The sequence below is a fragment of the Notolepis coatsorum genome (genome assembly GCF_963971535.1).
Source record: "Notolepis coatsorum genome assembly, chromosome: 17".
NCBI lineage: Eukaryota > Metazoa > Chordata > Actinopteri > Aulopiformes > Paralepididae > Notolepis > Notolepis coatsorum.
In genome coordinates, this window is record NC_140181.1 from 84,280,181 (window position 1) to 84,424,359 (window position 144,179).

The 144,179-nt window shown below is 45.5% G+C and overlaps 3 protein-coding genes across 3 annotated transcripts in view; 2 read left to right on the forward strand and 1 right to left on the reverse strand.

The window, feature by feature from the left end:
- Window positions 1-15,554: 15,554 nt before the first annotated feature.
- Window positions 15,555-22,706, reverse strand: LOC311243862 (keratin, type II cytoskeletal 8). The gene is made up of 9 exons (XM_084333235.1): window positions 22,359-22,706; window positions 21,477-21,685; window positions 20,896-20,956; window positions 20,497-20,592; window positions 18,106-18,270; window positions 17,442-17,567; window positions 16,542-16,762; window positions 16,163-16,209; window positions 15,555-16,017 (listed from the first exon to the last, which is right to left on the reverse strand). Exons 1-9 carry the CDS (start codon window positions 22,617-22,619, stop codon window positions 15,929-15,931), a joined length of 1,275 nt encoding a protein of 424 aa, XP_084189361.1. The 5' UTR covers window positions 22,620-22,706; the 3' UTR covers window positions 15,555-15,928.
- A 3,148-nt stretch (window positions 22,707-25,854) lies between these two features.
- On the forward strand, window positions 25,855-84,246 carry LOC311243665 (deoxyribonuclease-1-like). The gene is made up of 10 exons (XM_084332984.1): window positions 25,855-26,027; window positions 26,187-26,272; window positions 27,524-27,612; window positions 27,723-27,809; window positions 75,105-75,217; window positions 77,187-77,299; window positions 78,127-78,284; window positions 80,759-80,855; window positions 80,979-81,114; window positions 83,350-84,246. Exons 2-10 carry the CDS (start codon window positions 26,192-26,194, stop codon window positions 83,466-83,468), a joined length of 993 nt encoding a protein of 330 aa, XP_084189110.1. The 5' UTR covers window positions 25,855-26,027; window positions 26,187-26,191; the 3' UTR covers window positions 83,469-84,246.
- A 30,218-nt stretch (window positions 84,247-114,464) lies between these two features.
- abtb1 (ankyrin repeat and BTB (POZ) domain containing 1) overlaps window positions 114,465-144,179 on the forward strand; it is a 50,756-nt gene continuing 21,041 nt past the window's right edge. Inside the window, exons 1-5 of the mRNA XM_084333214.1 lie at window positions 114,465-114,681; window positions 118,452-118,514; window positions 130,438-130,493; window positions 131,162-131,306; window positions 137,890-138,049. Of these exons, the coding sequence (XP_084189340.1) occupies window positions 114,626-114,681; window positions 118,452-118,514; window positions 130,438-130,493; window positions 131,162-131,306; window positions 137,890-138,049 (480 nt within the window). The 5' untranslated portion in view covers window positions 114,465-114,625. The remainder of the gene's footprint in view (window positions 114,682-118,451; window positions 118,515-130,437; window positions 130,494-131,161; window positions 131,307-137,889; window positions 138,050-144,179) is intronic.

Genomic DNA, 144,179 nt, shown 5'->3' on the forward strand with positions numbered 1-144,179 from the left:
AAAGACTTCTTCTTCACAAATGTGGGTTTGTTGCCCTTGCTCAGGAGCACAGCAGTATTGGACACTGCCTATAGGGATCAAACAGGAAACCCTTCTATTACCAGGAAGACTGGTGGCTATACGTCACCTCCTGTGTGGTTGTTCTGCGACTTGGACAAATGTTTAAACTGATGCATTATAGTCAGGGTGTTGTTCTCCAGTCATCCTCAAGAATGAATGAAATCCTGGGTAAAGAACTGTTGGCTAGCTCTCCGGAATGTGACAGAGCCCACCGTGCTAATATGGCTAAACCGTCTTCCATCCATCATAGTTGATGGATGACAGACACTATATTGAAGCTGAATGAATGAATGAATGAAAACTTTATTTAACAGATTGTAGAATGGGTACAATACAGTACAGCTCAATACACACAATTGTTAAGGGGATGCAGACCAGAGAAAGTCATTTGTCTTGTTTACATCAGGGTCCCCCATTTTCATTTCACATTGACATTTAAGACATACTCAACATACATGACATTTATGGCATAGGGACATATAGGTATTTAGTACTGATACATTTGTGACATATACGGTATTCAAATATACAGTACTGTTACTCATAGATGCTGACAGAGTATATACATATGATGGGGAGGGGACTGTACATTAGGAGGGGGTGGGTGGGTGGGAGAGAAATATACATATACGGCGGGGAGAGAATATATACATGCGGTGGGGAGGAGACTGTCTATTAGGAGGGGGTGGGGGGTTTGGACATTTACGGTGGCCAGTTTCGAATTGCAGCCTCCCGTAGGTGCTCTTTTAGAGCGGTTTTGAATGTGGGTAGGGATTCACATTCCTTTACAGCTTTGGGTAGGGCGTTCCACATTGATGTGGCATAATTGCGAAACGTGTTTAGTCCCTTGTTTGAGCTGAATCTGGGTTTAACATGATTTGTTGAGCTTCCTCTGGTGTTGTGGTCGTGGTATTCACTGACCTTTGGGAAGTATTTTGACATGTACATGGGTACCTTAGTCGTATAGTGTATCTTGTAGACCAGGCCCATTGCAAGTTGCTGTACTCTGTCGTCTACTTTAAGCCATCCTAGGTTGTCAAAGTGTGCAGGGGTGAGGTGGGTTCTAGGGGTAAGGTCAAGTAGTAGTCTGACTAGTTTGTTTTGTGATGTTTGTAATCTTGTTTTTAGCGCCTGTGGTAACCTTGACTGATAATTTCATAATCAAAATGTTAGATTAACCCTGAAAACTGAAAATATCTGTAGTGATGGTAATTTAGGCATTACATAGATTCTCAGAGCACATTCCGGAGAAAGCCTGCAGGCCAAGCCTCTATAATGATAGGGTTGTTTACACAGTTGGAGAGAGGGCCATTCCAGTCCCCCAAGAAACCAAACACCTTCTACATGTGACAGTTGAGCACAGCAAGAGAGACCAAAAGCGGAAATGCCTCTGTGAGACCAGAGTAATGTGGTTGAATCTTTACAATAATAGATTCAGAAAATACAAAGTGTCAGTTTGGTAGATGGGGTTTTGGGATGGCTCTTGTGAATTGAATAGTATTAACCTAAGGAGCACTGACTATACTGGGTTAATGTTATATCAACACAAGCACTATTAAGGCTGAAGTCATCAGACCTCATCATGTTGAAAACCACTAGGCGACACCTCTCTAATGACGACATTGTTTACTCAGTCACACACCACAGAAAAACGGTGACTCAGTATAACAGTAAGGACAGTTGCCCAACCAAGATAAGGTCACAGGTCAAAGGGGGCCACAGTCCAACCCCCCCTCTGTCCAAAAAGGAGGGGGCCACCCCTGGCTGCTACAGGCACCCACACGACCAGAAGACACCAAATGAGGACTGCCTGTTTTTAAGATACTTGTGATTGGTGGAACTAGGTTAAGAGTAGGGAAGTCAGATAAACTATAAGTATTGGAGGAGTGCAGTTAGTAGAGAGGCCAGCCCACCGTCCCGTCTCCAGGGGGGTCCGGCTGCGCCTCCTCCAATCCACCAGAGAGTGTGCCGTTATACATGTGAGTAGAATCATGGACTCTTATTGTTGGTTAGAGTAAAATGTACAGATTCCTACCTTAGGACCAGGTTGTGCTCATGTGTATGGCTTAGTACATTCTCAGTTCATTAACATAACATGACTAATATTTATGTACAATACTGTCTTTGATGTAGAGAGCCAACGTGTGAGGGCTATTGTGATTTACCTCATCAAATCCTTTTGTACAATCATGTATTATGCTTGAAGTTTGCTGTATGTAACTAATGCATTATTCCACTCTCGCTTTTTGATGGTTGTGTTGTTATTAGAAACAGGAGGCCGCTGTCGACCTGCTTGCTTGGGGTTTTATTGCAGGAAATACGACCAGCGTATTTGTGCGGTGCCAGGGTAAACAGGAGGATGAAACTTGCGATTTTTTTTGATTATATAAGAGCGGCAGCCGACGAAGAGTTATTAGTCATATTGTAGGGACAAGTTAGGGCTGATGTTAGGAGGCGCTGAGGAAAATGGTTGACAAGATGTCGAGTTAGGAGGCTACGTGCAAGAGCAGGCCTAAGTGAGGGAAAGTATACGGATCTGTATGTCTGTCTGGTGAAAGCAAAAGCTTGGGTGATCCAAAGCACATAGTTTAGTTTAGGTAAAATATTTGAAGGGACCGGCGTGGAGATTAAGTCACAGAGATGCAGGAAGTGGGACTGAGAAGTGACGAGAGAATTGATGGATAAGGCGGGGTAGTCAGACATATCTTAAAGAAAAGAATGTAGTGTAGGGTTAGAGAAAAGGGGTGATGAGTGTGTGATTGTGGGAATTCTATACCCTGTTAGTGGGTCGAAAATTGAATTATTAAGTATATGACTGGGCTCGCCGCTCGGAGGAACTGTGTATGACGCGGGAGATTAGGAAAATATGGGGTATTTAGGAAAAGGACACTAGAGGATGTTCGGTGATCAGTTTTTAGATGAAAAGTCGGCTTACACAAGAATCCAAGGTTAATAGCGTTGCGCCATGTAATCGATGTCTCGTACGGGGGGTCGGTTTGTTTGTATTTATGTATTTGTGTATTTGTGTGAAATGTATGTGATTAGTAGCAAGCTTGACGAAGGTTGTTATGTTGTGACGTGGATCAGATCAATACTAGTCTGTGGATCATATTGGAGTTGGGGCTAACTAGATTAGCTCTGTGGAGGAGATGCGGTATTCTAGAGATGTTAGAGCGACGATGTGAAAAAATTTACGAAACGCTGTGAGAGCAATTGTTGTTGAGAAGCGAGTCGAGGCGTTCGTTGAGGTGATTGGGGCTGTTTTAGTGGTTATATATGATGCGGTAACAATTGTGTACGAGGGTATCGTGAATGAAAGAAGTCGCTGCTTGATGACGTCATGGTGTTGAATGGGGAGTGTGTAACGTTCACGGCGCGTGGAGCCAGGCGGAGAGAAGGGTAGGAGAAATGATTAATGTTGATCTGTGTAACGGCGTTGAAATATGAGAATGTTTTTAGATTCTTTTACGATGGTTTGTTCTTTTGAAGTGGGTATTTAGACATGTGTGAGTTGTTTGTTGTTAGATTGGTACTGGGCGGATTGAATGAATGTGCGGATCTCGAACGTGGCATAGCTTGGGGCTTCCGGGAATGCATGGAACCTCGCATTGAGGCTGGCTAGGCTATTAGCTTGCATGCGGCTGGTTTGTGAGATTCCGGGCGACATATGGGATGATTGGAATATGGGAAATAATGTTTAGGGGGTAGTAGAGGATGCGGTAGAATGTCGTGGCATGTTTAGGATGTCGTGGCATGTTTAGGATGTCGTGGCATGTTTAGGATGTCGTGGCAGATTTTGGTTGTCGTTGCAACGTTATGGTGGTAGTCGCATCGGTTGCTACTGCGCATGTGCGGATCGCTGTTTTCGTTCATTTTCGCTCACGGGACGGTGGTAAGTGTTAATATTTTTGCTTTGTGAAAGTGATCTGGAAGTGGTTCTGTTTATGGTTGTTATTACTACGAGTATGTGTACGCGGGGGTAGAGATGTAACATTGTTAGTGGTTGGTTTAAGGGACGAAGTTGAGAATAGGTTGCGAACGTTGCAGTGTGCCTGTCAGTGTAGATGATTTAATATACATGCCCATAATTAAGCTGGGATTCATAAAACCGGCTAAACTGGGTAGGTTGTATTATTGTCTTTAATACACAGGGATATTTTTAACCAGGGGGGATTGAGTAGTTGATTGATTAAAAATAGTACAGCTAAAAACATATAATTGTTAAGGGGATGCAGACCAGAGACGGAGTCACCCGTTTTAAATACATCATAACTTTTATTGCATACATGATATACAGATATACGGTAGTTTGGGAGTAATAATAGGCTGAAATGGGTAAAATGTTCTACAAAGTAGAATGCAGTAGGATTGGTTTGTCACGTGTGTATGGTATGAGGAAGTATTGAGAACTAACCACTATAATGTTTTTCTGAAATGAGTGATGCTTACATGTATGATGAGTTGATGGACGTTGCCGGTAATAGGTTAAGATTTCACAAAACTAACCTTATCAGTGACTATTGTTTAAGAAGGGAAATACTGTGTGCACTGAAAAAAACATGTGGGTACAGGGTGTCCTTCAGGTGCAGACCTGGGGTGAAACCGTTTGAGACCACTTCTGGGAATGTTGTTTTATTGGAAATAAGTGATGCTTAGGTTGTAATTTTATTACTTAAATGATGTTGTGTTAAAAGAGTAATTGTTTTAATCTGTGTGACATGTACAATTGTAAGCTTAGAATAATGATGTTGTGTTTGACTGGAGTTTAAAATGTAGCTTGATAAAAAAAATGCTTGTATAGGATACATTGATGTTAAGATGTCAGATTTAAGTTACACTGTTGGATTAATGTTGCTGCAAGTCTTTAGGTGTAGGCTTGTTGGTATATGTATTTTTGTTGCATTGCTATGTTGAAATGCTGTTAGATTGTTATATCTTTAATGCCATTGGTACATAGGCTGATGTTTTTTATTAAGATTGATGCTGCTTTGATGTAAGATTGTGTTTTAGCAGTTATTATAAATGATTTTGTGTGTAATGACTAACTTCTGTTGAGTTACAGGGGAGTCATGGGGTAAAGTAATTTAGGAACGGCCCAAGGGGGGTCAGGAAGGGACAGCTGTTACAGGGGCACGACAGGACAGGAAGACGGAGTGGAGCTAATCAGTTAGGTGCAGGGGAAGTAGAAGTCGGAGGTGAAGATTGCGGAAGACAGTTGTAAAGTGAGATAACAGTTGGCAGTTATTTTTACGACGGGGGAGATGTTGAGACAGAAAGCGGCTAATTTAAGAAAAGAGGGTAGGAGAGGTTGAGTAGGAGCCAAATCAGATGAGGTTATTTACATTTGATTAGGGCGGCCTGTTTGATTGAAGGAATGACCGGGAGTTGTCACAGTTCTAGCGGGCTGGGGTGACTTCAGGTTGAAAAAGGGGTTCCGCTAGACCCTTTGAGTGCAGAGGTTGAGTGTTAGATGGTGTTAGCCTGAAAAGAGTGTAGACTGAGGTAGAAGTAGGAGAGGGAGAAGCAAACTAACCTTTGTTTGTCAAAGATGTGGAGTGATTAACGAGTGTGTTGAAAGTATATGTTTATAAAATGAAGGATGTGTGATAGAAAGGACAAGGTTGAGATGATTTGAGTGGCTGAGAATGATGGAGAGTGTTGGTTATTTTGTGTGGTTGAGAGATTATGTTGTATGAAAGGGGTTTTGATGCAGGAGTGAAGAGGAAGCGTGGGTGTCATTTTTTGATTTCAGTTCATATCATTTGAATGAAAGAGTTTGTTTTGTTTAAAGTAACAGCCACTGTGGGGTGCTCAGGAGGTGTGGATGATGTTGAATTGTGATGTTTGATTGGTTTTTGTTTTTATTTCTTTTCTAAGGGCTCTAATGTTCAGGATTGAATGGGTTGTGACACTGAGAAATTGGATGAGAGCGTTTACTTTAGGTCATGTTATTTGGTTGAATGTCAAGGTTTATAGTGTTATTTTAGAAACAGTGGTGGTGTTGGTACAGATACTACTTTTATTTAAGTTTAATTTTGTATGAGTGAGCGTGAATGTACATTTTTGGGTTTATTTTCTAAGTGTTTTGATCTATAGTTGTGTGGACTGAAAGGTGTTTGAATGGAACCGGTAGGGGTGATTGTGCTGACTTGAGAGGTGTCGAGTCTCAGGGACAGGATGCTGTTCCGTTTGAGGGTGTGTGTGAGAATTGATGATAGAGGGTAGATGGATGGTTTTGGAAAACCTGGTTTTTATTTTCTTTCTGATAAACTTTTGATGTGACGTTTGGAGCGTGTTGATTTCATTGATTTACTGTTTTAGGTATGAATGGTAATTTCTCACATGTAGGAGTTGCATGACATGTAGTAGGGGGATGTGTTATATTTAAATATTTGGTTAATTGTTTGGTTTTTGTTTTTAACTGTGTTACATGATTTGGCGGGAGGGGACTGTTGGAGGCTGGGATGCATTGGAACAGATCGAGGCTGGGATGCATTGGATCAGATCGATGACAGTTAAGTAGTGCCACCACGATTTGCATATGGAATTAATGGCTTCCCTTATTAAGTATGTTGACATATTGTGTAAAAAGATTTGCTCTGTGCTTGTTTCTTCAACAGCTCAGTAAAAGGAGGGGAAAGGCAGATCAACGGTGGGAGAGACATGAATACATTACATTAGAGCGGTAACGTAGGATTTCTTTTTTCCCTGTTACTCTGCAGTCCAATGGTGGTCAATTACAAATTGTGGTGAGAGAATTCTTGTACACGGAGACCCCCGCCTATACAAACCCCATGCGGGTGGGGCCAGGTTGTAAAAACTGAACAGATGTGGTTTGGAGGAACTTCCACGCTATAGGAGTCGTCTGACGACGGGTTGTCATGAGATAGTAGATGACTGGACCTGGGGCATGACCTGGCCTGGGGGGGCTGAGCCAGTCTGAAGGCTGAGCTGAGAATGTGTGAACAAGGTTCTCTGGGGAGTTATGGAGTTGTGATTGGACTGTAGGGGACAGGGACAAGACTGAATAGGTACTGATGGGCTTTGTCTTGTGCACATTGATTTGGTAGGACGCGCAAGCAGAGGGCGGATAAATTACACAACGCAGGGTCAGATAAAGATGCATTCACATAGTGGGGTTATGGCCAGAGTGAGGAGAAAAGGTGAAAGAAAATGTTCGTTGAAATTCTGCTTTCCTCTGCCAAACTGAGCTATGGACACAGGAGGTGATAAGGTTATGACCATTATATGTGTCATAAAAGGGGGGAGGATAGGTGGGAAGCAATTGATTGATTATGCAAATGTGATTGTACTATCTTAAGGAAAAAATTAGCAGAAAGAAGAGATTATTTCAGAGAATGGATGTAAAATGAAAATATTGTGATACTAATGGATCTTGTCTCCCCCAGATCATGTAAACGGATACTGTAATTTAAGGAGATGGGTTTAAAAAAAAAAAAATTGTGATTGATTATACTTTAAATTTGTGATGTTTAGATTAAAATTATTTTTAATTGTTGTTAGCATATTCAAAGTTTTTGTTTAAAAGGAAAAAGTAGGCCTCTGGCTGTGAGCCCAGAGGAACAAAGCCCAATGATAGTAGGTGGTAAACACTGGATCATGAGGGCAGAGTAGGTTAATTGGGGATCTGGATGAATGGGTCATTTGGATTCCCCGGGAGGGGGCCATAGTCAGGGGAAATGTGGGAAAGAAAAGAAGAAGACAAGAAGGCCAAAATTGATGAGATGTACGAAAGAAGAATGGAAAAAATTGAGAAGAAAAATTGTGAAAAATTCAAAATTTATGATTTTTGTAATTATGTTAAATTGTATGGCTAGTATGTATAGAAATTAAGTCAAGGTACTTGTAATATGACATTAGTAAAATGTCAAAGGGAGGAATTGTGGTAACCTTGACTGAGAATTTCATAATCAAAATGTTAGATTAACCCTGAAAACTGAAAATATCTGTAGTGATGGTAATTTAGGCATTACATAGATTCTCAGAGCACATTCCGGAGAAAGCCTGCAGGCCAAGCCTCTATAATGATAGGGTTGTTTACACAGTTGGAGAGAGGGCCATTCCAGTCCCCCAAGAAACCAAACACCTTCTACATGTGACAGTTGAGCACAGCAAGAGAGACCAAAAGCAGAAATGCCTCTGTGAGACCAGAGTAATGTGGTTGAATCTTTACAATAATAGATTCAGAAAATACAAAGTGTCAGTTTGGTAGATGGGGTTTTGGGATGGCTCTTGTGAATTGAATAGTATTAACCTAAGGAGCACTGACTATACTGGGTTAATGTTATATCAACACAAGCACTATTAAGGCTGAAGTCATCAGACCTCATCATGTTGAAAACCACCAGGCGACACCTCTCTAATGACGACATTGTTTACTCAGTCACACACCACAGAAAAACGGTGACTCAGTATAACAGTAAGGACAGTTGCCCAACCAAGATAAGGTCACAGGTCAAAGGGGGCCACAGTCCAACCCCCCCTCTGTCCAAAAAGGAGGGGGCCACCCCTGGCTGCTACAGGCACCCACACGACCAGAAGACACCAAATGAGGACTGCCTGTTTTTAAGATACTTGTGATTGGTGGAACTAGGTTAAGAGTAGGGAAGTCAGATAAACTATAAGTATTGGAGGAGTGCAGTTAGTAGAGAGGCCAGCCCACCGTCCCGTCTCCAGGGGGGTCCGGCTGCGCCTCCTCCAATCCACCAGAGAGTGTGCCGTTATACATGTGAGTAGAATCATGGACTCTTATTGTTGGTTAGAGTAAAATGTACAGATTCCTACCTTAGGACCAGGTTGTGCTCATGTGTATGGCTTAGTACATTCTCAGTTCATTAACATAACATGACTAATATTTATGTACAATACTGTCTTTGATGTAGAGAGCCAACGTGTGAGGGCTATTGTGATTTACCTCATCAAATCCTTTTGTACAATCATGTATTATGCTTGAAGTTTGCTGTATGTAACTAATGCATTATTCCACTCTCGGCCCACGCTGAATAAATGAATATTGGACCATAGCTTCTGGTTGTTTTGCTGTACAAACTTATTCTCTACTGGCTATTTTTGGGAGCCCAGATGAGGACCATGTTTTCTATCACACTGTGATCTTTCCCTTCCTCTAGTTAGCAACCTCACTGTGCTGTAATTAATAGATATTCATTTAGGAATATACGACACGCCTTTGAGGTGCTTTGGTACCATGAGGTGCAAGCATAGTCGTAGTACCCTTGAATGAGTGCTCCTGCCAGAGTCTTCAGGGTATTCTTGTTTACCAGAGAGGAGATCTGGTACAAGAATCAAGTTCGTTGGTTGACTTTTTTTTATTACATTGGATGCCATTTTGTCACAGGAAAGATTTGCCTCTAGGATGGAACCCAGGTAGGTAATTTCATCTTTCCTTGTGACAATATTGTCACCCACTGTAACTGAGAAGCCGTCGGTCTTGCTGAGTTTGTTATTTGAACCGAAGAGAATGGACTCTGTTTTGCCCATGTGTAATGATAGTTTGTTATCAGCGAGCCATATGCAGATTTTGCCTAGTTCCGAGCTGAGGGTTTTTTCAACCTGCAACTTGTTCTTGTCAGAGACCAGCAGGGCTGAGTCATCCGCAAACAGTAACAAGTTGCAGTCACAAGCTGACGACATGTCATTTGCATAAATTAGGAACAGTAGCAGTCCTAGTATGCTTCCTTGTGGAACACCACAGCTCACTGAGAGGGGGGGGGATAGAGTACCGTTTACCTCCACCATCTGTTCTCTCCCCTCCAGGTAGGATTGCATCCAGCTCACTGATAAACTATCAAAACCAATTGCTTTTAGCTTGTCAATCAGAATGGAGTGATTGACAGTGTCGAAGGCCTTTTGTAGGTCCAGCATGACCATGCCGCAGTATTTGCCCGCGTCCACCTCTTGTTTGATGTGGTCGTTCAAATAGAGAAGGCATGTGTCAGTGGAGTGGGATTTTCTGAAGCCAGATTGGAATTCGTAGATTAGATTTTTTCCCGCCAGGTACTTTTCGATCTGTTCATAGACTATTTTCTCCATGACTTTCGAGGTGGAGGTAAGAATAGAAACAGGGCGGTAGTTGCCTGGGTCTAATTTGCTGCCCTTTTTGTGCAGAGGTGTGATGCGGCTGCTGCGTCTCTGAGGAATTTTGAGGGGATGTTGTCATGGCCAGTGGCCTTGTTAGGTTGGAGGGCGCTCAGTTTTTTGAGTACCTCATCGGTTGTTACCATTTCTAGTTTGAAGTCGTCTTTGCGGACCCCTAGGTTTTTGTAGTATTCTACTATGTGTTCTACCCCATAATGTGGGAGGGTAGTTTGTTTACAAGTGATGTGGCTGTAGCGGTCAGGTGGCGTAACGGAGATTGCGTTCATCACCAAACCCCGGAGCGGCTAGATTCGCCTGTTCGAATCCAGCTCACAGCTCCGGGGTTGTCACCAACTTGGCTGGCCCTTCACACTAATACAATTGGCAGTATTAGAGGGTGGGAGAAGCTGGCGGGGTGGGTCCGGGTCGTTGTAAACAGCGACTCCCACAGTTCGGTCGGGGCGCCTGCTAAGCGCGGATAGGACTTGAGTGGGATAGTGTGATCCTTCCACACGCTACGCCCTCTTAATGAGAATCCGCGCTGCCAGGTGAAAAGAAGCGGTTGATTGGCTGGACGTGTGTCGGAGGAAGCACGTGGTAGCCTCCACTCTCCCAGACCGACTGTGGGGGGTAAGTGCGCAGCGACCAGGAAGGGGATTGGGAATTGGCATAACGACTAACATTGGGATGGGAGAAAATCGGAGGAAAATGGAGGGGGAAAAAGATCAATAAAAAAAACAAAACAAGTGTTGTGGCTATGTTTGTGAAAAAGATGTTTAAGTAATTGGCTACATCCAGCTTGTCTGTGATGAGCGTGTTGTCCGTCTTTATGTTTATGTTTGAGAATCTGGTTTTAAGTTTTTTACTGCATAGTTGATTATTGAGTAATTTCCAAAGTTCACATGGTTTGTTTTTGTTTTCCTCAGTTTTGTCATTGATGAAATTTTTTTTGTGGTTTTGATCATGGTGTTTACATAATTTCTTAGTCTGTTTTTTGAATTTTTAGTTCAACCACGTGGGCTTGGAGTTCACTGTTTGAGCTTTTGGAAAGCTTTGTCTGACTTTTATGAAGTTCCGAGCATTTTTTTAGCTAAGCTAAATCAACTCCTGATGAATTGAAAATGGGGGACCCTGATGTAAACAAGACCAAAGTCTTTCTCTGGTCTGCATCCCCTTAACAATTGTGTGTATTGAGCTGTACTGTATTGTACCCATTCTGCAATCTGTTAATAAAGTTTTCAATCAATCAATCAATCAATCAATCAATCAACTGAGTTCCTCCATGTTATGACCATCAAACTGTTCAATTAAGCTAGGTGAACCACGTGGGTGTGGCTAAAACTGTATTGCATTAAGATAGCTGGGCTATGTTTGTCCCAAGTTCGTATTTTAAGCTGGCGGGTTATGATGGGCTGAGCTGTTGAGCTCGCCCGTTAGCCATTGTAGCTTGCATATCAAAAACACTAGGCTAACATGTTTTAGGTTGGTTAATATTAGACAGCCCTTGGGTGGATAACAATTATTGCTTTGCCACGCAACACGTAACGAATTACCTTAATAAATTAGTGATTTGATTATGTCTTATGGTGTATATATGTGGAGCACTCCTGTGCTCTATAGCCTATATATAATATTTGTGGCTGCTTTGGTATGTTGACATACACACTTACAAATATGACTGGCTAATTTGAACACACTAATCTGGAACACGGGTGGTTTAAATACACCACATAAACGCACCAGTGTGCTGGGTCTGCTGAAAAGAAAAACAATAGATTTGACTCACTCTACTAAATGAAACCCACCTCATGAAGACTGATGTGGCAAGATTAGCAAACCGATTTTATCATGTAATATCCTCCTCCTCCGTGAACAACAAGACACGCGGTGTCGCCATTGTGACGAGACGTAATTTAGATATTAAGGTGTTGAATGTTTGGGCTGATACAGAGGGAAGGATAACGATGGCAAAAGTTGAATACTCTAACAGGAAAATCGCATACATTTTGATGTATGCTCCGAACACATTTGATGCAGATTTTTACAAGACAATCACTAGGATAATGTTAGAACTCCATGACTATGCCTTTATTGTGGGGGGTAATTTTAATACGTGTTGGGACTCAACGATTGACAGATCCGGAACCTCAGAGACACACGATCAAAAGCAATCCCTTCAGGCCTGGGCCCGCGATACTGGCCTAACTGACCTATGGCACCTAGTTAACCCTACCTTAAAGGACTTTTCCTGTTTTTCTGCCAGACATAAGACCTTCTCCAGGATTGACTACTTGTTCTCTTCTCCCAATCTCTTCGACAGATTTAAAGTCTCTTTATGACCCATGGCTCTCTCCGATCATAAAGGTATCTCTTTCACAGCTTCGTTCGGTAAACTTGATTGATTGATTGAAAACTTTATTAACAGATTGCAGAATGGGTACAATACAGTACGGCTCAATACAAAACAAACTGCTATACTTTTGTCTTGTTTACATCGGGGTACCCCATTTTCAATTCATCATGACATTAATGACATACACGACAAACAGATCACATTCCTTCACGGTTTTGGATAGGGTGTTCCACATTATTGTTACATAATTGCGAATGTTTAGTCCCTTGTTTGAGCCGAATCTGGGTTGAACATGATTTATGGAACTCCCTCTGATGTTGTGGGCGTGGAATTCACTGACCTTTGGGAAGTATTTCAACATGTACATGGGTATTCCAGTGGTGTAGTCTTGTAGACCAGGCCCATTGCAAGTTGCTGTACTCTGTCATCTACTCTAAGCCATCCTAGGTTGTCAAAGTGGGCAGGGGTCAAGTCAAGTCAAGTCAAGAGTTTTATTTGTCACGGCATACGAGTATACAATGAAATGCGGGTGGTCTTGCCCGCAACGATGTGCAATACAGTGGGTACAACATATAATAGAATCCAATACAAAAACATTGTGCAATAACAGGTAACAGGTAACAGGTAACATGGTGTGACATCTCGGTATCTGTACATAGTTATTTACAGAGCATATAGGACATGCTAGGTAGCTTTGGTAGTGCAATACACTGTTACTGTTGCTAATACTAATTTAAAGTGGCCTTTCCTTTTGGCAATAAGTGTGGGTGTGTGCGGCATGAGTGTGTGCCCGCTCATGTTAAAGTGTTAAAGTGGCTGCTAGTGTGTGAGCGTGCACAGCGTGCGTGTCGTGTGTGTGTTCATGTGTGCTTATGTGTGGCTAGTTCAGTGTTCTGTGGTACTCAATGTTCATTGTTCAGGACTCTGATGGCCTGGGGGAAGAAGCCTAAGCCTCTCTGTCCTAGTAGCTGGGGTTCGCAGGCGTCTGCCTGACCTCAGCAGCTGAAACAGGCTGTTATTGGGGTGGTGGGGGTCTTTCATTATTCTGCAGGCTCTGGATTTGCACCTCTTGTTGTATAGAACCTGCAGGGGAGGTAGTGCAATACCCGTGGTACGCTCGGCTGAGCGCACCACTCTCTGTAGGGCCTTCTTGTCCTGTGCCGTGCTGTTTCCATACCAGGCAGTGATGTTTCCGGTCAAGATGCTCTCTACAGCCCCTGAGTAGAAGGACTGGAGTATCTTCCCCAATACTCTGAACTTCCTTAACTGTCTCAGGTGGTAGAAGCGCTGTTTCGTCTTCTTTACTACTGTGTCTATGTGTGTTGACCATGTCAGATCCTCTGAGATGTGGACCCCCAGGTACTTAAAGCTGCTCACCCTGTCCACGGTAGCCCCGTTAATCATCAGTGGTGTGTGCGTCTCCTGCTGTCCTCTCCTATAATCCACGATCAGCTCCTTGGTTTTACCAATGTTCAGGAGCAGGCTGTTGTCCTGGCACCAGCGTTCCAGTACCTCAACCTCCTCCCGGTAGGCCTTCTCGTCGTTGTCCGAGATCAGCCCCACCATCACCGTGAGTGAGGTGGGTTCTTGGAGTAAGGTCACCAACAATCTCAACATTTGTATTAGCGTTAGCTCAAAAGCACAGAACCGGACGACACACGTTGTTCCACTGGCGATAACAACAATAACACTTCCGGTCGGGGGGTTTCAAAATAAAAGAGTGAAGTCTAAAACAGGAAAGACGTTTATTTTGTACATTTGTGGCGGTGTTACAGCATTTTCAGTGGTTTCGTTTGGACACAATTTCGTGTTTACGGGAAACTTTTTTGAAACGTTTTTGAAATGAAAACTAAAAAGATCGGTTCTGTCTCCGTCTGTACAAGGAGTCAGAACAGCACAGTAAACTCCCCAGTCTCTCCAGTGGGCATCTAGGTTTACTGAGGGCCTCACACACTGCTGCGGGACCAATTAATTCACTGACAGAACCAGTTAGACAGCAGTTGGCCTCAGCTGAAGCGAGACAGTCAAGTGAGGGCAGGAAATAATATTATCATGTGTCAACATTCTCGGCAGCACAACAGAGCCCCACCACAGAGCCCCACCACAGAGCCCCAACACAGAGCCCCAACACAGAGCCCACCACAGAGCCCCAACACAGAGCCCCAACACAGAGCCCCACCACAGAGCCCCACCACAGAGCCCCACCACAGAGCCCCAACACAGAGCCCCACCACAGAGCCCCACCACAGAGCCCCAACACAGAGCCCCAACACAGAGCCCCACCACAGAGCCCCACCACAGAGCCCCAACACAGAGCCCCAACACAGAGCCCCAACACAGAGCCCCAACACAGAGCCTCACCACAGAGCCCCACCACAGAGCCCCACCACAGAGCCCCAACACAGAACCCCACCACAGGGTCTGTCAGCTGGGTATATTAAAGCCTGCTGGGACTGGACCAGCATAAATATTAAATATAATTTAGTCATAGCATAGTAGTAGACTATACTAATATATATATACAGTATACTACTGTACATCTCTGTACAATAGAATCACATACTTATATTATATCTATGTAGACTCTATAGAGAGATTCATACATTGTTTCCCACACCATTCCAGGTCTAAGGTGGTAAGTATGAATGAGCTCATGTAATTGTATAGTAGTATACTAGATTACACTGCTATGGTTTCATTGTAGCTCCTTGTCCCTGGAATCTGACTAAACACACCTGCCGTAGTGTCAGGCATATCATCTAGCTGGTGACAGCCACAGAGCAACGATGCAACATCCTGTCACCAGACAGACACAGCTGTTGTCTCCTTTGTCTGGTGTTCGTGTCGGTTGCTGATGTACTATGACAGACTAGTATTGTCTAGACACTTTGATGTGCTCGAGAGGGGATGGAGGTTGGAATGAAGAGAATGAATGAAATGTACAACTGTCATATCATGTGATCAATGTCTTTTGTCCGAGCTGATATTCACAGTCATTTTGAAACACAAGATTCTGGGAGTTCAGTTAAATTAAATTCACACAACTTTATTGTCCACTAGGGTGAATATATTCCTCTATGAACATGAAACACAAAGCACATAACAACATAAAGAAAACACACACCCAGGAAACATTTAAAGGCATTAAAACGTAAAAATAAGTTAAATGTAATTTAATTTAGACTGATTGCACAAGTGTTTCATAGATGTTCTTTGTAGGCCTTTGGCACATTGTATCGCCTCCCAGATCAAGAGCTACAGATTAGAATTATGGCACCATTTCACACAAACAATGAATATACAGACATAATATATTATATAGCCTCATTGGTACAGTTGATTTCTAGTAGACTAGATAAAGTCACAGTAAAGGGTTTTCTTTGGTATAATGCTGCTGCTTCACATGTACACTCTGGAGTTGTTCTGGGTCTCCACAGTCTTGATGAGGACTGGAGTTTGTCTTGTTTGGGTGCTGGTCACATAGCACACTGGGGTCAAGAGGAGAGAAAGGTGGAGAATGAGGGTGGGGGGGTAATAGTACAGTACACCTCCACTGCCTGAACCATTATAGGTGTCTAAAGTAGGACTAAAAGGTCTAACAGGGCATTTCGCCTGGGGTTGTAAAATACTCACTTGGGGTCTGCACAGTGTGGATGTTCATGATACTCTGCTGTCCAATCCTATGGATGAGAGATGAGCAGAATATACATGGTGAGATGTTTACATGAAACTGGGGACCTTGAGGATGGTTGTAACACATTTAGCCTTTTTTGTGTAACTACTAACTACACAAAAACCCTTTATGGTACACATTCAGCTTTTCTATATATGGTTCTTATGTCTAGCATTCTAGCTTAAAAATCATTGTGCATAGTTTATATTTCCTGTAATTCTTTTGTAAAAACAAGGAGCCCATTTGGTACAATTGTCCACCTGCCAGTAAGGTAACCAACTACATTTAAAAATGTAAAAGTAACCCATTTAAATTAACCAATCAAAAGCTCTTGTTCACCTGTCCTCCTCCCCCTCCAGCAGCTTCCTGTATGTGGAGATCTCGATGTCCAGGGCCAGCTTGACGTTCATCAGCTCCTGGTACTCTCTGACCTGGCGTGCCATATCCTGTTTGGCTCTCTGTATAGCCAGCTCCAGGTCCCTGATGCGCTCGTTTGCGTCCTTCACAGTCCTATCCCCGAACTCCTCTGCTTCGATTATCTTCCCCTTCAGGTTTTCAAGCTGAGAACATTGAAAGGATGGTTGGAGGGGTTTGCCAGGTGGATCATGAGACAGATAGAGCAGACGACTCATGACCACACCGTCTCCTTTAGGAGTAATTTATATCATATATCTGTTCAACATGCCACATTGCCAACATTAGCCTCCCACCTAGCATTCTGTTTGTTTTAGCCTGGTTCTTCGCTGTTTACTGTTCACTCTTTTTGCACATTACTGCTCAATTGCACAGCCCTGTTAAATATTCCATCCCACTGTATTGTTATTTTTATTATATACTCTACCACATCGTGCACAACTGTACAGCCCTGGCCTATTTTATTTTATTTCATTTTATAATTCTATTCTATTCTATTGTACTTCTATTTTAATTTAGTTTATATTCCATTTGATCTTATTCTACCTTTTATTTTATTCTACCATAGGGGAGAACAATTATTGTCTGTCCGTTAATGTCACACCAAAGGACCAAATCAAATTCCTTGTATGTGTAAACTACTTGGCAATAAAGACCTTTCTGATTCTGGTTGTGAAAGTGCCATCTAAGTAGACTCTTTGGATTGTGACAAGGAACAGCACACAGACTAAATCTTCAACTCTAAACGTGAGTTGAATGTGGGGTCTGTCACTAGGGATTATGAACCCATTGGTTGCTCTCCTGTAGTTGTCAGTCTCTCCTCACCTGTGACGTCACAGTCAGGATCTCATTCTGCAGACGGTTGATCTGACGTTTGAGTTCAGTGATGTCCCCCTTGGTGTTGTGCAGCTCGCTGTTGTACTGGTCAGCTTGGCAGGACATCTCGTCAAACTGGTTTGGGCAGATGATAAAAACAAAAGATTTAGTCCTGAAGATGACCTCATGCTACAAGCAGGTTGACAGTTGATTTTTTTTAGCTTCTGTGCCCCAGAAACATGGAATGTGTTGCAATGCACTTTAAAACTCAATTCATTAGTATCTATTGCTCAGTTTAAATCGTTAATAGCAAACCACTTCACCACAGTCTGTAGTTGTTTTTAAATATTTAAAATGTTTAATTGATTGACTTTCTGTTTTTCTATAGTTTTTTGTTGTTGTTGTATTTATTATGTTTTGTTTTTCTCTATGTCATTGTAAATGAGAGCTTGCTCTCAATGATCCTTCCAGATTAAATAAAGATTGAATACATCTTTTGGTTTTAATTAAACTATTTGACTCCCTGTGCTATTCCCTATACACTAAAAGTAAAAAAAAAAAATTATATATATATATATATATATATAAAGATTATAATAATAACAAGAAGAAATAAAATAATGTAATGTAATGTAATTGGTTCTGTTCTTGGTCTTCTATACCGGCTCCTCACCTTGCTCTTGTACCAGCGTTCAGATTCTTCGCGGCTGCGTTGAGCAATGTCCTCATACTGTAGCTTCACCTCGGACACAATGTGATCCATGTTCAGCCCACGGGAGTTGTCCATCTGCACCACCACAGAGACCTCCTTCAGACTGTCCTGCAGCTCACGCAGCTCCTGCATGTGTGGGAAGGAAGAAGACAACTCTATGAAAACAAACTACACAGAGTACAGTATTTCCTTATCCATAGACACATAATTCATAGTTCATAGACATTACACATTTAGAATACAATCAAATAATTGTAAAATGTAGGGCGGCTGAGTGGCGCAGTGGGCAAGGCGTTCGCCACTAACGCAGGGGATGCTGGTATCGAGCCCAGCTCTCGGCGTTGCTACCGGCTTGGCCGGTCGTCATACTAACACAATTGGCAGTGTTAGAGGGTGGGAAAGCCGGTGGGTGGGGATTGGACGTTGTGGACAGCGACTCCTACAGGTCGGTTGGTGCGCCTGTACAGCAGAATCAGGAAGTATCGGGGGCAGCGTGAGCCTCCCACGCGTTACTCCTCGCCACTGAGAGATCGCGCTGTTCAGGTGGAAAGATGCAACAGCTGCCTCCTCGTGTACCGTTACACAATTACTAATGATTATACAGTGGTATACAGTATAGTATATCAGTATACAGTTAATGAGAGGATTGTTGTCTAAGTATGGTTTATTTAGGTAGGCGATGGGTGTTGCAGCATATATAAAAAGTAAAACACATAGTCTTAGGCGGCTGGGTGGCGCAGCGGACATTGCACTCGTCACCAACGCAAGAGACACCGGTCTCGAATCCGGCTGTCAGCGTTGCCTCCGGCTTGAGCCGGCCGTCATACTGACTCAATTGGCAGAGTTAGCGGGAGGGGAGTCGAAGGGTGGTAGTCTGGTCATTGTAAACAGCGACTCCTACAGGTCGGTCAGGGCGCCTGCACAGCAAAGACAGGAAAATGGCGGGGGCAGTGTGAGCCTCCTACACGTTACTCCTCGCCAATGAGAGTCCGCGCTGGCAGGTGAAAAAAAGTTACTGGCTGCCTCCACATGTATCGGAGGGGACATGTGATGGGCTTCTATCCTCCCTACGACCGGCCAGTGGGGGGCACATGCGAGCAACAAACAGGACAGGGGAGGGAGAATTGGCACGAGAGGAAATTGGGATGGGAGAAAAAGGTAGATAAAAAAAAAACACATAGTCTTGAGTAAAATATTTCATGGCCATAACTAAACTGAAACTAAACCTTTCATGCACAGTATGTCAATATATAACAAATTATAGCAGAATTTCAACCAATGTCCAGGTACTTATAATAAGTGGTTATACCAAGGCAACTGTCTGACCCTTTGTGACACTGCTCTGCAGAAGTGGGTTTTAAAATCTACACACTATCTTTTGCTTTTGAGACATGAGCTGTAAAAAGAAAAAGAAAAATATATATAAATGTGTGTGTATTTCCTTTTTAAAGCATCATGCCAATGAACAAAATCATCAACTACTGGGCCATAGCTCTTGCTACCTCTTATCCAGGACATCAAGCGAGGTGATGGTACAGTAGCATCCCTGCACCTCGTTTGACCCTATAAGCAAACTGAAAAGGTGTCTAAAAGACACTCTGTTTGAGCTCCTCTTTCAAATGACCTTTGATAGGACGTTAAAGGCAAGAGACTTGAGGTCATTATTCTTGGTGGTGGGCCGCTTTCATAGAGATGACCCCCCTCTACAGATGACCCCCCGCATTTCACTGTATGTTTGTATGCCGTGACAAATAAAACTCTTGACTTGACTCTGCTGAGTATGAGTGACAGCTGGAAAATATAGTTAAATGGAACCTAGTGTTTTTTATCTCTAAAATTGTTAACATCAAATCTCATTACAAGCTCCGCCCACTTTTCTTGATCCTTCAATCACAACTGTTGCTTCCCTCACAGCAGTTGTGATTGGAGGATCAAGAAAAAAGGGCAGGTTTGAGATAGATCAATTTTACCTACTTTTAGCAGCCCCGATTTCATACACATTAAAAAAAAAAGTGTTTAGAGGCGAGGCACCTCACTCACTAACTCTCTCTCTCTTTCGCTCACTCACTCACTCAATCACTAACTCACTCACTCACTCACTCACTCAATCACTCACTCACTCAATCACTCAATCACTCAATCACTCAATCACTCAATCACTCACTCACATTTAGCCACTCTGCCCCTAGTGGCGGCTCTCTATGACACTGTGTCCTACCTTGTAAGTATTTAGTTGATAATTGTACAACTTAATATACAATTATGTGAGTATTATTCTCTAGTACCGTATAATTCGAAACGAATTATACGGTATTCTGTATCAGTTACAGGAATTGTCTATTGATGGTTCACCTCGTCATAGAGGTGCTTGAGGAAGTTGATTTCGTCTGCCATGCCAGAAACTCTGTCCTCCAGATCCACCCTAGAAAGATAACAAGAATCCACGTCCTGCAAACGGTGAGAAACAAGACTTCAGATGAAAACAGAACAAGATTTCCCAGATACCTTTTATCGCACTGTGAGACAAGGTCACGTTAATATGAATTGATTGTTGATTGATTGTTATGAATTGAAAATGGGGGACCCTGATGTAAACAAGACGAAAGACAAGTCTTTCTCTGGTCTGCATCCCCTTAACAATTGTGTACTGTGTATTGAGTCGTACTGTATTGTACCCATTCTGCAATCTATTAATACAATTTTCAATCAATCAATCAATTATACATGCAGTATTTGGTCTTGACTATGTACCTTTTTCAGCAGGACGAATTCATTCTCTGCGCCGTTCCTCTTGTTGATCTCCACCTCATACCTGGAACCAGACAGAGCAGAATTAGGAGATAGGTAGGTTTCAAAACGTAAAATACCCTCAGTATCTATGAATCCAGATGTATTACCTGGGGTGACCACCTATCTCTAAACAGACTAGTAGTTACTCCAACAGAACCAGTCCACCATATATCAGATATTTAATGTCAGCTTGTGTTCTTTCACAGGCATTTCACTACATTCTGCTACTACTATTACTTACTCATAGTATATATTCAGATTCTAAGTGTTGTTGTTGTTTTTAACTTTTCTATTGTATTGCCTATATTTATGTCTTCTACTATTACCATGCCCATACCTCCCCCCTCCATGCTGGTATGATGCCTGCATTTCCCCAAGAGGATCAGTAAAGGAATATCTTATCTTATCTTACTACAGGCATTTCACTACATGCTGCTACTACTACTACTACTACTACTACTACTACTACTACTACTACTACTACTACTACTACTACTACTACTACTACTACTACAACAGGTATTTCGCCACATGGGTCTTACTTTGACTTGTAATCTTCCACACTCTTGTGCATAGAGTTATTCTCAATGTCCAGTCTGTCCTTGTCATTAGTGACCGCGGCCAGCTGTCTTTGCAGGTCGGCGATGTACGCTTTCAGCATTGGCTCAACGTTAGATGTGGCTGCAGTCTGTCCGTCCAGCAGTTTCCACTTGGTCTCCAGCATTTTGTTTTGTTGCTCCAGGAATCGCACCTGGGACACACATACACACCAATGTGTCAGTATCAAATACACCGCTAATCAGTTCTGACATTCAAGATTTATGACTGCGTGATTATGATTTATGATGCTTTCTCTAATTGTTAGGATGTACAGTATATTGCTTTTCCTGAATCATTAAACAAAGGATGAGGGAGGCTACAAAAAATACTATATTTCTGACATTAAAACGTCTTTCTCCCACATTTTCTGATCAATTCTGAATCACTGTAATACATTATGTCTATCTGAATAATTTAAGACAGTGGTTCTCAAAGTGGGGTCTGGGAACACAATAATTTATTCACAATAAGTAACACAATGAGAGGATAAGAACATAAGAATTACTATTCTGATCACAGGTTTCATTCTCTCTGCTGTTATCTCCCCTCCTACAGTATAGACAGTTATGACAAATCATATCCAACAACAAACATCTTCTCTCATCGAATAGGGGTCTATCTTATCAAATAGGGGTCCCTGGCCTGTTACGTCTCAATGTGGGGGGGCTGGATATGAAAAGAACCACTGCTGTAAGACATACATTATATGAAGCAATTTCCTTTTTCAATCTACATAAGACAACAATACATTGAACTCTCTCAACATAGACAACAAGACATTGAATTCTCTCAACAGTGACCATATCAAATGGCTGGTTCCTCACCTTATCAATGTAGGATGCAAAGCGGTTGTTGAGGCCCTTGATCTGGTCCTTCTCCCGGGTGCGGACGTCTTGGATGGCGGGGTCTATGTCCACGTTGAGTGGGGTCAACAGGCTCTTGTTGATGGTCACTGGGGTGATGGTGGAGCCCAGTGGCATGGACACGCTGAACCTGGTGCTGGAGGAGCCCATGGACCGGCTGCTGAAGCCCCCAGAAGAGTTGTACATCCCTGGGTGGCCGCTGTGCTTGCTCCTCAGACTCATGGTGGATAGCGTTGTGTGGTCGTCCCTGCTGTGATGAGCTTGAAGGCTTGGAGAGGCTCGGTTAGGTACCACTCCTCAGGTGGATGACTATTTTATAGCCTTGGACAATAGGTGTGGCATGATAGTAAGTACAGGTATGTCCCCAATGCTCCCCAATGTGGAGGAACCAGTCAGACACATTCCTCTCTCCCACCTCCTCCTGCTCCAAACTGGTTGTATTGTCTCCTGTGGTGTCCTGGAATCCAGGGTTGTTGAGCAGCTTCATGTGTACACCTGTGTTTGGACATTAATGCTGTTTTATTGGTGCAGCTCTAGGGATGCAGACAACATGCAAGAATATCTGCTGCTTTTGTAACCTGCCGCTATGGGATTTTAAATAAATGACGTTAGAGAACATTACAAACATATATTTGAAATATATACCCTTTAATGAATACCAGCTTTATTCAATGGTCAGAATAACATGGACAACACCTATTTTGCTCTGTAACATCGAGAGCTTCTCTTTCCAGTCTCCATACCAGCAATAATTATTTTACTACGCAGAACTGAACGGCGCTGACTCACTTTCACTACTGGTCAAGTGTCAAGAGTCAAGTCAAGTGTTCCTTCAGAATTTCAGTTGTCATAGCAGCACTTAAAATAATAATAGAGTAGAATGAATTGTTATTGTTCATTACACAGTTAGTTCCGAACAAGTTATTTGATTGGACATTCCATGAGCGCTGATATAGAGCAGGGGTTCCCAAACTTTTCAGGCCGGGACCCAGAAAATAAGGCGTCAGAGAGCCGCGGCCCAATGCACATCGTCAGGCTTTTCTTCTTCTTTTTTTTTGCCAGGCGACCGATTTTTTAAGCCAAATATCACTTCAATCCTATTAAGTTAGTTCAAGTTAGTTATTCATTTATATGTGCTATTTATGAGAGGGCTAACTTGTTGCAAAATAATAATGATAATAATAATAGCCTCATTAAAATACTATTGTTGCTTCGGTTGTTTTCAGCGTTTTATGTGCATAATCTGTTATTTAGTTTGAAATGTTCGTTGAAATAAGTAGATTTTTTGTTTTTGTTTATTAAGTTAATATAAAACCATATAGTCACATTTTAGAATACAATAGAATCGAATTTTAGAATACAACTAGAAACACTGTCCTGGCCTGCTTCTAAGTTCAGTGGCCTGACAAATTATTATTATTATTATAATTTTTTTAATTATCTCGCGGCACTCCCGTGGCTGCTCACGGCCCACCTTTGGGTCGCAACCCCGACTTTGGGAACCACTGATTTATAGAGTACAACAGCACTGGGACTTCTATTCATGTATCACTCCGCTTTACAGGTGTTCTAAATTATAGTTAATTATATCTGATCAAGCTGTTAACTCTGAATCACAGAATGTACACAGTTCCTTTACTTAAGTAAAAGTAGAAATACCCAAATAAAATAGGGTAAAAGTCCTCCATTCAGAATTCTACTCAAAGTAAAAGTAGAGAAGTATTTGATATTGAATGTACTTAGGTATCTAAAGTAAAAGTATGCATTCTACACGATGAATTAGCTATTCCTCCCAACATACTGCTCTGTATCCATGGTAGGGACTATTAGACAGGCTAGAAAGCTCTGCCCCATGAGGACGAGAACTGTCTACAAGTCTACCATTCCATATCTGACCAGATTACATAATGCACACCATTGATATTTGTCATCTCTAGGGCTAATGAGGTAACCCTAATCGTTTTTGATATTCTTTTGTATTCATGTACGCAGTCTATTGATATGTTTTTTTTTTAATAAAATACGTTTTTGATGCAATTTGAGCATAAACTTTTTACTTTGTGTATTCCAGTGTGTGGGAGGGAGTGTTCTACGTTTTCTATACAAAATATTTTTCTTCAAAGTAACTAGTATCTGATGGGTTCAGATAAATATGGTGGAGTAAAAAGTACAATATTTCCTTTGAAATGTAGTGGAGTAAAAATACAAGTAAAGTTCCCTAGAATGAAAACACTTAAGTAAAGTGCAAGTAGATCAGAATTGTACATAAATGGATATTTCAATTTAGTAGAATTTTCAAGTTAATAATAAGTATAAATAAACGACTGCAATAAAACAGCAAAACAGACAGTTCTGAATCAAAGATGTTTGTTTTGAGTTAAAACATATTTTTTTTTATATTTATACATAGGTATGACTGATGTGTATTGCCCTGCATGGAATGTTTGGGAGTGGTTCCAGAGGACAGATTCCAAACATTCTATTAGAATTCCTCAAACTACACCTCGGCTGTCCCCGAAGCCTGTTTTTGGGATTCGAACTTCGTCAGGGTTTTACGTTCGAACGTTCGTTTTTAATAATAATTTTTTTTTTTAAATATCCTCAAACTAAATCCTCAATTTGAATAAAGTGATTAATCTGATTAAATGAGTTCCCCATTTTTTATTAAATCAACTTTCTTTAATGAATATAAAGTTTTTTTTAATACTATAATATTAGTGTAGCCTAATATTTATCTGCAACTGTGAAGAAAAACCACATTGGTTCAAACAGAATGAATAGACACATAAAAGAAACATAAAAAAAAAAAAAAAATATTTTATAAAAAATTAAAAATTCGAATTTTCGAACATTCGGGCTCAGCCTTACGTCAAGTGTAGTACAATGCTCAAAATTGGCTAAATCTTTGACACAGACAAATATATTACACAGAATGATCATTTATATTGTATAGTTTGTTTATACTTCAGAAGTATGATATTGTACTTTTTACTCTACTATATTCATCTGAATAATGTGAAGCCTGTCAACTCCAAGATGACATGATCAGAGCAGCATAACTGGACCGAACACCTTTAAGTGCAGTGCTTGAGTAAGAATCCGTTTCTATGTACTGTATATCCAGAGGTGCTCCCCAGGGCAGTTTAGTCAGCAGCTCTGACGCCCAAATCAGGTTTACAGTCTTTATAGTATTATAAACATTATAAACAAATTTAAACCTGATTTCCTTTTTACTTTATTTAAAACTTATTATTTTTATAAATATTTCTAAATATACACATATAAACATTATATATAATAGTGTCTTTCTTCACAAATCGAGTCTGATAGTTTAATGGCTAAACGGGCTGGAATGTGTCTGTACTGTGACATAATTATACCTTGCAGCAAGTTTCCATTCAGTAGGATACTATTACAGTACCTGCTGTTGACATAAAACCAGTCTGCCAGGGGTGAAAGGACCATTCAATATCAGACAGGCATATCTTTATGTCTCTCTGTCACCGTCTCTCTCCTATTGAATGAATATCTAACAGAAATACGTCTCTCATATAGGTTTGTGGTTGTTTCATGTGTGTGTTCTACCTCCTCTTCTCCATATTCTTCACACAATCGCATATGCTGTAGTAGGTGAGTAGAAAAAGAGCGTCATGAAAACTAACACCAGGAAGAGAAGTGTGTGTGTGTGTGTGAGTGTATCTGTTGAAGAATTGTTCTGGTAATGTATTTTTGACCATACTAATTGTGTACGAACATCTACAGGTCTTAACAGTCTTTTCCCCATTTCAGACATTATGAAGATTGCATCTTTTAACGTGCAGAGATTTGGACTGACTAAAGTTGGTGATCCAGATGTCCTTTCCACATTAGCCAAGGTAAAATCTATCTTTTGTGTGTGTGTGTGTGTGTGTGTGTGTGTGTGTGTGTGTGTGTGTGTGTGTGTGTGTGTGTGTGTGTGTGTGTGCGTGCGTGCGTGCGTGCGTGCGTGCGTGCGTGCGTGTGTGTGTGTGTGTGTGTGTGTGTGTGTGTGTGTGTGTGTGTGTGTGTGTGTGTGTGTGTGTGTGCGTGCGTGCGTGTGTGTGTGCGTGTGCGTGTGTGTGTGTAGAGGATTAAGTGGTGGGGCTTGTCATTGTAGCCTACAGATAAGCCTACAGAGAAGCCCTATGCATTGAAAAGACAAAAAGAATTATTCTGAATGTTGAATGAATGAATAAATGTTTTATGTATTGGGAAGAGTAGGTTGCTTACATGTAATTAATCTAGCAGTTTAAATACATTTTGTAGTAGCTTTCTGGTAGTTCAATTAACATGTACATAGTGATTGTAGTTAATAATAACCTTTTAGCTATTTTGAGGTGTAGTTAACTACTAAACTACAAATAAAGGAGAACTTTGAGAGGCTGCTCATTGTTTAGGCCATTTGTGGGCAGATCCGGAGGGCGTGGCCCTATTAGGTAACATCAGTTACTAACTGATTGACTTCTCATGAAATGCACATGCGTTACTCTCGATTCCGCCTTGTTGAAACACACACTCATAAATCTTGCACTGGTATGTATCCAGGTCCAGCATAACTATGATAAACTTGGTAAATGGTGTAAAAATGTTCTTTTTGAAAGTTGGTAAGATTGTGCAAAACACATACAATACAACACAAAGTTAACATTCCCTGCACTTCTTTTCTATGAAGAACCTTAGGGTAATTTGCCATTTATATTAATATATTATATATATAGATATATATATAGAGATATTGGTTTTCATTCATGAACGCACCTACGAGAAAAGTTACGAGCAAATTTCATTGTAACTCCACTTACGAGCCTTTCAGGCCGATGTTGGCACTTTCGAATGGTTCTAATGGGATTCGCTCCTAGCTAAGAGCAGGATTTACGAGTGCGGAAAGGCAGCTGTAAGCTGGATAAAAGCACTATATCAATGCACCATTTACCATTCATGATAAGAACTGGGGATGATAATAACTTGATTTATCGCAGAGGGAAAGGACAGCCTGGACAATATTCATCGCTTTGAAGGCTACAATTGTAATGTACTTTATCTTATAATTTCAAAAATGAAACCAGGTTGTTGTCCCATACAGTAATTCTTTGTTTTGTGTTTTGTAGATAGTGTCTCGATATGACATCATAGTGATTCTAGAGGTGGTGGACGTGAGCGGTTCTTCAGTCGTCTGCTTATTGAAAGAACTGAATAGGTAATTGTATGGCTTGCTACTTCATCCAGATTCCGTTGTATTTTGTCTAATGAAATATGGTAGCTGGTTCTTGCTTATTCCTTAAGTTTGACTATTTCTGTACCTCGCAGAGTTACCACAACACACCACTACACGCCGAAACTCAGTATCCGCTTGGGAAGGACCCGTTACAAGGAGCAGTTCCTGTTTCTCTACAGGTGAAGTCAAAGTATTAGCCCACATTATTATACTTTTCTTACATGGCCATTCAAAAATAATTAGGCTATTTCTATTCCACAGCTGTCACATGTGCTATACCGTTATATTTGTGTTATACCGTTATATATGTATTATACCGCTGTATATGCGCTATACCGCTATATATGTGCTATAGCGTTATATATGTGCTATACCGTTATATATGCATTATACTGCTATATATGCATTATAATAATAATAATAATAAATTGGATTTGAAGAAAGAAGCGCCTTTCTCAGACTCAAGGACACTGTTGAAGAGAGAAGCTATATAAAAGAAAGGGTAAATAAAAATGAGAAAAAATGAATATATGTGTATAGTAACAACAAGAAATTTACAAAAACTAAAAACAAAAACAAACAACAAAAACAATGGGATCTGTGGCTTAAAAGAAAAGAGTCAGGAGGTCAGCTACTTGGGAGCAGGGCCGTGTTGTGTGAAGGCAAGTGGGAACAGGTGGGTTTTGAAGAGGTTGATGGTGTCAGAGCCTCGGATGGAGGGGGAGAGGGAGTTCCACAGCCTGGGGGCAGCTACAGAGAAAGCTCGGTCTCCCAGTGTAGAACGTCTGGTGCGGGGGATGGTGAGGAGTTGGAGGAGCGGAGGCCTCGTCCTGGAGTGTAGGGGTGGAGTAGGTTGGTCAGGTAGGAAGGGGCCAACCCGTGCAGGGATTTGTAGGTGAGGAGGAGGATCTTGTGGGGGATTCGGTAGTTGATGGGGAGCCAGTGGAGTTTTTGCAGGGTGGGGGTGATGTGCTGCCAGGGTTTGGTGCACGTGAGGACCCTCGCAGCAGAGTTTTGGACGTACTGTAAGCGATCCAGAACCTTCTTGGGAGCACCAAGAAGGTTTCCGTTACAGTAGTCGAGGCGGGAAGTGATGAAGGCATGAATGAGTGTTTCCGCTGAGGTGTCGGAGAGTGGGGGGCGGAGGCGGGAAATGGTTCTGAGGTGGAAAAAGGCAGACCTGGTGACAGACTTGACGTGAGGGTGAAATGAGAGGGTTGAGTCCAGTATTACGCCCAGGTTCCTTACCTCCGTGGAGGGGCAGATGGAGTAGCCATCCACGGAGAGAACAAGGCAGTCGATCTTTTGGAGGAGGGCTGGGGAAGCTACAACTATTAATTCGGTCTTCTTGCTGTTGAAGAACTCGGTGCAAGAACTCGATTCTTGTACCGGATCTCCTCACTGGTAAACAAGAATACCCTGAAGACTCTGGCAGGAAGGGTATATTATTTATAGGGCTATAAAACAAAAAACAAAAAAAAAAATGTCTTATTCTTCTCTCTTTTAACCAGGGTTAACCAGGGGGGGCGGCGCCCGAGCGCCCCTAGTGGCCAGCCGCCACTGGTGTAGCATGAGAGAGAGAGAGAGACCACGGCGGGTGGGTGTAGCATGAGAGAGACAGAGAGACACACACACACCACGGCGGGTGGGTGTAGCATGAGAGAGACAGAGAGACACACACACACCACGGCGGGTGGGTGTAGCATGAGAGAGACAGAGAGACACACACACACACACCACGGCGGGTGAGTGTAGCATGAGAGAGACAGAGAGACACACACACCACGGCGGGTGGGTGCAGCACCAGAGAGACAGAAAGACAGAGACCACAGCGGGAACAGAATAGATTGCTTGAAAAACTCACCCTAACGCAGATTCAATGGCAAAGTTGGAAGGAGACGACGTCGACGCATTTTCGTACCGTGGAGATGAAAAGTACCAGTCCCATCCATGATATTGTCCCCCCGGAACAGCACTCGATAACGTAGCTAGCTAACGCTAGTTACCTGTCCCTGCCTTTAGCTAATTGCTACTAGCCGACATAGCTATAGCCTGACTGAAGGTTCTAACACGCAACAACTTTCATCTTCAGTCCATCTGCCGAACGTCCTCTTCGTCTTGGCATAACCTAATCATACTTGGTATTGATAACAAGCTTATGGCACACAGTGTTATTTCTTCTGCTCCATGCTGCTTTTCAAAAGACATCCACTCGCACCTCTGGATAGCGCTGAATAGATCCTGTACCTGGCTGTAGCCCCTTCCCTCGTGGATCCGGTCTTCTTCACATATCTCTACCGACTACCAGACCGATGCCAACCAGCTCGGCTCCCCCTAGTGTTAGTCCTCCAACGATGCTTTGCACAAAAGAAAAACCCAGAGCCACAGAGCCCGGAACACTATTCTACAAACGTGTCTATCTGCAGTGTCGTATTCGATTTAAAGAGAATAATCATTCAGGACGAGGAGATTACATTAAGTTGTTTATTGCAACATTAAGCATGAGTGTGACGCCATCCACGGCTAGCAGCCAACTGACTGTCAGGACCCCTTGTGCAGGTATACATAACAGGAAGGTGCGCCTGGCGCGCCTGTCGTAAATGACATATTCAAGGCATGAATATTACATCCTCCTTCTTTTAAAGAAAGCTTTATAAGCTATGAACATAGATTGAAATAAAGAAAAATTGTGCAATACTCTGTAAGGATTTCTTTGTAAACATTAACCTGGTTAAAATACCTAACATGGCGCGACCCGAGTCAGTCGCTGTGGGTTTTGCTCAGCAACGAATGTGCACATTTTTAGTTATTATGTTTGTTTTTACTACTTTTTTTATCGAAGCATCACTGGCGGGGACGTCATACGACCGCCAGTCACTTATTGACCTAAACTCCGGACTCAAAGAGGAGTTTAGAGACACTTTATCATGCCAAGAATGGCCAACGGAGATCAGACGAGACAAAGACAACGCGGGAGACAAAGACGGCCGCAAGACAAAGAAACACAGGGGGAAGAGGAGCGGGATCAGATTAAGATTAAGAAGATCTGCTTACCGTCCGGCTATTCCATCTATCTTCCTGGCGAATGCTCGTTCGCTAGAGAGTAAGATGGATGATTTACGAGCGCGGGTCCGATTCCAGCGAGAGATGAAGGAATGCAATATCCTGTGTTTCACGGAGACCTGGCTGAAAACAGTGACTCCCGATCACAGCATCTCTCCCTCCAACTCCTTCACCATCTTCAGAGCGGACCGTACAGAAGCCTCCGGGAAGAGCATCGGCGGGGGTCTATGCCTTATGACCAACAACGGCTGGACTAGCCCCGGGGAGGTGAAGATACTCTCCCGTTCATGCTCTCCCGACATGGAACACCTCACGATCCAATGTCGCCCGTTCCATCTTCCACGCGAATTCACTGCAGTGATCATGACTGCAGTGTACATCCCCCCCCAGGCGAACGTCGGCAGGGCGCTAGGGGAACTACACGAACATCTGAACACACACCAGATCAAGCATCCAGACGCAGCCATGATCGTAGCCGGGGATTTCAACCAGGCGAATCTGAAGAAAGTCATGCCGTCTTTCTTCCAGCATATCGTCTGCTCCACAAGGGGAGGAAATACACTCGACCACTGTTACACCCCGTTCAGAGCCGGATACAAGGCTGTACCGGCTCCATCATTAGCGGGAGCAACGAACACGTCGGATCATGCCGCCATCTTGCTGGTCCCCACATATAAACAGAGATCACGTGACGCCGTTGTGTCACGTGAGGTAAAAAAATGGGACGACCAATCAGAGGCCACGCTTCAGGACGCACTAGACGTCGCTGACTGGGGAATGTTCAAGAGGAGTAACAGTGACGTCAGCGATTTCACAGACGCTGTGGTGTCATTCATAACAACACTGGCTGATAGTATCGTCCCCACAAAGAAGGCGAGGGTGTTCCCAAACCAGAAACCATGAGTGGACAGTACTATCAGAGCAGCCCTGAACTCTCGCACCACTGCTTATAACCGGGGCAGAGAGTCAGGAAACATGGAAGAGTACAAGACAACAGTCTACACTCTGCGCAAGGCTGTCAAACTTGCTAAGAGGACGTATGCCGACAAGATGGAGGCACAAATGGCACAGAATGACACAAGAGGCTTATGGCAGGGACTGAGGGCTATAACTGACTACAAAGTCAGCGCCCCCTCAATGGGGAGCGACGACGCCTCCCTTGCGGACCAGCTCAACACCTTCTACGCACGGTTTGGTGCAAACAGTGGCACTGCTAGCCCAACGGCTAGTGACGTCACTGGTGCACCGGCTGTTGTGGAGGGGGGGGGGGCATCCGCGGGGGGGCGGGGGGGCTCTCTCATTGACGGTACACAGTGTGAGAAGAGCATTTATGCAGGTGAACACCAGGAAGGCTGCTGGCCCAGATGGTATAACAGGACGCATACTTAAGTCCTGTGCCAACCAGCTTGCCCCGGTGTTCACCGCCATATTTAATCAATCCCTGGCGGAGTCAGTGGTCCCTGCCTGCTTCAAGATGTCTACCATCATCCCTGTACCGAAGAAACCCTCCCCAACATGTCCAAATGACTACAGACCGGTGGCACTCACCTCTGTGGTCATGAAATGTTTTGAGAGGCTGGTCAAGGACCACATTTGTGCCTCCCTCCCCAGTGATATGGACCCTATGCAATTTGCATACAGGACAAACAGGTCCACTGACGACGCGGTCTCCCAGGTACTGCACAGCACCCTCTCCCACCTTGACCGTCAGAAGGGGGGCTATGTGAGACTGTTGTTCATTGACTACAGCTCAGCGTTCAACACCATAGTCCCCATCAGACTGGTGGACAAGCTGATCGAGCTGGGTCTGAGCTCCGCCCTGAGCGCCTGGGTACTGGACTTTCTGAGTGAAAGACCCCAGGCGGTCAGGGTGGGGGGTCAGACCTCCAACACCATCACCCTGAGCATCGGGTCCCCCCAGGGCTGTGTTCTAAGCCCCCTGCTGTACTCACTCTACACACACGATTGTGTGGCCAAGTTCAGCTCCAACTCCATAGTGAAGTTCGCAGACGACACGGTGGTGGTGGGGCTGATCTCGGACAACGACGAGAAGGCCTACCGGGAGGAGGTTGAGATACTGGAACGCTGGTGCCAGGACAACAGCCTGCTCCTGAACATTGGTAAAACCAAGGAGCTGATCGTGGATTATAGGAGAGGACAGCAGGAGACACACACACCACTGATGATTAACGGGGCTACCGTGGACAGGGTGAGCAGCTTTAAGTACCTGGGGGTCCACATCTCAGAGGATCTGACATGGTCAACACACATAGACACAGTAGTAAAGAAGGCGAAACAGCGCCTCTACCACCTGAGACAGTTAAGGAAGTTCAGAGTATCGGGGAAGCTGTAGAGAGCATCTTGACCGGAAACATCACTGCCTGGTATGGAAACAGCACGGCACAGGACAAGAAGGCCCTACAGAGAGTGGTGCGCTCAGCCGAGCGTACCACGGGTATTGCACTACCTCCCCTGCAGGTTCTATACAACAAGAGGTGCTGCAAATCCAGAGCCTGCAGGATAATGAAAGACCCTCACCGCCCCAATAACAGCCTGTTCCAGCTGCTGAGGTCAGGCAGACGCCTGCGAACCCCAGCTACTAGGACAGAGCGGCTTAGGCTCAGCTTCTTCCCCCAGGCCATCAGAGCCCTGAACAATGAACATTGAGTGCCACAGAACACTGAACTATCCACACACAAGCACACATGAACACACACACGACACGCACGCTGTGCACACTCACACACTAGCAGCCACTTTAACATGAGCGGGCACACACTCATGCCGCACACACGCACACTTATGGCCAAAAGGAAAGGCCACTTGAAATTAGAATAACAGGAACAGTGTATTGCACTACCAAAGCTACCTAGCATGTCCTATATGCTCTGTAAATAACTATGTACAGATACCGAGATGTCACACCATGTTACCTGTTACCTGTTTATTGCACAATGTTGTTTTTTTATTGGATTCTATTATATGTTGTACCACTGTATTGCACATCGTTGCGGGCAAGACCACGCCGCATTTCATTGTATACTTGTATGCCGTGACAATTAAAACTCTTGACTTGACTTGACTTGACCATGTGCGTTACACTGTCAGGACCAGGCAATGTAAACAGGTAAGCATTAATTAACAATTGATTCTTGTATCAAGGTATTACAGTTCGTATTGTGTGCACTCTTATTCTGGAAAGTCTGCTTGAATATTTGAACACTTCAGCTGTGAATAAGGTATGTATTCAAAGCTTATATTATCGTGTGTCTCACAACTCTTACCATATGCAGCTCTTATTCATAGAATTAACCTGCTAACAAAATGGGAGCATATTGACAAGTAAACAGGGTAAGTAAGTCATAAATTTCAGCACACATAGTAAGTCATCCATTTCAGTATACATTAATATTCTGTTACATTTCACAACCCCGTTTCTTTTTTTCTTTTTTTTTCCTCAATGGGGTATATAATGGTGTTATAATAGGGCAGCGATCCGCCTACACCCTGTACATTCACAGGTCTAGTACGTCCCGAGGCTTCACTGCTCGGCCGGACCTGGTGTAGTATGAAGCTGAGTTCGCTTCTGAGTCCTCTGACAGTTCAGGGGCGTTGGTGTCCGGTGGTTGATCGACGCTTTCTGGACCTGGCAGACCGTCGCTGTCCTGGAAGTGTTCCTCTTTTGTGTCCCTCAGGTGCCTGCGGTTGCGGCGGTATTCGCGTCCATCTTGAGTGCGAACGTGGTATGACCGCGCAGTGTCGGCTGGTTGTATGACTACTGCTGGCCTCCAGCGTCCATACTCTTGGAGCCTGACAGATTCACCACAGTGTAGTGGGGGCAGTGGTCTAGCTGACCTGTCATAGTATTTCTTCTGGTGCTGTTGTCTCTGCACTCGCTTGTCATGTCCATCTTTGGGGCTGACTACCCCTGGCCGCAGTTGTTGGTTGGTGCTCGGGAGGGTTGAGCGCAGCCTGCGGCTCATCAACAGCTGTGCCGGCGATTTGAAGTTGTCGACTGGGGTGTTACGATACTCAAGGAGGCTTAGGTAAGGGTCTCTTCCGTCTGCTTTAGCCTTGTCCATGAGTGATTTTGCTGTCTTTACGGTTCTCTCCGCTAGTCCGTTGCTCTGCGGATAATGTGGGCTTGACGTGACGTGTGTAAACTCCCACGACTTGGCGAATGCCTCGAACTCTTTAGACTTGTATTGTGGTCCATTGTCTGAGACAATAGTCTCTGGGACGCCATGTCTGGCACAGGCTGCCTTTAGCTTGTGGACTACAGCTGCCGATGTGGTGCTGTGAAATCTGTCTAGTTCGAAGAACCTGCTGTAATAGTCGACGGTCACAACGTAGTCCTGGTTGTTCAGTTGAAGAGATCTGTCCCTACCACCTGCCAGGGACGGTGTGGGATACGATGAGGCATCATGGGCTCCTTGGTGTTTGATGGGCGGCGCTCTTGACATATTGAGCACTTTTCCACGACTTGCTCTATATGTTTACCCATACCAGGCCAGAACATGATGTCTCGTGCTCTCAGTTTGCATTTTTCCATGCCCATGTGGCCTGCATGGATCTTGATCAGCATCTCTCCTCTGAGGCTGGTAGGGATGACTATTTTCTCCCCTTTGAAAATGATTCCATTCGTTTTGGATAGTTCATCTCGGTGGTTCCAGTACTCAGTGATGTTCTGGGGGCATTGTTTTCTTTCCTCAGGCCATCCCTCCATGATAGCCTGGCTGAGCAGCTTGAGCTGTGTGTCATTGTTTGTTGTTTCTCTGATCTCCTGTAGCCTGTCGTCGTGTACAGGTAGGCTGTTGTACACCATGTGTACCTGAAGGTCTATTCCTTCACTGAGTCCGTCGTCGCGAGAGGTGAGTGATTTCCTGGACAGCGTGTCGGCAACTGGGATGTCTTTCCCAGGGCGGTGCACGATCGTGAAGTTGTACTTGTGTAGCTGTAGTATCATCCTCTGTAACCTCGGTGGAGCTGCGGCGATCGGCTTTTTCATGATCGACTCCAGGGGCTTATGGTCAGATTGCACCACAACATGGCGACCGTAGGCATATTGGTGGAAGCGTTTGAATCCATAAAGGACTGCGTACATCTCCTTTTCGATTTGTGCGTAGTTGACCTCGCTGTCTGTGAGTGATCTGGATGCGTAGCTGATGGGCCTTCCTTCCTGCATCAGCACAGCACCCAGACCGTACTTTGATGCGTCCACTTGCAAGCTGAGCTCCTTTTCCGGGTCAAAGTAAATGAGGACTGGCCCCGGTTCACTGGTGAGTATGTCTTTCATCTTCTGGAATGCAGCATCGTGCTGCGCTCCCATAGGAACTCATTCGATTGCTTTAGTAACTGTCTCATGGGTGCATTGATCTCGGAGAGGCTCGGGGCGAATTTCGCCAGGTAGTTGACCATACCTAGCACGGTCTCCAGTTCTGCACGGCTCTTTGGCGCCTCCATCTCCTTGATGGCAGCTATCTTGCCTGGGTCAGGCTTCATGCCGTCAGCTGAAAGGATGTGCCCGAAGTAGCTCACTTCGGTGGCTCCGATGGTGCACTTGTCTGCGTTGAGCCGAACGCCTCTCTCCCGTGATCTCTCTAACATTGCATGTAGATTCTTGTCGTGCTCCTCTCTGGTCGCGCCATAGACAAGGATGTCGTCTACTATAGCTGCTACTCCGTTCAGTCCCTCGTATGTCTCGTCGATTTTTCGTTGGAATTCGTCCTGAGCAGTGGCGAGTCCAAACGGTAATCGTAGGAATCTGTATCGTCCAAACGGTGTGTTGAACGTCGTCATCTTTGATGATTCCATAGAGAGCTTGATGGACCAGTATCCCGACCTTGCATCCAGTACGCTGAAATAGCGTGCGCCTGTTAGTCTGGGTGTGATGTCCTCTAGTGTCGGCAGAGGGTAGTGAGGGCGCTTGATAGCCTTGTTTAGCTCCTTAGGGTCCAAACATACTCTGAGCTTGCCTGTGCGTGGTTTCTCAACAATGACCAGTGCACTGACCCACTCCGTTGGTTCAATGACTTTAGTGATGATCTGTGTGTCTTCCATATTCTGTAGCTCCTTTTTCAGTCGGCTATGCAGGGCGATCGGTGTCCTTCTCAGTGGGCAGACTACTGGCGTGGCGTCTGGGTCTATATGGATGTGACACTCTCCTGGGAATAGTCCGATCCCTTTAAACACATCGTGGTATTCTTCCATGATGGTCTGTTTATCTGTGTACGCAGTGACTGACAACACTAGTTTAATGAGGTCCATATTCAGGCATGCCTGTAAACCTAGAACTGGGGGTGCCTGAGTGTCTAGTATGTAAAAGTCTAACAGCATGTCACGCTCTTTGTATTTACACTTTAACGTGCATGTGCCCTTTACTATTAGTTTCTCTCCACCATATCCTGTCAGTCTGCGTGAAGTAGGCTGTATTTTGTGTTTATCTTGCAAACTGTGATACTCTCTCAAAGGAATTACATTTACTTGTGCACCTGTGTCTAGCTTAAATTTAAGCTCTGTGCCCTGTTTTCCTATTTGTATGTCTGCGAAAGCTTGTTCTGTTTCATCAAACCGTCTGTCTGTCACAGTGTCTACATACAGTTCGTCTGACTCTTCGCCTGACTCAGAGCGCATGCTAATCTTGTGTACTGACTTTTTCTGGAAACTACCGGCCCTGCAAACTTTAGCAAAGTGGTTCCATTTTCCGCATTTCGTGCATTGTTTCCCTCTAGCTGCACAGTTATCTCCTTCCTTGTGTGCTCTGCTCCCACAGTATCCACAGTTCCTTCGTGTGTCTGTGTCGCTCGCTCTGTTTGCTCTCTCTGTCCACTCTGTTCTGGGGCGGTACCTCTGTGCTGCATTCTTCTGTTCATGTCTGTGCACCTCGTGCACGAGCTGCTCATGCGCGCTGCTCGTGGCGCCAGTAAAGCTCTTTGTCTGTGATTGTGCTAGCTCGTGGGCTCTAGCTATATCTATCGCTTTGTCTAATGACAAGTCTGATCCAACGTTTAATAGTTTCTCTCTTACTTTTGCTGAGTGTATGCCAAACACTATACGGTCTCTAACCATCTCATCATTGTTCGCATATGCACAGTCCTTCACAAGTAGTTTCAATGCAGTGACAAATTGTTCAAACGACTCGCTAGGTTGCTGGGTTTTTTCATGGAATTTGTACCTACTGTAGCGAAAATCGTATTCCTCCTTGGAAGTACGTATGCTTCGAAATTGTCATAGTAGCTCTTCAATACCTTTGCTTCATCTGCACTGAGAGTCCATGTGTTGTAAATGTCTCTTCCTTTTTCTCCGCTCCACAGTAGCAGGTAGCTACATTTCTCGTCCTCTCCTTTCTTTTTAAGTGGGCCCGAAAACATTAGCTCCGCGTGCTGTCTGAACTTCTTCCATTCTCCCGGTAAGTCCAGAGAATCCCAATTCATCCGTGGCGATGGGACTCCGTTGATATCCATGTTCACCCCACTTCTGACACCATGTCGTATTCGATTTAAAGAGAATAATCATTCAGGACGAGGAGATTACGTTAAGTTGTTTATTGCAACATTAAGCATGAGTGTGACTCCATCCACGGCTAGCAGCCAACTGACTGTCAGGACCCCTTGTGCAGGTATACATAGCAGGAAGGTGCGCCTGGCGCGCCTGTCGTAAATGACATATTCAAGGCATGAATATTACATGCAGAGCAGCAGAGCCGCAGAGCCCGGAACACTATTATACAAACGTCTAATGTGAAATATATAAGCATGTAAGCAAAACTAGATTTTAGGTCTGTGATGAAAAAGGGCCTCGCGGGAAGGGGGGCCTCACAAAAAATAAAAATAAAAAGAAATAAAAAGAAATAATAAAAAAATAATAAAACATTTTTTTTTTGTTTTTTTCGAGGCCCCCCTTCCCGCGAGGCCCTGTGCGACCGCACTGCTCGCACACCCCCTGAGGCGGCCCTGCATGTACATGTCAAAATACTTCCCAAAGGTCAGTGAATACCACGATCACAACACCAGAGGGAGCTCCACAAATCATGTTAAACCCAGATTCGGCTCAAACAAGGGACTAAACACGTTTCGCAATTATGCCACATCAATGTGGAACGCCCTACCCAAAGCTGTAAAGGAATGTGAATCACTACCCACTTTCAAAAACACTCTCAAAAAACACCTACGGGAGACTGCAATTCGAAACTGGCCCCTGTAAATGTCCTAACACAACCCCCTCCAATGTACAGTAAAAATTACCAAGTATGGTCTTGTCAATATTCCAATGTACAGTTTTGCTTGTACAGTTGTACAGTGTCCCCCACCCACCCCTCCTACCCAACCCCCCCCCCCCCCACTCCTACCCAACCCCCCCCCCCCCCCCACCCACCAAACCACCTCCAATGTACAGTACCCCCCCCCCCCCCCCCCACCTACCCAACCTCCTCCAATGTACAGTTTCTACGTCAAATGTATATACTTTTTTTCTGGACTCTTTTCGTATCACAAACAGTACTGTATTTGCAAATCTGGTATGTCATAAATGTATAGATGTAGCAGTACTGTCTATCTGTATGTCATATATGTCATATATGTTACGATGAATTGAAAATGGGGGACCCTGATGTAAACAAGATGAAAGTCTTTCTCTGGTCTGCATCCCCTTAACAATTGTATGTATTGAGCTGTACTGTACTGTACCCATTCTGCAATCTGTTAATAAAGTTTTCAATAAATTCAATCAATCAATGAAGTTGAAGGAAGTTGGTGGTCATCCATGTTTTTATGTCCAGGAGGCAGGCAGTGAGGGAGGGGGGAGGGAGGGGAGCAGAGGGTTTGGTGTGGAGTTAAAGCTGCGTGTCGTCTGCGTAAGAGTGGAAGTGGAGGCCATGTTTCCTTATGATATCACTGAGTGGGAGGAGGTAGATCATAAAAAGGAGCGGACCTAGCACCGAACCCTGGGGAACACCCTGTTTAACAGGTGCTGGAACTGATAGTGGTATAGTTATACCACTATATATGCATTATACCATTATATATACGGTATACCGTTATATATGAGTTATACCGTTATATACAGTATGCATTACACCGTTATTTATGTGTTATACCATTATGTGTTATATCGTATACCAGCAAGGGTGCGTTGCTCATGGGACGGGGTTGCACACCGTGCAACCGGCTCTGTGTGCACGCGTGTGCACACAGGAATGCGCTGCACTCGACTGATGCGCCAACTCGCTAAGTACCCACCTGGCTACGTTGCATAACAATAGCGCAGGTTGTCAGGTGTGTTCATACGTTCTCAGATACATTCACACAAAACTTGTGAATGACATGTGTTACATTCCATTCGTAGAGGCAATTAGGCATTGTCTTTAGTCTGTGCGTATGCGAGGAAACATTTATGTGCATGCGCGGGAGAGAGCGCGTGCACGTGGCATCATTAAAACACAGTGCAACCAGCTTCGAAATCAGCAACGCATCCCTGTATACCAGTAACTTTTGATCATAATTTTTTTCACCAAGTGAGCTATATAGATAACAGCTACCGTAGGCTATATTCATTCATTCAATCTTTATTTATACTCGATAAATACACTGAGTTGTTAAACTAATTTACAGTGCCGTCGAGATGTTACATTCACAAGTGTCACAGTGCGTTCATAAATATAAAGACATCAGACAATCAGAATAATTAAGAGCACATTTTAAAATACATACAGATGTATTTAAGATGTATTCCAAAAAATGAAAACAGTGGTAATAATTTTTTTTTGATCAAATTTTTTTATTATTACTTACATGAAACAAGACAACACATTCATCACAATCACAATACACAGAACTTCACAGGAAAATAACAAAAACAATAATAATACAGAAATAACAATTTATAAATTATAAAGACAAAAAGAAAAGAAAACAGAGTTCAACCTTTTTAAATTTTAAATTCAAAATTCAAGGGGTACTATCTAATAAATGACCAAATAGTGAAGAAATAGCTAAATAGCTGCCCCCCAATAAAATCCCCAGTTAAATTCAAGACAACACAAAAGACAAGACAGACAAGACATTTCCTCCTCCCCCTCCCACGAGACCGCCGGACTCCCCCGAACAAGCACCCCAACCCCGCTCAGCCGCACACGGCGGTCCTGACCTTCTCAGCTGCTGCGAACCACAGGTCAATCCCAGCCTGCCCCACCCCAATCACCCGCGCCGTGGATATCTCAAGATAAATCACATCCAACAGTGTTAGGGACCAGTTAATCACTGTGAGCTTCTCAGGCTCCTTCCATCTCAATGCTATTAGCTTCTTCGCTGCTGTGACGCCCGCTAGGACAACCCTTTTTAGTTGTACGGACGCGGGTAGTGTTGTTATATCGTTCAGGAGTAGCGTAGCAGCTGTGAATGGGATAGTTAAGCCACACAGATCTGAAAGTTTGTCCGTTATTGACCTCCAGAAGCGGGCCACTGGTGGGCAATCCCAATACATATGCATATAAGTGCCAGTGGCCTTTTGAGAGCACAAAGTGCACCGAGAGTCGGTTATCAGTCCCATAGCAAATAGCTTCCTAGGTGTAAGATAGGTCCTATGAATATAATTAATATTAATTTGCTGGTGATTGGGGTTGCGGGAAGACAATGCCACATTTGCCCAAACATCATCCCAGTCAAACTCGGGGTCCAACTCCGGGATATCCACACGCCAGATTGTATCCAATGATACATTTTTATACGTGGATTGAATTAAGAGCGTATAAAAGTCTGAGACAAACCCTCTGGAGGTCGTCCTGTCCACTATGAGCCTGAGGAAGGGGTGTGGTTGCAAAGCTTGAGCCCACGGCACGCCATGCGCCCAGATCTTCAACCCTGTCTAGAAGATCTGGAGACTGGGAAAAGTGTGGAACAGTTTTTGCCTGTCAGTATCATTGCCGACGGCGAGGCATACAGGACTTTAATCATATGAATAAAATTCTTTCCAAGACCCATAACCTCAAGTACCTTCCACAGGTATGACCATTCTAGTCTGTCAAACGCCTTCATGGCATCCAAAGACAGAACTGTGGACGGAGCTGTATTGTCTTTACTGTTATCGACTACATGCAACAGCCTCCTAAGATTATCTGCAGCCAGGCGCCCCGGGATAAAACCAGTTTGATCGCAGTGTACCAATACCGTCATAAATCTCTGCAGGCGGCGGGCCAGCACCTTGGCAAACACTTTTAAATCGGCCCCGAGAAGACTCAAGGGCCTATAGCTACCACAATAATTGGGATCTTTGTCCTTCTTGAGAAGTAAAGAAATCAACGCCATGTTGACATCTCTTGAGAACTCCCCTTGTTCGATAGCGTAATTGATCATATCGAGCATCAATGGACCCAGTTGGTCCCAGAAAGCTAAATATACCTCGGGCGGAATACCATCCCAGCCTGGTGCCTTACCCCTCTGCATTTCAGCAATCGTCTCCCTTAGTTCCATAAGAGTGATCGGTTTCCCCAGTTCCTTAGCCTCTTCCTCAGAAATGTGGGGTATCTCAAGCCCGCCAATGAACGATTCAAATTTAGAGTTGTCGAGATTAACCTCTGAGCTATATAACTGTGAGTAAAACTCTTTAAAAGTGTCGTTGATCTTTTTCGAATCAGTAGTGACTGTACCCTGTCGCGTCTTGATCGAGGGGATATCCGAGAAATGATCATTCGAGCGTATTTTCATTGCCAATAGATGGCTAGGCCTGGAGCCGTGAAAGTAGTAATCTTGCCTTGTCCTATGTATCAAGAACTCAGACTGTTGTTTAAGTATGGAGTTTCTTTCTTTCTTGACTATCTTACGTTGTGTGTTTAGTCGTTCACTATAGTTAGTTTGCAAAGATGCGTATAGGTCCGCATATAATGTTTCCAGTCCTTCTAGTTTTTTTGACCGGGATTTACGCAAATTGGAGGCGTAAAGTGTGACATGACCCCTGATAAATCCTTTCAATGCGTTCCACAGGACCCTGGGGTCATCGACCGTGCCAACATTGATCTGCAAGAATTCAGCTAGTTTACTCCTGAACTCAGAACAGAAATCATCGTTCTTTAATAAGGTGGAGTTAAAACGCCACCTGGGAGCTCTCGTGGAGAGCCTGCCAAAGGTTGCCATAAGGAAGATCCCCTTGTGGTCCGAGAGAGCCAGGGGAACCAATGAGACGTCGAAACTATCAAACATATTAGGGGACGCGAATGCATAGTCTATTCGAGAGAAGGTTTTGTGTCTGGCTGACAGGTGAGAGTAATCCTTGAGGGTGGGATTGGATATGCGCCATAGGTCTGCGAGCCCCGTGTCCTGGGCCCACATCCTGAGGGCCTTAGAGGACCGTTTTTGGTCGCTTGTTTCAGAGGACCCGGACCTATCCATCTCCGCATCCCAGCATGCATTAAAATCGCCACCCACAATGAGAGCGTATCCAGTAAGTTCCAACATATTCTTCGTGATTGTATTATAGAACGCTGAATCAAATGTATTAGGGGCATACAATGCTATTATTGCCATCTTCCTATGAGAGAACTCAACTTTTGCTATAGTAATCCTTCCCTCCGTGTCCGACCACACATCCAGGACTTTGATATCAAGGTTACGTCTTGTAACTATGACGACTCCTTTCGTCTTATCATCGGCTGAGGATGAGGAGATAACGTGATATTGTCGATTTGCTAGCCTTGACACATCACCCACCAATAAATGCGTCTCACTAAGGAGAGCAATGTCAATATTTCTTCTCTTCAATAACCAAAGGACACTGGCACGCTTGTGTGGGGCGTTAAGACCCCCTGCGTTCCAAATTAAAATATTCAATTTAGCCATGGTCGAATTTGTCTAAATGCGTAGAGAACATACCAGTGCAGCCAGGCTGAGGATAGAGGCGCTGATCCAGGCGGGCCCAGACGGTCAATCCCAGGAGTTCAGAGGAGGAACAATTACACACATATAAGACAACAGTACATAAAACACAGAAAAATACCACCCCAGTTACAACCCCTCCTTCTACTCTAAACCCTAACCCACCCGTCCTATTATTAACCCTCCTATACCTACTCTCCAATCCCCTCCCTATGCCCCATCCACTAAGGATGGTCATCTTCCTATCATTTCCCACTGGAATCATGGATCCAATAAGACGCTCTCCACTCCGACCCCCTCTCTAGATAAACCCCTGATTAAACCCCCACTAGTCCAATAAACACAAATTAAAATTAAATTCAATAAAGATATCGGTCGAAAACCATCGTGAGCCTTGGCCCTAACATGAGACAACTATAAGGGAAAAAATAGCCATTATTATATAATAACTCAACATCATCCCTGTAACCATCTACCTCCGAATCTGCGTATTAATGTCGCAATGTTATAGCATAAATGGATAAAGGAAAATTTAAAACAAAATTAAATTAAAGCATACCAGCAGATAGTCTAAGGAAGGATCGGATCACAGTTAAATGACGTCATTTAAACAGCGCCAATAAGAAGAAAAGGAAAAAAGGGGGTTATGGTCAAGGTGCACGCATGTAACAGCCCCTCTGGTCAGGCACAAAGGCTGGAATGACAAAACCTATATAAGAATAGAATTAAACACCTTCATTAACCCGGGGACAGTAATAAGCTATACCTGACACAACCTGTTATCATATATTGTATATATATATTCAGCCGACCTTCTACTACTGGAGCCCAAAGCTCAAAACAGCCTGGATATAAAAATAAAAGCATACAAGAAGTTAGTTAAGGAACCGATCACCGTTGAATTGTGCAAACCGATGTCACTTAAACAGCAACAACAACCAAAATACGTAAACATTAACGGGTCTTGAATGTCTCGGCGCGGGCGATAGACACAGCCTGCTAGCTAGCCCGAGGCTAGCGCGTAAGCTAGTGGTGAATCCGGCTAGCACGCTAGAATCTGTTATGTACATTGTCCAGCTAGCTCGCTAGCTTTCATAGAGGCGACACACACGTACGACCATGAGGTCAGCATTAGCAAGTAACAGAAGTCATTGGGATGCCCCGCTAGCTTGGATGGGCAGTGGACAGTTAGCCTGCCTGCGCATGACAACAAGCATTTGTGAGTAGTCCGCCCTATCAATGCATTCAGGCCCACATCGCCAAGTCACTCACCCGACATAGTTATCAAGCTACAGTCTCGGCTATCCCCCCGAGATATTCCTCCGCTTTAGCCAACGACCAAAATGAACGACGATCATCGCCCTTACCCAGCACAGATAATTTCGCGGGAGCGAATAGCGTAGGCCTCAGGCCTAGTTTCCATAGCCTGGTCATGACCACTTTGTATTCGCCTCTCTGTGCTTGAACCTCCGCCGTAAAGTCTTCGAAAATGGCCACTTTGTGATCGCCGAGACTTAGTTTACCCCTTCTGGCACGGGCCGACCGTATGATGAGCTCTCTCTGTTGGAGCCTGTTTAGCTTGACAATGATGGGCCTCGGCTCTTTGTTCACTCCAGGACTGGTCTTGCCCGCTCTGTAGGCCGACTCACATACGGGAGGGCTGGGGAGGACATCTTTCCCCAGTATTTTCTGCAACAATTCCGGCATGTTCTCCGAGAGACGGCCTCCCTCACTGCCCTCCGGTACACCAACAATCCTGATGTTGTAGCGTCTCTCCCGGGACTGCATTTCCACAATTACCGACTGTAGTTTGGCAACTTCAGCCTGCCTAGCCAGCAGGGAGGTCTCCAGACCCGCCAGCCTCTCGCCTTGTAGTGAGGCCTCTGTCGTTAGCGTGGCTAGTTCGTTAGCATTAGCTGAGGAGACAGCATGCAGCGACTCCATCTTTTCTCTCAACGGGTCGACCGCCAACCTAATTTCTTCTGACATCTCTCGATGAAGGGTATCAAAAAATTCCGCCTGCACTTTTCTTTGTGTTTCAGCGAAGCGTATCTCAAAGTCTGCATGGAGTTTGGTCATGACCGAGAGAACAGCTTCACTTATCTCACTGATACCGGGCGACGGTGAGGGTAGATCCGGTGGCATTTTGCCTGCTGGAGTGCTCATGGATCTGGTCTCCACCGACATCGCAGAAAGTTGAAAAATGTCGACGAAAGTAGTTGAAACTCGACGACTCAACAAGCAGACAAATAACAAATAAAAATAAAATAAGGACTAATGGGGAGAAAAGTATATTTTGCACGATAGAAGGGAGCTCACGTGAAACCCGTCTCACTCCATGAACGCCTAGCCGATGCAGTCAACAGTGGTAATAATTTAAAAACAATTACATATTGTGGTGACCTGATTGGTCATTAAGGTTCTAAACCAACCCATAGACACTATAGTGCCGAATTTCTATCAGCATGTGACCTGTCCCACCAGAGGCGAGAACATATTAGACCATGTATACTCGCAATTTAAGAATGGGTACAAGGCACAGGCTCTTAGTCCATTCGGCAAGTCGGACCACGCCGCCATCTTTCTTTTGCCAAAGTATAAACAAAGTCTCAAGCGCTCGCCGGTAGTATCGCGAGAGGTTAAGCGTTGGACTGTGGAGTCAGAGGAGACACTCCAGGCTGCACTTGAATGCACAGACTGGTTCCGTGATAACACAGCCAATATTAACGACTACACTGAAACGGTGCTTGACTTTGTCTGTACTCTGGTAGAAGAAACAATCCCCTCTACCACAATTAGAGTTTACCCAAATCAAAAGCCCTGGGTAGATAAATCTGTCCGTGAGGCTCTGAAAGTGCGCACCTCAGCCTACAATGCCGGGCTTGTGACAGGCAACATGAATGACCACAAGGCGGCGAGATACAACGTAAGGAGGACAGTAATAGAGGCAAAACGGCGTTACAGGGATAAAGTTGAACTTCAGTTTGAACAGGCTGACTCTAGAGGTATGTGGCAGGGCCTCAGAACGATGACAGATTACAAAGGCACCTCCCTCAAACTGAACAGTGACATCTCCTTAGCAAATTATCTCAATACCTTCTATGCGAGGTTTGAGGCTGTGAATAACAGCACCAGCCTACAAGCCACTGCAATGGAGGGGGGGGGGGCTGCTGATGGAGATTCAGTGTTCAGGATAACAGAACATGAGGTGAGGAGGACCTTTAAGAAAGTGAATATCAGGAAGGCAGCAGAACCGGACGGCATCCCGGCCGCGTCCTAAAAGTCTGTGCCGACCAGCTGGCTCCGGTATTCACTGACATATTTAACCTGTACTTAGAACAGGCTGTCATCCCCACCTGTCTGAAGAAGTCCACCATTATCCCTGTACCCAAAAAATCTACGCCCGCTTGCCTCAACGACTACCGCCCTGTAGCTCTCACCTCCATAGCCATGAAGTGCTTTGAGAAGCTAGTGAAGGGCTACATCTGTTCCTCCCTCCCCATCAATCAGGAGAACTGCCTCTCCCTGAACGTCAGCAAAACAAAAGAGATGATTGTGGACTTCAGGAGGTCGGGGTCAGGGACTACAGCCCCCTCAGCATCGACGGGGCACCGGTTGAGAGAGTGAACAGTTTCAAGTACCTCGGAGTCCACATATCCAAGGACTTGACATGGACCACACACATTGACAGTGTTGTGAAGAAGGCACGGTAACGCCTCTACTTCCTCATGCGCCTAAGGAAGTTCCAAGTCAGTCAGAAGATCCTTAAGAACTTCTACTCATGCACAATAGAGAGTATCCTGACTGGCAATATCACCTCCTGGTTTGGGAATAGCACCGCACAAGACCGTAGCAGACTACAGAGAGTGGCCCGTTCAGCCGAACGCACAATTGGAGGGAGGCTTCCCACTCTCCAGGACATTTACAACAAGCGGTGCATGGGTAAGGCTAAGAGAATTATCAAAGACTCCAGCCACCCGAACAACTGCCTCTTTGAACTGCTGCGGTCAGGCAAGCGATACCGGAGTCTCATGGCAAGCACAGAGAGACTCAGAAGAAGCTTCTATCATCAGGCCATCAGAATGCTAAATGACAATAACACTATGTGAATGAATGAATGAATGAATGAATGAATGAATGAATGAATGAATGAATGAATGAATGAATAAATTAAAACTTTATTTAACAGATTGCAGAATGGTACAATACAGTACGGCTCAATACACACAATTGTTATGGGGATGCAGACAGAAAGACGTTTGTCTTGTTTACATCAGGGTCCCCCATTTTCAATTCATATTGACATTTATGACATACTCAACATACATGACATTTATGGCATAGGGACATACAGGTATTTAATACTGATACATTTGTGACATATACGGTATTCAAATATACAGTACTGTTACCCATAGATCCTGACAGAGTATATACATATGATCAGGGCCGCCTCAGGGGGTGTGCGAGCAGTGGGCCTCGCAGTCGCACAGGGCCTCGCGGGAAGGGGGGCCTCGCAAAAAAAAAAAAAAAAAGAAAAATAGATTATTATTATAATTTTTTTTTTTATTATTTTTTATAATTTTTTTTCTTTTTTTCTTTTTTTTTGCGATGCCCCCCTTCCTGCGAGGCCCCTTTTCATCACAGACCTAAAATCTAGTTTTGCTTACATGCTTATATATTTCACATTAGACTTTGTAGAATAGTGTTCCGGTTTCTGCGGCTCTGCTGCTCTGCAGATAGACACGTTTGTAGAATAGTGTTCCGGGCTCTTCCCGGATCCACGAGGGAAGGGGCTACAGTCAGCCAGGTACAGGATCTATTCAGCGCTATCCAGAGGAGCGAGTGGATGTCTTTTGAAAAGCAGCATGGAGCAGAAGAAATAACACCGTGTGCCATAAGCTTGTTATAAATACCAAGTATGATGGTTATGCCAACTTTGCCAAGACGAAGAGGATGTTCGGCAGATGGACTGAAGATGAAAGTTGTTGCATGTTAGAACCTTCAGTCAGGCTATAGCTATGTCGGCTAGTAGCAATTAGCTAAAGGCAGGGACGCGTAACTAGCGTTAGCTAATGCTAGCTAGCTATCGTTAGCTAACGCTAGTAACCGTCCCTGCCTTTAGCTAATTGCTAAGTTATCGAGTGCTAACGTGTGGCAGATAAACTAGGACTCCCAAGGGACTGGTACTTTTCATCTCCATGGAAAATGCGTCGATGTCGTCTCCTTCCAACTTTGCCATTGATTCTGCGTTAGGGTGAGTTTTTCATGCAACCTATTCTATTCCCGCCGTTGAGCGCTCTCTCTCTCTCTCTCTCTCTCTCTCTCTCTCTCTCTCTCTCTCTCTCTCTCTCTCTCTCTCTCTTTCTCTCTCTCTCTCTCTCTCTCTAAAACACAGTGCTTCCCAATCCTCTCTTCGAAGCACCCCAGCCGTTCCATGTATTTGTTAAATTCCACCACCAGCAACTTGTTCCTGTTTGCGGACGACTCAGCCCTGCTGGTCTCTGACAAGAACAAGTTACAGGTTGAAAAAACCCTCAGCTCAGAACTAGGCAAAATCTGCATATGGCTCGCTGATAACAAACTATCATTACACATGGGCAAAACAGAGTCCATTCTCTTCGGTTCAAATAACAAACTCAGCAAGACCGACGGCTTCTCAGTTACAGTGGGTGACAATATTGTCACAAGGAAAGAAGATATTACCTACCTGGGTTCCATCCTAGAGGCAAATCTTTCCTGTGACAAAATGGCATCCAATGTTGTAACTGAGGGGTACAATTCCCTGACTGTATTGATAAGTATGGTATCATTAAACCACTACCGCTTGATGTACTTTAACTTCTGGCCATACAGTACACGATATCTAAGTATGATGAACACTTTCCCACATATGAAATCAGGTCCACACAAATATAACAGTCGAAGGTTTAATATAGCAAAAGGTATATACAACATTCACTTAATTACATTTATGATTTGAATGCACTTGTAAGGCAAATGAGTATTCGTAGGCAAATCAACACCGAATGTCCAATCTCTGGTTACGCAGGAAGCAAGTATACAACCTGGTTCTTTAGGGAACTATAGCGATGGTACTTAAGGATTATAGCGGGATACTAAAGGGGTCCTGCTGGTTGTAAGTCAGTAGGGGGGGGGGGTTTGGAGAGCCGTCAGCTGCATCCCATCTGGCCAACGATTCCTGGGGAGAATTCAGGTACAGAACACAGTGCCCGCAGGATCTTGATCCACAGATGAATACACTTGGGCCCTCTTGTAGACAGTAGCTGTAGGCTGTAGGTCCACAACGAAGGAGAAGCGAGGCGGCCTCTGTCTGGGTTGAGCGCCGTCTCACCTGGGCTCCTCTCGGGGGTAATTCCAACACTCACCGGCGTTGGCTGTTATCCGCTCCACAAATCAAAGCACCCAAAGCAAATAGATATTCCATGCCGTATAGGCTCAGCAGTCGTCCGGGTAGGTAATCCAATGTGCAGGTCCCCCTCGGTCCTCGTCTAGAACTCCTCGGATGAAAGCACCACACGTGGTCTGCCCAGCCTGGTTAAGACTCTAGATAACACGAGGAGGCGATGGGGGTGCTACTCACTTTAGAACTCGATACCGCACGATGCACCATACATAATAGACTATTATTAACTTAATAGAAATACGTCCCACTCGACGGTACAGTGCCAAACTATGACAATTCAGCTATGAATTTACACGAGGTCTCAATGCCTATTCTGGGGCCAAATAGGCCATACTGCACCACACATGGGTCGTGGGTGAGGCTTCACGTCTGTTACTAGGTTGGAGGGTAAAGACTAATGGACTAAAAGAAAGTTCTACTTTACTTGCGCCATATTTATATGCACGGCGAACAAATAGTACCATTCGTATTTCGGTAGCCGTATTCCTACGCGGAACCGGGGCTAGTTGGGACATGTTCGTCGGCACTATTGAACTTGACTCAAGGGGCTTGTCTGCTGGCGCCAGGTTCTTGTCCAATGAGAGAATGAACTATTATGGGCTGTAGTAGACTAAAGGGATATTCAGTGTATATGTACAAAGAATATACAAGGGATATCAAACGATATACAAATACTATTAAATATATATCCATAAATAAATATATATATTCGGTTTAATCTGATCCTTCACAACAGCCGCCCCCTAATTAGTCCCACCTAATTAGCTAAGCAGAGACAGATTAACCGCACTGTCTACCACTCAAGGTCCGCTGTAAGGGTCAGTCAACTCACAAAGTCGTGGGGTCATGGTCGTCATCGATAGTGTCTGGGAGTCTTGGCAGTTCTATTAGCCTCGCCACGGGTCGTGTGTAAGTCCGCCCTTGGACGAGCACTTCAGCTGCTCGGACCTTGCCATCGGCACCGGTGATCACTTTGCTTACGCGGCCAGCCGGCCACATAGCTCTGGGTAGTGACTGGTCGATAATCATGACGACTGTTCCTTCTGTCAAATTGTCTCTCTCTTTTACCCACTTCTGGCGGGTCTGTAGAGACGGTAGATAGTGGAGTAGGAAGCTATTCCAAAACTTGTCAGCCAGTACTTGACTGTACCTCCACATTCTTCGGCCGTTCGCTTCTTCAGGCCTGTACATTGTCTGGGGTAGCGCGGGGTCCAGCCGCCCCATCAAGAGTGTGTTGGGGGTGACTGGGTCGACATCTGCTACATCACTTGAGACGTAACCGAGGGGCTTGGAGTTCAATACTCCCTCGATCTCCGTGAGGACTGTCATTAGGACTTCTTCCACCACAGTCTGGGCCCCAAGCACGGCGTACAGGGCTGTCTTTATAGAACGTACTTCTCGTTCCCAGGTTCCACCGAAGTGGGGTGCGTTCGGGGGATTAAACTGGAAGTCAATCTGGGATGGAGCGAGGTGGGTCTTAAGTTCTGGGCCCATAGCTTGGAAGCTCTCTCTCAGCTCTCTTTCTCCGCCTTTGAAGTTTGTCCCGTGATCAGACAACAATGTAGACGGTTTTCCTTTCCGCGATGTGAATCTTCGGAAGGCCATAAGGAATGAGTCTGTGCTCATGGTTGGAAGGAGTTCGATATGTATCGCTCTGGTGGTCATGCATTTGAATACAATACCCCACCGCTTCTCGGTTCCTCTTCCTTTCTTTATATACAACGGGCCAAAACAGTCCATGCCTGTGGAGTGAAAGGGCTTGTCGCCGAGTCGGAGGCGACAGGGAGGTAGGTCAGCCATCCGGGGTATGCTGGGCTGCGCGCGCCACTTTCGGCAGTCTAGACAGGTTCGCTGGAAGCGTCGCACTGCATCTCTCCCTTGAAGTATCCAATAGCCACGTCTGATCTCCGCGAAGACTCTCTCTGCTCCTGCGTGGTGCACATCCTCGTCGTATTTCTTTATGATCAGCTCTGTGACCTTGTGTCGGCTGTTCAAGACTATCGGGTACTTAACGTCATCCGGTAGGTCGGGGGCTCTCCGCAGACGACCACCCACTCTGATGAGATTATGGGCGTCACTCTCGGGTGCCAGGTGGAGCAGTCTGCTGTCTGATGGGACGGGCTTTCCTCCCTGTAGACAGTCTAGCTCATCGGGGAACGAGTCTCTCTGGGCTCGTTGTAGTAGAAGAAGTTCTGCTTCTTCGTAGTCAGCTGCTGAAATGTCAGTGGTGGGCTGAATCTCTGGGTGGTGCCACAGAAATGTCTTTAGCTGCGCACTCTGTAGGGTGAGGCAATCATCTATGTTGGGGTCTGTGGAGGCAACTGTGCTCAATCCACAGAACATAGGTTTCTTGTTTTCAGCCTCCTCTTTACTCGCCTCCCGTGGGGTGGGCGTAGGCCACTCTTCTTCCGGGAGCTTGAGGAACTCTGGTCCGTCACTGTAGATGTTGTGACGGGTGAGGTCCTCTAGGGACATTCCCCGGGTGATGACGTCAGCTGGGTTGTGTTTGGTGTCCACATACCGCCAGCTTGCTGCTTCTGTTAACTCTTGAATCTCTGTGACTCTGACTCCCACGAAGACCTTGTATCTGCATGAATCAGACTTGATCCATGTGAGTACTGTCGTAGAGTCTGACCACAAGATTGTTCTTTGCACCGGGATGGTGAGTTCACGTTGGATTAACGTGGCTAGATGCGCTCCTGCTAGGGCTGCGCAGAGCTCTAGACGCGGGATAGATTGTTGCTTTCGTGGGGCTATTCTTGAGCGAGCCAGGATGAAAGCGGTGTGTATCTCTCCTCCCTTCTCTTGGGCACGCAAGTAGGCCACAGATCCATAGGCTACTTCGGAGGCGTCGCTGAAGACGTGTAGATCCATCTTGCATGTCTCTGGCCTCACTGTGGGTGGGAAGTAGCTGCGGCGTATGTTGACGCCTGGGAGTGAGCGGAGTTCCGTCTCCCACTCTCTCCATGTGGAGGCAAGGTGTGCGGGTATTGGGTCGTCCCAGCCCTGGTCCTTGTCCCATAGTGCTCGTACAATCATCTTTGCCCTGGTGGTGTAAGGTAGAATACATCCCAACGGGTCATATTGTCTGGCGAGTGTTCTGTACACACTCCGTCTGGTGGTCAGTATCGCCGTCGACCTTCCCTGCTCCGTGGTCAGGGGTTTGTGTCTATAGTGGAGCGAGTCTGTTTTGAAGCGCCAGACTAGTCCTAGTGTCATTTCTTGGGCTTCTCCTGGGATGGTCGCCATCCAGGTCTCGCTACTGGCTGCCTTGTCCGCGGGGGAGAGGCTGCGCAATACTTGCGGGTCGCTGCTGGCCCACTGCCTGAGATCAAAGCCGCCTTTGATCAGGGAGGCGCGTAGCTTGAGTAGGAGAGCCTCGGCTTCTTCTTGGGTCGAAACGCTTTGTAAACAGTTGTCCACGTAGAAACTGTTCTTCACACTGTGTCGGACCTCTTCATCTGCTGCTGGGTCCTCTGCGACGTGTTTCTGCAGTGCAAATGTAGCACAGCACGGGCTGCATGTGGTTCCGAAGGGGAGGACTTCCCATTGGTAGATGGCTGGGTGCTCATCTCCGATCCTCTCTCTCCATAGGAGCCGCAGTAGGGGCTTATCCTCCTCCACTAGTCTCACCTGCAGGAACATCCCTTTGATATCCCCGCTGATAGCCACCTTGTCCTGGCGTAAGCGTAGTAGCACGCCTAGTAGAGAGGGGCCGAGTGTGGGGCCGGGCAAGAGCTCTTTATTCAGATTCTGGGATCCGATCTGGTAGCTGCAGTTAAACACAATGCGATCCTTGCCGTTGTGGTGGACCTTGTGGTGCGGCACGTACCATGATTCGGTCGTCTGATCGGCCTCTTTAATGTCAATCTTCATTACGTGTCTCGCTGTGATTAGCTTCTCAATCTCAGCGCGGTACACACTCTCTTGAGCGGGGTCTTTGGCTAGGCGCCGCTCTGTGTTCAATAGATACCGCTCCGTAGCTTCTTTCGTGGCGTGAAAGGTGGGCATTCCCTCTCGCCTCAGGAGTGGAGTTGCGTATCTCATCACTCCGCCGACTGTGACTCTCTTTGTCCCTTGCTCGAGGAGGTTTATGGCGTAAATGTCTTCTTTAGAACGAATGTCTTTCTTTTCGTTCTTAAAGGGCATTGTCTCTAGTGTCCATAGCCTCTCGACATGCTGCAGGAGAGTGGTGTCTTCTTCTGTCACTCTGGAGTGGAGGCAGCTAGTGGCTGCTGTTCGGTTGAGAGATTTAGCGAGGGGGCCTTGTAATGTCCATCCTAGGCGGGTCTCGACTGCTGCAGGACAGCCTCTGGGTCCTGTATGGACCCGGTCTATCGGGACTATGAGGTCTGCATCGGAGCCTATCAGCAGGGTCGGGGTGGCGCCGTCTATGAGCGGGATAGGTAGTTGACGCAGGTGCACATATTTATCCATCAGTTTGGCGATGGGGTAGGTGTACTGTGATAGTCCTATTTCTTGGCTGGTGAAAGCATTTGTAATCCTATACCGTCTCTCTGGCTGCCCGCTTGCTGCGATAGTGAAGGAGACATTCTTGCCTTTTATCGTCTTTAAATCTCTTCTTATTGTCCGAATCGTCATCTGGTTCTCGCTCCCCCGCAGTCCCAGCTGGGCCGCAGCGGATGCGAGGAGAAGGGTCTTCTCTGACCCGTCATCAAGGACGGCGTAAGTGTCCATGACTTTATCTTGGTGGCTCAATGTTACACGGACTACCTTTAAGAGCACCTGGGCGCCGCCGCTGCTGGCGGGGTCAATGTACATGACACTTGCCCTTGTGCTGCTCGATGGTGCAGGTGCAGGCTTTCTTCTGTTACTGCCGTGTAGGACATCTAGGTGGGCTCCGTCACACCGACTGCACCTCTTCTTTAGGCGGCACTCGGCTGCCATGTGACTGCGCGCACATCGGTAACAGCGCCTGTTGGACTTTATCCATTGACTCACTTCGTCTGCATTCATCTTCTTGAACAGGTCACATTGTGACAGCCAGTGTTCCTTCTCGCAGTACGGGCACACCATCTTCCACTTCTCTTTTCTCGAGGGGGTACTGTGGTTCTTACTGCTCGGTACTGATTCTGATTGGTGCATGACAGTCACTGATCTTCTTCCATCGTTTACTCTCCTAGGTCCCTCTCTGGAGCTTGGTGTGCTCCGCACGAATGTATCCAAGCGTAGGCTGCTGACTTCTCTCGTCAGGAAGTCGGCTAAATCGAGGAGGGATGGTTCGGGACCGTTAGGATCACGGTGGTCTCTTTGCCGCCTAAAGCGGTCTTGTCTGGCGGGCGGCAGCTTCTCTAAAATCCTCTCGACGTTAGAGTTGGCGTATAGCTCGTGCATACCCTTTTCTCGTTGCGCTCCCAGCATCCCTACCAGGGACTGCACTTTTATAGACAGGTCGTCTAGTGAGCGATTGTCTGTTGCTGGGGGTAGGCGGTCAATATGCCTTATCTCTTGGATTACGTAATCCCATATACGTCCATATCTCTGGTCCAGCGCTGCTAGAGCCGCGGTGTATGGGGTCGTAGAGGTGGCATAGGCTAGCGCTATATTGTGCGCTCGGGGTACTTTCAGGTGCTTCAGTAATATTGCATACTTGTGGCGTTCATCAACGACATCCACCATCATTGTCTCTAAGCACATCCGGAGCTCCGTGTACTGTGCTCGATTCTCATGGGTGAAGTCTGGAAACGTCGGTGTGCCAATGTATGACGCCGTGGATGGCTGGCACATCGGTGAGCGTTGGGAGAGAGGCCTCCTAGGCGAGTCTCCTCTTGCGCCTCTCTGTGGGCTGGTACCGGCAGGGTACCATGGCCCGCTGGTCCAGGTGCTGTTCCTCGGGGCTGGTCGTGCGTCATGCTCACCCGTGAATAGAGTCGGGGGTCTGTAGCGCAGCGCCGCGGGGGTATAGCCTGGGCTGTACTGGACCTCCTGGTCCGGTGGAGTACTGTGCTGTCGTCGGGCTTGGTTCTCCTCCTCTCCCTCTTCTTCTTCTGTCAGGTCCTCTAGATCCTGTAGTCGTTTATTTAGCCTCTCCGCAGTGTATGCTGCTCCTTCCTTGTAGCTGGGTCTCGCTTGGGCCGGTCGGGGAAGGGGGTCTGCGGGGGGTATAGGCTCTCTCTGGTGGTCAAGTTCAGGGTCGCTTGGTCGGTTAGGGGATGCTGCCCTTGACTGTTGTCTCGACGAGGCCCTTGAACCCCTGGCGGAGGGAGAGGGTGTTGCCTTGGTGATCAGCTGCTCCATTAGCTGCGCTTGTAGTCTGTCGCGCTCGCCCTGTAGTCTGTCGCGCTCGGCTTCGCGCTGGATGAGAGCGATGTCGCGCTCTGCTTCTCTTTGGGCACCGTCAGCGGCGCGCTGGGTGTCGGACCAGTCTCTTGCCATATTCTCTTCCGTCTGAAGGCGTCTCATCTCCAGGCGTATGTGCTCTTCTTCGCTCCGTTGCTGTGTTTGGAGTCGATCGCGTTCACCCTGAAGTCGATCGCGTTCACCCTGGAGTCGATCGCGTTCACCCTGGAGTCGATCGCGTTCGGTAGAGGCTGTCAGGCTGACGAGGAACGCCTGTGACAGCATCCTCTCCGCCTCGCTGGGGGAAGACGCTTGTCGAGGTGAGCCGCTCCTGGCTGTACTCGTTGGGGAGTCCTGGAGCTCTATCTCCTCGGCGCTCTCCTCATCTTGTTCCGTGCAGGGTTCCACCTCTGGAGGGTTGTCTTCCTCCCGGAGCTGGTCGGGGACTACTTCTTCGGTATTGGCGGGGGGTAAAGGCATGTCTGTTCCCTCCTGGTCCCCACCGTGAGCTTGGTCAGTTACATTAGAACCCACTAGGGCCTCTGTGGTCGGGGTAACCTGGTCGTTAAGGTCAGACATAATTTTACTTTCTACTTTTACCGCGTTTACCGTCTGTAGAAGGCTAGGTAGTTGACTGACAGCGTAATCCTCTAAGTACTGAGGTGTCTGTCGTCTGCGCCGCGGGCGTTCTACGTTAGGAGGACCGTTTCGTGGAGTGTTCATCATAGGCCATTTCAATATTAATAACACTATATTAATATTACACTAGTTACCCTCCGGCTCGAAGGACCAATTGTAACTGAGGGGTACAATTCCCTGACTGTATTGATAAGTATGGTATTGTGGCGATAAGAAAGTAGCGAGCCAGAGACGTGGTTCGAGTTGAGGTACTTTACTTCTCACTCACATAGCATTTACAAATGACAACAAAGTTAACCCGGAACCGGAAGTGGTATTTAACCTGTCCCCTAAACAGTACAACCCCACACTCTTAAAGGCACAAGCCCACCTTGGTGAATGTCTCTTAATATAGGTCACCACACAGGCCCCCCCAGAATTCACCAATACAAAACTGCAACTAATTAATAGCCAGTGAACAGTCCATCAGTGAACAGATCACAGCATGAAATAGTCAACGTGGAGGGGGACGGATCAAGCGGCCGAACCGACTGCGCTTAACCAGAGGGGGATTAAGGGAGATAAGTGGAACCAGCGGCCGGGCCACGGAAGGGGCCAAGGCCGGAACAGAGGATAGGGCAGGGGTCTGAGCCGAAACCGGGGGGCGCCCCCGCCGCGGGGGTAGGGCCAACTTAACTGGTTCGTCCTTGTCCAAGTGAGCAGGCTTAAGACGGTCTATAGTGACCCGCTCCGGCCTGCCTCCCATGTCCACAACAAAGTTTTTAGTGCCTGCCTCCAGGACACGGAAAGGCCCGTCATAAGGGGGCTGCAGCGGGGTCCGATGGCTGTCGTGGCGGATGAAAACATATTTGGCCAACGGCAGGTCCCTGGGGACGTAGGACTGGGGAAGGCAGTGGCGGGATGTTGGAATGGGAATAAGGGCATCGGCAACACCCCGGGACGCTGTTCGATGGGAGGCGACGGACCAGGACGCTGTGGCCCCCGGAAGAAACTCCCCAGGGACCCGCAGCGGCTGGCCGTACACCAGCTCGGCGGACGAGGCCTGGAGGTCCTCTTTGGGGGCAGAACGAAGACCAAGCAAGACCCACGGGAGGCGGTCAACCCAGGCGCCATCCGTAAGGGCAGCCCGAAGAGCGGCCTTCATGTCCCTATGGAACCGCTCGCAAAGTCCGTTGCCCTGCGGGTTGTACGCCGTAGTGCGGTGGATCTTCACCCCCAGGTGCTCCGCAACTGCAGTCCAGAGCTCCGAAGTGAACTGGGGGCCCCTGTCGCTCGTGATGTCCCCCGGTGTGCCAAAACGGGCCACCCAGCAGCCGATGAACGCCCGGGCCACCTCCGCTGCCGTAGTGGAGGACAGTGGAACAGCCTCCGGCCACCTGGTGGTCCTGTCCACCATGGTGAGGAGGTGAGTATATCCATGGGAGGGGGGCAGGGGGCCCACCAGGTCCACATTCACATGGTCGAACCGCCTCTCCGGCACTATAAACGGTGCCAAAGGGGCTTTGGTATGGCGGTGCACCTTGGCACGCTGGCACGCCACACATGAGCTAGCCCAGGTCCTAACATCCTTCCGGAGGCCAGGCCACACAAACTTGACCCCCACCAGCTTAGTCGAGGCCTTCACACCTGGGTGGGAAAGGCTGTGGATCATGTTAAAAACCCGGCGCCGCCAGGCCGTAGGCACCATAGGGCGCGGTTGGCCAGTGGAGACGTCGCAGAGGAGAGTGGCGTTAGCTGTGTCGAACACCACATCCTCCAGCTGCAGTGCGGTAGGACCCGTCCGATAGGCCTGAATGTCCGAGTCCGTGGCTTGGTCTGCCGCCATGGCGGCATAATCTAGTCCCAAGTGGACGGACCCGATGACCGCCCGAGAGAGGCAGTCGGCGACAAAGTTGTCCTTGCCCGCCACGTGCTGAATGTCTGTGGTTAACTCGGAGATCGCCGATAGCTGCCGCTGCTGACGTCCCGACCACGGCTCCGAGGTCTTGGCCATGGAGAACGTTAGCGGCTTGTGGTCCACAAAGGCAGTGAACTGGCGGCCTTCCAACAGGAATCTAAAGTGCCTGGTGGCGAGGAACAGACCCAGCAGTTCCCTGTCGAAAGTACTGTACTTACGCTCGTTGTCGCGGAGCTGTTTGCTAAAAAAGGCCAGTGGCTGCCAGGCACCGCCCACCCACTGCTCGCACACCGCCCCCACTGCATAGTCAGAGGCGTCTGTCATGAGGGCGACCGGGGCAGTGGGAGAGGGGTGCGCCAGCAGAGCAGCGTTGGCTAGCGCGTTCTTGGCAGCCCCAAAAGCGCTGTCCATCTCCGAGGACCAATCTAACTCGTCCTTGGGCACTTTGCCCCGCAGGGCCTCATACAAGGGCCGCATGAGGTGGGCAGCATGGGGAAGGAACCGGTTGTAAAAGTTCACCATGCCCAGGAACTCCTGTAGAGCCCGTACGGTGCGGGGACGAGGAAAACTGGCCACGGCCTCCACCCTGGCGGGGAGTGGGGTGGCTCCCTGTGGAGCGACATGGTGTCCGAGGAAAGTGATGGAGGACTGCCCGAACTGGCACTTGGTTGGGTTCACGATGAGGCCGTGCTTACTGAGCCGCTCAAACAGCTGCTGGAGGTGTGTCATGTGCTCCTCTATGGACGTACTGGCTATAAGAATGTCATCCAAGTACACAAACAAAAATGGCATGTCCTGGAGCACAGAGTCCATCAGGCGCTGAAACGTCTGCGCCGCCCCCATGAGCCCGAAAGGCATTCTTAGGAATTCGAAAAGCCCAAAGGGTGTAATGACAGCTGTCTTTGGCACATCCCGTGGATGGACCGGCACCTGGTGGTAACCGCGCACCAGGTCCACCTTGGAGAAGATGACAGCCCCTGCCAGGTGGGTAGAGAAGTCCTGTATGTGCGGAACAGGGTACCGGTCGGGGGTTGTGGCGTTATTAAGGCGACGGAAATCGCCGCATGGACGCCAACCTCCGCCAGCCTTTGTAACCATGTGTAATGGAGAAGCCCACGGGCTGTTCGAGCGGCGCACAATGCCAAGTCGCTCCATGGTGGAAAACTCCCCCCTGGCGATTGCCAGCTTGGCTGAGTCGAGGCGCCGGGCCCGGGCATAGACTGGGGGGCCCTCTGTGGTAATATGGTGTTCCACACCGTGTTTGGCCACTGCCGATGAGAACGTGGGTGTGGTGAGGTCAGGGAAACCGGCGAGCAGGCGTTCATACGGGTCCCCGGTGGCAAGTGTGTTCAACAGGCAGAGAGCTCCGCCCCCCCCAACCGCCCCAAGTGTGCAGGGGTAAGAGGAAAAAGAGAGGGCATCGATCAAGCGACAGTTTTTAACATCTACCAGTAAGCTGAAAGCACAGAGGAAGTCTGCTCCCAGGAGCGGCGTGGACACCGCAGCCATCACAAAACCCCAGCCGAAACGGCGCCCCCCAAAACACACCTCCACATACCTGGTGCCGTAGGTACGTATGGGCGTACCGTTCGCTGCGTCCATCTGGGGCCCGTGTCTGCCGTCCATGGTGTCCACGCCCTGTGCCGGCAGGATGCTGCGTTGCACGCCCGAGTCCACCAGCAGCCGCCGGCCAGACAAGGAGTCGGTGATAAACAATAGCTTGCAGTCATGGCCGGCACCCACAGCCACTAATGAGCGCCGGCCCTGGCGTTTCCCTGCCCCTTGAAACTGCATGGCTTGCGACACTGCTTGGCCCTGTCCCCAAACCTGGCATGGTAATAGCAGAGCCCATCATCGGGTTGGCGTCGGGCTGTCACCGCAGCAGCGGTGTCTGTATAGGCCTCCAGTGGTGGGGCAGAGGTGCCCTGGTGGGGCAGCAGCGCATGGACAAACTGCTGCTGCCTGTTGGCCAGGAAAACCCTGTCCGCTTCTGCAGCCAGGCCGCGATAGTCCTTGGTGGAGGAGAGGAGGGAACTCGCCAGTGCTGTGCGCACAGGCACTGGAAGCTGTCGCAAGAAAATGTGTGTAAATAGAAAAGAGGGATCAGCTGATCCCAGTACAGCCAGCATTTTTTCCATCAACTCCGACGGTTTGCCATCGCCGAGGCCGTTGAGGGACAGCAGGCGGTCCGCTTTCTCCAGTTCTGACAGTTCATATAGCTTCAGAAGGAATGTCTTTAGCGCATTGTACTTGTCAGCTGCCGGCGGATCCTCCAACAGCATCATCGCCCGTGCCGTCGTTGAAGCATCCAACGCCGCCACAACATGGAAGTACTTAGTTATATCCTGTGTTATTCCTCTCAGCTGGAATTGGGCTTCGATGTGTTGAAACCACGGCCGGGGATTATGCTGCCAAAAGTCGGGCAACTTGACGGTCGCAGCGTAAATGTTCGCTTGTAGCATGTTAGCGTCGTTAGCATTCGGCGCGGGAGCTTGCGGTTGCGCGACGCCGTTGTCTTGAGACATAATGCTAAATGCTGTTAACGTTACAAATGTTCTTCACAGGGTCACCAATGTGGCGATAAGAAAGTAGCGAGCCAGAGACGTGGTTCGAGTTGAGGTACTTTACTTCTCACTCACATAGCATTTACAAATGACAACAAAGTTAACCCGGAACCGGAAGTGGTATTTAACCTGTCCCCTAAACAGTACAACCCCACACTCTTAAAGGCACAAGCCCACCTTGGTGAATGTCTCTTAATATAGGTCACCACAGTATCATTAAACCACTACCGCTTGATGTACTTTAACTTCTGGCCATACAGTACACGATATCTAAGTATGATGAACACTTTCCCACATATGAAATCAGGTCCACACAAATATAACAGTCGAAGGTTTAATATAGCAAAAGGTATATACAACATTCACTTAATTACATTTATGATTTGAATGCACTTGTAAGGCAAATGAGTATTCGTAGGCAAATCAACACCGAATGTCCAATCTCTGGTTACGCAGGAAGCAAGTATACAACCTGGTTCTTTAGGGAACTATAGCGATGGTACTTAAGGATTATAGCGGGATACTAAAGGGGTCCTGCTGGTTGTAAGTCAGTAGGGGGGGGGGGTTTGGAGAGCCGTCAGCTGCATCCCATCTGGCCAACGATTCCTGGGGAGAATTCAGGTACAGAACACAGTGCCCGCAGGATCTTGATCCACAGATGAATACACTTGGGCCCTCTTGTAGACAGTAGCTGTAGGCTGTAGGTCCACAACGAAGGAGAAGCGAGGCGGCCTCGGTCTGGGTTGAGCGCCGTCTCACCTGGGCTCCTCTCGGGGGTAATTCCAACACTCACCGGCGTTGGCTGTTATCCGCTCCACAAATCAAAGCACCCAAAGCAAATAGATATTCCATGCCGTATAGGCTCAGCAGTCGTCCGGGTAGGTAATCCAATGTGCAGGTCCCCCTCGGTCCTCGTCTAGAACTCCTCGGATGAAAGCACCACACGTGGTCTGCCCAGCCTGGTTAAGACTCTAGATAACACGAGGAGGCGATGGGGGTGCTACTCACTTTAGAACTCGATACCGCACGATGCACCATACATAATAGACTATTATTAACTTAATAGAAATACGTCCCACTCGACGGTACAGTGCCAAACTATGACAATTCAGCTATGAATTTACACAAGGTCTCAATGCCTATTCTGGGGCCAAATAGGCCATACTGCACCACACGTGGGTCGTGGGTGAGGCTTCACGTCTGTTACTAGGTTGGAGGGTAAAGACTAATGGACTAAAAGAAAGTTCTACTTTACTTGCGCCATATTTATATGCACGGCGAACAAATAGTACCATTCGTATTTCGGTAGCCGTATTCCTACGCGGAACCGGGGCTAGTTGGGACATGTTCGTCGGCACTATTGAACTTGACTCAAGGGGCTTGTCTGCTGGCGCCAGGTTCTTGTCCAATGAGAGAATGAACTATTATGGGCTGTAGTAGACTAAAGGGATATTCAGTGTATATGTACAAAGAATATACAAGGGATATCAAACGATATACAAATACTATTAAATATATATCCATAAATAAATATATATATTCGGTTTAATCTGATCCTTCACAACAAATGTAATAAAAAAAGTCAACCAACGAACTCGATTCTTGTACCGGATCTCCTCACTGGTAAACAAGAATACCCTGAAGACTCTAGCAGGAGCACTCATTCAAGGGTACTACGACTATGCTTGCACCTCATGGTACCAAAGCACCTCAAAGGCGCTAAAAACAAAATTACAAACATCTCAAAACAAACTGGTCAGACTACTGCTTGACCTTACTCCTAGAACCCACCTCACCCCTGCCCACTTTGACAACCTAGGATGGCTTAGAGTAGACGACAGAGTACAGCAACTTGCAATGGGCCTGGTCTACAAGATACACTACACGACCAAGGTACCCATGTACATGTCAAAATACTTCCCAAAGGTCAGTGAATACCACGATCACAACACCAGAGGGAGCTCCACAAATCATGTTAAACCCAGATTCGGCTCAAACAAGGGACTAAACACGTTTCGCAATTATGCCACATCAATGTGGAACGCCCTACCCAAAGCTGTAAAGGAATGTGAATCACTACCCACTTTCAAAAACACTCTCAAAAAACACCTAAGGGAGACTGCAACTCGAAACTGGCCCCTGTAAATGTCCGAACACAACCCCCTCCAATGTACAGTAAATTACCAAGTATGGTCTTGTCAATAATCCAATGTACAGTTTTGTTTGTACAGTTATACAGTGTCCCCCACCCACCCCTCCTACCCAACCTCCCCCCCCCCCCACTCCTACCCAACCCCCCCCCCCCACCCACCCAACCACCTCCAATGTACAGTCCCCCCCCACCCCCACCTACCCAATCCAATGTACAGTTTCTATGTCAAATGTATATACTCTTTTTTCTGGACTCTTTTGTATCACAAACAGTACTGTAATTGCAAATCTGGTATGTCATAAATGTATAGATGTAGCAGTACTGTCTATCTGTATGTCATGTATGTCATATATGTTACGATGAATTGAAAATGGGGGACCCTGATGTAAACAAGACGAAAGTCTTTCTCTGGTCTGCATCCCCTTAACAATTGTATGTATTGAGCTGTACTGTACTGTACCCATTCTGCAATCTGTTAATAAAGTTTTCAATCAATTCAATCAATCAATCAAGCACACTTGATTCAACTTAACAAGCCCTTTATTAGTTGAATCAGGTGTGCTGGTGGTGGAATTTAACAAATACATGGAACGGCTGGGGTGTCTCGAGGAGAGGTTTGGGAACCACTGCTCTAACACACACACATACATGCTCTCTCTCACACACACACACACACACACACACACACACACACACACACACACACACACACACACACACACACACACACACACACACACACACACACACACACACACACACACACACACACACACACACACACACACACACAGACATGCTCTCTCTCTCTAACACACAAACACACATGCTCTCTCTCTCTTTCTAACACACACAGACATGCTCTATATCTCTCTCTAACACACAAAATGACATGCTCTCTCTTTCTATCTTTCCCTCTTTTTCTAACACACACACACACATATACAAGCTCTCTCTCTAACACACACACAAACAGACATGCTCTCTCTCTATCTCTCTCTTTCTAACACACACAGACATGCTCTATCTATCTCTCTCTTCAATTCAAATGGGCTTTATTTCACATTCTTGTATTTCTCCCAGTAGGTATGGGAGTTTTGAGTTATTGTCCATGTTTTCAAAGTCTCTTTGGGTGTTTGCAATTTGTGGGAAGTATATGTCTTGGTATAGTGGGCAGGTTGTTAAGAAATGGAGCTCGGTTTCCACCTCATCTTGTGTGCAGTGGGTCTGTCTTCGCTTGGGAGCCAGGTCTGCCTATGGCGGCCTTTCTCGATGGCTAGGCTGTGCTCGCTGAGTCTGTACCTAGTCAAGGATCTTCTTAGTATTGGGTCAGTCACAGTGCTCAGGTATTCTGCCACTGTGTACTCTCTGTTTAGGGCCAAATAGCATTTCAATTTGCTCTGGTTTTGGGTTGTTTCTTTCCAATGTGTCTCTCTCTCTCTCTCTCTCTCTCTCTCTCTCTCTCTCTCTCTCTCTCTCTCTCTCTCTCTCTCTCTCTCTCTGGCCTTGCTCTGGTGGAGGGTCAGGGGCATTGCCGGGTCTGTGCAGTGATAACACTGTATATTGACTGTAGAATTATTTAAGAATATGTTGACTGTATACATTTTTTTTTTATTTTTACCTTTTAGGGGGGGGGGGGGGGGGTTCGCGTTTAAATCTCGCACAGGGCCTCGCATTTCTCCCAGGCGGCCATGCATATGATGGGGAGGGGACTGTACATTAGGAGGGGGTGGGTGGGTGGGAGAGAAATATACATACGGTGGTGAGGAGACTGTACATTTGGAGGGGGTGGGTGGGTGGGAGAGAAATATACATACGGCGGGGAGAGAATATATACATGCTGTGGGGAGGAGACTGTCTATTAGGAGGGGGTGGGGGGTTTGGACATTTACGGTGGCCAGTTTCGAATTGCAGCCTCCCGTAGGTGCTCTTTAAGAGCGGTTTTGAATGTGGGTATGGATTCACATTCCTTTACAGCTTTGGGTAGGGCGTTCCACATTGATGTGGCATAATTGCGAAACGTGTTTAGTCCCTTCTTTGAGCCGAATCTGGGTTTAACATGATTTGTTGAGCTTCCTTTGGTGTTGTGGTCATGGTATTCACTGACCTTTGGGAAGTATTTTGACATGTACATGGGTACCTTAGTCGTATAGTGTATCTTGTAGACCAGGCCCATTGCAAGTTGCTGTACTCTGTCGTCTACTCTAAGCCATCCTAGGTTGTCAAAGTGGGCAGGGGTGAGGTGGGTTCTAGGGGTAAGGTCAAGTAGTAGTCTGACCAGTTTGTTTTGTGATGTTTGTAATCTTGTTTTTAGCGCCTTTGAGGTGCTTTGGTACCATGAGGTGCAAGCATAGTCGTAGTACCCTTGAATGAGTGCTCCTGCCAGAGTCTTCAGGGTATTCTTGTTTACCAGAGAGGAGATCCGGTATAAGAATAGTTTCAAGTTTCAAGTTTCTTTAATAGTTGTCATACAGAAGTACAGAATACTTTCATACAAAATGCTTCTTACTGTTACGCTCCAGAGACTGTGCTAGACAAGATAGTATCAAATGACATAGTATAGCATGTAATTTAGAAGTAGAAAATGAGGTCACAGTGTTCAGTATAGACATATGTACAATGTTCGATGCAGAATAGACGTAACTGAGTTACCATATAATATACAATACTATGCAGTGTACTAATGTACAATACTATATAGTGCAAAGCAGAAATGGGATGAGGTACAATTTAGGTACAATTTACAGTAAGGTGTACGAGTTGCAGTGCAATCCTTCATCAATAAATATAAAGTGTGGGGAGTGGGTGCTACAGTGTGTTTGTTTAAAGTGAGTGTGTGCTATAAAGTGTGTGGAGTGGGTGCTACAGTGTGTTTGTTTAAAGTGAGTGTGTGCGTGTGGATGTGTGTGCTATGTGCGTTTGATGGTTGTTGTTGTGTAGTGTTCATTGTTCGTTTAGCAGCCTGATGGCCTGGGGATAGAAGCTTCTTCTGAGTCTTTCTGTGCTCGCCTTGAGACTCCGGTATCGCTTGCCTGACCGCAGCAGTTCAAAGAGGCAGTTGTTCGGGTGACTGGAGTCTTTAATGATTCTCTTAGCCTTGCCCCTGCACCGCTTGTTGTAAATGTTCTGGAGGGTGGGGAGCCCCCCTCCAATTGTGCGTTCGGCTGAACGTGTCACTCTTTGTAGTCTGCTTCGGTCTTGTGCAGTGCTATTCCCAAACCAGGAGGTGATGTTGCCAGTCAGGATGCTCTCTATTGTACATGAGTAGAAGTTCTTAAGGATCTTCTGACTGACTTGGAACTTCCTTAGGCGCCTGAGGAAGTAGAGGCGTTGTCGTGCCTTCTTCACAACACTGTCAATGTGTGTGGTCCATGTCAAGTCCTCGGATATGTAGGCTCCGAGGTACTTAAAGCTGTTGACTCTCTCAACCGGTGCCCCGTCGATGCTGAGGGGGCTGTAGTCCTTGACCCAGTGGCGGCTCTACCACTAGGGGCGCTAGGGCGCCGACCCACCTGCTGGCCAGCTGCTGTTAAATCAGAGAAGAAGAGAATAAAACTTTTTCGTTTTTGTGTTTTATAGCCCTATAAATAATATAAACATGTTTAAAATTAATAATATTTACTCATTTTAAGTATGTTTGTATTTCCAATGCACAATATAACGTTATTATCTAAATTAAAAAAACACCGTTTTCCAGAGCAGGAAGTGACATCAAGTTTTTTTTATTTTTTTTATTTTTTCGTATTTCTCGGGGGCAATACGCGATAGCGCTCTGCGTGCGCGTCACAGTTTGATCGCTGTCTCCGTCACAGCCAATCAGTGCATACGGCGTTGTGCGTTGAAATATGACTATTATGTTGGAATCCGAGCGCGATTTGAAGCGGTCTAGCCAGCAGCGTGAACTTCCGTGAAGGATTTTCCATAGCCGCATTTCGCGGAGACGCTCTCTGATTGGCCGACGCCAGTATTTCTTTCCATGGCAGAATTTCACAGAGACGATATCTGATTGGCCGAATCCAATTTCTAGCTTCTAGCTTGGTTGAGATAGTTGTGTTGTTGTGAGATGCATGCAGCTGTTTGCCGTGCCGTGACTACAAGTTCTTAAGCTTAGGCACTCTTTCAAAGTTGGTTAAGGTTAGAGTTTGTCTTAGAGCATGGCGATAGAACGCCAGGTAGTTTTGCAGTCTGTTCGAGCGAAAATGGACAAAGGTGTACTTGTTGAGTGTTGTGGCAACGAGCTCAGCTGAGCTAACACTTGGCTAACTGCTAACTTGGCCCTGGACGTTCAACTAAACAGTGAGTCTCTCTCTCTCTCTCTCTCTCTCTCTCTCTCTGTATCTGTATCAATCTTGGATGCAATAATAACGTTACTTACCACACTGACTATCTCGATGGCTCATTGATTTAACTACTGCAGCTCTCTCGGATTGAAAATACGTGGATTATGGCTTGTTCAATATCGTCTATGTTTGAATGAATGAATGAATGAATGAGAACTTTATTAACAGATTGCAGAATGGGTACAATACAGTACGGCTCAATACACACAATTGTTAAGGGGATGCAGACCAGAGAAAGACGTTTGTCTTGTTTACATCAGGGTCCCAGATTTTCGATTCATATCGATAGTTTAATAGCTAGCCTTGGCTCGTTTAACAATATGCAAAATATGTGTACAGCCCTGTACTCATACTGAAGTTATTCTTGGTATATAATAGGTCTGATTGTGTAACGAATCGATTCCACGTCGCGCTGTGTGTGAGAGAGAGAAGGAGAGAGGGAGAGATCTGCCTGTGTTTGTAGACGGGCGAGTTTTGTTTCTAACTTTTCTATTTATATATTGTGTTTCAAGTTGTGAATTAGAGTCTAGACTATACTTTATTTGACTGGTTGTGTGTTGTTGTAGTAACAGCTGAGCGACTCGTTCATAAGAGCCGATTCATTGCCGTGAGCGTGAGTCGAATCGCTCACGTCTGGCAATGAGTGTTGCGTGGTACTGTACTGTACATGTTTGGTATATGTTTGGTATAGCGCCCCCTAGTGGCGAAACCCACCGGCCGCCACTGCCTTGACCCCCGACCTCCTGAAGTCCACAATCATCTCCTTTGTTTTGCTGACGTTCAGGGAGAGGCTGTTTTCCTGGCACCATCCCGCCAGGACCTTGACCTCTTCCAGGTAGGCCCTCTCGTCGTTGGCAGAGATCAGGCCCACCACCACTGTGTCGTCAGCAAATTTGATGATTGTATTGCTACTCCGCTGAGCCACACAGTCGTGTGTGTACAGGGAGTAGAGGAGGGGACTCAGAACACAGCCCTGGGGGGCCCCTATGTTGAGGGTGATGGATGAGGAGGTGCAGTTGCCTGCTCTCACCACCTGGGGTCTGCCCGTCAGGAAGTCCAAGACCCACTGGCAGAGGTCATAGTTCACATCGTTCACATCGCAGCGACAACCAGAACCTGCCGATTCCTCCTGAGCAACGTCAGAAGGATACGCCCCTTCCTGACAAAAGAAGCCACCCAACTCCTCGTCCAATCAACAGTCATCTCCCGCCTCGACTACTGCAACGCACTGCTCGCTGGCCTCCCGGCCACTGCCACTAAGCCTCTTCAACTCATTCAGAACGCAGCGGCCCGCCTGATCTCAAACCTACCGAAGTCGGCCCATGTCACCCCACTTCTTAGGGACCTGCACTGGCTCCCCATTGCTGCACGAATCCGCTTCAAGGCCCTCGACCTAGCATACCGTGCGGCAAAGGGAACTGCTCCCGCCTACCTCCGGTCAATGGTCTCTAACTACACACCCTCAAGACCCCTACGCTCTGCATCTTCTGGCCGCCTCAGACCTACTCCTATCCAAGCTCCGGGAGGGTCATCAAAGAGAAGTCGCCTATTCTCAGTCCTTGCCCCACAATGGTGGAATGAACTACCCACCCCAGTTAGGACAGCCGAAACACGTCCAATCTTTCGCCGTCGACTAAAGACGCACTTCTTCAACCATTATCTGAATTAAAAAAATAAAAAAAAAAAAAAATCTAACCCTAACTAACCATACTGTCATGCACTTGTCCTAATAAACTAACCTACACTGTAGCACTCAACACTTTGATGAACATTGTTACTCAGCTGATAGAGTTGTGCTCTTCCTGATGGCTTGTCGTACAGAACTTGTAAGTCGCTTTGGATAAAAGCGTCAGCTAAATGACTAAATGTAAATGTAAATGTAAGCCCAGGTCCCTGAGCTTGGCTATGAGTATGGAGGGGACTATGGTATTGAATGCCGAGCTGTAGTCGATGAATAGCATTCTCACATAGTTCCCCTTCCTCTTGTCCAGGTGTGATGCTGCTGTGTGCAGCACATGGGCTATGGCGTCCTCCGTGGACCTGTTGGGGCGGTATGCAAATGTAGTAGTTTGTAGTTTGTTGACTTTTTTTATTACATTGGATGCCATTTTGTCACAGGAAAGATTTGCCTCTAGGATGGAACCAGGGGAGGAAACTAACTTTTTGGCTTACCAGCCAACTGGCGAGTATCTGATTTTTTTTACCAGCCAAACAGATTTTTTACCAGACAAAAAAATCGCTAATTGTGATAATTACTTCTTTGTATGTCTTCGTCTAAATTGATTTTCAATCATAGTAAAATAATCACACCGTGTCTCTACTCTTTAAAATATTTATTAGCATAAAACATTAATCTCTACTCTTCACAATATTAGCATAAAACATATTAACATGAAAGAGGTATCTATTCTGGACTGGGTTGGGCTGAACTGGGCAGTGAAAGATGCTGGGTTGGACTGGGTTGGGCAGTGAAAGAAAAAAACCGAAGTATGTTGTGAAGTGTATAGATAGATGTGAAATGTATAGATGTAGCAGTAGTCTATCTGTATGTCATATGTTATGATGAATTGAAAATGGGGGACCCTGATGTAAACAAGACGAAAGTCTTTCTCTGGGCTGCATCCCCTTAACAATTGTGTGTATTGAGCCGTACTGTATTGTACCCATTCTGCAATCTGTTAATAAAGTTTTCAATCAATCAATCAAGTTAACTTTGAACCTCGGTTGTCAAGCCTCGTCAATGTTGTGTATGCATCTGGGTAGGCACACTGTGCCTTTAAGACAGCACGGTGGTCTTACGACAGTGCTGTGAAGTACCGTCAAGTGTTGTGGTAACGTCAGTTGGGTTGGTGTGCTGTTGTGCACAGTGCACTGGTTGAGCTTAGCTAGCCCCTTTCGTGACTGCGATGTGCAAGCCAGGGGCTTTTGAGCATGAAATAAAATGTCTAACCTTACGTCGTAGTCCGGTGCTTTTTTGGAAACATTATAGTCATAACAGATACACCTAGCTGGCTGCTTTGAGCACACGGGGCTAACGTTAGCTAGCAAGCAGCTATCGCTAAAACGCTAACTAGAAGCTAACCACTGTATACAGTTCCAGTAGACTAACATTACACCTCTGTGATTTAAATGTGTCCTTAGTAACTTATACTCGAGGGTTGTGCTAGGGTTGGATGCAGTTCCCCGTTGGTCAGTCGGTCTGTTTTCCATCTTCTGCTGTGTTTAACGTTATCCGTTTGAGAGTGCTCCTGATGGCTAGCCTAGTAACGCAGGACTTTTATCATTATATGTCCGCGGGTTGGCCAGTACTGCGCGAACTTTTATTAAACATTATATGTCCGCGGGTGGTCTTGTGCAGTGCTCTCGTGGCACTGTCAACTAAAGCAAGCACTCAGAAGACGCGCACCGTTTGCCAATGCAGTGATTGCAGAATGTTTTTTTTTTGTATACTCGCCAGACTGGCGAGTGGTCTTCATGAATCACTCGCCAAACGTAAAAAATACTCGCATAAAAATACTCGCGAGTAAAGTGGCCTAATTTCCTCCCCTGGATGGAACCCAGGTAGGTAATTTCATCTTTCCTTGTGACAATATTGTCACCCACTGTAACTGAGAAGCCGTCGGTCTTGCTGAGTTTGTTATTTGAACCGAAGAGAATGGACTCTGTTTTGCCCATGTGTAATGATAGTTTGTTATCAGCGAGCCATATGCAGATTTTGCCTAGTTCCGAGCTGAGGGTTTTTTCAACCTGCAACTTGTTCTTGTCAGAGACCAGCAGGGCTGAGTCGTCCGCAAACAGGAACAAGTTGCAGTCACAAGCTGACGACATGTCATTTGCATAAATTAGGAACAGTAGCGGTCCTAGTATGCTTCCTTGTGGAACACCACAGCTCACTGTGAGGGGGGGGGGGATAGAGTACCATTTACCTCCACCATCTGTTCTCTCCCCCCCAGGTAGAATTGCATCCAGCTCACTGATGAACTATTGAAGTAGTAAAGGCTTCTGTTCTGGTTCTGATAAGATCAGAACTGCCTGGATCGTCCTCTGCATTGTGAATGGTTCCCCTAAAAACCTTTGTACTACCAATAAGACCAAATGGTCTTGTTTCACGACCAGCGGGGCAGCAGGAGAAATGGAGGAGAAGGTGTATAACAGCAGCTGTTTAATCAAAGTTAAGAGTGTATACAAATTACAATGAAAAATGGATTCTGCAATGATATAAGGGTACTCAAGTACTAAGCCACCGACCCCTTATATCAGACTAATATTAAAGTAGAGTTGATAAGTTGTTGATGGGCTTTGTTCTATGGCTGATGAACAAAGCAAAGTCTGTTCTCCCTCCAAAAAGTTCTTTGTCTGTTCCGTCTCCTCTGCCGCGTCGTCTTGCTGTGTGAAAAAGGTGAGGTGTTCTCCTTGTGGTTCCGTGTCAGAGTCCTCCTCCCACCGTCACCACACCCACCTCTTATAGCAAAAGCCTGGAGTCTCTCGTGATGTCACCAGAGTGACATCACCAGATGTGTTCCTCCAATCCCAGGCCGGCACCGAGTATTTGAAAACGGAGGAGGGCCCACCCTATTATTTCCCTTGTTTTTCAACCAAAGAACAACCACCATCTGACTAACATAATACTTGGGTTATTGATCTCACAATATATATATTCGAATTGCAATTGATTACATAAACACAGAGATATCATAATTGAACACAGTCTGTTACCATAAGCCTAGTTTCAACCTAAGTGAAACTAGTCTTACTATGCAGGGGATCAAGTCTCAAACACAGTCTTTTTGGCTTTCATTGAATAGCTACATGAGGCCTAATCATTCTTTTACCTTACATCAATATCTCTTTTATACAGTTTAGTATACAACACATTTAAGTATTTTCCAATGTAGTTTCAAACGTGGCCTAATTTCAAACTCTGTGATTCCCAGCCATAAACCTGGCATATTTCATATAATTTAATTCAGAATTATTACCACAATATAAACAGGCCTATTTGTAGTTCATATCAAACTAATCTAAGTGTATTACTAGACATTTGAAAATGTACTTAGTGTTAAACAAGGCAGGAGCAAGCCAGGTGGTCACATGTGTTTATTACTTATTACTTACTAGGAGACCAAGTAAGCCAGGTGGTCACATGTGTTTAACTAAGGCTTATCTGAACTCCTTCCTGTCCCCCACCCTGACGAACCCAGGTGGCTCTTTTGTTCTAGAACCCCCGAAGGGCTTATTCAAACAGTTCTTTATCGTTTACAGCCAGCTGTTGAGTGGCCCGACACCCAACCTTTTGTGAGGGGTCTTGCGTTAGTAAATAACCCTATCTATTTTAGTGAGACAGGGCAAAAGGGCAGAGTAATTTAATCACCAGAAGAATGTATTTGGTTGACTGACTAGTGCAGCTGTTTTCTCTAAATATAACACATTAGTTTGATTTGAACACCAGTTTCAGGCAACATGTCTCTATTTATGGTTACAAAATACTACTGCACTATCAAAACCAATTGCTTTTAGCTTGTCAATCAGAATGGAGTGATTGACAGTGTCGAAGGCCTTTTGTAGGTCCAGCATGACCATGCCGCAGTATTTGCCCGCGTCCACCTCTTGTTTGATGTGGTCGTTCAAATAGAGAAGGCATGTGTCAGTGGAGTGGGATGTTCTGAAGCCAGATTGGAATTCATAGATTCGATTTTTTTCCCGCCAGGTACTTTTCGACCTGTTCGTAAACTATTTTCTCCATGACTTTCGAGATGGAGGTAAGAATAGAAACAGGGCGGTAGTTGCCTGGGTCTAATTTGCTGCCCTTTTTGTGCAGAGGGGTCACTCTCGCAATTTTGAAGTCCTTGGGGACGTGTCCCTGTTTTATGGAGAGGTTTATTATGTGTGTGATGACTGGGGTGATGGCGGCTGCTGTGTCTCTGAGGAATTTGGAGGGGATGTTGTCATGGCCAGTGGCCTTGTTAGGTTGGAGGGCGCTCAGTTTTTTGAGTACCTCATCGGTTGTTACCATTTCTAGTTTGAAGTCGTCTTTGCGGACCCCTAGGTTTTTGTAGTATCTACTATGTGTTCTACCCCATAATGCCCTGAGTGGGAGGGTAGTTTGTTTACCAGTGTTGTGGCTATGTTTGTGAAGAAGATGTTTAAGTAATTGGCTACATCCAGCTTGTGATGAGCGTGTTGTCCGTCTTTATGTTTATGTTTGAGAATCTGGTTTTAAGTTTTTTACTGCAGCCTAGTTGATTATTGAGTAATTTCCAAAGTTCACATGGTTTGTTTTTGTTTTCCTCAGTTTTGTCATTGATGAAACCTTTTTTTGCGGTTTTGATCATGGTGTTTACGTCATTTCTTAGTCTGTTTTTTTGAATTTTTTGTTCAACCACATGGGCTTGGAGTTCACTGTTTGAGCTTTTGGAAAGCTTTGTCTGTAACAACCATCAAATGCACTCACAGCACACACATCCACATGCACACACTCACGTTAAACAAACAACTCACTGCAGCACCCACTTTACCTACTTTAGAACACCTAAACACACTTTATATTTATTGGTAAAGAATTTGCACTACAACCCATACCTCATTACACCTTACTGTAAATTGTACCTCATCCCATTTCTGCTTTGTACTGTATAGTATATTGTATCGTAACTCAGTTACTTCTACTCTGCATTGTACATTGTATATATGTATATACTGAACACTTTTGTCTACGTACTTGACTTCTATTTTATACTTGCTATACTTATTTTATACTTATCTATTTTTGTCTAGCACAGTCCCTGGATCGTAACAGAAAGAAGCATTTTGTATAAAAGTATTCTGTACTTCTGTATGACAACTAATAAAGAAACTTGAACTTGAACTAGTGTCTAGTTTCAGAGTTTCCTGCAGGGTATTCCATGATGTAGGGGCAGAAAAGCCAAAAGCAGGAAAGAAGGATCCAACCCATCCTCTCCAGTTGATTTCCTGGTATCAATGGCTTGAAGTGCCTCAAGAACAGAGTTTACAGACAAGGGTTGTAAATGAAACTCCTATATGCACAGGGAATGTCCTGATCCTGTCCACCAGGTGGGTCAAATTTAATAGATGACCAGCTTCTATCTAGATATCTAGATTAGCCATACAGTAATCAACCTTATCTAATATGATTGGCAGGGCTTCGCAGGTAAGAATATTAGTTTCACAGTATTTTTACACCCTAAGTTGCTACATTCTTGTATTGGAAGGGATGACGTGGTGGACCTGATTGACAGCTACCAGTATGAGGACAACCAGGTAGACGACCTGGATGCTTTCGCCAGAGAGCCTTACATCCTGCACTTCAAACCACACAACACAGGTTGGTCACCTCAGCTCTTCTGGAACATAGAGGGTACTCAGCTGTACAAAGACTAATGGCAGTTACGGCTTTTTGCCTTTGTAGGGCAGAGTGGTCCTCCAACTCTCATGTCAAATTGAAAACACATTAGGCTGTGGACCCCCGCTTGATAGGGTTTTGTCTCTTTCCTCATCTGGAAAGATTTTTGTTGTTAGATATGATTTACTCCAGAATATCTATACTGTACGTGTGGAGACAACAGTGATAATAAACCTATGATAAGATAAGATAAGATATTCCTTTATTGATCCCCTTGGGGAAATCCAGGCATCATAGCAGCATGGGGGAGGGGGGAGGGGAGGTACAGGTAGTAGGAGACATGGTACAGGTCACAGAATTATAGTACAGTATTTGCCCAACAATAAATATAGTTACAAATATATAATCTAATAATCCAATAATCTAAATCTAATCTAATATATAATCTAAAAATGCTAAATGCTAAATATATGATCTGATGAAGTATACATTATACACATAAGGTGTGGTATGCATAAGGTAAGTATATATTGTCCTTTTAGTCCTTTAGGAGTCAGCTACTAGGTTCCTAGTAGTTGGATGTCTGGCAGCAGTCCCTGCACACTTTTGTGGAGCCTGATGCCCGCTGGTATATGAAGGACTGGTTTTGAGTGTCGGGGGGGGGGGAGGGTATGAGTCTGTGACTGAATGTGCTTCTCATTTTGCATTTTGGCTATCTCGTCGTAGAGGGGGTGGGAGAGATTCTCCAGGATGGCAGCCAGCTTCCTTCTCATCCCCCTCTCTGCCACCACCTCTAGTCTGACCAGCTCGACTCCCACCACAGAGCTAACCTTCCTCACCAGCTTGCTCAGTTTGTTGGTGTCCCTCGAGTTGATGTAGCCCCCCCCCCCCCCCCCCCCCCCCCCCCAGCATGCCACAGCATAGAAGAGGACGCTGGCCACTATAGACTGGTAGCAGTCTATTGCAAACATTGAATACATTTGATGTATTCTCGCTTTGGGCTAGCTTCTAGTCAATGAAACAGTGATAACAAACCTATGATATTTATATATTCTCTGTGTGGGCTAGTTTCTAGCTTCTAGTCAATGCAACAGTGATAATAAACCTATGGTCTTTCTTATGTATTCTCTATTTGGGCTAGTTTCTAGCTTCTAGTCAATGCAACAGTGATAATAAACCTATGCTCTTTCTTATATATTCTCTCTTTTGGCTAGCTTCTAGCTAGCTAGTCAATCAAACAGTGAAATTAATCTATTCTCCATCTTTCTGGGGACCCCCTGGAACCCCTGCAAGGACCCCCACATTGAGAACCAGTGTCATAGAGCACAGGGCTGGTCCTCTATATCCACCTTGTGTAGATTATTGTTTTGATCCTCTGTTTCATTGTCATCATGTTGATATGGTTGTAATCTTGTTGGTATGCCTGAGGCACATCTATTCATAGATGCTTCCATGTTACACTGTTTGTTTTGAGCAGACAACCGTTTGTCGCACAGGCCGGTTTATCAAGTTTGATCAAAACAACCAACCGTATAGGCCTACTTGGTACACAAACTGTTCTAGGCGATGCCTACTGTTTTTTCTCCACAAAGTTTTTTTTTATTATAATTTTTCATAACAACACAACTAACATACATCTCCATTCATACACATACATTCAACCTGCAAATTTAAGTGTTTATAAAAATATATATATATACAAAAAGTTTCAAAGAATGTTATAGTTTCCTTTTAAGTAGCACCCACGTTTCCATTTTGCATGACAGACATATATGGTTCCCAGAGTTGAACAAAGTATTTCTGCTTGCCCATAGCGAGGTAAGTCAGTCTTAATATACTCTTCCAACATCTCACAGACAGTGAAACAAAGTACCCTGTGCTGCCAACTGTTAGTGTGAGTAAACTTTAAAGCGTTTGTGTATGTGTGTGTTTGTGTGTGTGTGTGTCGCAGTGCTGGAGGACTTGGTTCTGATCCCGGTCCACACCAAGCCGTGGGACACAGAGAAGGAGTTGAACGAGCTGTACGAGGTGGTCCAGGTAGTTCGAAACAAATGGAAAACGGAGGTGAGTTGGACGGTTAGGGACAGATAGTCCTAGTGTAGTGTAGAGTGTAGTGCTAATCAGATGTATGTACAGAGTTGTAGTATAACATGTACAGTGGTACAGGTGTAAAGACAGTATGGTAGTAGTCATACTGTCCAGCAGCGTAACTAGTAAGAGTAGGTAAGGGATATGTACAGATATAGATATAGTATCTACAGATATGTAGATAACCTACATTGGGTGTGCTGTGAAGTAGGTTTCAACATTTATTTCAGGGCTTGTACAGACTGGAGCGTGGCCCCATTGACTTTGCATTCGTTTTGTGGCTAAGTAACAGAAGTTGTGGGTATCCATCAGTATGAAGAACAGCATGGATTGTGCTGAGAAAGGACTGTAGGAAACAAGGCTAGAGGACGGTCCACAATTCTGAACATACCCCTTAAAGAAAAGAGGTGTAACCTATAATGCTTTATTTACATTCTACAAGCTGGTACTATGCGGTAGATAAAATCTGGGGTGTAGACTGCACTAACACCAGTTCTATATATCAGAGGGATTGTGATGAAGATATACAATCATTACACGGTTCCAGAAGTGATGAAAGATGATCATTTCCTATTGTGTTGTGTTATCCAGATAATCACATGGCAGGCAAACACTGTCATGATTTGTTGTTGTTGGTGTTTTTATTGTTTATAATTGTTGTTTTTATTGTTGGTATATGGTTGGTTATATTGTTTATAATATTCAGGATACATATTTTCAGTTGTGAGTCATAACTAAAGACAAAATAATAATAATAAAAAAAAAAAATATATATAGATATGGTAATCTCCTATCTCTCCTAGAACATAATGATCTTGGGCGACTTCAACGCAGACGGGGCGTACGTCTCCGACAGCGAGATGAAGGAGATCCGTATCCGTAGCGACAGCAACTTCCACTGGCTGATCGCCGATGATGTGGACACCACTGCCAACACAGGGAACGAACACACCTATGACCGGCATGTAACCCTCCCCACCCTTGCATACTTGATAGAAGCAGATTTTCAAAATTTTTACAAGAGCCCAGACCCCTCTTTTGTCATGGAGGGTGATCTGAGTGTTGTAGCTACTGACCAGACCAGGGCATCTGAGTGTTGTAGCTACTGACCAGAGCAGAGCATCTGAGTGTTGTAGCTACTGACCAGAGCAGAGCATCTGAGTGTTGTAGCTACTGACCAGACCAGAGCATCGGAGTGTTGTAGCTACTGACCAGAGCAGAGCATCTGAGTGTTGTAGCTACTGACCAGACCAGAGCATCTGAGTGTTGTAGCTAGTCAAGTCAAGAGTTTTATTTGTCACGGCATACAAGTATACAATGAAATGCGGGTGGTCTTGCCCGCAACGATGTGCAATACAGTAGTACAACATATAATGGAATCCAATAAACAACATTGTGCAATAAACAGGTAACATAGTGGGACATCACGGTATTTGTACATAGTTATTTACAGAGCATGAAGGACATGCTAGGTCCCTTGGTAGCTAGCTACTGACCAGAGCAGGGCATCTGAGTGTTGTAGCTACTGACCAGAGCATCTGAGTGTTGTAGCTACTGACCAGACCAGAGCATCTGAGTGTTGTAGCTACTGACCAGAGCATCTGAGTGTTGTAGCTACTGACCAGACCAGGGCATCTGAGTGTTGTAGCTACTGACCAGAGCATCTGAGTGTTGTAGCTACTGACCAGACCAGAGCATCTGAGTGTTGTAGCTACTGACCAGACCAGAGCATCTGAGTGTTGTAGCTACTGACCAGAGCAGAGCATCTGAGTGTTGTAGCTACTGACCAGACCAGAGCATCTGAGTGTTGTAGCTACTGACCAGACCAGAGCATCTGAGTGTTGTAGCTACTGACCAGAGCAGAGCATCTGAGTGTTGTAGCTACTGACCACAGCAGAGCATCTGAGTGTTGTAGCTACTGACCACAGCAGAGCATCTGAGTGTTGTAGCTACTGACCAGACCAGAGCATCTGAGTGTTGTAGCTACTGACCAGACCAGGGCATCTGAGTGTTGTAGCTACTGACCAGACCAGAGCATCTGAGTGTTGTAGCTACTGACCAGACCAGGGCATCTGAGTGTTGTAGCTACTGACCAGACCAGAGCATCTGAGTGTTGTAGCTACTGACCAGAGCATCTGAGTGTTGTAGCTACTGACCAGAGCATCTGAGTGTTGTAGCTACTGACCAGACCAGAGAATCTGAGTGTTGTAGCTACTGACCAGACCAGGGAATCTGAGTGTTGTAGCTACTGACCAGACCAGGGCATCTGAGTGTTGTAGCTACTGACCAGACCAGGGCATCTGAGTGTTGTAGCTACTGACCAGACCAGGGCATCTGAGTGTTGTAGCTACTGACCAGACCAGGGCATCTGAGTGATGTAGCTACTGACCAGACCAGAGCATCTGAGTGTTGTAGCTACTGACCAGACCAGAGCATCTGAGTGTTGTAGCTACTGACCAGACCAGGGCATCTGAGTGTTGTAGCTACTGACCAGACCAGGGCATCTGAGTGTTGTAGCTACTGACCAGACCAGGGCATCTGAGTGATGTAGCTACTGACCAGACCAGAGCATCTGAGTGTTGTAGCTACTGACCAGACCAGGGCATCTGAGTGTTGTAGCTACTGACCAGAGCAGGGCATCTGAGTGTTGTAGCTACTGACCAGAGCATCTGAGTGTTGTAGCTACTGACCAGACCAGAGCATCTGAGTGTTGTAGCTACTGACCAGACCAGAGCATCTGAGTGTTGTAGCTACTGACCAGACCAGAGCATCTGAGTGTTGTAGCTACTGACCAGAGCAGAGCATCTGAGTGTTGTAGCTACTGACCAGAGCATCTGAGTGTTGTAGCTACTGACCAGAGCAGAGCATCTGAGTGTTGTAGCTACTGACCAGAGCAGAGCATCTGAGTGTTGTAGCTACTGACCAGAGCAGAGCATCTGAGTGTTGTAGCTACTGACCAGAGCATCTGAGTGTTGTAGCTACTGACCAGACCAGGGCATCTGAGTGTTGTAGCTACTGACCAGACCAGAGCATCTGAGTGTTGTAGCTACTGACCAGAGCATCTGAGTGTTGTAGCTACTGACCAGAGCATCTGAGTGTTGTAGCTACTGACCAGAGCATCTGAGTGTTGTAGCTACTGACCAGACCAGAGCATCTGAGTGTTGTAGCTACTGACCAGACCAGGGCATCTGAGTGTTGTAGCTACTGACCAGAGCAGAGCATCTGGAGCTGCACAAACCCGTGACAACAGCATATTTTGTATGATAGCGGAACCGCATGAACAAAATGCCAACTTTGTTTGAGGCAAAATAAAGCAAGATGCACTTCTACCGTAATTGTCTGTCCGTTAATGTCGCACAAAATTACCAAATCAAATTCCTTGTATGTGTATACTACTTGGCAATAAAGACCTTTCTGATTCTGATTCTGTCACAGGATTGTTGTGTACGGAGAACACATGCTTGATGCCATTGTGCCAAACTCGGCCAAGCCGTTCAATTTCCACACAGAGTTTTCACTGACGGAGGCAATGGTGAGTTGTTTTGGCCCCCGACTCTTCAGCCTGACACTATTATCCACAGTTAACTTGTATTACCCTATATTTTCAGGCTTTTCCTCAATTTGCTAAACAGACACTAAACTTGTTTCCCTTAAGGCCCTGAAAGTGAGTGACCATTACCCTGTTGAGGTGGAGCTACGTGGGGCCCCTCCTCCCTCCTGGAGCTCTCAGACACGTCCCAGGATTGGTTTTGGCCAGCCGACTCCCGCAACAGATAGCAAACCTGGTCAATGTGAGTTACAAATCTAGCAAACACTACACTGGCATTTTGGTAGTGGATATGGATACAAGTGTAAAAGTTTGGTCTAAAGTTGGCCTACAGTGTTTAGCTTCACAAGGATGGCCTCTGACAGAGGTATTCTACAGTGTTTAGCTTCACATGGATGGCCTCTGACAGAGGTATTCTACAGTGTTTAGCTTCACATGGATGGCCTCTGACAGAGGTATTCTACAGTGTTTAGCTTCACATGGATGGCCTCTGTTTACCCTAACACGTAGGGGTGTAAAAAGTACCCAGAAATTATACTTAAGTGAAAGTATGGGTACCGTCTCAAAATTTGGAGTATTTGGCTAAAAACACACTTGAGTAAAAGTAAAAAAGTTTCTACTTTTAAATGTACTTAAGTACTAAAAAGTAAAAAGTTTAAACTTTTTTTCTGACTGTCTATTCTTCTGATAGCAGAAGATCCCCGCTTTCTAGTCTTGGGCTGTAGCCTGTGTAATCATCCATGGGCTTGTCTTCCATGAGTGACGAGTCTGATATGTCAGGTCAAATGTCAGGGTGACAGACACTGCTAAGTAGAAATGCTCAGCATTTAAGATGTTTTCTGCAAATTAGTTTGATTTCTTAGTTTAACCTGAATCGTTCTTAGGCAGCCAACATTAAAGAAGACTACAGTAACTTACTGTACAAATGAAATGCATAAATTCATAAATAAATAAACGTGCAGTATCAGACCAGTCTACTGACTTAAAGGACCATAAAAGTAATTTTCTGCCAACAATGTACCTAGGCGCAAGCCATACAGCCTCTGAAGGGCCTAGGTCTCTAAGATTTTATGAGACTGTGATTATCCTAGAGGCCACAATGTGTTCACATAAACAAGGATGGTGTCACTACATTGAAATGGCTACTATGGGGACTAATATCATCATACCGACTGTTGCACCTGCTGACTGCCTCCCAATCGCACGCATAGCTTTCAGACTATTCTCTCCTCCCCCTAGGCCCCCTCCCTCTCTCTCTTTCCTTCTCTCACGCTTATTTATTGTGTCCTTGTATACTATTGCTACTGTAATTTTGTATTTTATTTACTTGTATGCATGTACATAACCTTGTTTTTGTTACAGCCTCCCCCCCCCCCCTCCCCTCAAAAGGTCTTTGCTTTTTGATCAGGCTGCTTTTGTATATAAGAATTTGTTCTTAATTGGTTTCTTAATCACTCATACTATCGTGGGTATGGACGGGTACATTTTCCATTGATGGGGATTTGATTGGCTGTTTTTTTTATATATTTTTTTATCCACTTTTTCTCCTCCTGTTTTTCTGTGTTTTTCTCCCATCCCAATTTAGTCGTGCCAATTCCCCCCTCCCCTTCCTGGTCGTTGCTCGCATGTGCCCCCCACTGGTCGTCTAGGGAGGGTTGATAGATACTATCGCATGTCCCCTCCGATACATGCAGAGTCAGCCAGCCACTTCTTTTCACCTGCCAGCGCGGACTCTCATTGGTGAGGTGTAACGTGTGGGAGGCTCACACCCTCACCATCTCCCTTCCTCGCTGTGCAGGCGCCCTGACCGACCTGTAGGGGTCGCTGTTTACAACGACCAGATTACCACCCACCGGCTTCCCTCCCGCTGACTCTGCCAATTGAGCCAGTATGACGGCCGGCCAAGCCGGCGGCAACGCTGACAGCCGGATTCGATACCAGTGTCTCATGCGTTGGTGACGAGCGCTTAGTCTGCTGCGCCACCCAGCCGCCCTGATTGGCTGTTTTTAAATAAAGTGCGGCCGCAGGATTAATAACGTTAACGTTAGTTCGGCCAGAGAAACAAATATACTAATTAAAATAGTTGGACCTGCGAGATTTGTACTTTGTACTTTGTAGGTCTGCATTTTAAATGTAAGGAGTAAAAAGTATGTTTTTTTCCTCTGAAATGTAATTGAGTAAAAGTACAAGTATACAAACCTAATAATACAGTAAAGTACAAATCCCCAAAAACAGTACTTGTAGTATTGTAAGTAAGTATTGTAACAAAGTACAATTACTCAAGTACTTTACACCCTGATAACCTGTGTGTGTGTGTGTGTGTGTGTGTGTGTGTGTGTGTGTGTGTGTGTGTGTGTGTGTGTGTGTGTGTGTGTGTGTGTGTGTGTGTGTGTGTGTGTGTGTGTGTGTGTGTGTGTGTGTGTGTGTGTGTGTGTGTGTGTGTGCATGTGCGTGTGCGTGTGTGTGTGTGTTCATTCAGTGAGTCTTCAAGAGAGTTTGCAGATCGATGTGTTGAAACTAAAGAAGGAGAACCTCCTGCTGGAACAAGAAAGACTTCAACTGGAGATCAGATTGTTGAAACAAAAGCTGCATGAATAATTCAAAAGCTGTCATATTATATTCCATTATGACACTTCGCTTTTTCTGTCTTTATACCGCTGGTCTGTCTGATTTTATTACTTGTTTTGTAATTAAAGGTTTACTAGATAAAATAACATAAATCTAAAGCCTGTCTAAACTGTATCTATGCATGAGGATGGAAGGGCCATCAGTAACCTTTCAAAGGTTATATTCACTATATTTGGGGCCATCTATTTGGATAGGATCCTTCATTCAATAACTTTAGGTGTTTATACATGTGTATATAGTGACATCTAGTGATGGTTTTACACTTTCCTGCATGACATCTTCTGCAGTGGATGGTTGATCAGAGATGAACCCACTGAAACATCACTGATGCTGGAACTTGATATAAAAAAGTGTAGAATATCGCTCCCAAACTCTCAAAGTCTCTACTGATAACTTCCATTATTATTGATTGTGAAAGCTATGACATATCACATCCCAGACCAGGACAATCCCAGCCAAGGGCATGCTTTCCCCTTAATTGGCTGATATCAATTCCTGTCTCCTGAGCCGTTCAGCCATTGTGTAGTCCAGCGGTTCTCAAACTACGGGTTGCGACCCAAAGTGGGGTCGTGGGTAGGTGACAGTAGGTGACAGACGGGGGCGCGATGGAAAGTAAAAAAATAAAATCAATAATGTTTTTTCTTTTTTTTATGTTCTGGCAACATTTTGGCTAAATATGCCTCTTTTATAAATGTGTATTGATAACATAGTGCTGTAATGAAATGGTCTAATAAATATGCATGATCAAGTTCAACAACGTGTGCTTTTATTTTTATATTCCTTAATTCCACGTTGAAAGTGAGGGTTCGCCAAAAAATATTCTAAATAAAATGGGGTCATAGTATAAAAAGGTTTGAGACCCCCTGGTGCCAGTGTATGGCAGCCATTGAGCCTGCATAGCCCAAGGTTGGGTGCTACCATGGTGAAGGAAGACATTTCCACCCGACATTGTGGGGAGTGCTTTGAGTGTCTAGAAAAGCGCTATATAAATGTAATGAATTATTATTATTATTATTATTATTATTATTATTATTATTATTATTATTATTATTATTATTAATTATTATTATTATTATTATTATTATTATTATTATTATTATTATTATTATTATTATTATTATTATTATTATTATTATTATTATTATTATTATTATTATTATTATTATTATTATTATTATTATTATGTAGGCCTGTCTCACTCTAACCATTAATATGACAGGGGAAAGTAATGAAAAACATTAATTGACTGATCATCACCTATACATCGCCTACAGGTTTTGACAATGTGTTAACTGACTATGCATTGTGCATCATTTACATTTAGTCATTTAGCTGACGCTTTTATCCAAAGCGACTTACAAGTTCTGTACAACAAGTCATCAGGAAGGGCAAAACTCTATCAGCTGAGTAACAATGTTCATCAAAGTGTTGAGTGCTAGTAGCCTAGTTAGTATTAGGACAAGTGCATGATAGTAAGGTTAGTTAGGGTTTGATTTTTATTTAAAAAATATATATATTTAGGCGGCTGATTGGTGCAGTGGGCAAGGCAGGAGACGCTGGGTTCGAGCCCAGCTCTCGGCGTTGCTACCGGCTGGCCGGTCGTTCATACTAACACAATTGGCAAGTGTTAGAGGGTGGGAAAGCCGGTGGGTGGGGATTTGACGTTGTGAACAGCGACTCCTACAGGTCGGTTTGGTGACGTGGGTGCGACGGAAGCAGGAAGTGACGGGGGCAGCGTGAGCCTCCCACACGTTACTCCTCGCCACTGAGAGCTCGAGCTGCTGCGGTGAAAAGATGCGATAGGCTGCCTCCTCGTGTACCGGAGGGGACACGTGATGGAAGGCTTCTGTCCTCACTACAACCGACCTGTGGGAGACATAGTCTAGCAACGTTCAAGACAGGGGAGGGAGGAATTGGACAATACGAAATTGGCATGGGAGAAAAATTTTAAATGGGGAGAAAAAGTGTATCAAATTAATTTTTTATTTTTTTCAGATAATGGTTGAAGAAGTGCGTCTTTAGTCGACGGCTGTCCTAACTGGTGGGCAGTTCGTTCCACCATTGTGGGGCAAGGCTTAAGAAAAGGCGGCTTCACCAGTGGCTCAGGAGGTAGAGCAGTTGTCTGGCAATCCGGAGGTTCCCGGTTAGATTCCCGCTCCTCCTGGGCAGCGTGTCGATGTGTCCTTGAGCAAGACACTTAACCCCTAATTGCTCCCGATGAGCAGGTTGGCACCTTGCATGGTTGCCTCCGCCATCGGTGTGTGAATGGGTAATATATAAGTAACAAATTGTAAAGCGATTTGGATAAAAGCGCTATATAAAAAAGCAGCCATTTACCATTTACCATTTACCTTGATGACCCTCCTGGAGCGTAGGGGTCTTGAGGGTGTGTATTTAGAGACCATTGACCGGAGGTAGACGGGAGCGGTTCCCTTTGCCGCACGGTATGCCAGGTCGAGGGCCTTGAAGTGGATTCGTGCGGCAATGGGGAGCGAGTGCAGGTCGCTAAAAAGTGGGGTGACATGGGCTGACTTTGGTAGGTTTGAGATCAGGCTGCATTCTGAATGAGTTGAAGAGGCTTGGTGGCAGTGGTCAGAAGGCCAGCAAGCAGTGCATTGCAGTAGTCGAGGCGGGAGATGACTGTTGATTGGACGAGGAGTTGGGTGGCTTCTTTTGTCAGGAAGGGGCGGATCCTTCTGACGTTGCTCAGGAGGAATCTGCAGGTTCTGGTTGTCGCTGCGATGTGAGCGGAGAAGTTTAACTGCTCGTCGAGGAAAACACCAAGATTCTTGGCGGTCAGGGATGCGGTCACAGCTGCATTCTCAACTGTGATGGAAAGGTCGGTCAGGGGGGAGGATTTGGCCGGTAGGTGGAGCAATTCTGTTTTGCTTAGGTTCAGTTTGAGGTGGTTGGTCGTCATCCAGGCGGAGATGTCGGACAGACAGGCCGAGATTCGCTCGGAGACGTGGATATCTGAGGGAGGGAAGGAGAGGAAGAGTTGAGTATCATCGGCATAGCAATGATACGAGAAGGCATGAGAGGTGATAATGTTACCCATTTAGTGTAGAGGGAGAAGAGAAGGGGTCCTAGGACCGAGCCCTGAGGGACACCCGTCCGTTTCCATGACACTTGGTAGGAGCGGTCATTGAGGTATGATGTCAGCCATGTCAGCGCAGAGCCAGCCACTCCCATTCCTGCGAGGGACGCAAGGAGGATCTGATGGTTGACTGTGTCGAAGGCTGCAGATAGATCTACAGACTGACCACTGCAGTGGAGTCTCAATGGCACCTACAATGTTTAGAATGAATGTGTTGTTTAGAGTCATGTGGATATATAATAAAGCTATTTTTGTGAGGTTGTAAAGAGGTTGTAATCAAATCAAATTTATTTATAATGCAGTTCTAATCATTAGAACAACACACACCATAGGTCTTTACGTTAGAACAACACACTCCATACTGTAGCTCTTTACATTAGAACAACACCCCATAGGTCTCTGCATTACAACCTCTTTCACAAAAATAGCTTTATTATATATCCACATGACACGACAGCAACTTCCACTGGCTGATCAGCAATGATGTGGAGTGGACACCACTGCAGGGAACGAACACACCTATGACCGGCATGTAACCCTCCCCACCCCCCTCTCGCCTACTTGACAGAAGCAGATTTTCAAGATTTTTACTAGAGCCCTGACCCCTCTTTTGTCATGGAGGTTGAATTTAGAAAAAAACAAAACAGACAGGGCGTGAAAAGTGGACATGTAACTGAGGGGTTACAAAACCCTGACTGTATTAAAGATTGTGATAGATTAAACCACTGCTAGGTATGTACTTTAATTACTGGCCAGACAGTACATCTAATATATGGTGGACACTCATAATAACACGGCACTGACAAAGAAATATCATTGGAGGGTATTTATTATCATGCAATAATTGGTTACAGATATGAGAATTAGGGTTGCGCTTGTATGGCGAAGAATAGGCATAAAGTCAGTCAGTAGCATAAGTCAATGGGAATAGAGTACTTCCTACGATGGGGTACTAGGCTAACGCCGCCTGGCGTATAATGGCAATTATAGAGGGCAACGCTGGTACCGCTTGGAGACAATGGGTTCCTCCCAGAGTTGTAAGGTCTGGAGGAGAGAGGAATGTTCGGATACTCAGTCTGATCAATTGAAGAAGAAGGGGATTCACGTACAGAAGCCAGTCCTTGTAATCCAAAGCTCAGCATCAAAGCAATAACTGTAATCCAATTGCACGATAGCAACGATGATAGCCAGCTAGCCTCGGTCCATGAGGCCAGCCCGAATGTAGATCCTCACGAGGTTAAATCCAAATGACAGTGGAGATTAACGATGCTCTTCTCCGGGTAATACGTTCCACAATCAATATAATCCAACCAATACTGGTTCTGCAATCGCCGCCGTCGGTTCTCCTGTGCACATGTCCAGTAGGTTCTCCGACTAGGCCTCCTTGTGTGCTGGTACCAATGTATTTAGTCCATGCGCACTGGCTAAGGTCCACTAGCTAAACGAACGAACTGCTGGGTAATGCTACACACGAACGAACTGTGGTTGGCACGATACACAATAAATTAACGACTATTTACTTCACATTAAACTAAGTCGAACTTGACGTTACTGCATTAAATCTGACACTTTACTATTCAATTCGCACATGGTTCCCAACGCTCTGTTAGACGGACTGCTGCTCACTTCACTGTTACCGAACTTGATGAACAGCTACTTAGACGAACACTACTGCTGTTCGCACCTGCCGCAGCATATATACTTAAGTGGTTATCTAGTCCCGAACCTCAGTTCTCGTCTCGAATCAATACGCTGTCTCCGGGCATGTTACGACATGCCCGGGCTCGTCTTTGAACCTGACTTTGGGGGCTTGCGGTCTGGCGCCGAGGGCGTTATCCAATAAGGAAAGCGAATATTACTATGATTCGAACGCAGGCTTAAAGGGATATACCGTGTATATATAAATAATATACAATGTATATAAAACAATAAATGTAGATTCTCAGCTTTAATCTGGCCCTTCACAACAGCCGCCTCCTAATTAGTCCGCACCTAATTAGTTAAGGGAGACAGATTAATAGTCCAGTCAACTGCTCAATATCTGTTGTGAGGAGTAGGGCAATCTACAAAGTCAGTGGGTCATGGTCGTCATCAGGGGAGTCAGGGATCTCCGGCAACTCTATCAGCCTCGCCACAGGTCGGGTGTAGGTCCGCCCTTGGACTATGACTTCTGCCGCTCTGACCTTCCCATCGGCACCAGTGATCACTTTGCTTACGCGGCCGGCCGGCCACATAGCTCGGGGTAGTGACTGGTCTATGATCATAACGACTGTGTCCACCTTCAGGTTGTCCCTGTCCTTTACCCACTTCTGACGGGCTGGACGGGATGGTAGGTAGCTTAGGAGGAAGCGGGCACAAGACTGCTCGATCTGTGCTTGGTTGTGTCTCCACCTCCTCCGTCCGTTCCTCTTGTTCTTTCGGTACACCGTCTGAGGAGGGGCCGGTTCCGGCCGCCCCATCAAGAGGTAGCTTGGGGTGCTGGGTTCGAGGTCGGCTACGTCACTTGGAGCGCAGCTGAGGGGGGTGGAGTTCGGAACTCCCTCTTCTTGAGCCCACTGTTCTCTCACAGGCCTCTCGTCTAATGTCAATAGCCTCTCAACGGGCTGTACGAGAGAGTGGCCTGTGTCGCTCACCTTTGTGTAAAGGCAGCGTGTGGACGTTGGTTGGCTGGAAGGCCCGGAGAGAGGGCCTTGGAGCGTCCAGCCCAAGCGGGTCTTGACCGCGACTGGGCATCCTTTGGGTCCGATGTGGGCCGCCTCGATTGGGACAATGAGGTCCGCGTGGTCGGAGCCTATGAGCAGGGTCGGTGTGGCGCCGTCGATGAGCGGTATAGGTAGTCTGTGTAGGTGCGCGTATTTCTCCATCAGCTGTGGGATGGGGTAGTTATAGCTCGACAGACCTATATCATGCCTTAGTGATGCAGTACCGCTTCTCGGGCTGCTCGACCGCTGCTATTGTGAATGAGACGTTCTTACCCTTTATGGTTTTTAGGTCTCGCTGAATAGTACGGATTGTCATTGTTTCTTTGGTACCCCGCAGGCCCAACTGGGCTGCGGCGGAAGCGGGGAGGAGAGTCTTTTCAGACCCATCGTCGAGGACGGCGTAAGTGTCCAGGACCTTGTCCTCGTAGCTCAGGAGCACTCTGACCACTTTAATGAGCACTCTGGGGCTCCCACTGTACTTGGGGTCGATGTGGAGCACTCCTGTTGGTGGGTTGTCTTGTAGGGCTAGTCTTCGCATGTTATCCTCGCACAGGAATCGGCGGTGACCGGCTTCTGGGGGGTCAGACGCAATCCACTGCTCCATTTCGGCGATGGTCAGTTTCGGGAACACGTCGCACTGTGCCAGCCAGTGTCCTCTGCGGCAGTACGTACAGGCGATCTTCCATACTTCTTTTGCCGGGGGGTTGTCACCCGTCTGTGGTGATGCCGACTCGTCGTAGTACGAGTAGCACCGTGACTCCCAGTGTCTGCTGCAACAGTCAAGACACCAGGGGGGGGGTTCAGGACTGGTTTGTGGTGACACCGCCTCGGCCTGGTACATCACTGTGACGGGCCTACTTTGGTTTCCTGGCGGACGCTTGTTGCTCTCATGCAGGACTTCTAGGTGGGCGCCGTCACACTTGCCGCATCTTTTCTTCAGGCGGCACTCGGCTGCCATGTGGCCGTGCGCGCAGCGGAAGCAGCAGCGTTTGTCCTTAAGCCACTGACCTATTTCAGCGGTAGTTAGGTCTTTGAAGGCGTCGCACTGTGACAGCTGGTGTTCACTGTCACAGTACTGACAGACAGCCTTCCACTTCTCCTGGCGGGGGTTGTGGCTCGTCTGACGTGACACAGCCTCGGCTTGGTGCATCACGGTCACAGACCGGCGGTTGTCGTTGAACCTTCTCGGTACATCTTTAGAGTCAGAGCCACCCCACACGAACGTGTCTAATCGTAGACTGCTGACCTCCCTGGCGAGGAAATCAGCCAGGTCTAGGAGGGATGGTTCTGGGCCGTGGGGGTCACGGTTGTCTCTCTGCCGCCGAAAGCGCTCTTGACGGGCTGGAGGGAGCTTCTCCAGTATCCGCTCCACGTTGGAATTTGCATACAGTTCATATCTCCCCTTCTCCTTTTGTGACCCCAGCATCCCCACGAGGGATTGTACCTTGATAGAGAGGTCATCTAGTGCTCTATTGTCTTTGGCTGGGGGGAGGCGGTCGATATCTCGTATTTCTTGGATCACGTAATCCCATATGCGTCCATAGCGCGCGTCGAGGGCCACCAGAGCATCTGAGTAGGGGGTTCTTGAGTTCGAATATGCCAGCGCTATGTTATGCGCTCTGGGCACTTTGAGATGCTTGATGAGGATGGCATATTTATAAGACTCGTCGTGGACATCGGACATTATAGTCTCTAAACACATGCGTAGTTCTGTGTACTGTGCTCTGTCCTCGCGCGTAAAGTCTGGGAACGTCGGTGTTCCAAGGTAAGACGCCATGGATGGCTGGGACACCGATGAGCGTAGGGGGAGAGGCCTCCTGGGCGAGTCTCCCCGTACGGGTGGTCGTGGGTTAGTGCTGGGTGGGTACCAGAGGCCGGGCCCCCAGGTGCTGCTCCTCGGTGCTGACTGTGCATCAAACTCACCCATGGGTTGGGTCGGGGGTTTGTAGCGCAGTGACTCGGGGCTGAGGTCGGGGCTGTACTGGGCCTCCTGGTCCAAAGTAGGTTCGTGCCTGTGGGCTTGATGTCCCTCCTCTTCCTCCGCTAGGTCTTGGAGTCTTCTAGTTAGTCTCTCGGCGACGTAGGCCGGTTCCTCCCGTTGGCTGGGTCCCGTATAGACCGGTCGGGGAGGGGGCTCGGCGGCGTAGGCAGGTTCTCCCTGTTGGCCGGGTCCCGTGTAGATTTGTCGGGTAGGGGAAGGTGCCCTAGACCCGTGTCGTGATGATCTCCGGGAGCTCCGTGTGGAGGGGGGGGGGGGGGGTTGCCCTGGCGATCAAATTGTTCTATCATCTGCGCCTGCAGACGGTCTCGCTCCGCTTTGCGCTGTGCATTGGCGGCGTCGCGCTGTGCATCGGCGGCATCGCGCTGTGCATCGCGTTGCGCGTTGGTGCGGTCTCGCTGAATGTTTTCTTCAGCCTGGAGGCGCCTCTCTTCCAGTCTGATGGTCATCGCCGCGTCAGCCTGGAGGCGACTCTCTTCCAGTCGGATGCGTTCTCTTTCGTTCTGTTGTTGCGCTTGGAGGCGCTCTCGTTCCGCTGCAGAGTGTTCGCGCTCACTAAGTGTCTGTGCTTGAAGACGGTCGCGCTCACCCTGAATGCGGTCTCTTTCGGTTGAAGCTGTCAGCGTGGCGATGAAGGCTTGCGCTAGTCTCTGGTCAGCCTCGCTGGGGGATGACATTGATGGAGGTGATCGGGCGCTGACAGGGCTTGGTGGAGACCTGTTCTCTTGGCGCGCTCCGAGGTCCATCTCTTGAGCGCTGCTTCTTGATTTCTCCCGCGCCCCGAGGTCCATCTCTTGAGCGCGGTACTCTTCTCTTGGTTGCGCGCCGAGGTCTGTCTCGGGTGCGCGCTCTTGGGTCTCTTGCGCTCCGGGGTCTATCCCGGTGGCGCTTTCTTTATCCTGGGGCGCTCCGGGGTCTATCCCGGTGGCGCTGTCTTGGGGTATAGTCACGTCATGTCCCGCTTGTTCCCCCCCATGAGCTAAGTCAGTTTCGTTTGAACCCACTGGGGTCTCTACTGGTGGGGCCGACAAGTCGATAGGATTGGGCATGCTTAAACTATCAGTTTTATCCGTACTTAATGTCTTTTTAGATAAGATAGGAGGTAAAACGAAAGCGTAGTCCTCCAGGTATGGAGGTGGCTGACGTTTGCGCCGCGGGCGCTCTAGTTTGGGGGAGCCGTTTGGAGAGTGTCCACCGCTGGCCATATCAATATTAATATGATATTAAAGATTACTGATACCATCCGGCTCGAAGGACCAATTGTAACTGAGGGGTTACAAAACCCTGACTGTATTAAAGATTGTGATAGATTAAACCACTGCTAGGTATGTACTTTAATTACTGGCCAGACAGTACATCTAATATATGGTGGACACTCATAATAACACAGCACTGACAAAGAAATATCATTGGAGGGTATTTATTATCATGCAATAATTGGTTACAGATATGAGAATTATAGGGTCACGCTTGTATGGCGAAGAATAGGCATAAAGTCAGTCAGTAGCATAAGTCAATGGGAATAGAGTACTTCCTACGATGGGGTACTAGGCTAACGCCGCCTGGCGTATAATGGCAATTATAGAGGGCAACGCTGGTACCGCTTGGAGACAATGGGTTCCTCCCAGAGTTGTAAGGTCTGGAGGAGAGAGGAATGTTCGGATACTCAGTCTGATCAATTGAAGAAGAAGGGGATTCACGTACAGAAGCCAGTCCTTGTAATCCAAAGCTCAGCATCAAAGCAATAACTGTAATCCAATTGCACGATAGCAACGATGATAGCCAGCTAGCCTCGGTCCATGAGGCCAGCCCGAATGTAGATCCTCACGAGGTTAAATCCAAACGACAGTGGAGATTAACGATGCTCTTCTCCGGGTAATACGTTCCACAATCAATATAATCCAACCAATACTGGTTCTGCAATCGCCGCCGTCGGTTCTCCTGTGCACATGTCCAGTAGGTTCTCCGACTAGGCCTCCTCGTGTGCTGGTACCAATGTATTTAGTCCACGCGCACTGGCTAAGGTCCACTAGCTAAACGAACGAACTGCTGGGTAATGCTACACACGAACTAACTGGCGCTGTCTTGGGGTATAGTCACGTCATGTCCCGCTTGTTCCCCCCCATGAGCTAAGTCAGTTTCGTTTGAACCCACTGGGGTCTCTACTGGTGGGGCCGACAAGTCGATAGGATTGGGCATGCTTAAACTATCAGTTTTATCCGTACTTAATGTCTTTTTAGATAAGATAGGAGGTAAAACGAAAGCGTAGTCCTCCAGGTATGGAGGTGGCTGACGTTTGCGCCGCGGGCGCTCTAGTTTGGGGGAGCCGTTTGGAGAGTGTCCACCGCTGGCCATATCAATATTAATATGATATTAAAGATTACTGATACCATCCGGCTCGAAGGACCAATTGTAACTGAGGGGTTACAAAACCCTGACTGTATTAAAGATTGTGATAGATTAAACCACTGCTAGGTATGTACTTTAATTACTGGCCAGACAGTACATCTAATATATGGTGGACACTCATAATAACACAGCACTGACAAAGAAATATCATTGGAGGGTATTTATTATCATGCAATAATTGGTTACAGATATGAGAATTATAGGGTCACGCTTGTATGGCGAAGAATAGGCATAAAGTCAGTCAGTAGCATAAGTCAATGGGAATAGAGTACTTCCTACGATGGGGTACTAGGCTAACGCCGCCTGGCGTATAATGGCAATTATAGAGGGCAACGCTGGTACCGCTTGGAGACAATGGGTTCCTCCCAGAGTTGTAAGGTCTGGAGGAGAGAGGAATGTTCGGATACTCAGTCTGATCAATTGAAGAAGAAGGGGATTCACGTACAGAAGCCAGTCCTTGTAATCCAAAACTCAGCATCAAAGCAATAACTGTAATCCAATTGCACGATAGCAACGATGATAGCCAGCTAGCCTCGGTCCATGAGGCCAGCCCGAATGTAGATCCTCACGAGGTTAAATCCAAACGACAGTGGAGATTAACGATGCTCTTCTCCGGGTAATACGTTCCACAATCAATATAATCCAACCAATACTGGTTCTGCAATCGCCGCCGTCGGTTCTCCTGTGCACATGTCCAGTAGGTTCTCCGACTAGGCCTCCTCGTGTGCTGGTACCAATGTATTTAGTCCACGCGCACTGGCTAAGGTCCACTAGCTAAACGAACGAACTGCTGGGTAATGCTACACACGAACGAACTGGCGCTGTCTTGGGGTATAGTCACGTCATGTCCCGCTTGTTCCCCCCCATGAGCTAAGTCAGTTTCGTTTGAACCCACTGGGGTCTCTACTGGTGGGGCCGACAAGTCGATAGGATTGGGCATGCTTAAACTATCAGTTTTATCCGTACTTAATGTCTTTTTAGATAAGATAGGAGGTAAAACGAAAGCGTAGTCCTCCAGGTATGGAGGTGGCTGACGTTTGCGCCGCGGGCGCTCTAGTTTGGGGGAGCCGTTTGGAGAGTGTCCACCGCTGGCCATATCAATATTAATATGATATTAAAGATTACTGATACCATCCGGCTCGAAGGACCAATTGTAACTGAGGGGTTACAAAACCCTGACTGTATTAAAGATTGTGATAGATTAAACCACTGCTAGGTATGTACTTTAATTACTGGCCAGACAGTACATCTAATATATGGTGGACACTCATAATAACACAGCACTGACAAAGAAATATCATTGGAGGGTATTTATTATCATGCAATAATTGGTTACAGATATGAGAATTATAGGGTCACGCTTGTATGGCGAAGAATAGGCATAAAGTCAGTCAGTAGCATAAGTCAATGGGAATAGAGTACTTCCTACGATGGGGTACTAGGCTAACGCCGCCTGGCGTATAATGGCAATTATAGAGGGCAACGCTGGTACCGCTTGGAGACAATGGGTTCCTCCCAGAGTTGTAAGGTCTGGAGGAGAGAGGAATGTTCGGATACTCAGTCTGATCAATTGAAGAAGAAGGGGATTCACGTACAGAAGCCAGTCCTTGTAATCCAAAACTCAGCATCAAAGCAATAACTGTAATCCAATTGCACGATAGCAACGATGATAGCCAGCTAGCCTCGGTCCATGAGGCCAGCCCGAATGTAGATCCTCACGAGGTTAAATCCAAACGACAGTGGAGATTAACGATGCTCTTCTCCGGGTAATACGTTCCACAATCAATATAATCCAACCAATACTGGTTCTGCAATCGCCGCCGTCGGTTCTCCTGTGCACATGTCCAGTAGGTTCTCCGACTAGGCCTCCTCGTGTGCTGGTACCAATGTATTTAGTCCACGCGCACTGGCTAAGGTCCACTAGCTAAACGAACGAACTGCTGGGTAATGCTACACACGAACGAACTGTGGTTGGCACGATACACAATAAATTAATGACTATTTACTTCACATTAAACTAAGTCGAACTTGACGTTACTGCATTAAATCTGACACTTTACTATTCAATTCGCACATGGTTCCCAACGCTCTGTTAGACGCACTGCTGCTCACTTCACTGTTACCGAACTTGATGAACAGCTACTTAGACAAACACTACTGCTGTTCGCACCTGCCGCAGCATATATACTTAAGTGGTTATCTAGTCCTGAACCTCAGTTCTCGTCTCGAATCAATACGCTGTCTCCGGGCATGTTATGACATGCCCGGGCTCGTCTTTGAACCTGACTTTGGGGGCTTGCGGTCTGGCGCCGAGGGCGTTATCCAATAAGGAAAGCGAATATTACTATGATTCGAACGCAGGCTTAAAGGGATATATCGTGTATATATAAATAATATACAATGTATATAAAACAATAAATGTAGATTCTCAGCTTTAATCTGGCCCTTCACAACAGGACATGTCCGGGCAAAAAAGGACTTTTGGAGTGTTGTAGCTACTGGCCAGACCAGAGCATCTGGGTGTTGTACTGACCAGTATCGGTTGTTCTAGTGTAAAGACCTATGGGATGTGTTCTAATGTAAAGACCTGTGGGGTGTGTTGTTCTAATGTAAAGAGCTATAGTATGGAGTGTGTTGTTCGAATCTAATGTAAAGAACGGGGTGTGTTGTTCTAATGGAAAGAACTACAGTGCGGAGTGTGTTGTTTGAATCTAATGTAAATAACCTATGTGGTGTGTTGCTGTGATGTAAAGAGCTACAGAATGGAGTGTGTTGTTTGAATCTAATGTAAATAACATGTGTTTGTTTGTGTCTGTTTTTTCTTTTCCATAAATAGGCCCTGTGATAAAATCATATGGACTACTTATATAGGTTAGGTATTTTAATCATGTAACAAATTATTCTGACCCAATTGAATCCCTTTCCATCCCCTACTAGGCAACAATTCCATAATTAGACGTTTCTCTACATCATATATCATTATGTTTTATAGTAATACAAATAATGTTGGCCAGGCTTCGCCTCTCTTTCACTCTGACATACTGTACTGTGTAGAGAGGTTGTCTTCACCGACCTTTAATGGATAGAGTGTGCCTTTCCTATGTCTTTGGTGTATCGTGGTGGTGGTACCTGTACCACTAGAGACATCTTTGGTGGTACCTTACAAGGATGGTTATCATAGGTAGGTTTCCCGTGCACCGAATCAACTATCTGTAATTTCCAGTTGTAATAGGGTGGATTATCCCTACTTAGTGAGGGTGAATTTATACTGTCACCGGGTAGTGGGAACCCGGCAGAGCTGAGTCCGGCTGGGCCCCCGACTGCAGTGTAAGGTCACTCGATTCGAGGTTCACAAATGGGGCGGATAGGGCCTAGGATTTACTAACCTAGGTGGTGTGTACTGGTCCTTCTCACCCTCCAGGGCGATGCTCAGCAACCCCTAAACACCCACACTTCCCCTAGTACGCATTAAAAACTCACCAAACGTCCAAGAGGATGGAGACAACCGCGTGGAGTTGACGAAGTTCATCTGCCGAACGACCATCCTCTTCATCTTGGCATAACAATGCTGCACGCGCTGTCTCTAGGTTAGCTAACGCTAGTTAGCCTTTAGCTAAGCTAGCTACTAGCCGACATCATCATGGCTATATCCCGACTGAACCACACTTAATATTATAACGTAGCTAAAGCTAACTAGCTGTCCCTGTCTTTAGCCGGGATGGCTAGCCTGACTGAACTGTCTAACATGCAACAACTTTCATCTTCAGTCCATCTGCCGAACGATGTCCTCTTCATTTTGGCTGGCATAATCTAGGCTCCAATGCTGCACGCGCGAAATAGTCAGACGCTAGTGATGGGTCGGTCATGAGCGACTCGTTCATAAGAGCCGATTCATTGCCGTGAGCGTGAGTCGAATCGCTCACGTCTGGCAATGAGTCGGTTCACGCCCCCCCCCCCCCCCCCGGCACGCACACAGACACGCACAATGAACTCAACAGACGCTACCTTACCTGGCTGTAACCCCTCCCCTCATTGAAACCAATTCTGCTGCCTGCAGAGCCTCAGAGCCAGGAACGTGTCTAATGTGAAATATATAAGCATATAAGCAAAACTAGATTTTAGGTATGTGATGAAAAAGGGCCTCGCGGGAAGGGGGGCCTCGCAAAAATAAAAAAAAAATAAAAATTTATTAAAAATTAAAAAGATAATAAATAAAAAATATATTTTTTTTATTTTTTTTATTTTTTTTTTGCGGGGCCCCCCTTCCCGCGAGGCCCTGTGCGACCGCACTGCTCGCACACCCCCTGAGGCGGCCCTGCATACAGGTGCTGCAACACAATGTACACACACAACCAAAATAAGTGGGGCCCGCACTTTTAAGTGAAATAATAGTCCCTAACCGAGGGCCAAACATAGACAGAAGGAGGAGTGGTTAGCTAGGAATGGGGAAGGAAGGGAAAATGTATATTTCATAAAAGCACTGCAATTTTTTGTTTAGATAGGGGAAACTAATAGAGAGGGAAAAATGTATCTAGGGTATAAGGTCTGGCGACCTCTACCGTTCAGTATAGGTACTGGACACACACAGACAGGTAAATGGGATAGTTATATAGGGACACTGCGGAGAGGTCAAGTACCCAACATAGGCGTGAGGAGGAATGGATGGTTAGGATTTGGGGAGGAAGGGGAAGGGTATAATACACAAAGGTGCAGCAAGTTCTGATTTAACTCTACAAAAGATGCCCCCCTTCTTAAAGGGTAAAGGGTATAGCTTAGAGGTTTTCGTAGGTCATATCCCCTTTCTTAACAGGTATTGGATATGGTCGATGCCCGGTTGGTGGCGGATTTGGTTTTGTTTCAATGGTTTTGTTTCAATGTTTCAATGTTTTAAGGTGATAGAGATCCAGGAGTTTAGAAGCTGAAATAGAGGGTGCCTCGAGATGGTTACGAGAGGAGGAAGGGGGGGGAGTAGGGATACAGGATCAAGTTGAAGATAGTTTAGTCAAGTTAGACTTTAAATAGCAGAAATGAGAAAAAGGGAGCATGTGGTTAGAGCATACTAGGAGGTAAGAGCGGCAGGAAAGGGAGAAAGGCAGGTAAGATGCATCCTGTCAAAAGGAAGCAGGAAAGGACCTGTAGGAAGTCGGAAAAGAGGAGGGTCAGAGGTCCGTGCCCAATAGGGGGGGACGTTAGCTTTATATGTGGGGTTTGGGGGTACTTGTGTTTTTTATTTTTTATTTATTTATTATTACAGGACACTTCGGCTGGATCACCACATCACAAAACATAGAGGAGAGAGGGGGGAGGAGGGCAAGAAGAGAATGGGCAACATAGGACATAAGGATGAGTAGGAACGAAATAAAATATATGAGCTGGAACGTGAGGGGGATGAGCCACATTATTAAGCTAAAACAGATTCTAGGGAAGATAAAACGATCAGGAGCAAAAATAGTTTATTTACAGGAAACACACAGCACTGGGGAAGATCTCAAGAGGGTCGAGAATAGATGGAAGGGACAGGTATACTCTGCGCCATTCAACTCACAAGCTAGAGGAGTAATGATACTAATAGACAAGTTGATACCATTTAGTTTAAGAAATAAAATTGTAGACCCGGGGAGGGAGATTTATAATATTAAGCGGTACTATAGTCTCCATGCAGGTGAACCTAGTAAATATATATGGACCAAACAATGATGACCCGCTGTTTTTTCAAGAACTGTTTATGAAAATGGCAACTCTCACGGGCCAGTTCATCATGGGGGGAGACTTTAACTGCGTGAGGAGGCCGGAAATAGATAAATCAGGGGGAGTGGATACCTCCCACGGAAGAACAAGGAAAGTGATAGATACGTTTATGAGAGACCTCGACTTGGTTGAGATATGGAGAAAACTAAACCCAGGCAAGAGGGAATATTCGTGCGCTTCAAAATGACTAAGTAGGCCATCGTTCTCTAGAATAGACTATTTTTTTGTTTCGACAAGCTTGATATCTAAATTTACAGGAAGTGAATATGATAGTAGATTACTGTCTGACAGAATTTTTTTTTTATTATTATTTGTGTTTATTGGACTAGTGGGGGTTTACTCAGGGGTTTATCTAGAGGGGGGTTGGAGTGGGGAGCGTCTTATTGGATCCATGTCTCTAGTGGGATGTGATAGGAAGATGACCATCCTCAGTGGATGGGGCATAGGGTGGGGATTGGAGAGTGGGTATAGGAGGGCTTATAATAGGACGGGTGGGTTAGGGTTTAGAGTAGAAGGAGGGGGGGTTGTAGCTGGGGTGGTATTTTTATGTGTTTTATGTACTGTTGTCTTATATGTGTGTAATTGTTCCTCCTCTGAACTCCTGGGATTGACTGTCTGGGCCCGCCTGGATCAGCGCCTCTGTACTCAGCCTGGCTGCACTGGTATGTTCTCTACGCATTTATACAAGCTCGACCATGGCTAAATTGAATATTTTAATTTGGAACGCAGGAGGGCTTAACGCCCCACACAAGCGTGCCAGTGTCCTTTGGCTATTGAAGAGGAGAAATATTGACCTTGCTCTCTGTTGTGAAGGATCCGATTAAACCGAATATATATATTTATTTATGGATATATATTGAATAGTATTTGTATATCGTTTGATATCCCTTGTATATTCCTTGTACATATACACGGAATATCCCTTTATTCTACTACAGCCCATAATAGTTCATTCTCTTATTGGACAAAAGGACCAGGCGCCAGGGACCAGCCCCTGGCGTTCAAGTTCAAAGGTACCGACGAGACATGCCCTTACTAGCCCCGGCTCCGCGCAGGAATACGGCTACCGAAAGCAGAGTGGCCCTATTTGTTCACCGTGCATATAAATATGGCGCAAGAAATGTAGAATTCCTCTTAGTCCTTTACCCTTCTACCCAACTAAGTAACAGAACGTGAAGCCTCACCCCACGATACCGCGTGCGGTGTAGTATGGCCTGTTTGGCCTTAGAATAGCATTGAGACCTCGTGCGAATTAATAACTGAATTGCCAGAGTTTGGCACCGTATTTCTATTAAGTAATAATAGTCTATTATGTATGGTGCATCGTGCGGTTATAGTTCTAAAGTGAGCAGCACCCCCATCGCTTCCTCGTGTTATCTAGAGTCTTAACCAGGTTGGGCAGACCACACGTGGTGCTTTCATCCGAGGAGTTCTAGGCGAGGACCGAGTGGACCTGTACATTGGATTACCTACCCGACGACTGCTGAGCCCTATGCGGCATGGAATATATATCTGCTTTGGTACTTTGATTTGTGGAGCGGATAATCGCCAACACCGGTGAGTGTTGGATCTACCCCGAAAGGAGTCAAGGTGAGACGGCGCTCAGACCAGACTGAGGTCGCCTCGCTTCTTCTTCACTGTGGAGCTACAGCTACAGCTACAGCCTACAAGAGAGCTAAGGTGTATTCATCTGTGGATCAAGATTCTACTGCACTGTCTTCTGTACGTGAAGTCTCTCTAGACATCGTTGACCAGACGGGATACTGCTGACGGCTCTCCTACCCCCCCTACCGGCCTACAACCGGGAGGACCCCTACAGTATATCCAGCTATAATCATTAAGTGACCATAGATATAATTCCTTAAGAGCCAGGTTGTATACTTGCTTCCTGCGTAACCAGAGATTGGACATTCAGTGTTGATTTGCCTACGAGTACTCATTTGCCTTACAAGAGCATTCAAATCATAAATGTAATGGTGAATATTATATGTACCTTTTGCTATATATTAAATATTTGATTATTACCTTTGTGTGGACCTGGTTTCATGGTGGGAAAGTGTTCATCATATTTAGATATCGTGTACTGTATGGCCAGTAGTTAAAGTACATAAAGCGGTAGTGGTTTAATGATACCATACTTATCAATACAGTCAGGGAATTGTACCCCTCAGTTACACTCTCCTTATTGAGACGCATTTATTGGTAGGTGACGTGTCAAGACTGGCAAATCGGCAATATCACGTTATCTCCTCATCCTCAGCCGATGATAAGACGAAAGGAGTAGTCATAGTTACAAGACGTAACCTTGATATCAAAGTCTTGGATGTATGGTCGGACACGGAGGGAAGGATTACTATAGCAAAAGTTGAATTCTCGCATAGGAAGATGGCTATAATAGCATTGTATGCTCCTAACACATTTGATTCAGCGTTCTATAATACAATCACGAAGAATATGTTGGAACTTAATGGATACGCTCTCATTGTGGGTGGCGATTTTAATGCGTGCTGGGATGCGGAGATGGATAGGTCCGGGCCCTCTGAAACGAGCGACCAAAAACGGGCCTCTAAGGCCCTTAGGATGTGGGCCAAGGACACGGGGCTCACAGACCTTTGGCGCTTATCCAACCCCACCCTCAAAGATTACTCTCACCTGTCAGCCAGACACAAAAGCTTCTCTCGAATTGACTATGCATTCGCGTCCCCTAATATGTTTGATAGTTTCGATGTCTCATTGGTTCCCTTGGCTCTCTCAGACCACAAGGGGATTTTCCTTACGGCAACCTTTGGCAGGCTCTCCGCAAGAGCTCCCAGATGGCGTTTTAATTCGACCTTGCTAAAGAACGATGACTTCTGTTCTGAGTTCAGGAGTAAACTAGCTGAATTTTTGCAGATCAACGTTGGCACAGTAGAAGACCCTAGGGTCCTGTGGAACACATTGAAAGGATTTATCAGGGGTCATGTCACACTATTTGCCTCCAATTTGCGAAAATCCCGGTCAAAAAAGCTAGAAGGACTGGAATCATTATATGCGGACCTATACGCATCCTTGCAAACTAACTATAATGAACGACTAAACACACAACGTAAGATAGTCAAAAAAGAAATAAACTCCATACTTAAACAACAGTCTGAGTTCTTGATACATAGGACAAGACAAAATTACTACTTTCACGGCTCCAGACCTAGCCATCTATTGGCAATGAAAATACGCTCAAATGATCATTTCTCGGATATCCCCTCGATTAGGACGAGCCAGGGTGCAGTCACTACTGATTCGAAAAAGATCAATGACACTTTTAAAGAGTTTTACTCACAGTTATATAGCTCAGAGGGTAATCTTGATGACTCTAAATTTGAATCGTTCATTGGCGGGCTTGAGATACCCCACATTTCTGAGGAAGAGGCCAAGGAACTGGGGAGACCGATTACTCTCGTGGAATTGAGGGAGACGATTGTTGAAATGCAGAGGGGTAAGGCACCAGGCTGGGATGGTATTCCACCCGAAGTGTATTTAGCTTTCTGGGACCAACTGGGTCCATTGATGCTCGATATGATCAATTACGCTATCGAACAAGGGGAGTTCTCAAGAGATGTCAATATGGCGTTGATTTCTTTACTTCTCAAGAAGGACAAAGATCCCAATGATTGTGGTAGCTATAGACCCTTGAGTCTTCTCGGGGCCGATTTAAAAGTGTTTGCCAAGGTGCTGGCCCGTCGCCTGCAGAGATTTATGTCTGTATTGGTACACTGCGATCAAACTGGTTTAATCCCGGGGCGTCTGGCTGCAGATAATCTTAGGAGGCTGTTGCATGTAATCGATAACAGTAAAGACAATACAACTCCATCCACAGTTCTGTCTTTGGATGCCATGAAGGCGTTTGACAGACTTGAGTGGTCATACCTGTGGAAGGTACTTGAGGTCATGGGTCTTGGGAAGAGTTTTATTCATATGATTAAAGTCCTGTATGCCTCGCCGTCTGCGATGATACTGACAGGCAAAAACTGTTCCACACTCTTTCCGGTCTCCAGATCTTCTAGACAGGGTTGTCCTCTGAGCCCAGGACTGTTCGCGCTTTCCCTCGAACCTTTGGCCCAATTTATTAGGCAATCGGAGGACATCGTCCCCATAATGGTCAATAATACTCCACACAAAATTGCTCTCTACGCGGATGACCTGCTGATTTTCATGGACGACCCCTCCCGGTCGGCCACAAAATTATTGAGGATAATCGACGACTTTGGTAAATTGTCAGGCTTTAAGATTAACTGGAACAAATCAGCCTGCCTACCTCTTAATGAGCTGGCCAAGGCGGTACGACTACCAGCTGATATCCCCATAGTAGAACATTTTAAATACTTGGGCATAGAGATATTCCCCACGCTGAACCAAACTACTAAGTACAACTTCACGGGTACTTATGATAAAATACGCCAGGATCTAGACAGGTGGTCGTCCCTTCCTAACTCCTTACAAGCCCGGGCTTCCATAATCAAAATGAACATCCTGCCTAGGATAAATTTTATTAGCTCAATGCTCCCCCTGCCCCCTCCAATAGACCACTGGCGCAAGGTACAATCGATGGTATCTAAGTTTATCTGGAATAACAAACGCCCGAGAATCAAAAGGGCTACTACTCAACGTAGAAAACAAGATGGGGGCCTCGCAATCCCTGATTTTAAACTTTATTTCTGGTCCTTTTCACTGAGACCTCTGATGTGCTGGCTAGACCCTGTAGAGGCTGTATCGTGGCGCTCCTTAGAAGTGGCGGCGGTATCTCCGCTAAGATTGCAGGATGTGGTGTACTCCACTGTCTCTATTTCGAAATGCCGGCTGAGGTATGGACCGATCATAACTCACGTGATCCAAACGTGGCATAATGTACAGAGGTCGTGTGGGGTTAAATGCCCATGGCACCTGGACTCTCCAATTTTTAATAACCAGCAATTACTTGTAGGGCACAAGCCGGTTAATATTCCTCAATGGCAAAGAAGGGGAGTGCATACTCTGGAGGATATTTATGATAAGAACGGCCTCCGTGCGTTTCAGGACTTAAGAGAATTTTATGATCTTCCCGGCGAGTCCTTCTTTCTTTACCTTCAACTAAGGTCAGCACTGAGGGCGCATGGCGTACCGTGGGCTCAAGCTTTGCACCCACACCCCTTCCTAAGGCTCATAGTGGACAGAACGACATCCAGAGGGTTTGTCTCAGACTTTTATACGCTCTTAATTCAATCCACGTATAAAAATTTATCATTGGATACAATCTGGCGTGTGGATATCCCGGAGTTGGACCCCGAGTTTGACTGGGATGATGTTTGGGCAAATGTGGCATTATCTTCCCGCAACCCCAATCACCAGCAAATTAATTTTAATTATATTCATAGGACCTATCTTACACCTAGGAAGCTATTTGCTATGGGACTGATAACCGACTCTCGGTGCACTTTGTGCTCTCAAAAGGCCACTGGCACTTATATGCATATGTATTGGGATTGCCCACCAGTGGCCCGTTTCTGGAGGTCAATAACGGACAAACTTTCAGATCTGTGTGGCTTAACTATCCCATTCACAGCTGTTACGCTACTCCTGAACGATATAATGACACTACCCGCGTCCGTACAACTGAAAAGGGTTGTCCTAGCGGGCGTCACAGCAGCGAAGAAGCTTATAGCAATGAGATGGAAGGAGCCTGAGAAGCTTACAATGATTAACTGGTCCCTAACTCTATTGGATGTGATTTATCTTGAGATATCCACGGCTCGGGTGATTGGGGTAGGGCAGGCTGGCATTGACCTGTGGTTCGCAGCAGCTGAGAAGGTAAAGACCGCCATGTGCGGCTGAGCGGGGTTGGGGCGCTTGATCGGGGGGGTCCGGCGGTCTCTGGGGAGGGGAAGGAGGAAATGTCTTGTCTGTCTTGGTTTTTGTCTTGTCCTTCTTAACTTTGACTGGGGGGATTTTAGGGGGGGTTGGTATTTAGCTATTCTGCGCTATATGTCAATTCACATGCCATCTCCCCAAGGGACTAATATTGGCAGACTGATTGACCTGTCAACCAACTTGGAGGAAGAATTCTTTCTTCTTACACTTTACCTTCTGCGAGTTTGGCAGTCTTGAACATGTGTAAGGGACCTAGGCTATCTACAGTAAATCTGCGGCAACACTCTCATAAACAATCTTTTAAGTCACTCCACTTTGTAAAGGTGGGGAAAGGTTGCCATGTTTTGAAGACCCTTTTTGTTATTGAAGTAGCCATCTATGTTTGATAGGTTGGACGCTGTTTCTTTTTCTTTTTGTCTTTATAATTTATTATTCAAATAATATAAATAATAATAATTTAGGACCTGCTCCGAGGTCACCATTTGGCACACATGCGAACCATGCATACAATGCGTATCTGCGATTAACCCATCCCGTCGTCCTTCCCCCCCAAGGGCAGCCGGGAGCAGACAGGCGCCACGTGAGCCGCGCCAGGGGACCAATCCAAGTGCTCCTGTCCGTCTTCGTCAAGGACGCCACAGCGTTAGCGATCTTGTTGTTGTGCATGTTTTTCCATTGGGTTTATCTTATCGGGGGGGGAAACCCTTGCGAGCACGGGGAGAACATGCAAACTCCACACAGAAAGGCCTGGGAGATACCCCACCTGGGTAACTGGCATCATGGAAACCTGGTCCCCAAGCGGAATTCGAACCCTGGACCTTCTTGCTGTGAGGCGACAGTGTTAACCACTACACCACCGTGCCGCTTATTCTGTATTATTATTGTTTGTTATTCTCCTGTGAAGTTATGTTTTTTGTTACTGTGGTTATTGTGTTGTCCTGTTTCATGTAATTAATAATAAAAAAATTTGATCAAAAAAAAAGATTACTGTCTGAACATTCTCCGATGACGTTAACTATGAACATGCCGGAGATAGCGAAGGCACCACCTAGATTCAGACTCCAAACCAGGTGGCTCAACAACCCGAAATGTATGACTTTTATAGATGAAAAGATAGACATATACTTCTCCATAAATACAGACCAGACAAGTGCAATGATGAGATGGGAGGCATTTAAGGCGTATATAAGGGGAGAGATGATAAGCTATACTAAACATAAATCTAAGGAACACTATAAGCAAATGGAGGACATAGAAAGACGGGTAAAAGAAGTGGAAGAACAGCTATATAGGGGAGAAGACCCAGCAAAACAGAGAGAACTACAGGTATTAAAGGCCCAGTACAAGCATCTATCCACTACAAAGATAAAATCGGACTTACAGTGGCTAAAACAATCATACTACGACCAAGGGGAAAAAGCAGGCAAGATACTGGCATGGAGAATTAGAAAGGCACAAACGGAAAGGATGATAAATACGATCAAATTAGGGAACGGGGTGGAAACGAATGACCCAATAGAAATAAATAACGCCTTTAAAGAATATTATGAACAATTATATAAATCAGAATACCAAAAGGACACAGAACAACAAAATGAATTCCTGGACAAGTTAGAATTCCCAAAAATAACGGAGGAGGAACAGAAACAGTTTGACCAAGAGCTAACAATAGAAGAATTAAACGAGGCACTTACGGTTATGAATAGCGGGAAGGTGGCAGGCCCAGATGGGATACCAACAGAAATATACAAGAGATTCGCAGGGAAACTGCTACCCCACCTACTGGAAATGTTCAATGAAGCATATGAGGAGGGGACTTTGCCTCCATCCTTAAGATCGGCGATGATTTCGGTACTTAAGAAACCGGGAAAGCCACCCTCAGACACAACTTCATATCGTCCTGTGTCCCTCATGTCCTTTGATACGAAGATTTTATGTAAGGCGCTAGCTAGACGCATAGAGCAGTCGATTCCACATCTGATAAAAAATGACCAGAACGGATTTGTATTGGGAAGACAGGGATTTCATAACATTAGGAGATTACTAAATGTTCTTCACACTAAGAAAAAAGAAGAAGACCACGCAGTTCTGTCATTAGACGCCGAAAAGGCATTTGACAGGATTGAGTGGGGATATCTGTTTGAAACACATAAAAGGTTTGGGTTTGGGGAAGGATATATAAAATGGATCAGGATTCTATACACAGACCCAATGGTCGAAATAACTACAAACAACCAAATATCGACACCGTTTAAACTACAGAGATCTACCAGACAGGGATGTCCGATTTCTCCGTTGCTATTTTTATTCGCAATCGAACCATTAGCGATGACGATTAGGCAGGACCCGGAAATCACAGGGATGAGAATAGGGGGAATGGAGCATCGCCTATCGCTTTTCGCGGACGATATAATACTATACTTAACTAAATTGGATACCTCAATTAGAAATGCGGAGTATTTTCAGGATATAAAACGAATCAAAATAAAAGCGCACTTATGTTACTTAATAAAAGAGAAAAAGAAAAAGCGCCGGTGCACACGCAGTTTGCGAGCTCCCCCAAGGGGTTTACATACTTGGGGATAAAGATAACCCCGGAGATTAAAGACTTAGTACAAAGTAATTACGATCCAATAATGTCAGATGTAGAAAATAGCCTTGAAAGATGGAGCAAATTACCAATATCAATGATAGGCAGAGTGAATATTATTAAAATGACTATATTGCCTAAATTCCTTTACCTATTCCAGTCAATCCCAATGCCCTTACCGGAAACTTTCTTTCGGAGATTGAAAACGATGTTCACACGTTTCATATGGAACAATAAAAAACCCAGGTTGAGACTGACACTCCTTTACCTCCCGTATGACAGAGGAGGGCTTAGACTTCCAGATATGAGGCTTTATTACTGGGCGGCACAGCTCAGGACAGCAATGTTCTACTTTCAACATGCAGATATACCGGCTTGGATGGAGATAGAAAAAGAAGAGACAAAGATAACACTAGATGCATATATATATATATTCACGACAGAGTAACTTGTTGATAAAAAATACAAAGAACCCCTTCCTCCAGAATACAGTAAGGATCTGGCACAAGGCGCACTTACACTTAGGTAGAAGAGATAAGCTATCGGGATATACACCAATCTGGGGGAATGAGGAATTTAAACCGGGAAGGAATGATGGGGGATTCAAAAATTGGGCAGAAAGAGGTTTGGGTAAGATTAAAAACGTATACTTAGAGGGAGAATTGATGACCTTCGAACAGATAGTAAGCACATTTGAAATCCCAAGATCACATAGATTTAAATACTTTCAAATCAGGAGCTACGTAGTCTCAAAGAACGGGGGCACAGAGGAACCACCCACATCCATAATAGAAAGACTTACAAGGAACAATATGGTGGGAAGAGGACAATTATCCAAGTTTTATGATGTGTTGTTATCAGGATCGGAAGAGAGCTCTTTGAGCAGTTTGCGGGCATGGCAGAGGGACATGGGGGTAGAAATAGCAGAAGAGGACTGGGACCAAGCATGTGAGATGTCACAGACACTTTCAATTAACACCAGATGTAAACTCCTACAATATAAGTGGATACATAGAGTATATATGACACCAGAGAAATTACACAAGTTTTATCCCATGATCCTGGATGAATGTACTAGGTGTGGGGTAGGGGTGGGGACCCTGTACCACTGTATGTGGGAATGTGAGAAGATACAGGAATATTGGAAGGAGATATTGGAACTCATATCGGAGATGACAGAGATAGAAATCCCGACCGATCCTAAGTTATGTATACTACACTTATACCGGGAGAAGTTCCCAGCTTATATTAGAAAGAGGAAATTGATAAATTTGTGTTTGTTACAGGCCAAGAGAGTGATAGCTTTGAACTGGAAGGAGATACAGAGACCAGGAGCTAAACAGTGGTTAAAGGAAGTGTCAGAAAACTTAGCAATGGAGAAACTAACATACATACAGAAGGGAAAAACAGAGCAGTTTGAAAGGACATGGATATCGTTTATACACTTCCTGGAAAATGTAAGAATCTGAAGGAGGGATGGCAATTCCAAATTCTTTCCACTATTTTAAGGCGTACACTTTAAGACCACTGACAACCTGGTTTGAACCCCAAGCATCAGTATCCTGGAGAAATTTAGAAGTAAATATAGTAGCACCACAGAGACTGCAGGACATAGTATACACCAAAATATCAATTTAGCAATGCGAACTGAAATTTGGCCCCATAATTACACATGCGATCCGGATATGGCGTGAAACACAAACAAATATTCTAACCCACATAAATGGCATAATCATACTCCCTTATTCAATAACAATGCACTCCTGATTAGAAAACGACCTATAAGATTCCCTAGATGGGAAAAGCAAGGCATACATATTAGGAGATGTTTTCAACAAACAGGGTATTTGTAGCTATGATGAAATAGAATTTTTTTTTATCTCACCGGTTCCACATATCTTTTTTACGCACAATTATTGTTATGTTTGAAGTCTCACGGTGTTCCATTAAGGATACCAATTGCACACCACAGATACCACAAATTTTTCTATGAAAGAGAGACATCGAGAGGTTTTGTATCAGATTTGTATCATCAATTACTAACGGCCTCGTATGAAACCCTCCACCATAGACTCTATTTGGAGGAGGGATATACCAGACCTGGAAATAGAATTTGAGTGGCAAGAAGCCTGGGCAAATGTTCGACTTGCATCAAGGAACCCGGACCATCAACAAATCAATCTTAACTATATCCATAGGACATACTTGACTCCTATAAGACTGAACAGAATGGGTCTTAAACAAGACTCCAAATGCTCCTTATGTACAAATGGGGACGAGGGGACATTTATGCACATGTACTGGGACTGCCCACCAGTTAAGATATTCTGGAAAGAAGTGACCCAGCAATTATCAAATCTCTTAATTCTGAATATACCTGTACACCCCTCTGTATTACTGCTGAATGATGTTTTTGAGTATGCAGTACATCCACAGCTAAAGAGATTGGTTTTATCTGGTATTACAGTGGCTAAAAAACTGATAGCATCACAATGGATTCAACCGGAAAAAATTTGCCGAAAGGTCTGGATTCTTACATATCTCGAAGTGATTTATCTAGAAATATCTACAGCAAGAATTTTGGGTCTCAATGAATCCAAATTGACAATGTGGTTAGAAGTGGTGGAGAGAATAAAAGCTAGCATATAATGGTAGTGTCTGGTTAAGAGCGAATGATAATGGATGGATTATCCATTGGGGGGTCCAGGGTGGGGGGTGCGAGCAAGAGCATATGTGTGTAGGTACTCTGTCATCTACTCTAAGCCATCCTAGGTTGTCAAAGTGTGCAGGGGTGAGGTGGGTTCTAGAGGTAAGGTCAAGTAGTAGTCTGACTAGTTTGTTTTGTGATGGTTGTAATCTTGTTTTTAGCGCCTTTGAGGTGCTTTGGTACCATGAGGTGCAAGCATAGTCGTAGTACCCTTGAATGAGTGCTCCTGCCAGAGTCTTCAGGGTATTCTTGTATACCAGAGAGGAGATCCGGTACAAGAATCTAGTTCGTTGGTTGACTTTTTTTATTACATTGGATGCCATTTTGTCACAGGAAAGATTTGCCTCTAGGATGGAACCCAGGTAGGTAATTTCATCTTTTCTTGTGACAATATTGTCACCTACTGTAACTGAGAAGCCGTCAGTCTTGCTGAGTTTGTTATTTGAACCGAAGAGAATGGACTCTGTTTTGCCCATGTATAATGATAGTTTATTATCAGCAAGCCATATGCAGATTTTGCCTAGTTCCGAGCTGAGGGTTTTTTCAACCTGCAACTTGTTCTTGTCAGAGACCAGCAGGGCTGAGTCATCCGTAAACAGGAACAAGTTGCAGTCACAAGCTGACGACATGTCATTTGCATAAATTAGGAACAGTAGCGGTCCTAGTATGCTTCCTTGTGGAACACCACAGCTCACTGTGAGGGGGGGGGGGATAGAGTACCGTTTACCTCCACCATCTGTTCTCTCCCCTCCAGGTAGGATTGCATCCAGCTCACTGATAAACTATCAAAACCAATTGCTTTTAGCTTGTCAATCAGAATGGAGTGATTGACAGTGTCGAAGGCCTTTTGCAGGTCCAGCATGACCATGCCGCAGTATTTGCCCGCGTCCACCTCTTGTTTGATGTGGTCGTTCAAATAGAGAAGGCATGTGTCAGTGGAGTGGGATGTTCTGAAGCCAGATTGGAATTCGTAGATTAGATTTTTTTCCCGCCAGGTACTTTTCGACCTGTTCGTAAGGATAGAAACAGGGCGGTAGTTGCCTGGGTCTAATTTGCTGCCCTTTTTGTGCAGGGGTGTTAAGGCCTCTACATGCTACAGCAACTTCAAAGCAACTTCAACACAACATCAGCGCGATTTCAGCGCGGTTGTTGTTTAGGGTCTTGTAGACTGTGTTGCGAGGATGCTGCGTACATGTCTCCAAAATCTAACCTAAACAACCGTTGCGTTGATATTGCGTAGCAGTGATTGGTTGGTTAGCGAATGGGGGCGGGGCTGTCATAGAATAATATTGGTCTCGCAGAGAATACCATCCGCCATTGTTGTAGCCAGCCAGCGTTGATGCTAAATAATTAGCGTCACATAGCTGGCCTTTTTCTGAAAACCCAAGCACATATTGTTCCATAGCATACGCCTTCAGTTGATCATGACAAATCCTCTCTTACCTTGACGATTAAAAAGCCTCCATAATTTAGTAAATAAAGCTGTAGCCAGCCAGCTAGCATTGGTGCTATACAAAATGCTATCCACATTAGCTACATAGCTAACCAACTAAATACAATGGTATCCTGAGGTAACTTTAACGTTAAATACAACGTTTGCTAGTCGAAATGACTGGACACACACAGGGACAAGTTAAACATCAATCAATTAATTTATTCCAATAGGTAGTTTGAGCTGCATGTGAGCCGAGGTCCTCTCCATTGGAAACTAATGACGTTACGGTAACATTAGCTCAAAAAGCACAGAAAGTTAAGCTGCTAGCAACAGACACTATAACACTTCCGGTCGGGGAATTTCAAAATAAAAGAGCGACGTCTAAAATCATCGGAAATACGTTTATTTTGTACATTATCTAACGTTAACACGAACCTAAACTAACTTTAGTTAAACTAACTTTGCGCGTCGATGTTGCAGAAGCATAAAGGCAGAGTGTCTAAAACACCGTTGCTTTGTCGATGTTGTGTTGCAGTTGCTTTGAAGTTTCTGTAGCATGCAGAGGCCTTTACTCTCGCAATTTTGAAGTCCTTGGGGACGTGTCCCTGTTTTATGGAGAGGTTTATTATGTGTGTGATGACTGGGGTGATGGCGGCTGCTGAGTCTCTGAGGAATTTGGAGGGGATGTTGTCATGGCCAGTGGCCTTGTTCGGTTGGAGGGCGCTCAGTTTTTTGAGTACCTCATCTGTAGTTACCATTTCCATTTCTAGGTTCTTGTAGTATGCTACTATGTGTTCTACCCCATACTGCCCTGAGTGGGAGGGTAGTTTGTTTACCAGTGTTGTGGCTATGTTTGTGAAGAAAGTGTTTAAGTAATTGGCTACATCCAGCTTGTCTGTGATGAGCGTGTTGTCCGTCTTTATGTTTATGTTTGAGAACCTGGTTTTACGTTTTTTACTGCAGCCTAGTTGATTATTGAGTAATTTCCAAAGTTCACATGGTTTGTGTTAAAGTTAGAGGTTCTATGTAGGATTGCAAGTAACTGTCTAACTGTATTTAACTATTTCCACTGACTGTACATAACTGTTTCCACTAGAGGGCGCTATAGGCGGAGCCACTAATGCTACCACCAGGTGGAGAGTATTTAAAGAGATGTCTCCTCCCCCTCTACCTCTTTCCCACCTGCCTCTCACGTAGAGGAGAACTCATGTGCTGCTGCTTTACCATGCAAATAATAAACCACGCTGATTAATGGCTGAAGATAGAAACCATGCCTCTTGACCACATTATTGTCGCCCCATAGCCAGATTCTGTCAACAGGTTATGGGCCCAGATCACGCAGGGGCGAAATAATAAGGGTAGCAAGTTTAGCTGAAGTATAGGCTAGGTTAGCGCCGGGAGCACCGCGTGGCTAGACGCTAGGCCAGGGGTGGCCAACCCGCGGCTCGCGAGCCGCATGCAGCTCTTTGCCTGTCAATGTGCGGCTCTTCCATCCATAAAAATAAATAAAAATATAAAAATAAATTACCCTTTTTTTTAACTTTTTTCTTTTTTTATGTATGTTTTTTAAGGACGTAGAATAAACATTTACAATTATTTTTTTAATGGTCCATTTGCATGTTCTTGGGATCTAAATCTAGGGACATAATGGATCAGTGTCAGAAATAGTGTGTCTGTAGGCTTGAGTAAATTGTAATGAACCAAAGAAGAATATCAATTATATTTTTTTTTATCTTTGACTGTGAATAACACCATGCTATAATTGACCAGACCTGAAAAATCTAAGCAAATGAATAAAGGGAAGATTATTAAACAGAAGGTTTTGTAGATACAGTCAGGGGTGTAGCTCCAGATTCTGGGCCCCATGAAAGAATGTATTTGTAGGCCCCCAGTGAATGCGAGCGCGCGTAAGCGCGGGAGCGGGATTTCTTTGGGCAATTTTTTTATTGATGATAACGCATAATATGGTTTTTACCTATACATTCGTATCAGCAGTTGAGCACCTGCACTGTTGGTGGGTGAGCCTAGTAAAGGATGTCGCATTGCGTTCATCTTCAATGAATGGACCAATGCAATAGTCTACCAAAGCCCCCCCCCTCTCTCTATATATCTCACACACACACACACACACTTCAGAAACAAACATAGTATCAATGAGAGCATCAATAATACACCTGACCTCATTTGCTTCCATAGCCCCCCCCCCCCTCATCCGCATGCGCAGTAGTGCAAAACAAGGTACAAGCCACGACGCCCCGCCCACGCACAGTCAAACCTAGTCCAAGCCACGAAGCCCCGCCCAGACGTTGGGCTTGCGGCTCTGCAGATATCCCCTGTTGCCGGAGCCTCCTCTTTAGTCACGTGACCACCTGAAACCTCGATCAAAACATTGGGCTTCCTACAATTTGTCAACACATTGTGCAGAACTGCCAAAGACAACTCAACCAGCTAACAATACCCAAGGCTACGTTACAGAAATTACATTTGCATCCTAGCCACCCCTGTCCAGCAGACAGGCCGTTTCAATGTATTACAGCGAACCGAAAACGCTGCGGAGATCATGGACGCATACGATTTGTTTACAAGTTGCAGAAAGGGCGACATTGGTACAGTCAGGTAAATAAAGCGCTCGTTTCACAATTTTACTACAAATCGCTCATTGTTACCTAAGCCGCGTTGTTCTACCGTTTAGCAATTGAACTAACGCTGGGCTTGACACTACCCGAATCTGACCCTGTGTCTGCAGTGCACATCATTTATGCAAGCTAATGCTAGCTAACGCAGACAAGCAAGCAAGCCTCGCTTAAAATGTAGGTCAGTTCCAACCCCCCCCATCATCAAAGACTTGCTAGCTATCCTAACTAGGGGCTAAGTTAAGTAACTAAAGGTAAAGGAATGCAAAATGTAATTTGCCTAACCTAACGTTGTAGCATAGCCACAATCAATAGTGACTTTGACATAGGCTAACTTGTCAGTAGACTACTATACACAGACAGTGTTGTTTGTGTTCTCTCCAGTGTGCAGCCAGTGTAATGCCATAATGCACCACCAGCAGCCCTGTAGAAAGAGACTGGTGATTTGGTATTTAATTGTTAAAAGGACATATTCAAGGTGGCCTGCCCTCAAGACCAGCTGTTATTATTTCCTATCACACACAAGGAATCTGGCTTGGTGCTTGCTCAGAGGATACAAAGAACACATCTACAATAATAGAAGTGTTGGAGGTATTATGCAAATGCTGTGAGGACAAATAGTCAAAAAGGTAATGTGAGAAGTGTCAAGAATGTACAGTACTAAGACCGTACTAAGAAGAATATACAGAGCATTTGCAGGGTTGGAAAGGATTTGCTGTGCAGGATATACAGGGCGACAGTGGCTCGGGAGGTAGAGCAGTCGCCTGGCAATCCGGAGGTTCCCGGTTCGATTCCCGCTCCTCCCGGGCAGCGTGTCGATGTGGGTTTGAGCAAGACACTTAACCCCTAATTGCTCCAGTTGAGCAGGTTGGCACCTTGCATGGTTGCTTCCGCCGTCGGTGTGTGAATGTGTGAGTGAATGGGTAAAAATGTGAGTAACAATAGCGCTATATAAAAAAGCAGCCATTTACCATTTATACCCTGTCTTTGTAAGATCCTTAAATCAAATCAAATCAAACAGTTGTAGTGTGTGAGAGCAGATGTGTGGTGCATTAGGCAGGGGATCACAGTTCACAGTAGGGATGCACCGATCCGACTTTTTCAGTCTCGATACCTGGGCTTTGGGTATCGGCCGATACCGAGTACCGATCCGATACCCATTGTTCAATTAATAAACTGTATTATGCCTCACTGTGTGGAAGACAACATCAGGCTTGACTTAAAACATTACTTTCCTAACTTAGTGAAACAAAATGTAACAAATTAACACATAGATATAAATGTACTGAATTTTTATTTATGATTAACATTAAATAACATTTTCTTTTACTTGTATTATAATAAAAAAATTATAATAATTGTCGCCGATACCCGATCTAGCTATTTTTAGTCATCTCGGGGCCAATATTAATATCGGATCGGTGCATCCCACAGTGGTAACTGTTGAGCCTCTGATTGGCTGCTCTTCCTGAAGTCAATCATCTCCACTGTCTTCTGAGCATTTAGCTCCAGGTTGTTTTGGCTGCACCGGGACGCGTTTTCCTTAATGCCAAGCAAGCAGTGCAAAAATGCTTCCGCATTCGTCACCGCACGCCAGTGCGGTAAAGCGCCCTTCTTTTCAGACAAATGCTACCGTGCGTGCACCGGCGGCGGCGTGCTCGCTCAGGTGCGTGCGTGCGCCGGCGTGCTCGCGCGAGGTGCCCGCGCATGCGCATGAGATCCCGCCTTGGTTCGACACGAGCGGAGCTCAATATATATAAGTCACCGCCCCTTATTCAGTATCTAGCAATAGCTCAATTGGCAAGGCCACATGGCTGTGGATCCTATGGCTCGTTTGCTGGCGAGTTCGAATCCCATCGAAAATATTTTTTAACGTGATTTTTTTTTAACGTGTATTCTTTCGCCGGTTAAGGTTAGGCATGGTTAAGGTTAAGGTTAAGGTTAGGCATTGTTTCGGAGTTGGTTAAGGTTAGAACGGTTAAGTTTAGGCGCTGTTAAGGAGCTGGTTAAGGTTAGAGTTTGTCAAAGAGAATGGCAATATAATTTCTATGGTTAAGGTTAGGCATGGTTAAGGTTAAGGTTAAGGTTAGGCATTGTTTCGGAGTTGGTTAAGGTTAGAACGGTTAAGTTTAGGCGTTGTTAAGGAGCTGGTTAAGGTTAGAGTTTGTCAAAGAGAATGGCAATAGACAGCCTATTTCCGCGCGACCTGGGCGCTGGGCGGCGGAAAATGAAAGGCGCATTACTGCACGCCACTACGGTAAATTTTTGCACTGCTTGCTTGGCATAAAGCTACACGCCACCGGGACACCAGCTGCTCAACCTCCTGTCTGTATTCAGACTGAGCCCTGTCTGATATGAGTGTGATCACCGTAGTGTTATCTGTGAACCTGAGGAGCTTTACAGATGGGTCCACCTTGGACGTGCAGTCCTGGGCCCTCATTCATCAACGTTGCGTACGCACAGATAATGTGCTTAACCCGTGCGTACGACCATTTCTAAGCAAAGTGTGGGATTTATCAATTTGAACGTGAACTTGACTTTGTGCGTATGTCTACGCACAGCCCAGAGCATGCGTAGCTGACGCCCTGTGGTAGAATATGGGGACTGCAGACGGACGGCATAGCTCTCATCAGTTGCATGCATTAGTTTCAACGCGGAAATAAGATTCCGTGCATTACTCCCGTGCATGCGCTGTGATCACAACCAGGCAGCCAACGCCGAAAATAATGCCGTTTTCAGCAGTTTATACAAAATATTTAAATGTTTATTAGCAACGCCGAGCTTTCAAACCATCCTGTATCTCTGTTCGTAACCCTCGTGCAACTCTGAGTACCTTTGAAATGTCTCTGTGATACTTGTATAACGAACGGTTCGGTTAGAACCAGTCCTTCAGGGTAAATCTAGGTTGGTTTCCTATTGAGGAGTGACTGTGGATTCACTCCGTGCATCACAGTCACGAAAGGGGCTAGGGATTCAAGTTCGCGTTTTTATTAATCACATAGGCAGGCTATACGGCGTATAGGCTACATCATACATGGCAGTGAGATTCATTGTTCTTGTATATGCTCTCGTATTATTGTTTATATAGGCTACCCAATACTGACATCAAATATGCCTCTAGAAATCATATGCAGCAGGTAGAAAAAAGACGGAAAATCCGTCGCGATTTGGAATAAAATTTAGGAGAACTTTAATCCCTGGGTATTAATCGAACAAAACGGGAAAAGGCAGTCATATTCCAGCACCGTCTTTATTAGTGTTTGCGCTGCCCAGGCAGCAATGGCAGCATGCACACATTCTAAATTCTGTGCTTAAGAACGAAAATAGAATACTTTCTAAGAAAACTTGATAAATGAGGGCCCTGGGCTCTAGCATTGAAGGTCATGGAGTCAGATGTGTGCTTGGCCCAACCTCATGTACTGTTGTACTGGAAAACAATTGATGGATAGTGTATTTTAGAGTATACATTTTGTGGTTTTTCCCCTTTACAAGCAACAGAAGAGAGAAATCCTGTACACTGTTTTGTTACTTGCAATACACTTTATTTGAAATACAATGTTCCAGTCCTTAGACCTTCAACAGGTAGAACAGTTTATCACAAGTTGAAAGACAATGTGGGAGTTCTCTCTCTGTCTACAGACATTTCCTCCTACACACCTGTCTAGGAGAAACTAAAGGTGTGAGCATGATCCTCTACAGTCGAGATTTTATATTTTTCATAACTAATTGAAACTATGTCTCCTTTCTCTCCAGGTATCTTGTTGAACAGAGAGATCTGGACCTTAATTTAAGAGATAAATGGGACAGCACCCCGTTGTAAGTGGAATATCACCGTAGGCCCATTTCTCTGGCTGACCCGGCAGCGTGAATACTTTACCCAAGGCAGTTGTCCTTCCGCGTTCGGTTTGCGCGCCCTGATTGGCCTCTCAGCGCCCAATCGCGTTGCGCCTAGCTTTCAGTTCCACAACGCAAGTCCTCGCCCATTTCCTCGTATTGTTTTCATATCAATTGACATCACATCAATATACATAACGTATTGTAACACGCTATTCATATCAATCGGCATAACATCAATATAAATAACGTAGTGTTTTCATCTCTTCATATCAATCGGCATCACATCAATATAAATAACGTAGTGTTTTCATCTCAGATATTAACGTAACGGCTATTCATATCAATCGGCATCACATAAATATAAATAACGTAGTGTTTTCATCTCTTCATATCAATCGGCATCACATCAATATAAATAACGTAGTGTTTTCATCTCTTCATATCAATCGGCATCACATCAATATAAATAACGTAGTGTTTTCATCTCAGATATTAACGTAACGCGCTATTCATATCAATCACATCATAAGGACCCCCTCGAAAACGAGATAGCATATATCAAGGGGTTTATCCTTCCAATACATTTCAAATACATCAATATAAATAACGTAGTGTTTTCATCTCTATATCAACGTAACGCGCTATTGATATCAATCGGCATCACATCAATATAAATAACGTAGTGATTTCATCTCTTCATATCAATCGGCATCACATCAATATAAATACAGGGTGTCCGCGGATCCTTAAAAAGTCTTAAAAAGTCTTAAATTGGTTTATCAATAATTAAGGCCTTAGTTTGTCTTAAAATGTCTTAAATCCATTTTCAGAGGTCTTAAAAATGCCATAGAAAGGAAAGATAAAATGCCATGTCATGTTTTATTATGAAATCTGGGGAAGTACGGTTAACGGGAGATAAAGTCGGGAGTTTTTATTGACCGCGTTGTAGCATCACGCAGACCGGAATGGGGCGGAACCAACACGGGTCCTTATGTTGGCCGGGAACAATTTCAGTGGAGTCTAGCTAACGTTAGCAAGGCGAAGCGGAAGCGATAACGTTACGTTTAGTTTAGCATTTGCACTCGTTAATATGGGAAAGTGCCAATTTAACGAGAACTGGCTCGACAATCCACTGTTTGCGCGATGGTTGGTCCCAGTCAAAGTCAAAGACCATTACGAGGCCCGCTGCAACAACAAAAAAAGAGCAGTCGAGTCGCACATGCTGAGCAGCGCTAAGCGTACCTCTGCAAAAACGGCGCCTGCAAACTACTATTTCGAATTTCTTTTCGGCCCCGCCATCTCAGGTAGGACTATAACATCTGCACCAACAGAAGTCTGGATAACATGCGGCTCCACGCCAACACTTGAAGCTGAGGTCTTAACTTGAAAATAATCTATTCACGGATGTAAAAAAGGACACGTTTGTGTTTATGTTCGATGAGAGTCACCCACTATGTATTTTTTCCTCCCACCCACCCCCTCCTAATGTACAGTATCCTCCCATCATATGTATGTTAGGATCTATGGGTAACAGTACTGTATATTTGCATATCTTATATGTCACAAATGTAACAGTACTATATACCTGTATGTCCCTATGCCATAAATGTCATGTATGTTGAGTGTCATAAATGTCACTATGAATTGAAAATGGGGGACCCTGATGGAAACAAGACAAACGTCTTTCTCTGGTCTGCATCCCCTTAACAATTGTGTGTATTGAGCCGTACTGTATTGTACCCATTCTGCAATCTGTTAAACAAAGTTTTCATTCATTCAACCAAACCACAAAAACAAAACGACTGGATGAATAAATGAAAAACTGTATTAACAGATAACAGATCAATACACACAATTGTTAAGGGGATGCAGACCAGAGAGACTTTCGTCTTGTTTACATCAGGGTCCCCCATTTTCAATTCATAGTAACTGTACTGTTACATTTGTGACATATGCAAATATACAGTACTGTTACCCAGAGATCCTAACAGAAAATATATACATATGATGGGGAGGAGACTGTACATTAGGAGGGGGGGGGGGGGGGGCGTTGGACATTTACGGTGCCCAGTTTCTAATTGCAGCCTCCCGTAGGTGCTCTTTAAGAGCGGTTTTGAATGTGGGCAGGGGTAAAGTGGGTTTTAGGAGTGAGGTTAAGCAGTAGTCTGACCAGTTTGTTTTGTGATGTTTGTAATCTTGTTTTTTGTGCCTTTGAGGTGCTTTGGTACCATGAGGTGCAAGCATAGTCGTAGTACCCCTGAATGAGTGCTCCTGCCAGAGTCTTCAGGGTATTCTTGTTTACCAGAGAGCAGATCCGGTACAAGAATCTAGTTTGTTGGTTGACTTTTTTGATACCCTGGGGAGGGTGGTAATAGTTATGTGTTCTGACAGGTATCAGTCCTATGGTGATAATCATGTGTTCTTACAGGTATCAGTCCTATGGTAGTATGTGTTCTGACGGAAATGTGGCTGTTGCACTTGCTGCTTGGCCCCTGGTATATTTTGTATAGCTATATTTGCTATTTATGTTTGGTCACCCCTTTGTTGAAATTCATCCAATCCAGTTACTCCTTTAAGTTCAAGATTTTTAAGTTTCCAAGTTATTTTTTAATAAACATCTTTGGACCAACGTGTCCCTAAACTTAAACTAATTGGTGTCGTTGCATGATTTTTGCCATTTTGTTATTGTGAAATTGGTATTAAATTTAATTCTGAGTGGCATTAAAAAGTCTTAAAAAGCCTTAAATCTGACTGGGCTAAACCTGCAGATACCCTGTAAATAACGTAGTGTTTTCATCTCAGATATTAACATAACGCGCTATTCATATATCAATCGGCATCACATCAATATAAATAACGTAGTGTTTTCATCTCTTCATATCAATCGGCATCACGTCAATATAAATAACGTAGTGTTTTCATGAAAACACTACGTTATTTATATTGATGTGATGCCGATTGATATGAATAGTTACGTTAATATCTGAGATGAAAACACTACGTTATTTATATTGATGTGATGCCGATTGTAACTGAGGGGTACAATTCCCTGACTGTATTACTAGATATGATACTTACTACCACTACCTTTGTACTTAATATTCGGCCACCCAGTACACGGCATAAATATATTATCATGAACACTCTCACGTAGATGAAACGGATCCAACACAAATGTACGAATTAGAAACAGGTCTTTATTTCCTACACAGCGATGGTGTGTAGAATAAGCACTTAATCACTTAATTACATTTATGAATTGAAATAGTATGCACTTTTATGGCAAGGAGTATTCGTCGGTATATCAATAGATAATGTCCAATCTCTGAAGGCGCAGGTGGTAAATATACGACCTGGAATAGTTAAGGAATAACAGCAATGATACTTTAATGATTATAGGCTGGATACACTAGAGGGGGTTAATCCGGTCGCTTGTAAGCCGACAGGAGTAGGAGGGGGGGGGGGGGGTAGAATCCAGCTGCCTCGTCCGGCCAAGGGTATCCCAGGAGAACCCACTGTAGTGCCGTTCAATGCGCCGGCGATCCTTGGACCACAGATGAAAGCAGGTGGACTCTTTGTGGGCCGGCTCTCTCCGGTCCACGGGGGAGAGATGTGGAGAGACCTCGTCTTGCAGAGCGTCTCCTCACCTTGCGTCCTCTCCAGGGGGGGGGGGTTCCAACACACGGTAGTGTCGGGGGTCTTTATCCATAGAATAATCAAAGTATCCAAAGCATAATCCGTGCCTGGGAAGGCGGGCTGTCGTCGGTAGAATAATCCGGTATACAGGTCCACTCGCTCGTCGGCTCTGGGGCTCCTCGGGTGCAGCTTCACATAGGGTCAACCACCCTGGGTAAGCAGCCAGTTCTCTGCCCGAAACGATGGGGTACTGACTACGGTAGTATTCTCACCGCACGAAGCACTATATATTAACAGACTATTATTAGCTTAATAGACTACGTCCAACTCGACGATATAGTGCCAAATATGACTATTCAAATATTAATATACACGATGTCTCAATACCGATGGTAGGCCGAACTTGGCCTTACTCCCACACGTGGCATCGCGGGGAGGCTTTACGTCTGTGACTCTATTGGAGGGTAAGAAACTGGACTGAAAAGAAAGTCCTACTTTAGTAGCGCAGTATATATACGCACTATCAACAAATAGTCCCATTAGTGGTGCGGTAGCCAAATTCCTACGCGGAACTAGGACTTGTTCGTACATGTCGAGCGGTACGTTTGAACTGGGTCTGAGGGGTATGGCAGCCTGGCACCAAGGTCTCGACCAATAGTAGAATGGAGACTATTATGGGATGTTCAGTAGGCTAGAATGGATATTCAATGCATATTGTACAAGGAATATACAAGGGATATCAGGGAATATTAGAGAATATACAAATACAATTAAATATATATATATAAATAAATATATATATTCGGTTTAATCTGGCCCTTCACAACAGCCACCCCCTGAATAGGTCCCAGACCTAATCAGTTAAACGGAGACAGATTAATCGCGTTGTCTATTTACACATAAGGGTTTGCTGTAGGGGTCAGTCAACTTCACAAAGTCATAGGGTTGTAGGGTCATGGTCATCATCGATTGTGTCTGGGAGTCGAGGCAGTTCTATGAGCCTTGCCACGGGACGGGTGTAAGTGCGACCCTGGACGAGCACTTCAGCTGCTCGGACCTTGCCGTCGGCACCGGTGATCACTTTGCTTACGCGGCCGGCCGGCCACATAGCTCTGGGCAGTGATTGATCAATAATCATGACGACTGTTCCTTCTGTCAAATTGTCTCTCTCCTTTACCCACTTCTGGCGGGTCTGTAGAGACGGTAGGTAGTGCAGTAGGAAACTGTTCCAAAACTTGTCGGCTAATACTTGGCTGTACCTCCACATTCGTCGGCCGTTCGCTTCTTCAGGCCGGTACATTGTCTGGGGTAATGTGGGATCTAGCCGCCCCATCAGGAGTGTGTTGGGGGTAACTGGGTCGATATCCGCCACATCACTGGAGACATATCCGAGGGGCTTCGAGTTAAGTACTCCCTCAATCTCCGTGAGGACTGTTTCTGCTCCTGCGTGATGTACATCCTCATCGTATTTCTTTATAATCAGCTCTGTGACCTTGTGTCGGCTGTTCAATACGATCGGGTATTTAATGTCATCCGGTAGATTGGGGGCTCTGCGTAGGCGACCACCCACTCTGATGAGGGTGTGAGCGTCGCTCTCGGGGGCCAGGTGAATTAATCTGCTGTCGGATGGGACGGGCTTTCCTCCCTGTAGACAGGCCAATTCATCGGGGAACGAGTCTCTCTGGGCTCGCTGCAGTAGAAGCAATTCTGCTTCCTCGTAGTTAGCCGCTGACATATCAGCGGGGGACTTGCACTCCGGGTGGTACCGCAGGAATGTTCTTTGTTGTGCACTCTCTATGGACGTGCAATCGTTTATGTTAGGGTCGGTGGAGGCTACGGTGCTCAATCCACAGAACACAGACTTCTTAATTTCCACCTCCTCTGGACTTGCTTCCCTCGGGATAGGCATGGGCCACTGTCCTTCCGGGAGTCTTAGGAATGCGGGGCCGTCACTGTAGACATTGCGACGGGTGAGGTCATCCAGGGGCATCCCCCGGGTGATGACGTCAGCTGGGTTCTGTTTTGTATCAACGTAGCGCCACTCTGTTTCTCCGGTTAACTCTTCGGTTAAGTCTTGAATCTCGGTGACTCTGACTCCCACGAAGACTTTGTACTTGCATGAGTCCGATTTGATCCAGGCGAGTACCGTCGTGGAATCTGACCACAGGATTGTTCTAGACACCGGTATGGTGAGCTCACGTTGGATGAGCGTGGCTAGGTGCGCTCCGGCTAGGGCTGCGCAGAGCTCTAGACGTGGGATAGATTGTTGCTTGCGTGGGGCTATTCTCGAGCGGGCGAGGACAAATGCTGTGTAGATCTCTCCCCCCTGGTCTTGGGCCCGCAAGTAGGCTACTGATCCGTATGCGACCTCTGAGGCGTCACTGAAGACGTGTAAGTCCATTTTACATGTCTCTGGCCTCACCGTGGGTGGGAAGTAGCTTCGGCGCATATTAACGCCTGGGAGTGAGTGGAGCTCCATCTCCCACTCTCTCCAGGTGGATGCAAGGTGTGCGGGAATGGGGTCGTCCCAGCCCTGGTCCTTGTCCCACAATGCTCGTACAATCATTTTTGCCCTGGTGGTGTACGGTAGAATACATCCTAGCGGGTCATATTGTCGGGCGAGTGTTGTGTACACACTCCGTCTGGTGGTCGGCGCCGCCGCCGGCCTTCCCTGCTCCGTAGTCAGGGGCTTGTGTCTGTAGTGAAGCGAATCTGTTTTGAATCGCCACACCAATCCCAGGGTCATCTCCTGGGCTTCTCCCGGGATTGTAGCCATCCAGGTCTCGCTGCTGGCTGCCTTGTCCTCGGAGGAGAGGCTGCGCAGTACTTGCGGATCGCTGCTGGCCCACTGCCTGAGATCAAAGCCGCCTTTGATCAATGAGGCGCGGAGTTTAATCAGGAGAGCCTCGGCTTCTTCCTGGGTTGAAAGGCTTTGTAGACAGTTGTCTACGTAGAAGCTGTTCTTTACGCTGTGTCGGACCTCTTCGTCCGCTGCTGGGTCCTCTGCTACATGTTTCTGTAGTGCAAATGTCGCACAGCAGGGGCTGCACGTCGTTCCGAAGGGGAGGACTTCCCATTGGTAGATGGCTGGGTGCTCATCTCCTGGCTTCTCTCTCCATAGGAACCGTAACAGGGGCTTGTCCGCCTCTACTAATCTCACCTGCAGGAACATTCCTTTAATGTCCCCGCTGATGGCCACCTTTTCCTGGCGGAAGCGGAGTAGAACGCCGAGTAGGGAGGGGCCGAGTGTGGGACCGGGCAGTAACTCTTTATTCAGATTTTGGGATCCGATCTGGTAGCTGCAGTTAAATACTATGCGGTCTTTACCGTTGTGATTGACCTTGTGGTGGGGCACGTACCACGATTCAGTGGTCTGGTCAGCCTCTTTAATGTCCATCTTTGTGACGTGTCCCGCTGTGATGAGCTTCTCAATCTCAGCGCGGTATACACTCTCTTGGGCGGGGTTCTTGGCTAAGCGCCGCTCCGTGTTCAGCAGGTACCGTTCTATGGCGTCTGTCTTGGCGTGGAAAGTAGGCATTCCTTCTCGCCGCAGGAGTGGCGTGGCGTATCTCAACACGCCGTTGACCGGGACTCTCTTGGTCCCTGTCTCGAGGAGGTGAATGGCGTAAATGTCATCTTTAGAGCGAATGTCTTTCTTTCCATTCTTAAAGGGCATTTGTTCCAAGCTCCATAGCCGCTCTACGTGTTGCAGGAGTGCGGTTTCTCCCTCTGTGACTCGGGAGTGGAGACATCTAGTGGCTGTACTTCGGTTGAGAGATTTGGCGAGCGGGCCTTGGAGAGTCCATCCCAAACGGGTCTCGACTGCTGCAGGACAGCCTCGGGGTCCGGTATGAACCCGGTCTATCGGGACAATGAGGTCTGCATGGTCGGAGCCTATCAACAGGGTCGGCATAGCATTGTCTATGAGCGGGATCGGTAACTTGCGCAGATGTGCATATTTCTCCATCAGCTTGGCGACGGGGTATGTGTACCGCGACAGTCCTATTTCTTGGCTGGTGAAAGCGTCTGCAATCTGGTACCGTCGCTCAGGCTGGCCGCTTGCTGCGATAGAGAATGAGACATTCTCGCCCTTTATCGTCTTCAAATCTCGTCTTATTGTCCGAATTGTCATTTGGGTTTCGCTTCCCCGCAGCCCTAGCTGGGCCGCAGCGGAGGCGAGCAGCAGGGTCTTCTCTGACCCGTCATCGAGGACGGCGTAAGTGTCCAGGACTTTATTCTGGTAGCTTAGTGTCACACGCACTACTTTTAGGAGTACTCGGGCTCCACTGCTGCTGGCGGGATCGATGTACATGACGCTCGCTTTGCGGCTGGATGGTGCAGGTGAAGGGCGCCGTCTGTTACTGTCGTGAAGTATGTCCAGATGGGCTCCATCGCACTTGGTGCACCTTTTCTTTAAGCGGCATTCGGCTGCCATGTGTGAGCGCGCACAGCGAAAACAGCGCTTGTTGGACTTTATCCATTGACCTGCTTCCTCCGCGTTCAGCTTGGGGAAGGAGTCACATTGCGCTAGCCAGTGTTCTTTCTCACAGTAGGGGCACACTATCTTCCACTTCTCCGTTCTGGAGGGGGTACTGTGGCTCCTGCTGCTCGGTACTGACTCCGATTGGTGCATCACAGTCACCGATCTTCTTCCATCATTTAGTCGTCTGGTTCCTTCTCTGGAGCCAGGGGTGCTCCGTCCGAATGTATCTAGCCGTAGGCTGCTGACTTCTCTCGCCAGGAAGTCTGCTAGATCGAGGAGGTTCGGTTCGGGGCCATTCGGGTCTCTGTGGTCCCTCTGCCGCCTAAAGCGCTCCTGACGAGCGGGCGGCAGCTTCTCCAGGATCCTTTCCACATTTGAGTTGGCGTAAAGTTCATACTTCCCCTTCTCTCTTTGCGCTCCCAACATCCCTACCAGGGACTGCACTCTGATGGACAGGTCGTCCAGTGCTCGATTGTCTATTGCTGGGGGTAAGCGGTCGATGTGTCGGATCTCCTGGATCACGTAATCCCATATGCGCCCATACCTCTGGTCCAATGCTACCAGCGCTGCTGTGTATGGGGTGGTGGAAGTCGCGTAGGCGAGCGCTATATTATGTGCGCGGGGCACCTTTAAGTGCTGCAGTAGGATGGCGTATTTGTGGCGTTCATCCAATACATCCACCAACATGGTCTCGAGACACATGCGGAGTTCTGTATACTGGGCCCGGTTCTCTTGGGTGAAGTCGGGTACCATAGGCGTGCCAATGTATGACGCTGACTGTGGATACATCGGCGAGCGTTGGGGGAGAGGCCTCCTAGGCGAGTCTCCTCCCGCTCCTTGGTATGGGCTGGTACCGGCAGTGTACCATGGCCCGCTTGTCCAGGTGCTGTTCCTCGGTGCGGGTCGTGCGTCGTGCTCACCCGTGTATAGAGTCGGGGGTCTGTAGCGCAGCTCCGCGGGAGTATAGCCTGGGCTGTACCGGACCTCCTGGTCCGGTAGAGTACTGTGCTGTCTTCGGGCGCGGTTCTCCTCCTCTTCCTCTTCGTCTTCAGTTAGGTCATCCAGTGCTTGTAGTCTCTGGTTTAGCCTCTCCACAGGATATGCTGCTCCTTCCCGGTTGCTAGGTCTCGCTTGGACCGGTGGGGGGAGATGGTCTGTGGGGGGTATAGACCTCGTCTGTTGGTCAAGTTCAGGGTTGTTTACTCGGCTAGGGGATGCCGCCCTGGAGGTGTGTCTAGACGAGTTCCTGGAGCCTCTGGCGGAGGGAGAGGGTGTTGTCCGTCTGATCAGCTGTTCTATTAGTTGCGCTTGCTGTCTGTCGCGCTCTGCGTCCCGTAGAGCACCAGCAGCTGCTCGCTGGCTGTCTGCTCGGTCTCGGGCCACATTCTCTTCCATCTGAATGCGTCTTATTTCCAGGCGTATGTGCTCTTCTTCGCTCCGTTGCTGTAGCTGCAATCGATCGCGTTCACCCTGGAGTCTATCGCGTTCAGTAGAGGCTTTCAGGCTGACGAGGAATGCCTGCTGTAGGGTCCTCTCTGCCTCGCTGGGAGAAGGCGGTTGTATAGGGGAGCCTTCCCTCGGGGTACTCCTTGCGGAGCCTTGGAGCTCTATCTCCACGGTGCTCTCCCCGTCTTCTTCCGTGCCGAGTTCTCTCTCGGTAGTGTTGTATTCCTCCCGGGACTCATCGGGGACTACTTCTTCAGTACTGGCGGGGTGTGAAGTCATGTCTGGTTCCCACTGGTCCCCACCGTGAACTTGGTCAGTTACATTAGAGCCCGTAGGGGCCTCTATGGTCGGGGTAGTCTGGGCGTTGGGGTTAGACATACTTTTACTTTCTAGTTTTACCGCGTTTACTGTTAGTAGAAGACTAGGTTGTTGACTGACAGCGTAAGCCTCTAAGTACTGAGGGAGCCGTCGTTCGCGCTGCGGGCGTTGGTTAGGAGGATCGTTTCGTGGAGTGTTCATCATAGGCCATTTCAATATTAATAACACTATATTAATATTACACTAATTACCCATCCGGCTCGAAGGACCAATTGTAACTGAGGGGTACAATTCCCTGACTGTATTACTAGATATGATACTTACTACCACTACCTTTGTACTTAATATTCGGCCACCCAGTACACGGCATAAATATATTATCATGAACACTCTCACGTAGATGAAACGGATCCAACACAAATGTACGAATTAGAAACAGGTCTTTATTTCCTACACAGCGATGGTGTGTAGAATAAGCACTTAATCACTTAATTACATTTATGAATTGAAATAGTATGCACTTTTATGGCAAGGAGTATTCGTCGGTATATCAATAGATAATGTCCAATCTCTGAAGGCGCAGGTGGTAAATATATGACCTGGAATAGTTAAGGAATAACAGCAATGATACTTTAATGATTATAGGCTGGATACACTAGAGGGGGTTAATCCGGTCGCTTGTAAGCCGACAGGAGTAGGAGGGGGGGGGGGTAGAATCCAGCTGCCTCGTCCGGCCAAGGGTATCCCAGGAGAACCCACTGTAGTGCCGTTCAATGCGCCGGCGATCCTTGGACCACAGATGAAAGCAGGTGGACTCTTTGTGGGCCGGCTCTCTCCGGTCCACGGGGGAGAGATGTGGAGAGACCTCGTCTTGCAGAGCGTCTCCTCACCTTGCGTCCTCTCCAGGGGGGGGGGGTTCCAACACACGGTAGTGTCGGGGGTCTTTATCCATAGAATAATCAAAGTATCCAAAACATAATCCGTGCCTGGGAAGGCGGGCTGTCGTCGGTAGAATAATCCGGTATACAGGTCCACTCGCTCGTCGGCTCTGGGGCTCCTCGGGTGCAGCTTCACATAGGGTCAACCACCCTGGGTAAGCAGCCAGTTCTCTGCCCGAAACGATGGGGTACTGACTACGGTAGTATTCTCACCGCACGAAGCACTATATATTAACAGACTATTATTAGCTTAATAGACTACGTCCAACTCGACGATATAGTGCCAAATATGACTATTCAAATATTAATATACACGATGTCTCAATACCGATGGTAGGCCGAACTTGGCCTTACTCCCACACGTGGCATCGCGGGGAGGCTTTACGTCTGTGACTCTATTGGAGGGTAAGAAACTGGACTGAAAAGAAAGTCCTACTTTAGTAGCGCAGTATATATACGCACTATCAACAAATAGTCCCATTAGTGGTGCGGTAGCCAAATTCCTACGCGGAACTAGGACTTGTTCGTACATGTCGAGCGGTACGTTTGAACTGGGTCTGAGGGGTATGGCAGCCTGGCACCAAGGTCTCGACCAATAGTAGAATGGAGACTATTATGGGATGTTCAGTAGGCTAGAATGGATATTCAATGCATATTGTACAAGGAATATACAAGGGATATCAGGGAATATTAGAGAATATACAAATACAATTAAATATATATATATAAATAAATATATATATTCGGTTTAATCTGGCCCTTCACAACACCGATTGATATGAAGAGAAACACTACGTTATTTATATTGATGTGATGCCGATTGATATGAATAGTGAGTTACAATACGTTATGTATATTGATGTGATGTCGATTGATATGAAAACAATACGAGGAAATGGGCGAGGACTTGCGTTGTGGAACTGAAAGCTAGGCGCAACGCGATTGGGCGCTGAGAGGCCAATCAGGGCGCGCAAACCGAACGCGGAAGGACAACTGCCTTGGGTAAAGTATTCACGCGACCCGGCAGCATGATGATGATGACACCCTGGCCACTTTAAACGTGTCTGTTCTTGTTCCACAGGTATTACGCTTGCCTCTGTGGCCATGAGGAGCTGGTCCAGTACATGTTGGCTAATGGTGAGGCTGGAATCTGCCCTGAATGTTTACTACTGTCACTTTAATTTACTCAATTATTAAGCGATGCAAGCAGGCTTACCGCTGCATCTAGTCAAACCATAGATGTCTTAACCGATGCCGAACACACTCAGCAGGCCTTGACCTTCAAATATTATTGTACTGGTATAGAGCTGTCCCCATTTCCATTTTTTTTTGGCTCCGAAGCGTCCGTAGTAATTATTATCGAATAATCGAACCTTCATTCTTCCCGTGTAACCGTTTCAATGTGGTACTGTACATATTTTCTGAAAGTTCTTATTGTCCTTGTGTCAGTGGAACTGGTTTTCAAAATTTATGTTGGATTATTATTTCTATAAGCTATTCCTTATGCTGATATAGGCATGTTTGTGGAGTAGTAGAAAAAAACAACAACAACCAAAAACCAACCATTGGAATAGTGATTTTGACATGGATTACCGTGGCAGTGATTGAAGCGTTCAGCCCTACTGGTATTATAATAATAATAATAATAATAATAATAATAATAATAATAATAATAATAATAATAATAATAATAATAATAATAATAATAATAATAATAATAATAATAATAATAATAATAATAAAAAAAGGCGCTTACCGAAGGCGTATTGTACTTTCCGTTTCATTTTCCCCTTCTTTCCTCTCAGGTGCCAAGTGTGAAGCCAACTCGTTTGATGGGGAGAGGTGTATGTATGGTTCCCTGAGTGACTCCATTAGACGTCTGCTGAAGGATTACAAATGCATCACCTCCCAGATGATGCAGCGGGACTATTTTGACTACTTTCTGCACATGTAAGGGAAGCAAGTGCCTCACTGCCATTCATGTGAATTATCTTGTATGCAAAATGTAAATCTAATGATGCAAAATTATTTTAAAGGGGCAGTTCACCCAAAATTGTAATTAAAAAAATATATAGTGCTATTCATCCATGGAGATTGTTTCGGTGTGATTCACCTACAGTAGTTTTGGAGATGTCTGCCGTCACTCCAGTACAACGGTGCTGAATGGCACTCGGTTTGTGGCAGTTTGTAGGAACTGTTCTTCTTTACCAAAGTACACCCTGTTTATTATTATGGGGGGTGTAGCTCTGTAGTAATTAGAAAAGATACAGGTAAATAGAGATATACTGCATGTATACAGTAATATGAGTTGTATACAAGAATGTGAGTTGTATACAATGATATGAGTAGTATACAGTAAATGTGAGTTGTATACAGTAATATGAATTGTATACAATAATATGAGTTGTATACAGTAATATGAGTTGTATACACTAATGTGAGTTGTATACAATAATATGAGTTGTATACAGTGATATGCGTTGTATACAGTGATATGAATTGATTGGTTGATTTTTATTTATCTCGAACCAACACACAACTATCACAACAAATTGATAAAAGCTAAAACAATATACAATAGGGATGCCCCCCGGACCCCGGTTCTAAACGGGAACCGGTACTAAATTAGAAAAAAACTGAGTATTTATAAGCTCCGACGTTATCGGTACTGCTATCGATACTCTAGAAATTATTATTACTATGATTTTTATTTTTTTTTTCAGAGGAATTTAAACGTTGCGAACTATCTCTCCTCTCTCTGTCTCTGCACGAGAAGCGAGCCGCAGCGAGCCATTATTACACACACTCGTCGCGAGCCGCTCACACTCACACATACACACACGGGTACTTAAGGGAGGTGCCAGTCAGTGGCTCCGTGCTGCTGAAGCTCTGCGCTCGTCATGGCGGAGAGAGCAAAGCGCTCGAAAGTCTGGGTACACTTTACGAAAGTCGACTGCACATTGCCACAAGTGCAATAAAACATTTGCCAGTAAGGGTGGCAATACAAGCAATTTGTCAAAACATCTGGTGTCAAAACATAACATTAGTCTGCAGAAATGCGCCGTTTTTGACTGCTTTGCTCGCAGTGTTCCATCTGCATCCACGTCCACTGCAGGTAAGCCAAGATACGGAGTTAGCTAGGCTAATAACGAATTATTATGAATAGTGTAGTGCCGGAGGAAAAATTTATAATCGTAGGCAACTAAATGCTTGTTTAATACACAAGACAACTTCAGTCAATACAGAACAAGAGCACATGTATATCGCCAGAATAGTAAAGATCACAACAGCAAGTGCAACCGCAATAACTGTCCCCTCTGGCCGCGGTGCCAGATCAGTAGTTCCCTCCCACTACACAACACAGTAAGAGGAGAACACGAACCATAATGTAGTCACTACAATAGGCTAATAAATAAAATATAATTGCTTAGCTAATTGTTTAGCTACAAATATATTAGAAAGATGAAAGATCTTCAAGCTGAGGCTGCAGCCACCATGTCCCAGCCCACCCCTCCTCCCTCTACCGCCACCGGTCCCAGCAAGCCCAAAGTCCCTTCACCCTAGCAGCTAGAGGAAGGATGACAGAGTGTCACAGCCTCTACTAATAACATGGAGTATTGAACCGTTTTTAACAGCTGGGTATTGGGTGGGACATTCTGATTTAAGAACTTTCTAAATAAAATAGAAAGTCCCAAAATAGTTAATTTATCCGACTGCTTGTATTAATTGATAAAATGCCATGTGCAGTAATATAGTTATATAAAAGAATAATAAAGCAATGTCGCAAAAAATAAAAAAAGAACCGATAAGAGTATCGATAAAGTACCGAACCGTTAAGCAGTATCGATAAGAGTAGTAGTATCGATAAAATCCTAATGATACCCATCCCTACATACACATACATATATACATACACACATACATACAAACATATATACGTATACACACGAACACACAGAGAGATTATTATTAATTTAGTTTGACCTTTATTTAACCAGGAAGTCCCATTGAGATACAAGATCTCTTTTGCAAGGGAGACCTGGCCAAGATAACAGCAATACCATTTGCGATACATCACACAGCAATAAAATGTGCGATACATCACACAAGAACACAATTAAAGTGCATGTATACAATATACAATACATCACATAAAAAAACACAAAACAGATAGTGAACAATACATGATAGTAAAAGTGTATGACAGTATAATACAGGGTAATACAGTAATTTTGCAGTGGGGACCCAACTACAGAAAGCAGTGACATTCTTCTTGTAAGAAGTAGAATGTAAGAAGAAGAATGTAACAGAGATTTAAATTTGCCAAGAGAGACCAGGTTATCTAAGTGGATATGGTCCTGTGTAGCCCATTCCATGCCCAAGGTGCGACACAAGAAAAAGCCGCCCTTCCTAGTTCAGTGTGTATTCTGGGAGTTTTTAAAAGTAGCCATCTTGTGGACCTGGTATGGTAGCTGCTAGAGGCAAAGCAAATGAGACTAGAAAGATATAGGGGAAGCGTCCCTAGGATGGCCTTATATAAAAACATACATGTGGGATTTCCTCCGTACGTACAGAGAGGTCCATCCCACCATTTGATAAAGCACACAATGGTGAGTAAGCCCTTTGGCAAACAAGTTTTAGTTTCCACCCCAGGTGAAATCTGCATAAAATGTATACCTAGGTAAATGGAATATTGCTCCACTTCTACAAGGGCTATTTGCATATTCTTGGTATCTAGGAACATCTATGGACCTCAATGAATGTATTCTCAGTGTCAGAAATATTGTGTCTATTACTAGGCTTGCTTAAATTCTGATGAAACAAAGGAAAATATGAATTAAGATTTTTCTTTTCATCTTTGACAGTGAATAAAACCATGATAATAATGACCAAACTTAAAAAACTGCCACTGAGCTAATTCAGTACCCTCTTGAGATCATGTGTACAAAAGATCTAAGGAAATTAATAAAGGGAAGATGATCAAATTGAAGGTTTTGTATATACAGTACTGAATTCTCCCATCCGGACCAATGCAATTTGAAATATTATTATAGAATATAGAATATATGCTTATACATTACCTTATTATAGCCAATTCGCACATTTATATATATATACATATAGTATCTTTCAAATGGCCGAGTTCAATTTGGATATAGTATCACCAGGCATGCATAATAACATATACAGATATTTAATGTAATCGACTGTACTTTTTTATTTCTCCCACAGTGTAATCATTTTGTAACTAATTTCAGATCTAATTATTCCTACATGATTACAATAGTGTGGAGAAACTGACTGCGTTTCAATATTTGTCAAAAACGTTACCTTTTGTAGCTTATTATCGCGAATCATAACAATTATTGATATGATTCATTCAGAACGCCGAACTTTGAACGACCATAGCGGACCACAGGAAGTGTAGTTTTGAGAAATTCCAACGCTGGCAGATAGCTGGCGAGTCGCTCTTCAAAAAAACTACAATTCCCATGGTTCAACATTTCCATTTCCGCTTCCGCTTTGACGCGAGTGAAAAATAAAAACTTAAAATGATATAAACTCACTTTTAACCTATTGCTAAACTATTGCCAACCTAACGTTTTACATTCTACATGTATTTGTGACATAGTAGTGATAATAATACTTGAAAAGTTTGATTTTAAAAACGTTAATTTATTGCATCACTCATAAAAATATTAATATATGATAATAATGTCAAAAAGGGGTCGGTACCGTCCCCGTGGGGTGGAACAGGTTAAGTTTATTTGTGAGGTTTCCAATATGCACTTTAAAAGATAGCTTTTCATCCAACCATAGCCCAAGATACTTGTAAGATGAAAAATGTTCTATGGTTGCTCCCTTTAGCGTAACAATATGACCATGATTCAATGGCTGTGAGCGAGCCCTTGTGAACATCATGAATTTCATTTTCTTTGCATTTAAGACTAGTTTAAGATAAAAAAAAATAAAAAAGGGGAGGTTTTCGAAAACAAGTGAAAGCAGCCCGGAGGTCCTCAGTCACCTGAGTAAGGGAGGGAGCACTTGTATACAGGACTGTATCGTCAACCGGAGCTAAAACAGAGCCTTGGGGAACACCTTTGTTGATTAAAAAAAACTTGATTTGTAGTTCTCTGCAAATATACATTGTGTTCTGTCTTGAGAGGTAATTTCTGAACCAATTTACCAATATTAGTTGTATACAGTAATAATATGAGTTGTATACAATACTATGAGATGTATATGGTAATATGAGTTGTATACAGTGATATGAGATGTATATAGTAATATGAGTTGTATACAATAATATGAGTTGTATACAGTGATATCAGTTGCATATAGTAATATGAGTTGTATACAGTAATATGAGATGTATACCGTAATATGAGTTGTATACAGTGATATGAGTTGTATACAGTAATGTGAGTTGTAGACATTAATGTGAGTTGTATACAGTGATATGAGTTGTATACAGTAATATGAGTTGTATACAGTGATATGAGTTGTATCAAATCAAATCAAATTTATTTGTAAGGCCCGACAACACACGTTAATGTCCCCATGGGCCGGACACGTCTTCTTTAAAACACTATGCCGTCCGTCCACGTATATATACGTGTTTCGATTCCATGCGTTGTGGACCAGAGCCACGTATATACTCGTGGCAAGTTGTTATTGTTTTATTCCATATTTATAACGCTATTACAGTCCGCCATCGATTTGCAGGACCTACCCGCATATTTGATTTTCGAAACATGCAATACCGGCCAGATCCGCTTATGGGCGCCATCGCTCCACTGCAGTATCATTGAGGGGATTTAAAAAAATATATTCTTTTACGTCCTGTGGGCGGATCATATGAGCCTCGATTCCAAACGAAGACCCTCCATCTTTGATCCAGTTACCGAACGTATTTTTCAGCCTGGAATAATGGGATTTATGATTAGCCAATGGACATATCAATCGACCAGAATCCAATGACTAATGAAGAAATGCTGCCGGCGATCACATGGCCTGACGGTAGGATACTATTACCCCAAATTACAGCTGGATTGGACATTGTTTTAAAACCTAACGTGATAGACCACTGACATTGGCTACCTGAACGCACACTCTATTGCTAATCAATAATACTAATCGGCGTTCCCCGCCGCCCCCATTTCATCCATAGATGCTCTGTAATAGTCCGGATGCTACGCAGTTTGTTTTATTTCATTTGTATATATACAGCAGAAATGGCGTTTGATATAACGCCGCCAATGTTTAGCCTATTTTCTAGCTTCCTGAAAATAAGAAGAGACGAAAAGCGCGATAAACCTTATATTCACGACGCTATAAAATGACAACCAACCGATGGATTTTTATTTTCTTTAAGCCATTATGAAGGCACGGTTTATGCACTCAAGTGACAATGAGAATGCACAGATAGCAATACTATAAATGATATATATAGCTCTTAGAAAGTACATCGGTTTGTAAACAATCCTCTGTCCTCTGAGGCATAAATCGCCGCAAGACTGCGGACGCCAATGTGTTAAACAAGTCAAGAAGAAACATAACAATAAATCAAGAACAAAACAAGAACACCATAAGGTCCAACAAATTTAAAATAAATGCAAAATAAATGAATGAATGCAAACACTCCCAGACATACCCCACGCGAAGGTAAGGAAAAACTCACTAAAACCTAACAATAGGAAAAAATGCACCACAGGCAGTGTGGAGGAGAGAAACCTTAGAAGGGCCATTCAAGGGGGGATCTCCCTTCTTAGATGTCGGTGATAGTAGTGTTGCAGACTGACAGTTGGTAAGCATGCACTCATGTGTGTAGTGAAACACAGATGAGTGCATGCAATAGCAACTGAACATTTTGAAAGATTAAAGATAGAGCTGATAGCGGATCTATTTGAGGCACAGGGGTGGCGCAAAGAGGGTTGTGTCCTCCCTGTCTTAATCACAGGACGTTCAACACTCCGGTCATCGCTCCGAGACAGGGAGATAGGGGGCGGCGCAGAGAGGGTCGCAACCTCCCCGACATAATTGCGGGACGTCCAGCACTCCGGTCATTACGAGACAGCCGGAGACAGGAGGCCACGCAGAGAGGGTCGCATCCTCCCGGTCTTCATCATGGGACGTCCGACACTCCGGGACAGCAACTCACAGGGAGACGGGACAGGCGTTAGACAGCTCGCGTGATTGTAGTGGGCGGACATAGCAATAGATACAAGTGGTAAGCATATATGTGAATAGAATAGATATATGAAGTAAGCATATTATGTGAATAGAATAGAAGTACTTAACCCAGCAATGAAACCACGTTGACAGACCACAAACAGTAATATGAGTTGTAGACCGTAATGTGAGTTGTAGAAAGTAATATGAGTTGTAGACAGTAATATGAGTTGTAGACAGTAATATGAGTTGTATACAGTAACATGAGTTGCAGACAGTAATCAATGTGAGTTGGGGGACTGAGCCACCAGGGTTGTCCCTATCTAACCCTTCCACCTTTATGTCCCTCTTCTTGTGTTAGGTTACTGGAGCAAGGCCAGTACAGTGATGTCAAGTTCCTGGTTCACGGAGAGACGTTCCAGGCTCACCGCTGTGTCCTCAGCGCTCGCTCAGAGTACTTCACCGCTATGTTCGAAACCAAGTGGAGAGGAAAGAACATGATCACCCTCAAGCACCCTCTGGTAGGTACAAGACTACTGACCTGTCTGGTAGGCTACTGACCTATCTGGTAGGTACAAGACTACTGACCTGTCTGGTAGGCTACTGAACTATCTGGTAGGTACAAGACTGGTAGGTGACTGACCTATCTGGTAGGTACAAGACTACTGACCTATCTCGTAGGCTACTGACATATCTGGTAGGTACAAGACTACTGACCTATCTGGTAGGTTACTGACCTGTCTGGTAGGTTACTGACCTATCTGGTAGGTACAAGACTACTGACCTATCTGGTAGGTACAAGACTACTGACCTATCTGGTAGGTTACTGACATCTGGTAGGTACAAGACTACTAACCTGTCTGGTAGGCTACTGACCTATCTGGTAGGTACAAGACTACTGACCTGTCTGGTAGGTTACTGACCTATCTGGTAGGTACAAGACTACTGACCTGTCTGGTAGGTTACTGACCTGTCTGGTAGGTACAAGACTATTAACCTATCTGGTAGACTACTGACCTATCTGGTAGGTACAAGACTATTAACCTATCTGGTAGGCTACTGACCTGTCGGGTAGGTTACTGACCTGTCTGGTAGGTACAAGACTACGTATCTGGTAGGTTACCGACCGATCAGTAACCTACTGAGCTAAGCCTAAACACCTGGCTCCAGTCCGCTTGTCGTACCCACAATGTGAACTTTATAAGTAACTTTGACCTCTTCTGGCAGCGTAGCAATCTCTTTGCAGTAGATGGTCTCCATTTAAACTTTGCAGGTGCCCGAGCACTTTCCTCCAACCCTCGCCACTGAGAGATCACGCTGTACAGGTGAAAAGACGGCTGCCTCCTCGTGTACCGGAGGGGACACGTGATGCAAGGCTTTGTCCACATTGCAGCCGGTCAGTGGGAGGCATGGCCTAACAGCGTTCGAGACAGGGGAGGGTAGAATTGGATAATACGAAATTGGGATGGGAGAAAAATAGAAAATGGGAGAAAAAAGTAGGTAAAAAAAAATAATCATATTAAACCATGCAGGTAGAAAATTGACGGAAAATCCGTCGCGATTCGTAATCAAATTGACGGAGAACTTTAATCCCTGGGTAATCGAACTTTAAAAGAAGGAAGCGAAAAAGGGCATTCATATTCCAGCACGGTTATTATTAATGACACCAACGCCAAACAGTGGTTAACCTGTGGGGCGGCGTGGCTCAGGGGTAGAGCGGGGCGTCCAATGATCGAAGGGTTGGTGGTTCGAATCCCGCTCAAGCCCATGTCCATCCCATTGCCGTTGTGTCCTTGGGCAAGACACTTAACCTACTTGCCTCGTATGAATGTGTATGCATGTGAATGAATGTTGGTGGTGGTCGGAGGGGCCGTAGGCGTTGATTATTCGCCACGCTTCCGTGAGTCTGCCTCAGGGCAGCTCTGGCTGCAATTGTAGCTTACCACCACCGGTATGACTGTGTATGAACGAATAATGGACTCTGTGAAGCGCTCTGAGTCAGAGCAACAGTCAGTCAGAGAAGAGCGATATATAAATCCAATCCATTATTATTATTATTAACCCTTAGGGGTCACGCTGGAGTTTTGAACCCGTCGGCGGACAACAAAAGAATTAGAATCCCTCTTAAATGCTCAAAAAGGACATCTTTTCAGAAATCGATAAAAATAGAAAAATGGCCATTTCTAGTGCTTTGACATGTAAGGTATACGTCCCCCAACTTGCTAAACCTAATACGACTTGTAAATACGTTTAATTCTTGCTAGATGGTATGATTGTAATAATCTCCATTTGCGATAAGAACTACATCGCGTCACGAAACGCACATACATGGACGCGCGCACATACAAACAGCGCATAGGTGTTAATCACTGAGTGATCTAATATGCATATTCTTCAGCGCGAGAGGGGGGGGGGGTTGTGTTTCTCACTGTCTGTCGTTTTCAAGGAAAATAAAAATATTCCATAATAAACACCCTGTACTGAAATATTCTAGAATACACAATTTTTTTTTAATTTTTCGGCCTATTTATGAATCTTTTTCAAATAAACGCTAGATTATCGATAGTATATGTGTACGTATGCACGCTATATAGGCGATCTGAAAAATCGGTTCTCTGATTTCCTCAAAGCCATCGCCCACACACACACACACACATAGGGCGAACGCTGAGAGCTCAGCGAATACAACTCTGATTATCCCAAGACTTGTAAAATAGATTCGTTACCTCAGATCAGATGTTCTCCAAAAAGATCATTCCAATTCCTGATCGCCATTCCAAAAATCAATCGTTTTTATTGATCCAACGCTGGGTGCTCGAAACACATATTCCACGCTGTTCTGAGGGACCAGAATGACTGCAATCGGCTCGGGTTACATGCCTGAAAAGTAAAATGTGGATTCCGGATTTTTCTTTTCTCATCCATTTTCATTGAGTCCATTCCAAAAGGGTGCATTACCATCTGGGAGACGATAGGGGGCGCTTTTTTCACATCTGAGCTCCTGATGGGGCTGGTTTACCAACGAGAGACTCGGTTGATGAAATTTTAATTCAGATCGCTAATAAAAAAATAACACGCTAATTGTCGTGGTGGGCATTCAGGGGGCGGGCTGATAACACGTGTTATGTCGTGGTGGGCACTGAAAGAGTTAAGGAGTAGAAAGTTTTGCGACATCCACTTTTTGACGGCAAGCAGGCAGGCCTCAAGATTTTGTAATTGGGAGGAATCATTTGGCTTAATAGGTATATATAATTGGGTGTCATCAGCGTAAAATGAAAGTTTATGCCAAATTTGCGTATGATATTGCCGAGGGGTAGCATGTAGATCGAAAATAGCAAAGGGCCCAGGACAGAGCCTTGTGGGACACCACATTGCACTGGGAGGGTCTCGGATGTTAAATCATTATAGACCACGCAGTGTGTTCTATCAGTTAAATAAGTATCAAGTATCAAGTCTCCTTACCACACTTGCTCGGTTCGTGTCCCCCAGGGATCAATACTAGGACCAATTCTGTTCTCTCTGTTTATAAACTATCTACCTGATGTGTGTAACAGTGTACATGTGCAGATGTATGCAGATGATGCTGTTATATTTACCCATGGCAAAAGCTATGCAGAGGTGTCAACGGTCTTAACTTCTGTCTTGACCAGTGTTCAGGACTGGCTCATAGACTCATGTCTGCTCTTGAACGCAAAAAAGACAGTCTGCATGGCTTTTTCCAAAAGAACAGTTGTGTTAGGTCGCTTTCACACAGGGGCTGTTTGGTCCGGACTTTCGGACCAGAATTCGATAGTCCCGTTTTTCGGGTTTGTGTGAATGCGCGTCGAACTCGGTCCGCGGACCAAGCAGTCGAACTCTGGTCCGCCTGAAAACGTAGGTCTCGGTTCGGCTTCATCGAACCAAACGCGGACCAAATGTAGGAAGTGGTTATTATTACCACTGCTCGCAGCATTCACTGCAATTCTGCAAAACAAGCACACTGCATATATCTCTCTATCTATCTATATATCTATATACTGTGCATCTTGGGAAGAAGGAAGAAAAAACGCGGCTTATTATTATTACAGAGGCGCACGGCATTCACTGCAAATAAAAACAACTCATAAAAACAACGTGGTGTACAAGTTGTTTAGCGAGAGGATGGTGGTAATCGGCTTCAATAGAACAACTAGCCTCCGCTGTTCTGGAGCCAGGGCTTGCAGTCCACAGTCCACACACAGACACACGCGCGCGCGCGCGCACACAAGGGCTCGCAGCCACACACACATTTCCACTGTCCAATAGAAACACGGCTTATTATTAATACCGTGGCACGCGGCAGTACAAGCACACTGTGTAAACATGTCTCGTGGACAGACTTGGGTGATCCGCTGATCTGGAGTCAGACATGGATCGCAGTCCACACACACGCCCGCGCACACACGGGCTCGCAGCCACACACACATTTCCACTCTCTATCAGTGCCACGCCTCTGCTACTATCACACCTGCTCACGGCTACGCAGTTTGTGTATTTCCGCATTTCACTTTCTGAAGGGGAGGGATTTCCACTCTCCATTGTGTCCAATAGACGAGCGCCCTTTTCGACCGCGTGACATTGTTCAGATAGTTTGGTGCGCCTCACAGATTTTAGTGTGAACGCAGGCGAACCAAATGAAGAATGCAACAATGTTGCAACTTCACCACCAGAACCGCACAGAGTCCACCAAAACTATATGTGAAAGCGACCTTAGAGTCATCAAATGTGTTTCTGGGTGGGGAGGAACTTGAACTTGTGTCAGAGTTCAAGTACCTCTGGGTCATGCTAGACTCAACCTTAACCTTCAAAAAACATGTAAAGAAAGTTACAAACCGCCCCCTCTGAGGGAATTCATAGAAAGGAAAGCCGATAGAGGAATCAGCACTAGGGCAACCACTAGAGGGGTGCCCGGCCGGCAAACCGCCTTCGGTAAAAACATCCTCTCAGTCCAGGGCTGTTTAATCTGGAATGATCTACCATTGACCATAAGAGATTGTACATCATTTCCATCTTTTAAGTTCAATCTAAAAAAAAAAAGGTTACTCCACAACCTCTGACCAAACCTGTGACCATGTATAGTCAAATAGTATAGTAGTGCACCTTGACAACATCCTACAACTTTATACCTTGTACTTTGTTTTTTGTATGTATGTTTTTATGCTTTGTCTCGTAGCATGATATGCTTCACTGCCTGCCTGTTTAATTTTTATGTTTTGTGTGCGGACTGCTGATGAAAACTAGCATCCTTGCTAAATTCGGTGTATTTACACTGCATTTATTTGTAGTGTCTATTAACTCATTGACCGCCATGTTGGGAACGGGATATGCTAAAGATGTGAAAAAGGAATATTTTTTCCATCCATACATTCCCGTTTTATACCGTGGTGAATATAAGTATGGATTTAGAGCGGTTTAGGGTAATTCCTGGAAGGCCAGTAATAGGCTGCGACGCATATTATACTTAACCCTTTCTCCGCCGGAAACGGCTTACGACGTGTTTCAAGTTCATGCAAATTCTGCCAGATCACGGCGTACAACGTTATTCTGATCATATTTCATATTTTTGCCATGGTATTCATATTTCACTCACAGAGGCTTGTCTGATGCTGTGTGAGCCGGCACAACTCTGCAACGCTTCAATACTGCCACCTGGTGGCTGATCTGCAAGTTGCCAAACCGGATATGCCCGTTGGAGCTCGGTCCGTCCCCTAAATCCGTCCGGCCACTTATTTATCGTCGCGGGACTCAAGACACACCGTGGATATGGATCGTTGCCATAACTCAATAATCCACATGATTTGGGCATGTATTAGTATTATACAAACCGGAACTGGATCGCCTTGATCCCCATCACATAACTGGGATCTGTTTGCTCCACTCTCATCGCCCAACGGTAAGAGGAGACTGACGTGAGTTTCAGCCTGTTTGTTTATTATTATCCATACAAACTGCTCTGATCTATATATCACCCATACTACATAAATAATTTAACGACGATCACAGAATTATAAACGACTACGTGGCGAGTGGGCAAGGCGCTCGCAACGAATGCTGGAGACTGGGCTCGAACAGGATGCCTCCTGTTCGAGCCCCGCTCTCCACATTGCTTTTAGTTTAGCTGGTCGTCCACAGTAATACACATTGGCCGTATTACGGGGAGGGAAACTGAAGGGTGGGGATCGGGCGTTGTGGACAGCGACTCCTACAGGTCGGTTGGTGCGCCTGCGCAGTAGAATCAAGAAGCGACGGGGGCGGGGCCCCTCCAAAGCCCAGACCCCCGACGCTGAAAGATCGAGCCGCGCAGGTGAAAAGATGCGACGGCTGTTACCTCGAGTATCGGAGGGGACTCGTTCTATGTATGACTTAGTCCACATTGCAGCCGGCTTGTGGGAGGCAAGAAACAACGTTCGAAGACAGGGGAGGGTTGAATTGGACGATATGAAAATTGGGATGGGAGAAAAATTGAAAATGGGAGAAAAAGTGGATAAAAAAAAAAAACATATTTATACTCTAGACCAGGGGTGGCCAACCCGCGGCTCGCGAGCCGCATGCGGCTCTTTGCCCGTCAATGTGCGGCTCTTCCATCCATTAAAAAAATAAACAAAGAATTATATATATATATATATTTTTTTG

Bases quoted from the DNA above. Each gene is read 5' to 3' on its own strand.
- LOC311243862 (XM_084333235.1), bottom strand. From the start codon at position 22,619: ATGAGTCTGAGGAGCAAGCACAGCGGCCACCCAGGGATGTACAACTCT. The intron at 20,957-21,476 runs GTAAGACCCATG...GTCTGGTTCCAG, and splicing joins GTGGAAGATTACAAGTCAAA to GTATGAGGTGGAGATCAACA. The intron at 18,271-20,496 runs GTGAACCATCAA...CCACACATGCAG, and splicing joins TCAAGCACCTCTATGACGAG to GAGCTGCGTGAGCTGCAGGA.
- LOC311243665 (XM_084332984.1), top strand. From the start codon at position 26,192: ATGAAGATTGCATCTTTTAACGTGCAGAGATTTGGACTGACTAAAGTT. The intron at 26,273-27,523 runs GTAAAATCTATC...TGTGTTTTGTAG, and splicing joins TCCTTTCCACATTAGCCAAG to ATAGTGTCTCGATATGACAT. The intron at 75,218-77,186 runs GTTGGTCACCTC...TGTGTGTCGCAG, and splicing joins CTTCAAACCACACAACACAG to TGCTGGAGGACTTGGTTCTG.